At 41.8% G+C, this 144179-nt stretch overlaps 3 protein-coding genes, 4 long non-coding RNA genes and 1 other non-coding gene across 15 annotated transcripts in view; 4 read left to right on the top strand and 4 right to left on the bottom strand.

The window, feature by feature from the left end:
• LOC111268973 (uncharacterized) overlaps nucleotides 1–2844 on the bottom strand; it is a 3107-nt gene extending 263 nt beyond the window's left edge. The window contains exons 1-2 of the mRNA XM_022848261.2: nucleotides 1466–2844; nucleotides 1–1161 (exon numbers count right to left, since the gene is read on the bottom strand). The exon at nucleotides 1–1161 is cut by the window's left edge and continues 263 nt beyond it. Coding sequence (XP_022703996.1) covers nucleotides 547–1161; nucleotides 1466–2542 — 1692 coding nt within the window. The 5' untranslated portion in view covers nucleotides 2543–2844 and the 3' untranslated portion in view covers nucleotides 1–546. The remainder of the gene's footprint in view (nucleotides 1162–1465) is intronic.
• Nucleotides 2845–5278: 2434 nt separating this feature from the next.
• LOC111268971 (acetylcholinesterase) lies at nucleotides 5279–21927 on the bottom strand (the record flags this gene model as incomplete). Its single annotated transcript, XM_086971888.1, has 14 exons — nucleotides 5279–5788; nucleotides 5950–6099; nucleotides 9955–10145; nucleotides 10672–10743; nucleotides 11170–11374; nucleotides 12182–12347; nucleotides 12635–12735; nucleotides 13251–13335; nucleotides 13491–13574; nucleotides 13686–13935; nucleotides 14610–14756; nucleotides 19450–19631; nucleotides 20153–20207; nucleotides 21862–21927. Coding segments are annotated over 14 exons (1932 nt in total), but the record flags the coding sequence as incomplete, so codon positions are not given.
• On the bottom strand, nucleotides 11652–11724 carry TRNAK-UUU (transfer RNA lysine (anticodon UUU)). Its single transcript has one exon. It is a non-coding gene; the product is annotated as a tRNA-Lys (tRNA).
• Nucleotides 21928–28834: 6907 nt separating the features above from the next.
• On the bottom strand, nucleotides 28835–138201 carry Unc-76 (fasciculation and elongation protein Unc-76). 7 transcript variants are annotated; one of them, XM_086971885.1, is made up of 12 exons: nucleotides 138119–138201; nucleotides 137448–137633; nucleotides 129191–129422; nucleotides 127512–127813; nucleotides 126787–127010; nucleotides 110553–110587; nucleotides 106447–107004; nucleotides 36770–36874; nucleotides 36327–36495; nucleotides 34645–35049; nucleotides 34144–34288; nucleotides 28835–31965 (listed from the first exon to the last, which is right to left on the bottom strand). In XM_086971885.1, the coding sequence occupies exons 5-12, from the start codon at nucleotides 126838–126840 to the stop codon at nucleotides 31949–31951; spliced, it is 1488 nt and encodes a 495-aa protein (XP_086828011.1). In that variant the 5' UTR covers nucleotides 126841–127010; nucleotides 127512–127813; nucleotides 129191–129422; nucleotides 137448–137633; nucleotides 138119–138201; the 3' UTR covers nucleotides 28835–31948. The 7 variants fall into 7 exon arrangements, with proteins under 7 accessions (XP_086828011.1, XP_086828012.1, XP_022703988.1 ...); XM_086971886.1 differs by lacking the exons at nucleotides 137448–137633; nucleotides 138119–138201 and adding an exon at nucleotides 134139–134246; XM_022848253.2 differs by lacking the exons at nucleotides 137448–137633; nucleotides 138119–138201 and adding an exon at nucleotides 130785–132267.
• LOC147752297 (uncharacterized) lies at nucleotides 35067–36415 on the top strand. The gene is made up of 2 exons (XR_015314414.1): nucleotides 35067–36021; nucleotides 36308–36415. It is a non-coding gene; the product is annotated as an uncharacterized LOC147752297 (long non-coding RNA).
• Nucleotides 48317–51420, top strand: LOC111268970 (uncharacterized). The gene is made up of 3 exons (XR_002685488.2): nucleotides 48317–49111; nucleotides 49291–49646; nucleotides 49796–51420. It is a non-coding gene; the product is annotated as an uncharacterized LOC111268970 (long non-coding RNA).
• LOC111268969 (uncharacterized) lies at nucleotides 57699–91324 on the top strand. 2 transcript variants are annotated; one of them, XR_002685486.2, is made up of 3 exons: nucleotides 57699–57881; nucleotides 62175–62366; nucleotides 91138–91324. It is a non-coding gene; the product is annotated as an uncharacterized LOC111268969 (long non-coding RNA). The 2 variants fall into 2 exon arrangements; XR_002685487.2 differs by having other exon boundaries at nucleotides 57699–57936.
• LOC111268968 (uncharacterized) lies at nucleotides 107002–112049 on the top strand. Its single transcript, XR_002685485.2, has 3 exons — nucleotides 107002–108824; nucleotides 111574–111652; nucleotides 111809–112049. It is a non-coding gene; the product is annotated as an uncharacterized LOC111268968 (long non-coding RNA).
• Nucleotides 138202–144179: the final 5978 nt, after the last annotated feature.

Genomic DNA, 144179 nt, shown 5'->3' with positions numbered 1-144179 from the left:
TCGATATGTGCAGTGCTCTAGCTGGTCGGTACATTACGTGGAGTGAAATGCCCGGCCTTTCAATCCATGCAGTATGCAACAAATGTCTATGCAGATACAGCTTCGTTCATTGTCTACAATAAAGATGACGAGCATAAAATCAATTAGATGAAGTATAAATAGACGGTAAAAATCTACACGTGTACATACGAGTATTTATAAGTTTATAAACAGTCATACACGTGTACATACGAGTATTTATAAGTTATTTATAAACAGTCATATATATATATATGATATGAGCATATGGACCTCTCCGTCAACATCGATCTACTTTTAGGATTGCTTAGCTTCTTTGCGCTAATGTAAGATCTCTACCCCATCCTATATACTAATTAAACAGACATTTCTATAAAACATTTTTCTATCTTGAAATCTACGAAGCCAAAATTGATCACAACATTCCTTCGCCCGAAGATAAACACACGCCAATGCAGACACAGATAATATAGGTAACCTAGAGCGCTATAACGATTGCAAAATCTGTTCAAGTTGCCTTTGGTTTGACTATGGACTCTGTTCAGCTTGGCTTATTCGTTTGTAAAGAGATTTGCCAGTTTTCGGATCTCCGAATAAAAACACGGGTGGTTCGATCCACATTCCCTGGGCATTTTTCACTGGTCCTGGAATCCTGTCCCTCGATCTGGTCGGTACTGGCTTTTGCAGGAATTTAGTAATTGTGAAGACGGCCTTTTCAGCCCGGTGGCTAATAAGGCACGAACTAGTATTTGACGGCGTTGATGGTTCTTGGCAGTCCTCGTTTGTTTTTTTCGTACTCTTCAATCTGAGATCAGCTGTCCCCGGCGGTGATCTCATTTGTGCGTCCTCTCTAGTATTTGGTGACGACGCTTTTAGTGCTAGTTCGGCCACAGCTGCTTCTTTTGATGACTGCGTCGTCGGCGGTTGAGCCAGTGTCATTGAGGCTAATATCTGATTTGATTTTCCCATTCCCATGTCCAAAGTGGAAACGGCTACGTTTTCATTTGAGACTCTTCTGGACCGTCTGGATATTGGTAGCTTCGACTCAGAATGGCTGATTTTTTCGCCTGGACCGACTGATGGTCGAAGCCGAAGAGGCGGAGTCAGATTCTCAGCTGCCGAAGTCCATGAAGTAGGTTTACTCTGTAAAAAAACGAAAAAAGTGCTCGTGTCAAAGGAGACAAATATAACTCTCCGTATCATAAAAATGATTTAACACGGTCTCTGAAACATACTTTATAAGCGCCTAATATAAAAACTGTACATGGTAGAAAAGATACTACATAAGATAGTACATAAAACACAAAAATAACTCTTCAGTTTATAGAAATATTCGTAAGGTTTAAATTTAGCATTGCAGGCTGGTGTATAATTGGTTAGTCGGCAATGCATAATGAATGGCATAGTGTAGTTCGAGGAGAGCTAGCAGTGCAGAGTAAGAACTCACCCGTGGTGTCGCACTGGGTTTCTTTAAAACTATTTTTTTTTCTATCTCAGGCTGACTTCCTTTTTTATTTTGAACATGGTCTATGCTATTTGTGGCCTTCCGTTTTGCTGTGATGGCGTGTCCACTTCGGGTGGCTGTTTTGACCGGTTTCAAAGTAGACTTCGCTTTTTTTGGATCGGCAGGCGTTGCTGTGGTAACCGATTTTACTGAACCGGGAGCTTTCAATTCAGTACCCTTTCGCAGACCCACACGCGTCGACTCTATTGATTTGCTTACGAAAGCCGACTTCGCTCGAGACGCTAAAGTGGCAGCCTTCACTGGAGCACCTGCTTTAACCGAGGCTGGAGACTTCACTGGAGAAAGACAGAATTTGACTGCCGTGCCAGTTTTCATTTGGCTGACTGGTTTAGCTTGAACGCCAGTACCCCACTTAGTGACAGTGAAAGGTTTGAGTCCCACCGATTTTTGTATGGTGACGATTTCCGCCAAAGTACGCGAATCGGTGGTCTTTGTGGCAGCTCCTGTCTGGCTTCGGTTACTTATCTTGTTGATAAGAGTATTACTGTTACTCGTATGATCGGGTTGCACCTTGCTTGCTCCCATTTCTTTCCTCGACTTGATGACCTTTGGTTGATCTGTAAGCTGCTGTGGTTTAGCAAACTCGGACGCTTCAAATATTCTACTAGAGTCAGGATCTCCAGTAGACTTTAAGGTATTTGGCGAGCTTATAAATTGCGGTGCCTTACCCACCTTGATGGTTTCCAACGGCTTGCTAGAGTCACCTTCCTTCACGGGCTTAGAGGAACTAACCACGCATGCAAGCTTCTCTGTTTTGTGTGGGCCAGGCGTTTTCCATACATTACAAGAGTCGATGTTAATAGTAGATTTTACCGCTTGACAGCTGTTGGAGTCTTTTGGAGAGGGAAATTTTTCCTTTTTTGTGTCCGTTAAATATGGCTGATTGACGTCGTCTATTTTGTCAGCCTCAACAACCGTAGCAGTATTTTTCGTTGATCCTTCTATACTATGTTTGGATTCGTCTGGTGTATTCAGTTTTGATCCATCCTTTCCACTCATTTTAACAGCAACAGACTGAATGTGGCTTTACAAAGTTTATCTTTTTATTCGAGCCTAAATGAGACGTAGATCCGAGAAATCCACGTTAGATTGTAGCCTGTTTTAGAGACCAGGCTAGGACGTACTGAGCATTCATGTTCAGTGACTTCTATAGCTCGGAGCACATAAGAAAAATTTATGTACTAGATAGTAATATAAGATTAGCCTTACGGAATTAGAGTGGGAAAGCTTCGTTTTTTGCGAAGTTTTGAGCAGTAGTACACTTAGAACGCTGCCAGCTTAAACGTATCATTAGAAGATTGTCACACACTATTCGAACGATGCCAGCTAGAATTGTTCTCGACAGATTGTATGCGTCTTGGAAAATCATTGCCTATAAGAGTGCCGCGTCGAACCTCGATTTAGGAACAACTTACTAAGAGGTTATTAATATGGCAGTGTCGTCTCACAACATATTAAAAAAAATATACCGATAAAAACTTATCACCGACGTGTCCTGAAGGCATACAATAATACAGAATTCGCAGATGCTTTGTTCGAATCGCCGGAGCAAGGAGCTGCCGCTCTTTTGTTAAAATACGGGGTCGGCCTAATATTATTTTATATATCCAGAACCGGTATGCCACAGGTCGTATTTCCTACTATAGATTTACTAACTCGAACTTAGAGGTCTCCGAGACAAGATGAAATTAGTCCTATTGTATGTCTAACCGCGTTATGCTGCAAAGTGATGCGGCTTCTGTCTTAGAATTGGATTTTTAAGGCAAAACATTTTTGTGCCAAATTACAGCGGTGACAGCTCGAAGCCCTCCAGGCTGTTAGAAGAGTACCCTTGCCCATCGGAGTCGCGCTTGATTATCGTCTTTTTAAATGTTCCTTTAGGTTAAAACTGGAATATCTCTCACATTTAAAAATCAAATGATAGGCTTTTTCATCTTAGCACCAGCGTATAACGCAATATACTTCTTCGTTGTATAAGACTCTCATGAGCCTCGAAAGGTCGGTAGCTGTTGGTGTAGTAAAATCTTTGCAGGTCTGTCACGGAATAACATAACTTTTTAGATTAGCAGATCTTAAGGCAGCATAATATTTACAGTCACGTATTGCAACTTTAACGCCCAAAGTGAAATTAAAGGTCAGCGTTAACAAGTAGAAACGAAGGAAATCATTTAAGAGATCTATAGTATGAAGTATCTGTTCTACGTACAAGGGTCCAAGTGACCGTGTCCAAGCAGGAAAAGCCCCTCTGAAGCTCGGAATAGTTGTTAGATGTAATGAGCATACTAGAATAACAATGATCAATCCCACTGCAACGCAAACGGCAACAGGTGTTACCTGGGTGACACGACTGTCGATGAATTTATTGCAGTCAGCGATATGTTTGTTTTTACAGCAACACTGTTGTATAGATGTACACGTCTAATTCGAAAAATCACGATGACCCGTTCTTTCCGGCTTTACGGTTCAGACATAAGATACCGGAAAATTATTGCTTATGATTGCATGCAATTTACATTGAAACTATTCAGTGATATGGTAGTGTCTCTTACTCATTCAAGTCATAGGGTTTCTACAACATTTTGATACCATATGATTTGGTAAGTTTAATGGAATCTGACAATCTATATTTCGCTACCGCCTGTGGGTATATTTACTAAAAGGGCGGTTAAGTCTTTATTACTTCTTAAAACGACGATTTGTTCAGGCTTCGAGACTTGGACCAAGGGACGCGTTATACACTTTTCCTCATCCCCCTGTAAATAGTCTGATATAAATCGTTGTGTCTTTCTCATAAGTGATCTATTTGAAGCACTAAACGAGCTTGAAACCGTTCATCTTTGTGCCTCTAATATTTATTGTGTCCTAATGCATTTTACCTTTGTCATTTGGTACCGTGAACATTGGTAGCACTCATTGAATCTACTGAACATGAAATTGCATGTAATTTCCATAACCGTTCGGATTTTAAGGTATACAATCTACTCAATCGAAATTATTGCTGATAGAGCTAAATTTCGCACTTCAGGTCTTTCAGTCATCACGAAAACGGAACGAGGCTATAATTTTCTGTGAAAACATACATCAAGGATCTAGTGGATCGGGTACCGGAGTCCTGTGGTGTCGAGTTCGAGATTGATTCGCCTAGAGATTGATTTTCCCGATATAGCGTAACGTCATCTGATTGGCGTGAGTATCATTCCGCTCCTTACTCGTAATAGACTGGATAATAGCTTCTTAGCAGTAGTAGATCGAGATTGGTTTTTACCGTGAAACAGGCATTATTGCTTGTTGATGGGGTGTCGGTGCTAAGAGATTTAAAGCCCGTATGGAATAAACATGCAAAAGACTTTCAAAGTACAATACAAATAAAGGGCCTCAACGGTGTGACCAACTAAAGAGATAGGTCCCAAAAAATCTTGACATTTCCTACTTTTCCTAATATTGACTCACGCGTGGTAGTCATATTAATAATAACCGTAGTAAAAGACCTCTCCCTATAAATTACTGTTGTAGATTTTTACATCACAGTAATGAATACTAGCCGGTACGACTCATTATTGATGATGCCTTTGGTTAGCAAACCCACGTTAAATTGAAAACCCATTTTAGTGAATACAACTAACATGACCAAGTAGTTATCAGCGTCCGAGGAGGTGATTTTTTTTTATCAACATCCGTTTCCTCACGCACAGAAGCATTAAGGTCTGCAAGGACTATGATAAATGACACTAAGAGTGATTTAAAGAATCAGATGTGTTTATATGGATTTATATACACATTTTTAATACATAATAGAAGCGACATTTGGTATACGATAGTACCTAGTGTCTACATGTGAGATTTCATTTGGAAGTGAAAACCAGTTGTGCCTTTGTGAAGCGAAAGCGTTTTCTCGGTCCAACCAAAACGATGCAAGCAAGTGTGGAGCTTCTATGGTCATCAGGTCGATTGCGTATACTCCACAGCTCCAGTCCAAGAGACTGCAGAGCCAAAATTCACACGGCACTCAAGAATCGACTAACGACCAAAAATTCAATATCACACAGCAATGGACCCCTAAACTATCATTATGTTTTTTTAAATCGTAACATTGTTATTATGGATAGCATGAGTATACTACAAGCTTTGACCGAAGCGCGTCGTCTGGCAGATGCAGATGCTGCCAGGTCGTTTTCTGAATCTTTTACGGTTTCTTCGTCGGAAGCGTAATCGTTAGCTTGCCCCTCTGTCCGTATTAATGGTGCCCTTACCGGAAATAATAACAAAGCGAAAATTGCAATGTTATTAAATAGATACTTTTATAGTACGATACCTAGACATGCTCTTGAGGGCTCACTGGTAACAGCTACAGGCCGGCTTAATTATTTTAACTTAATTGTTATACTGTACCAGGAACAACTTCGTACCTTTGCATAATGACATTTTCCCAAATAAAGCATCGTTGGACGTTGGGGCTACCCCTACGCACGGATACTCCATTGTCCGAAATATCGATAAAGACTGCGTGACTCTCTGTGAAACGTGGCCAGGCTTTACCGTCGCCCAGTATGGGTATTCTGGAAATGAAATGTCGCGTCGTTTAACGTATAAAATCGGTCCAATTTAAAATCCTAATTGACCTCCAATATTCTTCTAAAATCGAAAACTTACGATAATGATGTAGCAAGGTTAACTAGTCTGTAATATTCACATTTATACACATCTACAAAAAGAAATCATTAGTGGGATAAGCGACAGACATCATCATCAAAGGTTGTGACACTAATGTAAGATGTTGAGTACCGCATTGTGGGGCGTTAAGCACTACTTCATTTATGGCCAGCGTGCTAAATTCTACTAAGTCAGCGACATTAATCTAGTTTCTCTAGGCATGAATAAGCTATTTGTATGTCTTGCAATCAGCTTTTAATGACCGGTTTTTTTGGCGAACTTAAAAAAGACGCAAATGGTTGTGGGGGCTTCGTGTACCATGTATATAAAAAAAAAATTTTGCTGACGTTTCGATATCAAGATAGCTATCTACAAAAGCAACATGGCTGGGATCCGTCCAAACTATTACGCTTCCAATTTAAAATAATGTAGTTATTTCTGTTGACGCGGTTAAATCTGCCGGAGTTATTCTGATGATCTTCATCTGTCAAATCTTGTTATATCATTACCGCGTTGTTGACCCTCGGATCCCAACCCCTGGGCATGTAGATGCAATTACGCTGAGCTAGGAATTATTTCTGTCTTATATAGATAGGGTATTGATATAAATTAGGCTTTCCGGGGATATTTGACGGTTTGAAATATTCGAATAATTGAGGTTATATATGGTAGGACTTGGACATCTTGTTTAATGGAATTACCTCCTCACTTGCTCAGATATGGAAGACCTGACTTCACACAGTTCTTAGCTAATGTGAGGTTGTAATTCGCCTCACCAAATCCTACCTGGTTATCGATCGCTTGTTTCAGAGAATTTACAGTAGGATACGCTACACTATCTATTGCCTTTTTCCACAAATGGAAGCAATCGAAGTCACATAAACGTAAACCTAGAGAACACGGGATTTGAGATCATCATTTGATTCTGTCTTCTTAAATATAGGCTGCAATTAAAATATGGTGGCAAGGTAATGCATTGTCGTCAAATAACCACACTATCAATGGTCATGCCACACTTATATTCATCTTCAGGTTTACCCAGTTTGAGATATCTGGCCCTGACGATTTCCCTTCCGGCCAGTACCTTGTAATAGCAACTGGCTCGGTTATCCATCCATGCAAGGACGCATCACTTTCCGTTCGAATTTACCCAACACTGGTATTCTCTCTCTCTCTCTCTCTCTATCTTACATGCAGTGCTGTCCCCCAGACTGCGTCAAGTTTCATCCATTGGGAAATTGTCTAAAAAACTAATTCCGCTGTTTCTCCCCTTTATCTTCAATGTTTTAATTAGAATTTCGTAGTATGGATTTCGAGAGATTCAATATTGACTGCGCTGTGCATGCATTGTTGTACGTAGCAGCTTCTATAATTGCAACAGCTGGTCTTTCCGTCTAGGTCATCTAGTGATTTGCCTTGCGGTCTTCAACCTCCCCATTAACGTTATTAAAATGACCGCCTCACTGTCGAACCGTTGCTTTACTGTACACTCTTTAGCTTAAAGCTTTAATCTTCGATAGATTTTATTAGCGTTCCTGCTTTCAATTCAATCAAGGAGAGCATAAAACAATACTTTTTATAAGAAAATGAACCATTCTCTAATGAAACCCAATTAGCCTGTATCCGGAACTAGCAAGAGAGCTATTTCTTAATATCTATCAAATGTTATTTGTTTGTGGCGCCTAGTTTGATGTTTCTTCGAAATTTTCCGCCTGCCAAGTGGCTCAGCAGACGTTAGTCGTAGAGAACTCGTGTTATCTGTACTCAAAAAGCTAATCCTCTTTCCAGTTAACCTTCAATTAAGCTTAAGATCTCTGCAACGGCGGCCTTATTTCGGAATCATGTTTACAATTGATGCTTGTTAAATACAATGGATCTGCCTACAGATATTCGCACGGCTTACGGCGGTTCCTACTTACTAAATCTGTGAATCGGTATCGCAGGATATGATGAATGTTTTGTTACTACGCAGGAAAAAGGGGCTATATTTCAGGTTATTGGTGCCAATATGACAGTTAGATAATAATGTTGGTGGTAAATGTGATAATTTGATCACTAACTCAGATCTAAAACGAGGAAACAATACTACTAAATGATACCATACACTGTAGCTTTTTGTCCTTTCTGAGGGAAATATGTAAGCCTTTAAGATGTTCGTCAATGTTAGATTCTGTCGCTTCAAATTAAGAAGTCCTTGTATTTCGTTGTAAAGTCATGTAATGTCCGCATCTTTATGCGCTCCTATTAGAAACATGTTGCAAATCAACGCTTAAGGTGGTACTTCAATATTTATATGCCTATTTTTTCTGATCATAATAATAATAATATATATTTTTTATTAGAAGGCTAGGAGAATTATCACACGAACCGTACACAAGTACAACTTTTAATCTGGATTCCTTATGCCTATTCCTCTTACCATTACATAGAGCAGCTTGTATTAGTGTTCGGTAAAATTATAAAAAAAATTTATAAATTGCTCTTTTTTGGCATACGATCGTGATTCAATATAGATGCTGGGAATTTTGTCAAAAAAAACACCAGGATCAGAGCTGCTCAAGTAACTATGCAGTGTTACCTCTTCAGAAAGGCTGTTCTATGAATCGGGTGGAGCTGGAGTAGTGTAACTTAATATGAGGTACTCTCCGATAATGATAAGCTTGAATCCAAACTGTGAAAAGCGGGATCAATTAAATATAGTTTTAACTCAGAAGGTGACAGAATGGATTCCTACATTGGGGATGAGTATTTTTTCTTAGCACACATACTGAGTTCCTTCGAGAATGCCTGTGCGGATCTGCTCTGTAGATTAGATAGAGTCAAAACGTATATAAATCAGTATAGCAAGGCTAGCTTCTGTCGAAATCGTATTACAATAGGCCTGGACAGACAGTAAGTACAAGCGACTTATATTCAGTCAATTTTCATTTGTTTTTTCGTAAACGATATACGTCAAAATGGGCATGCATTTCTCTGCCGGTTTAGTACATAAAAATTTTATATAAAAACATATTAGCACCTATCAATATTCTTACTGGTATCATTCTACAAGGGAAATACCTACTATACCAATAGCTGCCTAAATTCATATTTGGGTGCTTTAAGCCATGGGATCATTTTGTCGAAGTCCGACTGTTTTCTAGGAAAACGGGTGTTATTATTATGTTATGCGGTAAAGATCGTATATGACAGTGCTTGCTTAAGTCTGCTTTACATCATACTTCTCATAAAAAAAAACAGCGGAAAGTATAGCGATATGATTATATGAAAATGAATAGTTTATACTGCAATTGAAAAATCAGTGTAGATGAAATAGGTGAGTGTTTTTATGTGTGTGATTTATGACTAATATGCGGTATTTGGAGCAAAAAAATTCTTAAATTTTAGAATCCGTGCGGGTGTCGTGCTCCCGGTGTTACCGTGCAGCCAATCATAAGCTTTATCATCTAAGGTGTATATTTAGGCCGTCTTATTTAACGCAATGGTTCTCACTTTCTTTTCCATAACCTATTTTGACCTTACTTAGCTAGTGCATTGTCTATTGACTATTACTGCCTCTATGCAGTTATAGCTCATTATGTGAATTGCTATCATCTCTGTGAGTAAAGTAGCAAGAAGTAATACATGCGCTTTGCCATAGGGCTATATGTACATGATACTAGGTTTTTTAAAAAACAATATTGATATATTTATTTAAACCTGCTTCACAAAATAGAATGGAGTACAATATTAGAACTAAAATATGTAACAATGGCACCTACCCCTGGCGCGTGAAGGTACCCCAAATATGCAGGATTTCATCCATAAGATTTTCTTCAAACGTAGTGTAATTTAAATTCTGAACGGTAGCGTCGGACTTCGTGACATTGTCTTCCATTATAAGTTTCTTGAGAACTCTCAGATTTCCCAGGGTATAAGGTAGCTCCTCGCCGTGAAGCGCTCCTGGTATGTCCTATTATAGATAGATAGTTTCGACTTGTTCATATCTTCAATTGTCCGTGATTGTGCTGTGGTAATGTGTCTAACTACTAACTTTGCAACACCTGATGGCCTAGGCTTGAAACCGGGCGTAAACACGCCTCGTCTAGTCCAGGGGCGAGCACCCGTCCGGTGCAACGGCACTACCGAACGTGCGAGCTCGAAGCATTTATTTAGCATGGAGAAGATGAGAGTGTTAAGCTAATACGAAATCAACCAGGTTTATCGATACTGAAACATATGTACGATAAACGTTTATACACTCGAGGGCAATTTCAAATCGCTTTGTTACTCACAGGTCTCGTTCGCAGTTAACACCGAAATACGCTCGTCAAAGCTGAACTAAACAAGGATAAATAGTGTGTAATCGACGGCGTTGGGCTACAAGTCTGCTTATGGGATCTGAAGTTCACATGTTTTAGTCATCGACCAACAGAAAATCGCCAATTTGTACGAAAAAAATACGCCGAGTTTATTATACATCTACTAGGAAATACTACCTCGTATAAACTATAGGAGGGCTGATGTTGAAAGAAATACCGGTAAACTCCAACCCCTGCAGCAAGGGCAGCCTGCAATGCGGAAGAAATTATCTTTAGATAACAAGTGCATTTATGTATTAAAATCTACCAATTTTCTCATTTCTATTTGCGCACTGTGACTAATGGTACATTTCTGTCTGTTTGTTCGACAGCAGTTTCTTTTTTTATCGACGAACGTTGCTGAGGCGTTGGCGAGGCCTATTTTTCATGGTTGTTGTCTTGCTTAGAGTTTTTAGATTTTGTAGGCTCGGCTGACCCAATCCATATAGGTGGCTAAGAAGTTGGCTAAGGGCCGATTCAAACCCGCAGAGGGATCAATCTACTAATGGTTTTGGTTAAATTTCGAATTTACTCGATAGCGCTCAGACCTAAGAAATAGCCGGCGTTCTACGATAGGTTACAATGCTGCCGTGTTAGAAATAATTAGAAGCAGTATAATGCACTGGTTTTGCTTACTTGGGAGTAGAAGTGTGCAGGGCACGTAAAGAAAAGGTCGGTAGCGGCGTCAGCAATTAGGTCCACTATTTCCTCTTCAGGATATTCACGCTCTTCTGGAAAATATGCAGACACTATACGCCGACTTTCAGCCAGCGGTGTATGGAAGACAGCACGCAGTATTCCTACCAGTGAGACCAAGTGGCCTACACCTGAAAATAACTTCCTAAATGCAATACATGATGGAACTTGAGACTCCTCATTTGCTTTGATTGTTATGTGTCACCGTATCGTATTAATAAACTATTTACATTTTGAGTTACTTGTCGTCCTCTAGTCGTTTCTAATCTGTATACCTATAGTTACGTATATATTAGCGGAGGCGCTATAAAGGCACTCTTTCGTTATAACAAAAAAAAAAGAATTGTTTTTTTTTGCCACAAGAACGTCTCACAGTATACAAGCATTTAGCAATAAGACTCATCCGATTCACACAAAAGCAACGCCCAGACGGGGTCTCGAACCCCGGACCGTTAGGTTAAAAGCCTAACGCTCTACCGACTGAGCTATCTGGGCGCCCGGTAGATGTGCGACGTTTAGGAGAACAGCCGGATATCAGGTGAGCGAGGAAACAAGTAAAAAATCTAGACACTTGACGTTACTTATACGTTTATACACATACACACGGTTCTTTATCAGATAAAAAAAATTCCCTGTGTACCGACACAGCTCAGTCAGCAGGCAAGAGAATTTTTAATCTGCTAGTAGCGTGCTTGAGCCTCCGTCAAAATAAAGAGGGCTTTCTCAGTTCTTCTCAGAATGGTAAGGGTAGTACTCAACGGCATGCTTTGAAAAAAAAGCCTAAATGAGAATATAATTGCTTGCCTTGAACTTTACTCTATCTAGTTAATCGGACGAATAATGCAAATAAGTGAAGATAATTATTGTAATTAAGAATCTACGTAGCGGTAGGCATGCTTCGCTTCAATTCGAAGCAGAACAGACCGCTCCCATAAGTTCTCGATCTAGTTACCTGAGGTTCTCGTTACTGTCCAAGGCGCGTCTCGCAAAAATACTAGCCTCGTGTTGGTTTGTGCCAATGATAAGCTGTTCGACATTAAATTCAACGTGCTCGAGTTGAGCGGGATCGAGAGAAGTGTAGTCGGATTCGACTGGTGGAAGTGCCATGCCTTCATAACCTGTAAACGGACATAGGCCACTTGAAGGTGTTAGTCTGTCGAAGTTTTCTCTAAAACTTTCATCTTGTCGAACGACACCTTTTCTGAACGTATGATCTTCATTTGACCACGTTCATAGTGTCTTTCTGACTTTGTAGGCCCTTTCAGGTTATTAGCAAACGTTGTGAACGGCATTGTTCTCTGTTTATTTCCGATAATTCTTTGAGCATTTCTATATCATTTTGTCACGTGTCTACATAATCATCTATATAGATTATTAAGAATAGATTTTTTTGCAAAATACTTACCAAGAAGGTCAGCTACATGGACGAGTTCCGTCGCGTTGATGGTTCGTAGGCAGTCTAGTTGTTGCCGAGAATCGCCGCCACATCCTAGATTTTGTGCCGCTCTGGAAATAGTTCCCAGAAGTATATAGCGAAGAGGTCATTAACATGGCCCAGTTTCAACCCTTACAAGTTGACCTAAGTAAACATGCGCGCATCGACAGGCGTCTGCTTGAACTATTCGAATATTAGTATAGAGAAAATTATTTTATATTCTTTATAGTAGGTATTTATGAGCGCTTCGTGATATGTACAGCAAACAGCTATTTATAGAAGTGCAGAGATACTGAGAGGTACGAGAGATCTGTGAAAAGTAGTATTTGTAGAGCCATAACTTGCCGTAAAAAGTAAATATTGATTAGGTCTTCAGATTTTGAAACTTCATATCATAACTTCCTACAGAAATGAGTACGGATCAAACTATTTGTAAGGTTTGTCTTCATATATGGACTTGAATCAGTATGGTATAAAAACGTACGTTCGGGCTAATTAATTCAACCCGTAACATTTAACTGTAGGGCTCTACTGTAGCGTACATAGATACATTGCAGTTGTGTAAATAATAGACTCTAAAGATTACTTCTCCAGCTCTTTACGTGGAATCCTGTTTAATGTGCTAAGAGATAAGCTTGAGCCGCTTTGTAGAATGGCTCTCCGAAAAAGTCCTGCAAAGAAAGACATCAGTAGGTGTTATTTATTAAATGATAAACAGTGCATGAAATGAAGTTAATAATAGGTTTTGGAACCTTCCCTACCTGTCGTGTTTCAAAATGAAGCGAACTTCGCTGAAATCATGACGCTACGAGTCATTTCAACGTACCCCTTGCATGTGGCGAAATTGCATGCAGAGCTGCGGAAATCGCCCCCGCGCTGTGACCGCACACTGTCACCTCCGTCGGATCACCTGTAGAAAGGTATCGCCAGGTTTGGCAAGGTCTTAAACTGATTTTCCATTGAGCAAATTAATCTATGCATGCTTCATTTTGATGCACGGACGATAACAATTGATACCCACCGCCAAAAAGTGCGATGTTATCTCGAATCCAATGCAGCGCAAGATTCTGGTCCCAAAGACCAGCCGTACCAGTCAGCTCCGGAATCTCAGAATGGTGTGCAAATCCCAGTAAGCCAACACGATAACTAAGTGATACGAAGATCACTCGATTCGCTGCCGCGAAAGCCCCACCGTCATAGAGAAACAAATCGGAGCTGCCCCACTGGAAGCTACCGCCATAGATGAACACGAACACTGGTTTCAACGCATCCTTCCAAAATGAAAGTTGATTTGAATAATATGTCTCCAACACGTTTTCGAGTCAAACATATAATTCGAAAAAAAAAAATACAATACAGATACGGGTATTTATTCATGGCCGATTAGCAAGCTTTATAGCTATCAAGATCTATTACTTACTCTGAATGCGCAACTAACTATTTCAGAACAAACCCAATGCTCTCACTGCGCTTATAGATCAGTAGACGATTCTACGCTTACTCTTTGCTTTATTTGTTTGAACAATAAAAAGTTTGTATCACTATGGAAACCTTAACATTTAGCCTAGAAACACGCGGTGTTTTTGAATCGTTTCTCTATATACCCACAGTATAACTAACTAAATGTTTCACTTCTTTGAGCCAAAATAGTCCTCAAGAGAAATAAACTTACCTGTTCGTGTCTATAGTTCTAGCAGTCTCCGAATCGCCGTTGAATAATTATATACGTTCAAAAGAACAGAATTCCTCAGTAAAAATCATCATCAATTCGGCTTGTGTTAAATTTCAGTGGCACAGGCACCTCAAACATCTCGAAATTAAAAATCTCTATTTGTAATAAACTCTAGCTGATACTCTATCGTTGCTTTTTCGATCATCCTTCATGTTCTGACTGGAACAGGAGTTAGTTAACTCTAGTAGTTCTGTAGCGCTATGGCATTTGTACCTGCGTCGTAGAGCTACCCAGCGTTCCTACGGGCCTCCAGATATTGAGCATCAAACAATCTTCGGACGAATGATTCATGTAGTCAAGGCGAAGGTGGCGAGAGAGTCGTTGGTCTGCTTGCGGACACCCGGGTCCCTTCTTGTGCGCCTAAAGTATGACCGACAATATCGTTGAGAACAGTAGGTCGTTAGATGCTTGTGACTGAATAAGGTCGTCACTCTTCTGCATATTGATTAGCTCTCCCTGTTTATTGGTTAATATATTTCTCCGAACTACTCAACTATATGAAATGCACCCCAAAAATAGAAGACAATGGCTTTAGGAACTCGAAGCTGCCAGGAGGCCGTAGATGTCGACGATCCCTTGCACCTGCCCTTATTTGCTTATAATATGTTACTCTTACAATTAGTGCCTACACGACAATCTACTTGGAGACTACATATCGAACCGTAGGAAACTGGATCTGTGGTTGTTAGGTTTCTACTTGCTTGTACCTATTTATAGAATAGGCATACAGAATATTTCCGAATGATAACATCTCGCTAACGGACTTTGCAGCTTCTTTCCTAGACCACCTGCCACGTGTACAGTAAAATCGTATCTATTTAGGTGGGTTGAACCCATTACTATAGCCAGTAAACATGAATGATGCTACGTATTGTAAGCTTACTTGTTGGTTGGATAAAAAAATCCCGATGTTCATGATAAATATCGCTGTTACTGCCTTTAGTTCCGAATGATTGTAATGACCATCGTACAACTGATGTTGAAAAAGCATGTAAACTTTCTTAAAGTATCATCAGTTCATCTCAGAAAGTTTCGTCTGAGTTGGCTGACAACTCTGGCTTTTAAACGGGTGTAACAACTGCGCGACAAGTTAATGATGGCGGCTGTAGGTGTTCTGTGTATTCAGCTGTTAAAGGCTTCGTAAATCGTATGTAATTTTTTTTCATCAAACAGACGCAAACTTGAACTTGTCAGAGAAAACGTTTGAAATTTACTATTGAACTTCGAAAGAAGCACAATTTTAGCAAGATCCAGTATCTAACTGGCTCCTTTTTGGATTTATGCTTACAATTTAGGTAATATCCGCTATCAGTTTTACGCTACAAAGATAGATCAAACAGTCAGCTAGTGTTAGTAGTGGGACACCCTAACAATACTTCCGGGTGATCAAAGGTGATCAGCATGCAATACGCGGCATACTATATATCTATGTGCTACTAGAACTCTGTATCTGCTTGTTTGTCTAGTCCAAATCGACCTTTGAAGGTGATCGGATCGGGCTGATTTTCGGGAGATCATGGTCGTCGTTCTTGGTACCAATCGAAAGCTCTCGTCGAAATCTCAAGGGCACACTATAACAGATAAAAGCCTAGCACCCATAGGAGCGAATTTTATTTTCAACTCCAATCGATAAATGTTGGTGAACTAAAATACTATATAGGCATTTGCATACAAAAAGGGTATTTTGGTGTGATAATAGCCGAACCCCCCCCCCCCCCCCCCGAAATAGAAGTGTTGTTTCACTTACGAGACAGTGGAGTGAAAATTCGTTTTGAGCTATTTTTGGATGCTTTTTTTTTAAGAGAATTTTTGATAAGTATCAGTTGGAAGGTTGTAGCGTCTGCCGTATATATATCTATAGATTCTTTGAAAGAAATACGAAAACGTTAAAAACATTTCTCTATACAAAAAAACAGATATTTGTTGACGGTCATTTTTTAAACAAATCGGTAGGTACTGACAAGCTGACCAGAACCGCAATACATCTTCTCATAGCTAAAATTGATATTTGACGTGGAAAAAGTCAAGAATCCCATATAGTAGCTTTTTCCTTACATGGTATTCTATATAATGGCAATCGATGAAAATTCAATACATATGGCTATACTTGAGACTGTATTGGCTAAGCTGGTTTGCCTGACAAGGAGCGAAACGACGTTTCAAATGGTTTATGAACGAGCCTCTAATAAAGGTCAGTTGCTAGACCAATGTCAAGGTGATTTTCGTGAAAAATCTTGCCGCTTTATTACTCAAAGAAAAATGTTAGCATGTGAAATATTTGTACTTATTTATTAGGAAAAAAAAAAGGCATAGAAATCTAGGTGTCGTTCCAAGGACGGGGTCAACGCATACTATACCTTGATCTACAAAAGGACATCTTGTGAATCGATAGCAAAAAAACATTTTAATCGGGAAAATTTATATCCATATCATATGTATTTGAATTTAGATAAAAATATATAATTGCTCATTTAAAAAAAGCAACGAGAAACCCTTAGCCCGGTAACGTCTCAAGACGGGTAAAGAGTCAAGAACTTAGCCGTCCTTATCAATTGGAAGCCCGCGAGGCCGTCTAGTACAATTTAAAGTTAATCAAGCATCAACCGAAGATACGCTGCGTTATCTGAAATATGGTAAGTGGGAGCGTACTAAAACTCGGCCACGTTTTGGATGAGATTTTATACTGCTGACAGTTATCTAGCTAACGCTATTATAGTTTTTTTATCGCGATAAATGCGGAAACAACATTTGAGTATTGAATATATACTGTTTGACTGCGTCTCAGGTATTTGACCTTTATATTTATTTTTAATAATCCTATTAGAGTAGAAAGCGGAAGATCCGGAGCCAGACAAGCAACAACGTAATTTCCGTTGCACTGACAAGTTTCCTTTCACCATTTACATAGAGATATCTGCTCCACCTATGATCTTTACTACATATATGTAATTAAGCACAAATTTGAGAGATCTGAATTCAAGAGAGAACTTGCGTTTTTCTATTGAAAGTATTAAACAATGAATGGGTCCATCAACTTATTCGAAGCTGATGACGTTATGAGGTTCTGTAACGCATGCCTCAAAACGACGTTGTGCCAGCCGTCTTTTTGAAAAGCAGTGAATAGGAGCACACGTAGGAGAACCCAGAAAAGAAGATCGGCGAAGCCACAAAAGTAAACTGCAATCAATTGTCAACTATAACTATTTTGTTCGCATAATCTTTCTTAATTTTAGGCGGCGTCCGTTAGTTTTTTTGTAAAGCGTTCGCCTCATCCGTGAATACCATTGCAGTGAATTTGTAAACATTAAGTAATTCCAAATAGCAAAATTTATCTTCCTTTTTTTGTTGACAGTACAACTCTCAAATGGGACTAGCTATTCGGATCTTTGATAGAAACGTTATTCATTTTGCCTACATTGAAAGTTGCAATTAGGACTCTCTTCCTAATCTTCTCTGCGACCTTTGACGTAGTTTACCGCGTTCTGATAAACTTCCAACTAGAGGTTTCAACAAATTCTGTTTGCTATTTTTCAAACTTACCCATTGGAAATCTAATTTCTTTAGTTGCTTTTTATCTAGTGATACGATCGACTGCGTAATTCACCAGATCGACAGTAAACAGCGTGTACTGCCCTGTTCCCATCGATGACGTACGAAACATTAGTACTATGATTACTAATTAATATACAATTTTTTTTTTGTTTTTTCGCATCTGGCATCAGTTGAACTCAAAATTTTATCTCCCGATCGTCCGATTGATGTTGTATGTGAAGTTTATTGTGATCCACTGCGTCTTATTTGTTATTAAAATCGTTGCGTTATTGTACATCGTCCCATACTTAGTTGTGATGACAAAACAGTATGACAGAATCAAATGAGTTAAATCGTTCCGGGAATCTGTAAAACGTGCTTACTTTATAACATTGGGTAATTCCATTGCGTCACAGCAAATCTAGACATGTTTATTTCTGTGATGTTTTCAGTAGCTCAACTACATACTTCTCAACTATCGATGGTGAAACGTTTGTCGAAATCAGAAGGTGTTGTGAATGAGAATACGTAGGACGTTTAGACCTCTTCCGTAATCGGATGATACTACGTTGAGTTTCTACGTTTTCTTCGCACATCTTTATCACAGGTCTCTTTAGGTAACGTATAGCTTCATTTCAGCATAGGGAGACTAGTCAAATTCAGCATCGATCATGATTGATCACGAACCTATATTGCACATATGATAATTTAAATTTAAAAATCTATAGAGTACTTCTCAGCGTCACAGCAGGCGATCGGAGATCAAGTCATCCTCCCATTTGGGACGGTCAGTGACACGCGAACAAACGCCGATTGAGATCGCGCTAATATTTACTGATTAGCGAGCTTTTTGCATATCATCTATAGATTCTATACATGGACTCTATAGATTCACTGTCTCCCAAGTTTGTATACGCGTTTTTTTCGTTATTCTACATTAAGAAAAAAAAAAAAAAAAAAAATATATATATATATATATATAGTTAAACGAAAAATTTGGAAACTCGCGGGTTTATTTAAAACAAAAGCTCATATTTACGATCTAACTAAAAAGCAGATGTTTCGTCTTCAGCAATAGATAAATATGCCCTGGGACGCTTTTAAGCATTCGGCAAGGGTAAATATATACGTTTAGTACTATCTCAAGCGGATGCTTTACATATTCCGTGTCGCCTAGATTATTTTAATAGACGCGTCGTTGCGTCCAACAAAGCCGAATAAAAGCCGGCGGCTTACCAAGATTATAAAAGTTGACTATATAAATATATTGCACTGGAAATAAAAAAAATCGACCTGGTTGTCAGGAGATACTGCTACATTTAGCTGGAATTTTTCAAAGGTCTATTTCCCTTTTTACTAGCACTTCTTTTTTTATTATGCACCGATACCGTTTTCAATTGGAAATTGAGTTGTTTTTTCCCCAGCCATATAAAAACAAATCATCCGATAGCCGGTGTAATCGATACACTGAACAAAAGTGCATCGGTCTACAAACGTTGCTTATAATGTAAAGGAGCCTCACCTTGAGTATTCCTTGCCAAGGCAAGGCGGGTTGTGGTTTGGCAAAGCGTAGTTCGCCTGTTGGAGGTCGACCAAACGGAACTCCCAAAAAAGCTTCGACCTCTTCGCTCGAACCGACTCCTAATCGAACTCCTTCTACGGATCCGTATGGAGTATTCACCAGGGGGCCTATAAAAGTGGGCGCTGTTTGCCAATAATGTAATGACAAGTTTATCGCTGAGGTTCGCCTCTTGACGGGCTAATGGCATTATGAAGATTTATACTAGCATTCATGCTTACATATGACATCTTTGATGTGTGAGACTGAATGTTTATATTGTATGAAAATAGAATGTTAGCGTCAAGTAGAACTTGATAAGAAAAACTGTAACAGCCTATTCAGTGTTATATGGCGTTTAACTTCAATCTATTAACTAACTAAAACAGACACGAAGCAATGCATGCAGTGCACCGAGACCCTTGGGGTCTTGGTGTACTGCATAAAGACTGGACATTCTGAAAAAGTCTGCCCTTAATAGCGGTTGTGTGTGTAAACGGTGGATTTCTCACTTGCTCGTTGTTGAATTTCAGTCATCTATTTCTGCATCATCCATCTTGGATACCTAATTTGAAGGAATTGAGTGGGCATCAATTCGTATTGTACTAATAGATACGAACTGCAAGTAATACATAAATGCCTCTTAACTAGTTGTGCTGGTAACTACCTGACGACGTCACGTATCCAGTCGTCGATTGCTGTTCCGTTTGGACATGCGTGACCTGAGACCATAGCAATTCCACGAAAATCAAGAGTGCCCACATTGTCTGAAACCAGCAGTCTCTAGCAGATTATCATGAAAAATATGAGGGACACCGTACGTTCATATCACGTTGAATATGGCACCATCACCCGTTCGACTTATATATCATCCTCAGTATCGGTGAACACGTGTATAACGAATGGCATCTTAGGTCAGTTTATGTCGTCAATCCAGCTCACCTAATTAGGTTCGATGAGTGTTGTTGAAGAGCGGTATTTACCAGTCCTAGAATAGTGATCGGCGCTAGTGATCTAGTGCCGTCTATAGACCGCGTTTTTCCACTGCTTAATGGATCCTTGTTAATATCAAAAGCTCGTGTAAATTTGCTAGCTTATTTTTTCAGGGGTATATTCGCCCCGCTAAAATGATCAACAGTTGTTCGCGTTTATGCCGCTGCTGCTACATGACTCATGTTTCACACATGATTGTAACCTAGCGGAGACCTTGACATATCCTAGATATATATATTTTTTCCTTTCTTCAATGTTGATCTGCGTACCGAACGCAAAGATAAGATGAACTGGCCGCTTTTTTTCTTTATCCTTAAGATATGCCCGTCACTCCATTAGGTATGCTCATATGTCGCAAACCCAGCTGATCATCGTGAAATCGAACTTACTCTGAATGGAGGCTGACGGCAAACGCAACGTATCTAATACTCGAACGTGTAACGCAATGAAAAACCGCTTTCAATCATCGTCATTTTATTATCATCATCTAACAAAGGACGTTACACCTGTTACATTCACAAGGCATAATATTATCTTTGGCATTTTTCCGCGAAACAGTACGGTCGATAAATGGCCCGGCGAATTTATATGACAATAATAATAAAATGACAAATGATCCAAATGTCAAATGGAAGAGACACGAATCCGTGTGAATTGCTCCTCAGCGCCAACAAACAGTTTTAACTAAATTGAATCATCTAAATTTGGACACAGTCGAATACGAGCTTCCTGGTAGCATTCAGGTGAGAAAAAGGAAAGACGAGATTTTTCTATCAACTACATTATCATCATCACGTAGAGTTGAGCCGGAGGATGTTGCATTGCCGAAATTAGTATGCCATCTCCGCATACGGTTCGTTCTTTCCGACGATAAGACTGGTACAATTTTGCGGCAGTTATATATTATCTGGGTACTGGTATCAATAGATCCAGAAAATGACTCAGGGATAGAGGCGCTGCCTGACTGTATAACTAACTAACTAACTAACTAAAACGGGTCTCAATTCCAAATCAATGTTTGCGACTGTTTCATCAGGCTGTTGCCGAATGTTTATATATTTACTAGCATCTATTAGCAAGCAAATAGATGCTGTGCTTTAGTGTAGACGGATTGTGCTAAATCATGCAAGCGTACCTAGTGTGACGATGATACCGAAAAATGACGGCTACAGTGAATTTACCGATAGTAACGCTATAGGGTGACATAAACAACGAACGAAGAGAACAAAGTGTAAATGGATACGTTATTAAATATTCTGTCGTCGGCTAAATAGTTCTTATTGTCGATTCATGACGGAAACATACATGCTATAGATTTCTACCCGTATATATGCACGCTATTTTACGATTTATATAAATAAACAGTAACATTATAATTACAACCTTCCGGTTCGGCGCGAGATTAACGACGACAGCGTCGGACGCGAGAGCTATCAAGGTAACCCAGTAAAAAAGGCCGCGTCAAACCCTAAGCACAAGCACCTAGGAAATACTTATTGACACACGTTTCTGTTTTTTGTCTCTGCCGATATTTTCTGACACCACCTGTTATAGGACAATAGATTGTTCGAACAACGATCAGATCACGTTAGTGCGTAATAATCGCCACCGGGCACGAACACACATCAGCACACGCCTAGAACTTCACCGGCTAAGATATGTGCATGGCATAGAGTGTACGTATGCACAGAGAGCCAACGAATCCTTGTTTCGGTTGGTATAAGTACGCAGCTTGCTACTGTTTTGTAATAGGGTCAAATTAAATCAGATCTAATTGCAACGCTATGAGCTCACTGTCAACTGGTTATATCGTTGCCCTGGCCTTTTATCGCGCCCATAGCACTCGCGCAGAAAGAAATGCCGTGCTAACCCGATGGTCACTGTTGCGCCGGCCGTTGCTCTACGACGTCGGATGCAGCCCTTTCCCGGTCTTGTTTTTGTATGCTTGCGAAGAGTCAAACGCCATAAGTGCCACCTGGTGAAGAGCTACGTAAGGACACAACGGTTGACTGACTGGTGTGCTGAGGTCCTTCTAGACACAAGTATAATTTTGGTGCTATTCGTGGATATACCACCACAACTGAATAAAAAGGACCACCCACTTCTTCAGCTGCTCGGTGTCATTTGTCAATTGCAATGAAAAAAAAATTTCAAAATGTACACCAAGGTGTTTTGTTTCAGGTAGACGATAATATGCTCCTCCGTGTCGACCCACTTGGAGTTGCGGAGTTAAGTTAGCAAGCGCTGTTTTTAAAAAACGATGGGAAAGATTGCGTTATTGGATTGGACGCCACCTCCCTATTTGTTGATGTCCCCTGAGAACGACCAGCACACGCTTCTAAAGCAACGTTATTATACAATGACGGGAAGCTCAAAGAAAGGATCGAGAAGATTATACTGTTATGAGAAGAAAAAATTGAGTAGGTGTGTGCACGTCCAAAGGATTTTTATTCAAGTCGTTCTTCTACTGAGAACCCTGGTCACAACGTGCGTCTCGATGATACGGCAGTATTATTCTAAAATAGTAGATATAGGGAAGGTCTGTATTAAATAGCAGAAAACACATACTTTACTTGCGTGCACGTTTAACACATCAAAGGATTTCCTGTACCATCGTACCTTATCCATGTTTCACAGTAACAGAATTGCTCTGTGCCAACTACCGACTTCGTAACATTATAATGAAACGTCTGTCGGCCTTTAAACATGTACCCTCAGATGAAGGCTTTCAAGGTACAGCCAAACGACAAATACTGCTTATAGGTTTCATGGTGTCGATGTTTAAGTGTCAGCGAGTCTTGACCTTGCTAGAGCCGAATAACAATGCTCGTTTGATTTCTCTGACAATTGTCCTGGTGTGCCTTCCGTATTTGCTTAGAAATCTCCAAGACATGACCTATAACTTGATGCATCATTTAGAGAACTCGGTGGCCCTGGGTGAAACCTCACTGTTTCCGAAGAAAGAACTACCGACAACATTTAGCTATGGCAACATCAGTTACTGGCCATAATGAAAGATAATTAGCAGAACTGTGAAGCCTCCTTAAGGCAGCCTATCCAGCAGGGTTTGCGTGGGCACTCCATGCCGTGATACAAACTTTAGGACAATGACATTCAGTATCCAACATTTCTACACCACGGTCTTAGTACGTATGCTTCGATTGGGATACCGTTGTGTATTTTTCTCTATTTGCGCTATAACCTGCCTTTCCGGCTATTTTGCTCTGTACTAGACCGAACAGACACAATTGAAATAAATCTACGATATTTTCCAACTTTGTTTAGACTCTCAATCGAGTAAAAAAGTTCGAGTCGCTGGCCTTCCAACAACTATGGGAAATTGCGTAAGTGATCTTCGCACGAGTTTTAGGAGGACGGGGTTTTCTTAAGCGTTTTTTGAAAAAAAACAATGAACATCTCGAGTTCTAAGGTACGTTAGTTAATGCAACGTACATACAACTTCAAGTCGGGAAAAATGTTGATCACAATCAGCTGAAAGTTAATAATTATAAGTTGGATGTCTTTTTAAGCATTTTGTCTCATTTGAAAATAGGCAAAGCTCAATTTGATAAGATCTTATAGCCAGTTCAAATAAAGAGCATCAAGACAATTTACTTCGAATTTCAATGTACTACTAGCAAAGAAGACGCGGATCTTTTCTAACTGAACCAGTAATGATTCCCATTCCGCGAGAGCTAGTTATGCCCTTAGAAAGGTTTTCGGAATACTTCTAGATAGACGTATCTGCTGACTATGGTACAGGTTCGAAAGCCAAGTTTCGTCTCAATTTACAGAGACATACGGTTCACTTTGTCAAGCAAAACAATTTGTCATTTAGCCGATCATGTAAGAGATGATGGTTCGGGATACGGGGTTTCGAGTCCCATGGACACGCTTCGTTCCGTGCTGGGAGCGAGGTGTTTGTCGAAACACATAGCTATATATCTGTTTAGTAGAAAAATGAAGTATTATTTAAATAATGGCTTGATAAATTTTAAAAATGAACGACCTTTTGCAAGTGTGATATATCTACTTGGCGGACTCTATCGGCATGTGTTGTGAACCCTTCAAATTGCTGAATAAAAATCGACTTGGAGTAATTTCTCTACTAGCGCCATATTTAGTGTGACGCTCCTCTGATCAAATTCAGTGTTAAAATTTCCGAAACGAGAAAGAGCTACATTGCATTGGCAAAACCAAGCAAATTAGCCTAAATAGAAATTGGTGTCTAAAGGGGTGAAATATACAGAAACACGGCACATCGTGCCTATACGTGTCACTCCAGATCTCTACTAAAAATCATTTACTTGATGTGGGTAATGCCGTTTTGGATTGTGATTTAATTGATAAAACTTCATTCAATAGAATTACTTCTAAGCTCCTACCCGGATCTCTGCGAATGCTGCATTTCATCTTCTGTAAAGTCGGCCAATTCTGAATAGACAAAAAAGTCATAGACAATCTTCTACTCACTTATAGTCTGTATATACTGTTATTACTAGATAATATGTACAAGGTAGCTTGCTATGGGAAGACTGCGATGAACGAACGCGTCTCGATTCAGCTGAAGCTTTTCAATTCGAAACGTTGAAAATATTTGACTGCAGATTGGTGGTGAAATACATTTTCCGTCAGTGTTTGGTTAAGTCAAACTTACTTATAGGACCATTACCCGTTTTTAGCTTTGGTCTGGGTTTCCGGGGTGGCAGTTACTTCGAGCTCTATGGATCTAATAACTTTAGCGCCTAAAATGTTGTTTACATCTGGATCACTCATACGAACCACCCGATCTGATTTTTACCAGAGAGACTGTGGCGTTATCTATCCAATTGTGCATATTACATCTACAATAAGGTCAACCGGTGGCCAGATAATTATCCATCTGCCATGATAACAACCCCTCATAACAAAGTTATTACGGTACCAGCTACTCTAATTACCATTAGCCTGTTGTGACATTGGATGATTCGTATAGTAAGGTCAAACTAAGCTTGAGGAGCTTCCGTTTCACGAATCCATTAAACCATTTCATATCCTAAGACTTACAACAGAAATTAGGCCTTCAGACATTTGTCAGTTCATCAGTCATTTTCGCACGAGGAACTTCCTGTTGCTTTTAGCTGTAAGCATACATAAATATGCATTAGTCATGTTCTTAACGTGTGATCTGAAGAAAAGAAGTAGTCTTTAAAAGAACATGCTCTGGTGGACCCGGTCATCATTTGGTCGAGCACGAAATTGATAGGTACACACTCTTAAGCAACGATTTAACATGGCTCAAGCGATCGTGAACTCCGCTATCTTAATCCGCACAATTCCTCTTTTTTTTTTTTTTTTTGCTGCTATAAACTACTCATATTATTTCGTTTTGTATAGCTACGGAAGAAGGTGACTTCGAATATGCTTATATCATCAAGTACATGCCTGTTGTGCACTGGCGGTTAGTCCTACCTCGGCTTGTTGCGCTGTCGTTCGGTGCTCATAAGGGCAGGAACAATGTTGCCCCTGTTGCGGGCGCAGTTGTTTTCTATTCCGGCTGTGTGCCAGCTATTCTTTTCAGATGGGCGAAGAAAACTGGTAATAATCACAATACCTCCTCCTCTCCTTGTTAATATTTCAATAATGTCACTTATTTACTGGACGTGAATAGAAAATTCAGCGAAATACGAGGGACGCAACGATAAGATTACCCTTGAACATCATCAGCGTCCACGACACCCACGACGATAACATTAACTAGTAGAACAACAACAAAAACTGCAATAATTTTGTGGTCACTCTGCAGTCTGTAATTTGAAAAGGAAAGCAGAAATTTCCACGCGACGTGTTAAGGAAGCAGGAAAATAGGTCGCGACCCAGAGAACAGAGCAAAGCGCAATCACGGCTCGGCCGTAATAGGGATGTATAAGATACTTCGTTTAATATACCACTTTGCGGCCGGAAGTTGACTACGTCTACCTGAAAGTCAGAGCGTAGGGTAATCGCTTTCGAAAGAACATCGACGACGGACTACAATAAAAGCAAAGACTTCAGCAGTAGTGATAACAACGATAACGTGCCCACGACAACAGCGCAATACCAACAGTGACGGTGACATTGAAACCGTTGACCAATTCGAAACCGTTGACAGTTACCATTGTTTGTCAAACAGTCGGTCGAGCTTGACGATGTGATCTAACAAACTGCGCGATACTTTTTTTTTTTTTTTTTTTAATGTCATTCAGATTCTCGGGAAAAAGACAAAGAGCGATTACAGATATGCTGTTATTTACTCAGCTGAGACCGAGGTCGAGACGACGTTAGCTTCGAATGTTTTTTCTCGCTTGTGGCTTTACTTTGTATGCCTTTGAGTAGTATTTGTTTGATGTTCTTACATGGATTATATGGTGGGCGCGTGTTTAACGTCTGTATCTTTATTTCGTTCGAAAGACACTATCCAGAATCAGATGATCAAGATATAGTTATATTAGTTCAACATTAGGCGGACACTGAACATAGAAAAGCTCGTGGTGAAGTCCTTCATTTTTGTGAAATAGGGATGTATCAATTCTGTCCATATTAAACTTAGTGGGTTTTTAATCTATATAGTTTTGTAGTGTTGGAAAAATCATGCATACGATGGCATACGTAAATGATAAAAATAACCAAACTTCATTAGGTTTTTTTTGCGAAACGTCGCTTTATATAGGGACGTCAAATGCGGACCGTCCACGAGTATCTAAGAGCACTATAACGGAGAGATGGTCAAAACGGTGGATGGTGAACGGAGACAAAAGGTCTTTGTTCACTAGAGCATCGTGGAACTTGAATCATCTAAGAACTGCCCGATCATAGTTAATTTTTATCTCCAATTAGTTTGAACTGTGCCGCAACTAGAACTTGATCAAAGAGATCGTTTCCAAAAAGTCATTTCGCCATCTGTAACTTCTGAAGTAACGTTTTCGTTTTGCATAAAACGTTTTTGACTGCATCACCGTTCCCAGTAGCTTTGTCTTATTTGGGATCCCTCGCAACTAATTGCATTATTGAAAAAGAATGGGCTTTTCTCAACAATGTATATGAGATGTAATGACTGGATTAAGCTAAACAAACATTTTTGCCTTCGATGACAGTGTATACGCTATTTATTAAAAATTTTCAGCGTCCTCAGCTGGTGGGGACAGCGGAAGTTCAGTCAGAGATATGATCGATGGCGCAACAGACGATGCGGTAGGATTTTCTGTAACCCGCTACTAGGGGGCACTGGAACATATATTCGCCTTCTGATGGCCCGACAAATAGGTAGGTTTAACGAAAGATGTAAAACTAAAATTTAAAAGTTTATCACCATATATTTGGGTAATGCCGTTTACAGACGATGCTTATCCTGACCTAACCTATCAAGGTCATAAACCTATAAAATTGCTCATCTTTGAAATAACGCCGTGATTTCTTATGATTTAATGATGGCCTTTAAAGTATTACAATGCTATAAATGCTGTTCATTAAGTGCTAAACAAGTTCATTGTCACATATAATTATGCTGTACATAATTTTATAAGGTTTGCAATTGTTAAGTTACAGTTAAGTACAGTTACATTAGGGACAGTTAATTGTATTGATAACAGGCAATCGGCCTATCCCGTATTTGCAGAAAAACACGCCGCAGTAGATTGTCTGCACGTTATCGTGCTCTTTAAGCGTTTTTTTATATCCTTATGGGCGTAAACTACGTTCAAATGTGCACTTATCATTATACGAGGTGGAGTTGACTTGAGCAAGACCTCTTGGAACTACGAATTAAATTGGTCTTCTTTCCAGGTTCACGCCGATCTTTGGCCGACTGCTGATTTATTGAAAATTCATTAGCTCCAGCCAAAACTTACGTTCTATTTTTTTAACTGCAACTTTAATTTAAAAATTTCGCAACGGTATCAATGCTGTGCTCGGCGTGTGTGAAGCTAAGACGCATGTTTACATTTATCGACCTAGAAACTTATACGTAACTAGCTAGATTATATTACGCACGTTAGCTTAGACGATTTTGAGATACGACGTATAATATCTTTGTTCCCACCTTTCTACACAATCGATTACTGATGGCTGTAGACTTATATTGAATGAGTAGACTGTAGGAGACGGCATAACTGTTCAAGGGTTCGCTCTTACCTTTTATACTTAATTACTTTCTTGATTACTTAGTTAATATCTACGAATGATGAGCAATAATAACTTATGGCCTAAGCTTTAATTAATCCTTAGCCCAAGAGGAGCACTTAACAAACGTGATTTTAATCACAAACACAGACAGGCACTGAACCTGAAAGCATATAATATATAAATATATTGACAGTTTTATAAAAGGTTAATTACACAGTTTATTTATTTTTTGTTGTAGCTTTTATTTACCATTTAGTCGTTGTTAACATAATTGTTGTAGTATTCATACTATTGTCATATATGCTATATATCATGTGATGAGTGTTTCTTTTCACCTCGTCCGTCATTAACAGTATCGATGTTACACAGCCTTTTTTTTTTTTAATTTCCCTTATTGTCGTTTTTTTCTTCCCTACGAGAAGGTCAAGGCGGAGGAATGGTTGAAGAGTTTCTGTTCTTTTGCATCGTTCAGTATACATGATATTCTCGCATCTTCAAGTCATTTCCATCTGTGAATGAATGGTCAAACTCTTAAACGGATGTACCGTTCCTTTCTCTCGCTTCTTTCCATCGTATATTGTAAACTTCCGCCAAACGCCAACTGACTGAAATATAGAACTGAACGCCCTGGAACGACGCTCCTGTCCAAGAACTTCTTTATTTCTACGTCGTTTCGTTCGTTCTATCCGAACCCGTCCCTTCTCAATCGTCTCGGTTTTGTGTTGAAATACATTACCCTACCTAGTTGGTTTGTGTTAGTAAAGCGCAGCTGTTGTACTAACAACGATGGGTCAGACAAAGCGAAGGCGGTACACACGATGTTCTTGGGAAAATATCAATAGGACAGTGGTGTCCTCTAATGGCATCCAAAAATTCGTATTTACTTTTGTTTCAACAAGGATTTGTCTTATTGTTTCGCATCGCTTCTTGTTATAATCCACTCTTTCTTCCTCTCTGTCTAGCTCTCTCTGTGCTATAATGAACTTTTCTGGTCATCTGGCCTTTACCTCCTCAAGGTCAATAACTTAGTTCATATTTTCTCTAACTTTATTTAATTTATTATGATAACATTGCTATTCTGCTGACAATCCAGGAGTGGATCGAAGACTACTCTGCGTTCATTGTGATGCGCGCCCTACAAGCATTGGCTTGCCTATGTTTTTTTATGGCAATCGTGCCGTCATTCCTAATAATTTTCCACCCGCTTCTCATTGTTACTTCCACCTAGACAATAACTTGCCAGGCTGCTAGTTAGCTACCTTTCTTATGCATAATAATAGTCAGGCTGGCTCCAAAAAATCTATATCGACGTACGAGGCTGCGGCAATAGATGTGCGCGTGCCAGATCCCCTTTTTTGTCCGGCCACCTGAAACGAGCAGGGACCTATTTCCTAAACATCGGAAATGAAAAATCGAGCGAAAATAAACGGCAGATCGTATCTGATGGTGCGGCAATATTTCTGCACGTTTCTTGGGGGACAGAGAAGCCAAAGCTGACTCGTTCAAATTTTCGTTGACTTCATGGTAAAATAAATTACAAACAAGTATTTTGTGTCTGTTTTACCGAATTGTAGGCGTTTTTGGACGACGCATTTTGAACGTATCATTGAAGAATAGCTTCACGAGCAGTGTTAGCACTGGAGCGGAGACGAACTTTGAAGTCGGTGAAGCACAATAGGGTAACACTGTCGCACGTTTGCGCATAATGATCATTGGTTAATGACGTTACGACAAAGTGAAGTGTTTCAGGCCTGTACCCGCGTATATCGACAGAAAGAACGAGCGTTGCTATTATAACATGATCTTACGGTATTATCATATAGTGTTATGCTATATGGCGGAGTATGGGGTGCTATAATATTACCGTGCTCCAACGGTAGTATACTGCTAGACGACTTTCCAATTATTGTCACGTTCTTGCCATCGCTTATTGTGTGAACACATCCAAGTGGACAGCTGCACATAATAGACACGTGTCACTCTCATTCGTACATCGACAGACCTGCGCACTGCGCCGGCCGTTGCCCCCCAAGCGTTGTTCACTGCAATTTAGCCCCATACCATTATTCCAGCCATTTTTCTAGTTACTTTCTATCTCATCGTTTCCACCTTGTCCCTTTCGTATTATATCTACGTCTAGCTAGAACAAGCTTTGTAATTAAAGTCAACATCCTGCTTTTTCATAGCAATGATAGGAATATTATATAGCATTGCTATCGAATTCACTGCGGAGCAAGCTGGATGACAATCAGGTCTATATATATAAACATAACAAAATGTACAGCTCACAGCGGCCATTTCTGGCGTTCGAAAATAGATAATGATTGAGTTCAATTGTATCTCGACTCAACCAGCAGATGCGTTTTTCTTCTTTTGAGGTCTAGCCTCGGGTGGGTACCAGAAAGAAATTGATTCAATGGAGACGGCCATTGTCAGTCTTCAACAATCAATGGATCGACCGATCATACTATACGATAAATAGTCATTGCACTACGTGCCTCCATTGTGCCATACTGAACTCTTTCTCTCGTTTGCCAGTTCTACGGATATATATATATATATATATATATTTTTTTTTTTTTTATCTAAATACAGTTAGTAGTGTTCGCGGGTGTGTGTATGTGTTCCATGTATGTATTCTGCCGATACATGCTTCATATTTTTATAATCTTCTTGCCATATAGAATGAAAATGAGATATAGAGGGAGAGAAAGTCACGGGTTTATTTAGAGATCGTTTTTGCATATTTTTCAATGATTTCTAATAATTTTTTGGCTCTTTCATCTCGATATCTGTATGTTCCATGACGTTCTCTGTTTGTATTTCTCCATAGATTCAGAGACCATTTACGCGTAATACATGTCTATCTGTTCTGGGTCGACTCTGTGCTACCTTCAGCACACACTCGCTGGGCTGAGTATTCAGCGCAATTATACAAACTTCTTAGTAAAGGCAACAGCGGAGTGAGTAATTGCTCATTTTTGGAGACGTACAATTGGAATTACTGTTACTAGAGGATAGCGGAGCCTCGGCTCCTGTCGGGTGTAATATATAAGTAAGTTAATTTGAATTTAGCGTGTATTTCGGATGTATTTAGCTTAATTGGGTCGCAATAGTTCAAGCAAGACCGACGATTGACAAATTTCTAGCTCATGGAAACCTATATCGAAGGCCGATAAGTGGACAGGTAAGTCGCTGGCGGCGCAGGCTTTAACGTCGTAAGAGGCGGCCATCTTCTGTTGCGGCTTGGAGGATCTAGCCCGTGAATAGTGCTGCGCTCGATTGGTTTCCCATTGCCCCCATGTCGGCAAGAACAGTTAGACGAATCCTATTACGTGGGGCAAAGAACTGTAACATCGAAACCAATACAGCACGTGCGCGTTAACTAAAATTCATTACTCTATTATATATATATATATATATATAGTGTTACAAAAATACACATGCACATGTTATACCTTTAATGAATGAAGCAAATGATGAACAGTCAACATACCCTGACAGTCTGCTTAGTCGTATCTTGACAATGTGTTTTTCTAGAATAGCCCGTAATGTGGCTAGAATGATGCGGGTTTTTTTTTCTTTTGAAGTAATGATGTATTTGAATATTTGTTTAATGACTGGACAAAACAGAATACGAATTATATTCGTATCATAATTGATTTATCGCCTTCCATGTCAACGACTAATAGGCCGCCAAAAATGACAATGTGTGACTAGTTGGGCCTGAAACGCTTTTTAGATGTAGGCTATAAAGAGCAGGGCAACTATAAAATAGAGCGAGTTTTTCAAATGTGTAAGTTTTAATTTAAAAAAAAATCATCTAATCGAACTTAGCTGTTATTTTTCCATCAAGTTAGGAAACATAACCAGCTTGGACCTGCTTAGCTGTATTGCGCAGAGTATAACATAACCCTCAATAAGAATGCTCAATAGTAACTCGTCGTGGCGAAAGCGCTAGCGTAAAAACGTGCATGAGCGTTCACTTATGCAAGTTAAGCCTATTTTATAGTTCATACCTAGGTGCATTTGAACATACGGGATTTACATCGATGGCTCGAACAGCAGTGGTGCAGTCACAACGATTCATGGATGAACAGTACATGTGTACAATACACAACCGAATTTTGGATTTATGCAGCTTTTTCTCAATAATGCACCGATGGCCTATTGAAGGCCGCGCAAATGTTTCGCGAAGCGTTCATCCATGATAATTAGGTCCACCGATCTTTTTCCGCGTTCTCACGACGGTAGCCTAGCGGGCACCCATCATCGGCATGGAGGTTGATAGGATTGAGGGTTCACTCTAATGACATTGTGGAAACGCAGCAGAAGCTTAAAGGAACAAACAACCACAAGAACTGATCCCAATACGTGCCAGAGCTCTAAACTACCGTGAGCAGTCAGTAAGTAGGTCTATGTGCATTCATTTATCGACTAAAGTAACATCACCTCAACCATGAACTTGCTTTCCTGCGGACCTGTTATTCCATACGATTAAATATTGCATTATTCGTACGGTATGTCTCTATAGGCAGGTGTGGTTGAACCAGGATCTTCTAAAACAAAAAAAGGCCAGCCAATGAATCATTTCGGGCAGATTTAACTGTGCGAGAGGAGCCCGCGATGCGGTTGTTTCTATATTCGAATGTACGTAGGGAACTGGTGGCTCCTGCAAGCTAAAGTCGGGACAGCTTTGGAGAGCGGGTAGACAGAAAATGTCACTCGCCTTCGTTGACGCCGTACGCCTGCTCTCTCTTTTTCTCTTTCCGATCGATTAGGTTGGTTAGCAGTTGCTGCTTCACCTACAGAAGACCAGTGGCTGTTGGTACAGCAGCAGCATCAGCAGTAGTAGTTGAAGAAGTACAACTTGTTGAACGTGTTCGTGGTCAGACAAGTTACGAATCGCGTTGATTTTGAAGAGAGAAACCTATCTACTACAATGAATGGCCTGTTCTAAGTTAAACTGTGATGCTCACACATCGGCGTGTTACTAGTGATTGTAGTATCTGCGATCTTGCATTTGTATTAACACAGCGCTCGCGCAAAACATCTAGAGAGAAACTAGACAACAGAATACTTTTCTTTTCCTGAGGCGGCCCTTTTGACTTTAGCTTTAGATTAGGGTAGGTTCAGGTGGTGACGATGGGCACTTAAGGTATAGTCGCTTGTTAGCTCCTTCGCTTCAATAACACCCTTTTCCGCCTTCCCGTAACGAGCGTCGACACTTTATGCCATCTGGTCCTACACAGACCAAGGGTATCAATACGGCCGATTCCTCAACTCGGATATTAGTGTTCTCTGATGTTGCTGTTGCAGTTGTTCTTGATGCTACTGCTGCTGCCGCCGCTGCTGTTGTTGTAGGAGGAAGAGAAGAAGAAGACGCGGAAGAAGTAGAAGAAGTTGCGGTACGAGATGTTGTAGCGGTGATAGTGGAGGTTGTAGCACTTTACATTTGCGGCACCTGCTCATCATCATATGCAATACCATCAGTTGATCACCTCAGAGCTCAGAGAACCATCGTACCTTTGAGGATGTAATCGGTGAGAAGAGTAGGCACGGTAGGTGAGTCGTCGTTGATCGCGTGCAGAATCTTGATGAGAATTTGCAGCTCGGAGACCGACACCCGAGAGCCCACCGCAGGATTGTACGGAATTACTGTGGTCAAATACTAAAAAACGAAAACGTGTTCAGAAAACCCACACAAACACAGCGACAAGTGCAAATACCATCAATATACCGTGCTGCACCTTGGGCTGCGTCATAGTAATATGTTTGTGGGCGTACTTCGGTAGTAAGTGGTCTTACCACCGCACGCGCGAGCCCTTTACTAAAATATTAGCTTTATTGCCAACTGATTCATTGATAAAATGCTCTGTGGGCAGAATATGGACAATTAGAACGAAATACAATTCCGAATAGTACGATATTCGAGTTCCTCTAAATCAACTCCCTAGCATGACCTTTCTTTTCAGTGTGCCTATATGGCCTAGCATAGGAATTCAACCAGCCATCGGAGCCACTCACTTTCGGCTCTCCGTTGACGATAGTATGGCCTCGTCCACGTTTGCGATCGATGGTGAACTGGCGTCGCTTGTTCTGCACTGTCAGTAGCAGCGAAATGAACGTGTTTTTGGTCTCCTTCTCAAAGTCAAGCTCATCCCGCTGCGCGAGCTCGGCCACCAGCGTCTCCGATAGCGACTGCACCTCGCGCTCAAGAGCGCTGTATACTTCAACGAGTTCTGCAATGCTGAGGCTGCGCAGTCGGTCGGAACGGATCAGTCCGGCGATTTGGGCCCTCAGCGAGGTCTCACCACAGGCCGCTGATGGTTGAATGCATGCTTGCGCTGGGCTATGGCTGTCTCGATCGCCGGGAGTGTTTACCGGAGTCGTCTCCCCGGAAGCAATTCCGTCATCTGATGAACAGCTCTCCTAATAAACGGACGAGGAGACAAAATGAACGGTATAAGGTTATGTACGATAGAATACATTTTGTCTTCAATCAGCATCGCAAGTAAATGTCTGGTACGTATAAACAAAAAAATCTAGCTAATCTTGTGCAATGGTGTCTATGAGTTAAGTTTCATTAACTGCGAATTGACAAAAGTAATAACCAGATCAGACGATGAAAAGGCTGAGTGGACAAACTACTATATACTATACGAAATGTATAATAGTGAAGCCTAGCTGATATCTAATATTTAATTGGCGATACCCGTACGGCGTTATATATATATATATATATATATATATATGTATATGTTAGTTGGAACGTATCTAGCGGGAATATCAACACCATACCAGCACGTACACTCGCTCTTCTCGCTGTAGTCAAAATGCCTATTTCCTATATAGCCTCGGATCAAACGTTTACCTCCAACGCATTGATTATCGTCTAATAGGATCCCTGATAGGCGTCCACTGGTTAAAGCTAACGTTAGCAGAAGATGATCTTCACTTGAATAGCTTCTTTCATTCAATCGAACCATAAATATACATGAAGTTAATTGATGATTCATACCATTCGATTTCGGTTGATTTAGCTGGACACCGAGTACATACACTGATACTAGCTATTACAGAAATCTGCCGTTATGGGTGCCAATACGCTGTTCCAGCTGCTTGGATATACAGGGCACATATAGACGCTAGGTACTAGGAACGACTCAACGATATTGCCAGACGAGTAAACGCAATGCGTTCATTGTTTAAACATTAAATACTAACACAGCTTCAACGAACGAAGGAGCACTGTTTAACGATAAGCTACGGATGGTTATTGACGAGACGGCCAGACTAAATCTCCTCGTTGTCTTGCCTACAACAGAGCAATGGGCCTGGTAAGTCGACTTCGGTGCGACGACGAAAGTGTTGGAGCTGACCACACCACACTCAACAGTAAAGGTAACTCGGCCTGGTCCCTGCGCTGCCCTATCGGTTATACTATGTTTGTACTAACGTAGTATAACCGATGTTCGCATGCTGTCCCTTTCATATTCCTATTCCCCTATAGCCAGTCCCTTCGTCTTGTTCCAACCCTAGCTTAGGTCCTATGCTGCTGAATGGTGTACATTCATCTTAATGTTGAAGCCAGATTTAAGGTAGACGAATGGCAGTGGTGAGTCGTAATAGCTGATTATTATGTTGACGTGCACAAACGCAAAGATGTTTATTCTGAGAACGCTTCCAGCCGAGCTTGAAGTACTTACAGCCATAATATCTTCGATTTGGCGAATGACCTCATCCGCGGATTGTACGGGAGCGGGTGGCTCGGACGTAAGGCTGCTCAAAATTAGCGAATGAAGATCGAGATCGCGATCCACGTCTTCCTCATCGGAAGAGTCAGTGCTGTGACGCAGCGTCTGACAGTCATTATATCTGAATGAATGAGTTAATAAAAATACGCGAACAACGTACAGTGAAATGATTTGAAATTAAGGATCTAGTTCGTACTTACTCAGACGTTAAGACACGACTAGTGCTAGAGTCTAATTTAGGTGAAAACATCAATGTTTCATGTAGATGTAATAAAACGACCATTGTTTCTAGTAACGAATCACGTTGGAATACCTATTACGGAGATATGTCGGTCGTACGGTTGTCTGTAGCGTCGGACGAAACGTGTTTTTAACTAATAAGATAAAAAGCTTACTGTTCGTTTATGTTGAGCGCGTCTAGTTGCATCTTTCTCGCGTAGCTCTTTGACCAGTCAATGGGCATAATGTTGCCATAATTGCCCGTCAGAGTCCACCAAACCCTAAAAAATAACAAAAAAAACGATTTCCATAGGTTAGTTATGAACACTCCTACATAAACAATCAAAATACTTAGCAGGGTGATAATAAATAAATAAGCTTGGTCACATACCTAGTTCAATTAGGAAGCAGGCAGACTGGTTAGAGCTGAACATATGAAGGGCCAGGGGCCTACTCTAACGCGTAACTTAATGCTTTCATAGAAACAGTGTGTGATATAGCGTGAACGAGATATTACAACTAACAGCGTAACGCGGTATGTCATCATTGAATAGTACTCCGTTTAATCTAACGCGGACAAGCGGAAGTAGTTAGCGCGTTGATATCGGCTATTTGGGTCTGGGCTGTCAATCACGCAACAACAAGCGATTTTAATTATAATCTATCGATGATTAACTATGTTGATTGTTCAAAAATTATGGAATACGGATTAATCACAGACTTGTCAAACAAGCCATATCCTCATTTAACAATGGCTATAAAATGTCTGCACATTTTTCGAATTTGCACGAAGTCTTCCACTACAACCCTATGTCCCGATATGTTTCAATTATATTTACACTTACGGTATAATCAAACACTCGACCTGCAACAATAGAGACGGCTGAGTAACATATAGGCATCTTCTGACTGAAGTGCCGGTGCCCGTTTGCGGCTGTCTGTATAAATGGACGAGTCTCACTGGCAGCATTGTATATGGATATATGACGCCTCTTCAATAGCCAGCAAACGTGCTTTGAATGAAACATTTGCATCCGTTTCGGAAATAGCGGAACGCTGCAAGATGACACAGGATAAAATGTCGCTTTAGCACGACGATTCTTTCCTCCGTCCTTTCTGAGTGAGGCCTCAGATGTGGCCCTAGATGTCATAAAATTGACGAGAAGAGGTCGAGGGGACATGGTACTTGTATAACTATCCTGTTACATGCATAGTTGTCCTGTAATAGGGCAAAACTTAGTCTCGTAGATACCAGGCTACCCAAATGGGTCATAGTAACTTCGTAATTTGGCCGCACCAATGTCAGTTATTCGTAGTAAAGCTATTCAACATTGTTTTCTTGACAGGATGCGAAATCCGTCGCGCTGCTAGAGCTGTTGAGTAAGTTTTACCTAGCACTATTACGTATTGGCTGCGTATCCTGATAAAAACGCTATTGACGTAGCCAGTATAATATCTTATCAATTGCACATCGTATGATCACTGCTTTTCGATTACTTACGTAGTCGCGTAGAGTCAACAGAGGTAGACTCGCATAACCAAAAAGCAGGGCCAGTGCAATGTTGCGTATCGTATTGGAGCTGTCCTGAGTGGACGCTTGATCCTAACTTTATATATGCACATATATGCTTCATATATACGGCCATGGAAGTTGCACACATATCTGATAGTGACATGTAATAACTTTGCCAGCTAAACATAGAAAAAAAAAAGAAGTGCAACTTAACCGCAATGATACGGGGAAACCTCACATAATAAAACAGAAACGTGGCCGGCTCCAATACCTAGGACAGGTAAATCCTAACCGGCCAATTTCGTTTGCATTTCTAGACAGGTATATCGGGAACTGCCTGAACAAAGACTACGGTAGTCACTGAACTGAGAGTCATTCTTTTAAAATGATGAGCATCGTTGTCGGCATCGCTTGTTTGGCTACATCTGCTAACACGCGAAGAAGGACAAACGAATCTGTAGCAAAGTACAGATCATACTGCAATTTAAGAGTCCACACCTCAGAATCGGAAGCCAGCTTTCATGCGTTCAATAGGTCGTTACTTAGGTAGAGAACGATTTGTTTCTGCTTTTCTTTTTCATATTTTATAATTTACTATTTACTTTGCTCAGCGCCGTACAATCCTGCCGTAACGTCTTTAATATTTGGACGGCTTATTGGGTCTGGCGGCTTCCGATCACAGTAATAACTGATCCCTTTCCAGAGACCCTGCTTTATTCTTCAGCTCACATGCTTCGGTGTGCCGGTCCAAAATTTAACAGGTACTTCAGTGATCAGTTTGTTTAGGCATAACTCATCCGATTTAACTATTAGGTACCAGGATATACACAGCTGGCAGTCGCTGCTGACGAAGCAGGAAGTCAGGAAAACTCTCCGCGTGTACGAAAAGGCTGCTAAAAATCTCTACATGAAATAAAGGCCTGTTCTAGTTGCGTTCAACAGAACTTCCACGCCGAAGTTAGAACGTTCCATTTTCATTTGTTCGCTTTTGTCGTCAAGCTTTCTTGTTGTAGCATCCTCTACACGCAATGTAAATCCGGGAATTTTTTTTATTGAGTAAGCTAAGTATTGTTCTTTTCGAGAGGAATGTTTATCGTCGTTCAGCGCAAAGGTTATTATGTAATTATAGCTGCATCGATCCGAAATCAATTGCGGAAGTTATAGGCTAAACACCGAGCACCGGTGTCAACAACGTGCGTCGCATATTGCCACGATATATATACTGTGTACGTAACTTGAATAAACGGAAAGCCACCCCTTGTTTTATTTACATATGATTCCAAATCGACTCGTATGATTGAGAGGTATCAAAAGACGATTGGTTTGGGTTTCGTCAAGCACTCGCTAGCTTGCAGCGTTCGTCTCCAACAATGATACAGTATTGATAATAGTAACATGATAATAATAGCAATACGCAAGCGACATAGTCGGCTGGGATTTTTGGAACGGCATTGCGGGGGCATGCTTACAGAAAGATCACAATGTACTTATCTACTATAATCTAATATTACAGTCTGAAGTCGGCCATACCATCCCACACCGGTGGCAGCGAAATCGGCTCCCTGATCGCTGTCAGTACTAGCGTTGTGATGCAGCTTAGGCCCTGTATGTGGGTGCGCGGGTGCAGCCTGTACGCAGGGTCAAATCTGAAGGTTCCGTTGAGCGTTACAAATTCATCACTCAACCACGAGATAGTCTAGAAGCTCAATCTTGCGCACAGGACTACGCTCACCAGAAGACAAGGTTGTGAACAAGAAACGAATAGCTTACGTCTCATCTGATGTCGAAAATGCACGATGCAGCAATCAACATCAAAGATTCGCCCCACTGGGCTGTGCGCGGCCCCAACACAGAAACAGTGACGTAAAATCACGTAGTAGGCTGTCGGTCTGTTCCCACTACCCCATTCCCCACACGCCGACACAAAGCGAACGAGGCCTACCGGTAATCACTAACGAGAAGCGGAATAGAATATATATATGTGTACACAGTGACGTGCTTCTCCATTCCTTTATCACAATCATGGCGAAAATCAGTGCAATGATAGATGACTTTTTACGCTAAAAGAAGGCATCTCAACCACTGCGAACGGACAACTCGACGAATGCGCAGGGCTTCACGATAGCCGCGTGGAGGTATGACAGCTGGGGGCCGTAGCGTGAATCTCGGCCGTCGCTTCGGCCCATCAGCGATCTCGTTGTCTGGCAAAAATTTATCAACAGTCACTGGGCCTAGCCTTCTCTCACAAGAACCTTACAACATATACGGTAGTTTGATTGGCAGCTGGAGAACGAGCGGTCGCACAAGCGATTGAAAAATAACCATCAACACATCTATTTGCTCAGAGTAGTAGTAACACGTGCCACGAAAAGCATTTGCTGAGTGGGCAGCTGTTGGACGCGGTGGATACATTTTTATTATGACGACGGCCACTGTTATTATTACGGTTTTCTAGCATTATCATGCCAGGACAAGCCTACTGCATCTCGCTTTCGTCGGGACGCGCGCGCTGTTCACTTTCTTCATTGGCGCTTCACACCTCGAAGCATACGATTTAACATATGCGTACGCAAACGCGAACTCGGTATATGTACGGCATACAGTGTCATTTACATGTTTTCATTGAGTCATCTAACACGGCTCGCCCTTACTTTTAGCAGTGTGATAATTGTTGCCAATATCACGATCGCAGTAAACGACATTTCTGAAATTGTGTGCTCGTACATAGACTATCGCTTCCTCCGAGGCGATTTTAACAATCACGAAACTATGACTGTGGCATTTGACGACCTATAATTGTGTAAAAATTTACTTTACTTCAGAGAAATTTTTGTTCGTGATCTGAAGTATTTATTATATGATCTAATTCTCTGATTTTCGTTAGACTGTGCCATCCTAGTCAACCGCAACATAGCTGTCGTTGTATATATATATATATATATATATATATATATATATATATATATATAGAATAAGAGGCATAAACTAATTAATACATAAGTAAATATTTCAAATTTCACTGGTGTTAGGCATTGCCTGGAAGGGTACGAGAGGCACTCATCCGTAATGCATTAAAGCCTTTTGATAGGCAGACAACGTTTGCTACCTAAAGCTGATCACTCGTCTCCTGGTACTTTTCACTACTTTCAGGTATGATGGTGAACGAAACAGGTTTAGGCAGAACTTCGAATCATTCCACAATGGATGCCGCCTATTCAGTCACACAGTCATTGTCCGCCATGCTACTTCATGAACAATAGCATTAAACGGTGGTGGCCTAAGACAGCAGGACGTCTGCAGCAATTTTTCGGAAGTTGAGTGAATCGAAGAAAGCAACCGTAGAACATCATATTTATGATCTTAGAGACAAAAAGCACGATTAACCTAGTCTTCACGAAATATCTCACGGCAACGTGGTCGAGAAAAGGGCTTTCCGCTTTTACTGCACCTGTTTTCGTACCTGGCTGCCAGTGCAAGAAGTCCCTCTCATTCGTTTTGTTGTAGTCTACATGCTTTGGACGATGTTGCTTTCTACTGTTGACCACCTGTTCCTGATTGTGCTATAGTTCTTCAGTAAATTTTCGACAACGACGCCGATTATCGTCATCTGTGGTATTTGTATTTAACGCCATTCGATGACCCCGCGTTATTCTTGTGGAAAAAACTCGTCACGGAAGCAATAACACACACACACACACATACAGCAGACTACCCTTCAATAGACGAAAAACAGGTAAAACTTCCTGATACTCTTATGGGGGAACAAAGAATGATGCTAATGAACCGCTAGACCACCCACTCAGACTCTCTTACGTAGGCCGGAAAAAAAACGACAGCGTCGATATGTATCGATAGGTTTCGCGTAAAGCGTACACAATCATTGAAGGACTCAAATTGGTTCGAGACACTTTTTGTCTAATGATCATTTTCGAATAAACCAAACAGATTGGCCCATCATAAATTCAGTGTACGTGTAGAATGCAGCAAGTTACTTAAAGGCAGGGGTAGTCATGGTGTATTTGCTATGCGCCAAATTCAGATCACGTTTAAAGTCTAAGTTCAAAATTCACTTTGGCGTTAACTTTGTGGACCGTTTTTTGACGAAATTTATCTAATGCCAAGAAAATGCTGATTCATAAACCGAACAAATACCAAGCTCTACCGTATCCTTAGTGGCATACGATGCTTACAATAACTATCAGACATTGCATGCTGTGGATACGTTCAGAGTACGGGTTCGCTTCTGGACGGAATACAATCAAAACAGACTGAATTCCCTTAGCGGTATCAAAGGTCCGCTTGATCCTTCTCTCAGCCCCATATTGAGCTGTTAAATGGTGTTCCATTAGCGACTATCGCTTTCAGTGTTAGTATATCTTCTGCACAGCTGCTCTGACAGCTTTTACGACTGCGGCCGGCACCGTTACCGTTACTGCCGACGGCTGCCGTCGGTGAATTCTAAAGTGAACCAAACCACGGTGCCCCCTACGCGTTGTCGTTTAGCCCACTAGCAGACAGATGCAAGAAATAATGGGATTTCTCCCGACGTTTGCGGCGTCGCTTCTGTGCTGTGGTTTCGGCGGTTGATGCGTGACGCAGCTCCGCTCTTAGCTCCAAAATAAAGGACAGTGAGTCGACAGCAACTCCCAGGAAGAGCAAGATGTCGCAAGCGCTCTTCACGGTCCCGCCCTTCAGCCAACTGCTATTATCCCAGTCTCTGCGGCCGCGAGTCGTGTAGTCGTCGTTCGGGCCCTCGCGCCGACCATAAGCGTATCCAAACATATGTCTTACGGCTAATCACAGCAATCATATTGAGACGGCCGGTAGAATGATATTGCACATCGTTGTTTTTTTGTGCAGAATAGGCAGAATAAGCAAAGAAGAGTAGGCAGTAGACGTATACAGATGTGGCTGTGTACGTGCCCCCTTTTTTCGGCCGTAACGGCAGATTAAACATCTGCAGTACTAATAAATATTGTGCGGCGTACAATTAACACAGTACCTTGCGTGTACACGAGCTTCGTAGAGTGATATATAGCGTTATGTTGGGTTTACGCGGCTGCGATCATTGTGACGAATCGGGTCAGCAAGTGACGTTCGTAGAGAGAGAGAGAGAGAGAGAGAGAGAGAGAGAGAGAGAGAGAGCTACCAAAATCATTTTTAATGAATATACCCATCCATGCGCCTGTCATTTGTGATCGATTCTTTTTCTAATGGTTCATTTATTCATTGGACCTAATAATAGGAAGGACACACATTGTCAACAACGAAATGCTAACAATTTTATTCTATCGATAATTAGAAAAAACCCACGTTATCGATTTCCCCCATGGGGAAAAAACAATCGAATAACTCTTGTACAAGCTGTACGGGCTGATTAGACAAGTGCACTATCGTAAGCAAACGCTGCTCGCATCGTGTAACCAGCCATTGCTCTGCCAAGATTATTTGGAGTGAAGCGTTCGGCCCTTAATATCCAGCCAGCAAATTTATCACTCCCAAGCAATTTCGTTTCGGTTAAACGATCAACAGAAGCAGTAGATGTGATTGTGTAAAAGCTTCGGCCAAGTCTCGACGCTCGAGCGATGTCAATGCATATGGCTGAGGTCGCTGTCTTCGCCAAATAATAGCGGACCATATACTACTGACAGGTCTCGCTAAAGCTCTTCTATTACACGGGGCTGCTGCTGCTCCTGCTACTTCGACTTCATACATGGCAGTTCGCCCTAAACAAAAGAAAAGGTAAGCTATTTTGACCGAATTGTCGTGGGTATTTAGATGAGCCCATCGATACTTTGATGAAGTTGTCATTATGGTGATCATCGTCGGTGTTTCAGTTGGCGTTAACATAGGGTAGTCGTCTCCATTGCGATGCACACTGTAAAAAAGGATATGATGTATTTCTGGGGCGTTTCTTTAGTGGGGTCCTAGAACGCCGAGAGACCTTTACAACAAAGTTGATCGATATCTTAAACTTAGCTTGAAGTCGCTGTAAGTTGCCACTGAGTTCTACTTATTCGTAGAAAATGCTACCATATGGAGTACGCCTGTTTTGAATTCGAGTTGCGAAAAAAACGCCAGTCTTAAAAAACTGTCAAAAGGCACGTTTACCGCCTACAAGGCACATACGCAGGATTGTTAGAATTTGTGAAGTTTTTCCTCAATAGATTTGTTGCGATGAGAAAAATCTCGTCTACGAAAAGCTCATGTCATGTCTATTAGCACAAAAATCGATCGTGAACGAGTAACAACTACTCGTGCGTCTGATGAGCAGCGGACCGAACGTTCAGCGAATGAACGCATCGTTCGTAGAACGATTGTCTATCATCGACTTTCAACGGGACAGCCATAAAAATTAGTGACAAGAAATATTCGAAGTACGGAAATGTCCTTTGGTACCTACTGATTCAGCATTAGCTGTACCGTTTAACGGGTATTTGATCAGTATCGTTTATGTGTTGTTCTGTGTTTTGCGTTGCTTGATGCTGGTATATACGTGCGTGCGTGTGACGACAATGGACACGAAAGACGTACGTGCCGTTACTCGTCAGTTCCCCTTGTGAACGTTTATCAATATACGACTCACTCATTCAATTATCAACTTTATTATATTTAGCAGACAGCAAGAACAGCATCGTCGAAGATAGTTATCAATGACAGTCATAGTATGTATACTACGTCCGCGAACGCAACAGATAATTATGACAGTGCATCTCGCACAGCGGCTATCGTAAGGTATCGGACGGTAATTGACACATGTGAAGACAACAATAGCTTCAAACACTTGCCTTTCGTCCACCGCGTTATTTATATACGACCACACGCTAATTATACCATTATAATAATAAATCTACATTGGACCTATCTTGTACGACATGGTGGAACATAATAGATACGGGACGCGGTGTTTATACTCGCAATAAACAGCACAAAATCGTGTTAGTAGTACCATAACAAAAGAAATAATTGCCCCCTTCCCCCACCCCAGACTCAGTTATGAACAATGATGAGAAAAGAATAGGGGGCAAAAAGATTAAGAAGATAGCGCTGTAACAAAAAGCGTAAACGCAAAAGCGTCGAATACCTCAAAATCAAAACCGATTCCATTGTTTAGCACCAGGAAATCATACATATACGAATACGTATATGATTTCCTGGTGCTCCAACAACAAAGACGACTGTATTTTGTCACGGGGTTGGTACATAACGTGTCGTTAGTCTCTTGAATATATTGATTTTGAGATATTATATACATAGACGCGGAGTTGACTCATTTTCTAACAAAAGACGCCGTTTCATGATGTCGGATGATAGGGAAAGCGCAATTACGCGGTTGACCAAGGCACCGCTCCGTCTCGCACAAACAAGACATGCTCTTATAGTGTGTCATTCCTCTTGAGACAGGCAGGTCATCGTTTGTTCCTTCGTAGTGCTTAAATACGCTCTCGTTATTTCGTCAGCCGCCTGCTGTTCCTATCATTTTTATTCAATTTTCTCCAAGACGGTAATCCGTGTTTACCATTTTGCTCTTATAATTTCTGTTCGAGACACGAAAGATCTTCACAGCTACGCGTTGTTATGCAAAAGTAACGTTTTCTTGCGGCCGGCTTCCGCTAGCGTCACGTCTATTGGCACCAATATGTCTTAGTACAACGTCTGTCTGACGTGGGCGACGGAACTCTCGCCGTGCTTCTCATTAGCTCGCAGAATCTTTACGCTCATATATAAAGGAAGTATTTCTTTTTTGCCAGTTTTGAGAAGCACGCTTTAAGAGTGTAACGAGCTAAGCAAGTTATCGCAGTGATAGACGAAAAACGCAGGCCGCTTAGGCAGTCCTCTGATCCGCATGGCACAGTTAAATGTAGATATTATTGAATATTATTATTAAATGTAGAGATTATTAAAAACATCATCACTCGAACGACATGCCCGATTCTACGGGTGCCGGTAATTGATACGCTAATATATGTGTAACCATAATATAATAGCGTCACGATATTTTTGTTACCATGTGACGTACTGTGTAATTAATCGGTTCGTCTACGATTGAACTCTACTCTCTCCTGTTTTCCTGTTCCTGACGATCATCAGAAGATCAATGACGGGAAGAGAGTCGTTTCTGTGACGGTTATGGTAAGACAGTGCCATTGTAAATCACTACATTGTGACAAATGGAAGAATAACGGGGCAATAGACATCGTCACATATCAACGATAACAAACCCAACAGTTGTTAGGATGGGCTAACGTAATGAGCAAATTGTCAAATTTTGCCCAGAATTGTCGTCCTCTATTCACTTGACTCAACCATTCCCGCCAATTTTTTCTAGCAATACCATAAGACACTATCAGCTGAACTGATAACTCGTTAGCACAACTGTAGACACACTATCGTTTATTTCAGCGCGTTATCATTAACTTGTTTATAAATAATCTACTGCTAGATACGATAAGCACGACCACAGCGGCATCAGCGATGCTATAATACTGCAGCCGGATACAGATATACGTAAATATCTACCATCCTGGATACACGTAAACAATACGTCCATCTTTGTTCGTTCTTTAGCCAAGCTTGTAAGTGAAATCATCGACGACGATAACAACGATCGTCGCTCTCAGCCCTATCTAGCCTAATCTAGATACGAAATTTAAATAGTGAACAAAATGTTACACGATCTTCAAGCGTGCGTCTGTCTATAGCGTCTATTGTGCTTTACGCTGTAAATTGCAACTTATCACGCTCATCCGAACAGATAGCCTATTCGACACATGATTTTAATTATACGATAACCGAAATTTTATAGCTGATACCGTCACGAGTACTGGAGTCTTTGTTGTTATGGAAACTGGGACCCACCGCCATATATATATATATATATATATATACATATATAGCCTTTTCTGTTAGACGGTTGCTTGTGCTATTTCCTAAGATTTATTCAATTCCACGCGCAGTGATCGATCGTTCCAAATCTCGCCATTAATTCCGTGGCACTTGGCGATCTCCACACCTCGACAACTGATCTTGGACGATCTTCATTTATTTCGAGGGGCTGAGGAAAGGCAATCAATACTCCGTGCATCGTATCTGCGCCCCTCTTCTTTTTTTCCTATGCGCAGTTGCACTCTTTGTCTGCCGCAGTTACTCTTTCTATTAAAGGTCTACTGTTACTGCTGACATTGGAAACACGCGAGTAAGCTAGAAATGCTTAACGGTAACGTCGTAAAGGTAACGTCGAGAGAAAAGTTTCTAGATACTTTCGCTTTGTTCCGTCCGAGCTTTATAATCCTCCTTCTTCTCTGATCCATTAAAGAGGACGGAAAACGAACAGAGGAAATAGGGCAACTGGCCACAACAAAGTATATAGAATAACATACAACGGTAGATGAAAAAAAGTGCCCTGCTACCGCCGCCACTGATCCGGGTTGCAGGTGCCCCATGGCAGCAGTAGCAAGATCCTGACTCCTATTTGGACAACGTTTCTAAAGCTGCTGTTGTCGTCGCTACTAAATGCTTTCGGAGGACTGGATTCTATTCCGTGTCATGTTCACCTCTATCAAATGGTGTCTACGTATTTTGTCGACGTGTTTTATATCTTTCGATCCTATCTTCTCTGTATTGCTGGACTTGTAGTAGACTATTAGTAGTTATTGTGCGCCTTCTACGAGCCGATTTTAATAGATCTACACTACCTATATTGCTTGCGATCTGCCCATCAGGCGCGCAGTCCAGAAGTTTTTGACAGGACTTCTCTACTTTATGTCATCGTACTGATACTAACAATAAAACCGGGCAGCAAGACCAGCTTCGACAGCCATTTAGGCTACGATATTCGTAGTAGCATAGTATCAAAAAGAATCAACATACCTGAAAGTAAGCACTAATCATAATAATAAAGGGGACAATAATCAAGCTGCTGCCTTTTTTGACTTGTCTCTGCCAGTACACGGGCTGACTGACTGACTGACTGACCAACCAACCGACGGACGAACAGATGAGATGAAACGGGTAGCGACGAGACGGGCAATTTTTATTGGTGCTACCCCTGTTATTGCTGCGAAAAACGATCTCATAATGGCAGCGAGTGGTGAGAAGTATCAGAATACCAAGATCGCACTCAAGATAATGATGATTCATTTAATAACAGAGACAACCGGACATAAAAAGAAGGGAAACCTGCTGATATGACATAAAGGTGCATGGCGCCAGGATTGTATATCCACCGATCAGACACAGGACGAGCGGGCGATGTTTAAGTCGACATCGTCAGTCAGTCAGCTATCTAGATAGAAAGGATACGTATACACTGTCAAAAACGAGAGTTGCGATGTCTCGCTTTTACTTGATCTTTTTCTTTATTGCAGATGTTTGCCAGGATCGGCACTAGTGACACCATCGTGTCGTACCATTTTATAAACATCCAACGAGGATCACCGATGTAAAAGGAAACATCACAAGATGGCGGTTGTTCAATGAACGTGGGCAGGTCAACAGCCGAAGTGAAGGAAGTTGAAGACGGCATGATATGCGGCAGCAGAGAGCTTCGGATAAGTGTCGAGTAGGCGAGATTTCGCTGAAGTATTATATGAAAATGATATGTGTGTGTGATGATTAAATTGGAAACCAACCAAGATTAATGCCAATTTTCGATAAACCCATGTAATGCGCATAATCGGACGAGAGCAACGTGTTTCATATCGGAAACCTTCAGAGGCACCATTTTGTACAGGTACTTTGTACTTTTGGCACGGCTAGTAATTCCTGTACGGCTTATAGTTGTAGCGAAAGTAAACCACAACATACATTATATTCAAACACACAGTGCGAGATTATTTTCAGTTAATTTGACTCAAAATCCTAATAGATAGTTTTTAAAGGTTATTATATGAAAAAAGGAACTTAAATAGATTTAAAGCGTGTTATGGGAAATACCGCAAATCGGTTCATTCTAGAGTTCCGACGTCAGTCAACAAGATACGATCCGCAACGCTCAGTGTATCGTGTAAGTAATACCACCGTAATATAGCCGAGCAACCAATCATCATTGATATCACCTGGGCCGCTATAGGATATCGATCCTGCGAATATTTTCGTCAATCTCGTCTTGCTATGAGTGCTCACACCGGCACACTTAACATGATTAATATTTCTGTATGGTTCTTCCATTACGTGCAATTATAGGATGGATATCAGCTCAGTGGTAGCAATTTATAAACGAGGACCCATCAGCATTTCTAGGGTGTTCGAACCATGTATGCAATCATTTATGCGAGTAACAAGACCCGTAACAGCGTCGCTACTCTTGCTACGCTTCAGAAAGCACGAATCTGTCAGTGTCAATGGATACGAAATGGGCAGCTATTTCGGTCGCAATACGCCTGCCGGCAGATGACAATGTTAAGGTTCTTTCTTTAATGAACAGTTGCAATAGCAGGCTCGTCTGAAGTTGAAACGAGCAGCTGATGAAAATCCGTAACCCAGGGTAATCGTTCCGCTAAGCGCCGGAACGTCGTCACAGCTTCTTTCAGCTACCACAGGTGGGCATCGAGAAAAAGAACAAGAAACTGTAGAAAGCGATCTGCTCATATATATGTATATTTGGCGTATAGTTGTAATAGATATAAGTTCTGAACGAGAAACGTATAGAGCATGAAACAAAAGTAACAATCATTCTAATACAATCTAGGAACTGATTAATGATCCAGCATACACAAGAAGAAACGTACGCAGACCAATCGTCCGAGGGCTCAATGATGCTGCACAGTTACTTACGAACAATAAATCAATGAAATAAAAATCTGTTGCAGTTTCGTTCTAGATACCGCGACGGATTCCGTCGAGCGGCGATTTTTTTTACTCGTTATAGTACCTGCAAATGTGTCTTCTTCGTTCTTTTTTTTTTTTTCGCTCGGGTTTTCGTCATACTGGACCGTCTCCGGTGGCTTTTCTACTATCTAGCCTTGCTTCGGTGCGTTCACTTACTCGAGCGGATTAACTGCCGCGCGTGAATGAATTGCTTTTATTTTCATTTGCGATATATCTCTTAATAGTGGTTCGGCGAGCGTGTGGTACGTTACCCACAAAAAACCTGACGGGCGCGCTGGGAGGCGTTAAACAAATTCAAATCGTAGATCGCGCGAAAGCCGCCGTCACGAATTCATAAGCTATATTATTTTTACTTGCATATCCTTGCCTATCATCGCCATTATCTACATTTTCTATCGACGCTATGCTGTTGCTGCGGTGCGCCATTGGCCATTCACTTTCATCGTAACTACGGTTACTTTTATTGTCGGCAGCACCAGCACTGAATAAACGCGTAAAAAAGGCCAATGCGACAACGGTAGCAGGCATAAAAAGGTGACAGCTAGAGCAGCAGGAGCGCGAGCGAAATTTCGAAAAAAATTTCCAGTGCCTTTTCCTGCAGCAGTGGAATCATAATTGGCATTCATTCATTCATTCATCAACCAGGCCGATAGCAGGCGTCCAGTGGAGTGCAGTACGGGAACCGCACGTCACCAAATCGGCAAATCTCTGTCTGGTGTAAAACACTCGGGATCTATAATGTCGCTCTTAGATATCGGCTAGATGGACGTTTAAATGGGGAAATCGAAGTTGTCGTACAAGGTCGACAGAAAACCAACCGTCTTAAGAGTGGCTGCCGTCGCTACGAGTCAAGCTGTCATGCCTCTATATGTAGAATTTTCCTTCGCTGGTATAGCCTGTCTTTATTATTTCTTCTGTTGTCGTCGTCGCTGATTCGGCCGTTGCTCCGCGCGACAAATAAAGGATAAATCAACGGTGGCAACAACGGCGGGAGAGCCATGGAGCGACAAAGAGTAAATGAACCAACGCCGTTACGAGGGCACTGTTTACAATGGGAGTAACTACTGCCATGTACCCAAACCTCCGTTGGTCATCCTCCTGATCAATCGGTTGTCCTTCGTGTTCTCTCTTCGCTGACGTATGACGCGATATAGGAAATGGCAATGGGGATGGAATGATCGAGACGAAAGGCTACACGCATATATGTTTTCGGCCAAGTTTCTCGCAGCTGGCTTATATTGAATGGACTCCTTGTTCTCTTTATTAAATAGCCATAATCATAGATCTACTACATATATGACCAGTGCCACCAGAAGATAAATAATGCTTAGGGCTGCATTGAACAAATCACATAATCTTCTATGAGTGCTACCCTTACCAACTCTTGCTCAGTCTATACAATAAAGTAAATATGCAATACCATGAAATAACAACAAAAGAAAACATAAACAACAGATAAAATAATTGATGAGATGTCTGCTGCCCCCGCTGCTGGCGCGAGAATCAACAAATCATTGCTGAGTAAATAATCTAACGGCTGACGACGACGACACTGGCTGACAACCTATAGCTTACATATTATATGGAAAATAATACTTGATAAGGCTAAACGAACCAATGATAGCGGTAGCGGCGACGTCGTCAGATCACAATTGTCGACTCAGACTTTTCATTAATGATGTATAGTGGAAGCCCCCGCCAGAGGAACCCGCTTTTCTCCCACTGTTATCACTCACTCCGCGCGTATTAAGGGCTTATTCAAGGGTACTTTTTTTGGGCGGCGTAGAAGGATAGAATGGACAGACGAACGAGAAATTCTTGCATAAGAATTGTTTGGATTTCATTTCTATGACAGACGGACGGACAATTTCGTCAGAGCTAAGTTTCAGCACCAGCGACGTTCGTGATAGTAACTGTGCAGCAGACGATCGTTATCAGCTGAAGTGGCTTCTCCACGCAGACGATTGCGGAGAATGATTGCTCCACTGTGGAAGCAAATCATAGAGGGAGCGGCGCTAATAGCAACGACGGCGGCGACAGATAGAAAAACGCTAATATGACAAATAGCAGGACAGATTGGCTGCGAGTATGTCCGAGGAAGAAGTGCTAGCAGGACGGCTACTTGCGCTTTTAAGAGAAGTTCATTGCGAAATAGAGCCAGGGTTTCACTACTATGAAATAGCTATCATCGTATTGTTTTTATGGCGTTGTCGTCATTTTCAGTACCTCGACACTTTTTTACCAGTGCAATTTACTGAACTAGATACGTAGTTAATGTCTAACTTTAGATGTCCAGACGTAACTTGGATGAGCTGATTTAGTCAAGTGAACCGACACACGCCGTGTGTTCCGGCGTGCGTTTCTGATTGGGACACCCTTGAGATGCGTATTATTTATTTACGAGTTCATAATATCACTTACGTGTGACTTAATTTGTGAGAATCTATATACCCATCTCATAGTGAAAGGGCCACTTTAACTGTTCCATGATCAAGGTCCGCTTCAGGCGACGCTATGTTTTACAGAGTCGAAAGGCCTGCTAACATTTACGAGTCACAGGAAAATCACTATTCTGTAGCCTCGCAACGTGGAGGGCTGGTGTGGATGCTCATAACGTATCCATGTAAATGAGAAAAAAGAGTAAAATTAAACAATTACATATCATTGTAAAATCGAGAACACGGCATTGATTCACAATGGACTAAATCGCTGTACCCTAATATCACCATATCTATATGTATTTTAATTATAACAACTGGCATCTGGCGCCAAAACGCACTGACTGACATGTTGGTCAGTCAACTTGCGACCTCTGTTGCGCGCGAGTGCGTCGGGCAACCCTGTAGCCCAATAAGAATAAGCCAGCAAATATATCCGATCTAGAACTAAAAAAAAGAAAGCAGCGTAAGAGTTAAGTAGAGAAACTCAGCAGAACTATTGGCCAAGAGCCTCTGTTTAGTAAAGTTCACATGAAGAGATTATTAGGACAATAGGAGACTGGTCCAGGAGAAATTGGCTTGCCAGCGACCGGGAGAAGAAAACAGATTTTAGGACGCACTTTTAATATAGAACAAGCGATGTTTGGCTTTTTCTTTCTGAACGACGAACTTATTTTTACGTTGTGCAGTATTACCCTTAGCGGTAGACATACGTGTCTTGTTTTTTCTGTCTGTAAAGCTATGGCGTCGAACGTATTGGATGTTCTATATGGATGGCCGTTCTGTTGCTTAAAAGCGCAAGGAGTTCGTTTGCCCCGCGCGTAGAGTTCCTGTGCCATGAATATATATAACACAAGAGAGCGCCTAAGGATAGATTTTAAATTAGGAGCTCACATTAGGCCCGTGCAGCCTGTTCCCTTTGAGAAGATTTCAAATTTCATTTGAAAGCCTTTCGCTAGTGTGAGTTGATTATCGCAGATTCTAGCAGATTTTCATCTCGTACCCAGACAACTATGTCAAAGGACGCTTGTAGTACAATGCTCGTCTATTCTTCCATCTCCTTTATTAACTAATGTTATTCATTATTATTATTGTTGTTATTTTTATTATAAACGCAAAATATAGACTCGGCTGCAGAAATGAGTTACGTACGTAACTCTGTTTGTGTTGCCTCCAATAGCGGTGAGTGTTGACATTTGGGTCTGACACTTTCCAAAGTCCAATAACCGATTGAGCATCAAGCGATAAGATAGAGCGATTGCCGGAGGGACCAGCGACCTCTGACTTCTTACGACCACTTACCACGTTACAGATGCTTGTCATTGTGATTTCAATGGATGCTATGTCCCATGTAAAATTTGGGTTAAGTATTCAAACTGTATCTAAATCCCATCGACGGTAGCAACGGTACGAGTTACTAGTAGTTATGTTAGGTTTATAAGTATCGTGCTGGGAGCTAATTGTCCGTCTGATAGAATATCTAACGGCGATACTGAACGCAAAACCTGAACCATAGGGGTCTATAGATATCAATTTTGCAGGACAAAGAGAAAGGTTTTTAAGTCGAAATTAGATTCGCAGCATCTAATGTAATATTCGTAATAATATACGGATGCGAGCTCTGCAAAAAGATCAGTCACCAGTGTAATTCACCATAGTCCACAACGACTGATGACCGCCGATGATCAGACCGATCGTCAGGAACATTATCAGCTCGTGGTTACAATCTGTTTTCTTCATTTCAGGTCTAATTTTTTCACCAACAGAATTTTATGGGGCATGCTAAAAACATACGTATCAAATATATTATCTTATCCAATACTCTATCGCACGACCCTATCACTTTGTTTGATAGTACGGTAAATTCTAGTTCTCCCTAGCAGGCAGCTGCTAGCCTTATAACAATCATACTAATGGTTAATAAGCAGCATGAAGATCTACTTCGTCAAAGACTACGTATAGCGCACAGTGACTTCTAGCATGCGGACGTGAAACCTTCATTGTCCGTAACGTAAGACGTATTGCTTACCACTAAGAACGAAAGTTCTGTAATCAACTTAAATAGAAACGCTCAACTTGGCATTTATGGGAAAATGGGCAATCGAAATCTGGCTAGGTCAGGTTCCGATGCGAGGCGTACGCCATTTTCAAGCGGAAATAGACGACACAGCTCAAACTGAACAAAGATGAGCGTTTGCGAAAAGTGATTACGGAGACCCATTAGAACAATGGAACATCTTCGTTTGAGTTTTAAGATTTTGACGATTCGAACAACGTTCAGTGTGCAAAACAGCATCAAAAATTTCCATTACCGTACGTTTGATCGTTTGACTTCGGCTAATTGGGTCCCTCATTCATTAACAATCATTATGTTTCTCACTATAAACAGTGACGATAAATCCTCTCGTTTAGAAATTAGCGGATGACTACTTCGATCAAACGGTTTTCTATATTTGACAAGCGTCTACATTACGTCGGAGCAGCGTCGGGAGAGCTTCTCACAGGAAGGCTCGAAGCGTCATTTTCTAAATAGCAGTCTACTGAACGCTCAAACAGTTCATATGTGAACTCTCAATTAGTTTGGTACATCGATACAAAAATGGTGTCCTTCACAATAACAAGACTGTCCTGTATTTGTTCTCGCTAGTGAAATGGTACGTTTACGTGAACGTGAAATGTTTACGATAGAACAGCTAAAAATACAAAACACAATTACAGCAATACGTGCGTTGTCGTTATGGTTACGACGCTAATAAAGAAAAACACTCACGGAACGCGCGGTCGGTGTTTCTGCTCGAAGACGACAAATTCGTCCTCGAAACTCTCTTCGAAGCTGTCCACGACTGCCATGTTGACGCCGATCAGAGTGTATTGTCCTTTTTGCCACGTCTATTCTATTGATATCCGCGGCAGGGACACTAACACTGTGAGCAGTACTCTCGACGGGGAAGACAAACGGATTCGGAGCTCTGCATAGGCAATTTCCACTTTTACCAGATACACTGTTTTGTTAGGTTCGTAATAAAATGATCGTTCTTCTTTTTGAGGTATCCAGTGATGAGGAACTTTTTTGGAACGATATGATTCATTTTGCCCATCTTGGTCACGGGCCATACAGAAACAAAACTTTGTTTTAAACGACAAGTGCTTTGGCGCGGTGTAGGCCTGCTTGTTTACCATATACGCTACTATAAAACGGCCTTTCTTTTTCGTCCTATGAGCAGCGCCTTAACAAACTCGTTCTCTGGTTCGAATTAGTTCGGTCGCAATTATTTGTTCGAGATCAAGAGCAACTAAAGCGTGCGACCATAAGCTAAGAGGCACGGACATAGCAAGGCCAACAGCGTTTCATGCGTCCAAGCACGTCTGTTCCTAGTAGCGCCTCTTAATGAGAGTGGTCTCCGCCCCGCGTCGCTACGATGATCGCAGAACTAAGGAACTGTGGGAATTTCGCAGCTTCTCTAAATCTGCTAACACTTAAATAAATTGGCCAGATGGGCGCGATTACAGCTGTGGCCGCTGGCGTTGCTGTCGCTGTCGTCGCATTCCGTCTGTGGTAATTCACTGGCACTAACAAAAATCTCGCACCCATCGAAACTCAGTAAGACGAACCATCTCTCTCTCTCTCTCTCTCTCTCTCTCTCTCCTCTCTATCTGTCTCTCTCAAGCCAACTTCAGTGAGCGTTCTCGAACTCATACATACAGTGTGACCGGTACAGAAGTGCCACTGTTTGCTGTGTAGATAGCGCCAACCTACCTCCGGCTAGGCACCACGATGACGTCACGGTGGCCGAAAGCTGGTACGCGTTTTTTCTCGGTGACAATAGTAGAGGGTAATGGTCGCAGTAATTGCCAAAGCTCGTATCCGGCTGTCAAAGCGCTGTGGCTAACTGGCAATGGCTAATTCAACCGGTCGTTCCTGCTTCATGCGACTACGGTGGCCGGTTAGAGTCCATCGATAAAGCGATTTAGGCTGCCGTTTTGAGCATTGAACCTCCGCGTTCACGCAGGAACCGCCTGGCTGCGCCCAATGTTCACTACAACGTAAGGATTACGATACGGACGAATAGCCTGAATCGAAAGTGGGCAGACTGAAAGAGAGAAGCAGCTAGCAAGGCCAAGAGAGAGAGAGAGAGAGAGGGGGGGGGGGAAGCAGAGATCAGAGGTTCACCGTGTTAGCCCTTGATGCCCCTGTAGAGGCCACGGGCGAATTCCTTCTAGCCCCGCTATAGAGATGGTGAAGTCAACCAGTTATTGCATAGTTGAGTTAAACTCGTTGGCGTCGGCAAAAGCCACTAGAGTAAGTGACTTTGGGAGCAAAATATTCAGGCAAGAGACTGGCTTGTCGGCTGCAAATCATAGCGGACAAGATTGCAAGCCTAAATCGTAGTTCATCCATAAGCTACACTTAGGGAATGTAAATATACGTGGAGATCTGATCGGGCTGCACTAGCACAACAACAGAATGGGCTGGGTAGTACTATGGTGACAATAAATGGGGTAGTCGAAGGCTTACTCTCGGCTTATTCGAGGATTAAGCTCAACTCAAGCAAAATACCATTATGACCTGCCTTCAACGCTGGCTGTCAGTATCTTATGACTACCAGACCTATACGTATGCTGCAGTCGGACAGCTCATGGCTTGGTATTGACAAATAGATAGACGTTGCTACCTGAATTTTTGCGCTGTTTGATAATTTTGACTAACAATTACACTTCCGCTTGCAAAAGAGGATACAAAGCTCACGTACAAGACTGTATATGCGTATTCCTAACGTGCATCACCGCAAGCGGCTCCACCTACGAAAAGCGGATATGGGTCTCATTTTTATCATACCTGAATTCACCCAATTCACAGCTTTCTAACTGATGCAGTCGAACATTCCACAATGGAACTCTTCTCACAGCATGAACTAATAACGTGTATCAATCCGCTTGAATGTTGGTCCCTGTCACTCCTCAAACAACGCAGCTTGTCGCTCCTCATTCTTCGTAACTTATTTAAGCAGTAGGGTCGTGAAACGCGAAAGGTGACTTCGTATGTTCATTGGGCATGTTACGAAAGGATCGTGTACTATAGTAGTCGTCTTTTGTAACTTGTTACGTCCATCATTGACTGACTCCGACGCCGGCGCGCGTCGCAATGCGCCACCGTCTAACAACGGGCTCGTGGAACAGCAAGCGTTCCACCAACAGTTATTACTAATAATGGGTGAGGGTAAGGAGAGTCGAACGCTTTTGCTGCACTTGTTTACCCGCTAACTGGTGCCTTTGCTGACGACCGATAGCTGATAGCAGGTCGCTAGCCGAGCTGTCAATGCTTGATGATGTCTTGTAGAGGTCTAACGAGAGGGTTCCAGAGGCGTGGTATAAAGTAGAGACCGCCGCTTTGTTGGTACACAAAAACTTACGACTTATCGCGTGAGTGATTTGAATGGCTATGCGAATGGATTGATGACCCACAGAGACCAACAAGGATAAGGAAAGAATGGCGGAATAAATAGCCAGGTCGGACATCGTAAACGGTGACATACTGACGCGTGAGCGGAGCGCCTGAGAATAGGTAGTTGTGATGATGTCATATTGACGAGCTTCAAAAAAGTTCGAGAAATTTACGTGGAAATAAAGGTACTATTTATATAATGAAAATCGGTTATCAGACACCCTTCCTCGAGGGTAATTTCAGCAATAGGTTTGAATATCGTCTAGACGTTTCAACAAAGTCATCTCACTATATCTTTTAAAAAGGACTACCCTGCACAGAAAAAATAACATAATGTAAATGTCTACACCGTGAAGTAGGCACATAGAAACCTGGGGTGCCTGGTGTATCTTTTTTGTTCTCGTGTTATACGAGCATTCGCAATAAGAGGTCAAGTGTCCAAATGGTCTTTAACCATTTCTATTGTCACAGGTCTTGTCGACCTAACTTAAGTGATTCTCCATTGAAGGAGGCAGGGTTTACGATCATTTCTGTGGCCATATTTTTTATTCACGCTGTTGACAGGGACGACGATTAAAATAATGACAACCGCACTCGTTCTCGCTACGAGCAGGCACGAGTTTCATCATTTTTCGCTCTTTTCCGTTGACCGACTGTCTTTGCGATTATGATCAGCGTCATTGTCAGCATCAGCGCAACCGGTTGGTTACATTACAGCCTTTGTGTATAAGAACATCGTCTACATGAAATCAAGTGAAGCTTCTAAGTTTGGACTTCACCTCACTTCCTCACCTAAGCGACACACTCGCCCTTCTCGACTTGTGCTCGGGTTTTAAGGGCTGTTTAAACAAGTTCCTAATATCGCAATACTATTGCAAGATATAGAGGTAGAAATAGACGTGATAGTAACAGAAGAACTGGAAAAAGCTAACATTTATAGCGGGAACAGCAAACTCAGGCGACTATATAGATACATTCACAAAAATCAAGATTCGTTGCGTTCATCCGTTCACAATGTTGTTCACTATATACGGCATAAAGCACCGAGTTCACGGAAAGCGGGATGATTACCCCCACTTGGGTCATCTAAAGAATATAATATAGTTCGCACGCATTACACTCATACTGGCGAAGACAGTTCATAGCAAATACAACTGTCGCGTCATCAATACTTCGCATCCTCTACCAAGAAAGGGTCATCCTTCACCAATTAATAGCAACGGCGCAGCAATGCCAGAGGCAATGAAGTTGGCAACCGAAAGGCAACGTCCTCATTTCTGTGTCTGTTGCTGCCTGCATGTTGTAAGACCATGACAAAAATCCAGCTGGGTTCTGAGCTGTGTGCGACGCCCTTTCGCCCATCCATTGGCTTCGGTTGTCTGTTGTACCAGTAAACGCTTTAGAGTGATAACGACCAAAGCATCAGCAGCTGTTCGCAGGAAAGGTAGTATTAGAGGTAGTTAGCAGGTAAATCCCAAACTTTACATAATGGCCAGCCGAAACGTTCAGTTGATGTCTCGCGACTTGATTGTGCAGTACTTCCTCGGTTATCATTTGCCTCCACTTAGTGCAGCCAATTGCCCAACGGTAAGGCAGCGGCAGAAGCGGGAGCTAGCAAGCTATGTTATACTGCGTCTGTATTGAGTTCCGTATTCGCGTTAACAGCGATAGGACAGATAAGCTGGCTTGTCAATCAGTCTAGCGTACAATCACTTGCCACCTTTGTAGCCAGTTTGCTTCCCATGCTGCTGTCCGCCAATCTGAGGCATATCGTCGTAGCCGAGAAATTGGCCAGTCACGACTGATTCAGTAAATCATTATAATCAATGTCATTTCTCCGTCTGCTCTGTGGCTGCTGACAGACGTGCCGCCTCGCGGTACTTTGTAACCCGGTCAGACCAAATGGCCATGATCTAGTGGAGCTTACACCCAGTCGACCCGTGGTCTATTACAATGTCGACATTCGACGCACTGAGGCAACTAGCCGCATATTACTTACTTTAAGTTTTTATTACGTTTTTCGCCATCGCTGTCTCGTCACCGATAGCCGTACACTGAAGCTGATTTAATCGAAGATTTTAAGCGATGGTCTGCCAGCTATTAACTGGTTCCATGTTTACCTTCTTTCGGCCAAAGTACCGACTGACAAAGAGCCAAAACCTTCCGATACCTCCGAACTTTCCGTAAAATAGCGGATGTTTCATCTAAGCATGTCGAAATGCCTTGCTCGTCCTTTGTTCGTGCCTTAATAGGCAAGTAATGCAATTTGATCTAGATAATAGTAATTTCTGAGAAGGAGACACATCTTTGTTTTCCTTGTGAAAATTTCGTAAATATTCAGAACATCCATTCAAATAATATACAGCAGCGTAAGCTGTTGCTTATGAAAACGACAACAATTTCTATAAAACACTGCAGATTTATAGAACAAATTCATAACGCCCATGTAGCGCCTGTGCGCAGCGGAAAAGCTACGGTTACGGCGCTATTGGAGACGGGCAGCAGAGATATGATTCTGCCATACGTAGAAAGCTAAACTTGTTCTAAACAGCGCGCCGTCCAAATAGGTACGCACATCGTTACACGATGTTGCGTCGATAACGCGATGTGATACGCGACATGATGCAGTCCTAACGCAAAACGGGAACATCTTCGTCGAGCAGAAACCGATGCTAGAAATGATCGAATTGTTTCCCATCTATTTGACAGAGATTTTACATTTTTCCTTGCCGGTAAATAGTAGAGACGCAGGGAGAGGCAGAGAGAAGGGGGTTCGTTCCCTACACCGCCGCTGCAGCAGCCGTTGCAGCAGATAAAAAGAAAAGGAAAAATAGAAAAACAATTTGTGTGGTTTTTCGCTGGGTCGTTTGGACTTTCCCTTCTCACTTCTGGATGTTTCCTCGGTTTACTAATGCAATTCATCTACCGAAATGGATACAGACAATCTATATAGAAAGAAACGAACATGGTATCGGTGCCGCCGCTTCGAAGGAAATCGAAAGGAAACTTTGCAAGAAAAACGTACTGGAAAGAGGAACGGGACCCCGCCATTGGCACCGATCTTTCGTTTCTGCTGCTGCTTTAGGGCGTCGATGGAACGGTACTAGCCACCGAATCGAGCCGTACAGGTTATTCATTTTCTGCTGTTATTTATTTTTCTTAATGCCTTTTTTTTGTGCACAAGGCTTCACTTCGGCAGCTTTGGCAGAGGCATAGGTAGCGGTATCGGGACGGCTAGACACGGCGAATTCAGAGTGGCCAATGTGCCGTGAAATCATTGTGGTCACGTTACAGCGTTCTGATGTTGACGATACGGGTGGTGGGGCCACCGATGGTAGTGGTCTTGGCAAATGTAAAAAGGAGACAAAGATCGTCGTTACTCGTATCGGTGTGTTGGCGCTGCGTAAGCTCATCGTTTGGATGGCGAGTGTTGTAGGCTCTGTTTTGGCATAATTTCGAATAAGTATGCATAGGAGGTTCTGTTCCGAAAAGGATTTACTATCATTAGGACTTGATGTTTTTCTTTTCCCTGCTGTTATTGCTGGCAGTTACCGCGGCTGGCTGGCTGTTTGAATGGCTCACTGTCGACCTGCTGGCGCGTTTCCACACGATAATGTATTATTGTGTACTGCCTAACATTTCGCATGTCGTATGTACTGTTACGGAAAGCGGCGCGACGCTCGCATCTGACCTGTACGTAAACGCATCGCATCTGCGTTAGTGAGGATGTGAATAGGCATCGACAACACTTGAGGTTTTAAGACCCACTCAATTTATGGCTAAGCCGGAACTCATGCTAGGAAATTTATCATCGAGTTCCAAATAATGCGTCAGGCAGCCAGTGCGCGGTTAATTCGCTTGTCGATGAATAAACGAGCGAGATTGCGAGAAATTATGTGAGGTCATATAGATTCTACTCGGCCTGTTTGTAAAGTTACGTCCGCACACGGCCTCTGCGATGGACAACGTACCTCCATGCGCGTCTATTATTGTGTCATAGATTTCTGCCATCGCTGCAACATTGATGTAACAAAAAAAGCCATTGTTGTATTGGGTACTTGTTCCTGTAGCTGCTAGGAACGCATCGAGTTGGAGTAACACATAGACTAGATATGATATTTCTATTTTGCGAATCGATGTCACCTGATATGTAGTATTCCAGTAGCAACAATAGTCATTCTATTGTTACAATAAGGACATTGGAAGAGGTTCTATAAAATTTTTGAATTTTTTGGGAACAAAGACGAGTGCCGATGAGGCCTAACCGGTGTGTGGTCAACTAGAATAGTATAACATCGAATTATGCCACAAGTTCGTTATTTTGTACAAGAAATAAATCGTCGACTGTTACCTTTCAGCTAAACAGAAAAAGACTTTGGGGATCGAACGAGACCTTCTCTATCGTGGCTTAGCCTGACCGTGTACAAAGGACAAGTCGTGTTTCAGGCCGAAGGGAAGCCTATAAATACAACTATTCATTTAATGCGTATCTCATGAACTCGTGGATGATTCGCCGGTTCACTTATATCTGAAGAGCTCCTGCTCGAAAGGTAAGATATATTAGTACAATAATTGTCGAAACATTGCGCGATATTTTTATTTCTCTATATAGATTTGATGATGATAGTAGGCATCACTTCACTCTCAAAAGTGATCACGTACAAATATGTCGGCACAATGTAGAAACGTTGCAAAAAAACTCGGACGGTGCAGTAATCGTGCGCCTGTGCGATTGAGCATATCAGTACCCGTTTAGTATCGCGAGTCAATCTGTCGTCGTAGTTGCCTTTTATCAAATATACGGGTTCGTTCTAAGTTTTTTGATGACGAGCTCACATTTGCCTATGAGATAGGGACCCACGCAGGTAGTAGGCAATAAAGTTCTGTAGCTGCTCTGCCCAACAAACAGCTCGACGACGACCACGTCCAATAACAGCTACATCAATCATTTCCGTTTCGCGCGTAACGCTCCTTGTATTCCTATACCGGTGCATTTGAGCCCGGCCCTTTTTTTCTCACTGAATCCTCGTTCGTATTTTCGTTCCTCATCGCATTACCCTAACACTTTTCTACTGACCATTTCCCAACAACTGCGGATCGTAAAGACCTCTTCTGTCGACATCGTCATTTGCTGCGATAGGGTCATAGTCAGTAAGACTTGTTAGGCCCTATCAGCATCCGTCCACTGTATTGCTTTACTGAGCAGTTATTTATGGTGTTTTATGTAGACGTAGATATCGAACAGAACGGCGTTGATATGCGCTGCTAATCCCTTCGTTGTATATAGATTCTGTTCTATATCGATGGACATTGCATGATTCAGAGCGGCGCCAACATTAAAGCGTAGGGTTTAGTGTATATGGAAGTAAGTGGTTGTACATGGACAAACTAAAGTACCACCCTTGCCTATTGACGGGGAGTAGGAATCATTAAGGAACATCTTGCCATTTTTGTAGTCGGCCACAGTGTAATTCCGTTATGACACCTGCCGATGTAGCGCTTAATTACTGCTTCGTATAATACAATATCAGCCAATTCTGATCTGGTTCCGTTAGGGCGTTGTCACGTATAGAGAAGTATGCTGCTTAATTTACTCAAATAGAAAAGACTGACTAAGCCTAGAAGAAACAAGGCCTAGCTACTGGCTAATACAATTACCACTGCAATGTCCTATTACGACAATGTTTACTATATTGTTACGGGGAAATCTCAGAAATTGCCATAGAAGGCTGACTATGCTTACTGAGCTGATTAAGCTGAGTTAGAAATTAATGAGGAACTTGTTCCATGCTCCGTTAACTACTCTATGACGATATAGAAAATGATTGCTTCATCTATATGTTACGTTGTCGCAATGCTGTTTAAGCTGCCCTATGTCTGTAAATGGGCAGAAATTCTTGATGGGCATAACATTTCAACTAGTCATAATATAAATTACTTAGAATATAGATTAAGAAGTAAAATAGAGTCCCAATTCTATAGTTTTAAGTGTTCGAGCAGTCCGAAAATTTCATCACTGTAAAAGTATTATGGGTGCGACGCTGACACACGAAGTTGGTATCGTTCAAGTCTTATAGATCAGTTACAAACAATGTATAGTTCATTATTTATGGCTCACTTCCCCAGGCATTACTCCACGTAATAGTACGTTCGATCGTATCAAGGGAAAGATACCCGATGACAATACCATGCAGCGCAAAGGTATTGGCAACTGTAATCAACGTGTTCAATGGCGGAATCATATCATTAACGTATTTCTGTTCCTGATCTCACAGTAGGTAAACGACGGAATCGACGCTTTGGCGATACCGTTCAAATTACGCCCTTTGCCAGGTAGCGAGGAGCATGTCAGTGCGATAAAACGACGATAGATGAACGTGGGAGACAGTAACTGCTGTTATTGATGTGATGAGAGTTCTGGGTCCGACACGTGCACGATGAAAAGAATTAAGAACCCTCTACAAGTTTCCATCTTTAATTGGACGACTGAGAAACCGGATTCCGTAGATATGATTTATACGTGGCTAGCGGCAGAATGTCACAAATTTTTGAATATGCTCTTAATTACGATACTAGTAGCAGAGGCACCAGTAAACACATCGTGCTAGGTCCTCTTAGGTCGTCTAGCCTGATGCCATTTTCCTTTCGCCAGCTATAATGAATAGATGAGATATGCGATGGTGGCTGACTCCCAGTGTATCCGGTGCTTCAGGAAAGCAGCAGCTACAGTAGTAACGAGTGCAATACATAGTGCGGCAGTAAGTTTCGTAAGTTAATTAACAGTTTTTCGACAATAAGTTCCGGCTGAACTCATTAGCGTTTGCACACAAAAGGGCGATGACGAAACAGCTACGACCGACAAAACTAACGCAAATAATACATTTTGGATATACTTTCATGCCGATGTCCTCGTAGGAATTCATATAGTAATGACCTCAGGATAAAGTGAATGCTAGCAACATTTAATCGTTCATAAAAAAAGATTTTGTATACGTTACAACTAACAGCCAATGGTCCATTTATATCTTAATCACGCACTTATATATATATATATATATATTAAAAAAGATAAACATACAACAAAAAGATATAACAACGGCATATCACATGTATTGCCGCCACCGCGTGGTGTCTCGCCATTGCCTTTGATGAAGAGAAATTGTCGCTCCCTATGCCCCAGTACCCTCTGATAATAAACACAGCTGATCGTGGTCGTAATGGTTCACGTCCCAAAGATGAGGGTACTTTAATGGCATATTTAGTCCATCTAGTTTAGTTAGAGGCCACGCGACGCGGCAAAGGTAGCGGTAATATCATTGCGCATTATTATTAGATAATTACATCGTCCGTATCTAACGATAGAGTGCCAGCTGAGTGGATCGCCCGATATCTTGTTGCAATACAAACGATGTCCATGATTCCTCTTGTAACTCTGTGTAATCGGAAAGAGTTAACAGTATCCGAGAAAATTAGACTGTCGGAAAATTGAAGACACAGTAATAATTAAGCCTCATTAGGCTAAAGGAGAAAGATACCCTCCGTTTACTGCATAAACGATATCTCTTTGTACGCATTCAATTAACATACAACTACGACGCTGACGCCAAGCGTAAATTTTTTCATAATCTCATAAAGTGAAAGACACTTGCTTTTATCTCGCATAAGGTCGTGGGTCGAATTCAGCCAATGGGCTCAACTATTACCGCTCGTTCTTTCCTAGACCCACTTTACTTATGAGAGTTAGCAACTATTCACTAGGTAATGAATGAAACAGCAACCCAACCTAATTTTACGCTAAAACAACTTTACTAAACCCATTTGTCGAACTGTCCAAGAATTGTTCCGATCATTATTTATGCTGCTCATGGGACAAGCAAATAGTTCCCTATTGCGCTTTCCTTATAAGTAGCTAGGAACAGGAACAAGAAGCTTCGAAACATGTCGTTTTCATGAGTCACTAGGCTTTACTGAAGTCCAATAAGGACCTTTCTAGATCCTGTGGTAAATGTTTACTTTGTAGGATTGAGAGACACCCGAGTGATGGCCATCCATGTGCGTCGTCCACCGGCTGACCATGCTGATTTTCCATTTGGGGGACGAGAATAACGCAACTCGAAACTTCTTAAAACACGGCAGAGCAACAATGACTATGAAAGAACTAGTAGATATAACTGATAATAAAGAGCAGAAAGCGTAGTTGTTGCGAAGGTGTCAGTGGGTGTTCTATTGTAAAAATATGAACTAAACTAGATGGTTTATTGATTCTTCAGTATCCGCGATGCGAAGGTGCTTGTTTGAACGGACTTCATAGATAGTTTCGGAATAAAAATTTTTATTAGGCCTTTCGAATAATTTGATTAATGAGTCATCGGAGGTAGCGACTGGTCATGGCGCCACCATTTTGCATTGTACAAATGACTGGAAGAAAAGACGGAACAAAGCCTATTTCACCGCGATTTCTAACTGCCAAGAGTAGGAGTTATTATAAAAATTAGCCCAACAGGCAATCACCCAAAGTGATGGCAACCATAATCTAGAATAGATTTACGATTGCGACAAGAGTATTGAATGACTCACTAGGAGCAAATAAGCTTGTGAATCGATAATGAACAAAGATCAATTTATGGCCCAAAATTTAACCCCGGGCAAAAGGTGCATATTTACACTATTGATCTGATATGCAACTATGGATAAACATCCCAATGTAAAAGGGGACAATAAATAGATCACCGCTGACCTAAAGTTGTTAGAAAATAGATAAACGCACTCTCCGTTTAGCGTACGAAGGTTAAACAACCTTTCCCATAAGATGCCTTGTGGTAGCTTTCAAAGAGATGAGCCAAAGGACAGTCACCTTAAAGGCTCAGTAACGGCAAGGCTTCCTTAAAATGTCTATACTACTTACTGAATTATGCAATGACAGCTATATCAAAACATCCACAAAAAGAAACAACAATGGGAAGCGCAGCAACAGTAGAAGTTTCATGATCCATAATATATATATCAATGATAAACTACAACTAATACATAGTTCCCTTGTCATCTATGCAATGCACCTCACACATGGGGTCCCTTCAACGAACGCCAACGAATAATATAGAGGCGCGCACTCAAAGCACTCGCTAAACGACAGATCCTGGCTTCGTGCCCCACCTGTAGAGCCATCGGCCATATCGCACACATACCTTTGAAATATATCGAAAAACGCTATATTAGCTCCAATCTATTTAGTGAACTGTTCTAGCTAACTACAATGTATTGCCATTGTCATAGAGTGTCTGTTAGACGATGCCGCCTTAGCATGGCACCATAGATCAAAGCATGGCTTGACCTTGACCACCAAAAACACGCCTGTCAGGTTTACTACCCATAAGTTATAGAAAGACTGCCGCTATAATAAGTGATCGAATATCGGTTCGATTTTCACGACCGTTCTAAAAGTTTGTCTGTGCCACTGAGTGTAAGCAGGATTGAGGCCTATGTATGTCTATGCTGGCAATCGCCTGCGATCAATAACAGTATTCTAAATGAGCCCAAATAGGGCCTATTCGGGATAGTAAGATTCGTAAGTAGCATCACCGTCACTGTTCTGCGATGCGATTGCTCCGTCCTCTACAGCGCTCTCATAGAACAGAATAACGGTACCGTAACGGCACGGTCCATTATGCCGTTGTTCCCTTTGCTACTGTAAATTGCTTAAACATTTTCGCCAAAAATCAGCCCTTGTTTAATGAAATATGGGAAATTTTATGCTGTGCGTATTACGATAGGGTCGGAATAAATAAGTAGGCACAACTCAAACGTCCTTGTCCATGTCACAGACCCCCCGTTGAAACTGCTACTATCGCAGTGCTGTCACCCAGTACGCTGGACAGCTAAAGCGTTGCGGTAATGATGCATTATTTTCAGGCTTTATTGTCTATATATACATGTAATCTACTTAGTAATGGTAATAGTAGTAGCAGTACCTATTAGCGTACCGAGGTACAGCAGGCGAAAAGGTGACTGACTACTGCCGTTGCCGTTAGGGTTGACGTCTGCTGCTGCTGCTGATAAGGCTTGTGCCGGTCTAAGCATTAACTGCAATGATTCCGCCGTAGACATTTGTTGAAAATGACAGAATCGCAACTTAATTGACAGCAAAAATTTTAAAAAAAAAGATAAAGCTCACACTGAGTTGCTAACTAACCGAGTAAGCAGGAGGCAGATAGGCAACAATAACATCTCCTCAAACCCTAACAGCGACGGAACAGGTCCGAACTGACGAGACCTGCCGGCATTATTGGTCGCGCCATCTATCATTTATAATTTGGCCGTAGTCGTATTTTCAGTAGAAACAACTAGGGTGATAAAGCAATTAGAATAGAACGGAGCTCTAATATAACGTAACGTCGAGTAACATGTGGTGACGACGTAAGAGATTTCAATCAAGTCTATTGAGAAAGAAAGTGCGGCAAGCCGGTTGGTGTTTGGGAGACAATCAAATTTGACCAGCTTTAACCCTCGTTGTGTCATAACATGCTGTACGCAGCTGCTAGATACTCCAGCCAGAAATTTAGTAATCGATGTGGCATCATTTCCGTCACGAAGAGACCGTGTTGTTATTTCCTGAACCATAGTATTAGGATAACGGAGAACAGCGAGTCGAGAAACCCGGTGACGGGAATTCGACCTGTTGACTTTTGCCGTTTTGTCATTATTTTTGTTCTTATCCTGGCCAGAAAAGCTTCGCGGGTCTTTTCCCGAGACCTTTGTCACTTCGCATGATCCGGACAACGATTATGGTCGGCCGACCTTCATTGTCATTTTATAGCTTGCACAGCAATATGTCCATTCGTTTGAGAAAGCCCCTGTACTGAATAAGCGAGCTGTTATAAGGAAGATGGCGCTTCGGTTGAAATATATTTGATTTTCGACCTTAACAGCTCTTATCTTAGTTATCTCAGTTTAGTTATTATAGATATGAAGTTTCGACATATTCTTCTAATATTCTTTATGAGATATCATTGATTATCTAAGTAGTATCTGTCGGTACACTGTGGCATGGTCAGCATGAGATCGTAAGCGTTGGAGAATGCGCTAACTCCCGTAGCGTGCACTATTTATCTTTAACAAAAGCAAGCCCACAACCTCCCCTTTAAATTACCAAAACCAATCGTTTGCGGTAGGAGGATCCACTCGTACGAAGTAGTCACACTGCTGCGGATTGCTGTTCCTCGTTCCGCTGCTGCCCGTATATATTGACCATCCACATATTTACTTGTACCTATCGATCATCCAACACTCACTCACGTTATAACGATTAACCGAAATCTTCCTAATTTACGATGGTGTTGGCACGTCATAGTAGGGGACACCATTTCTGTGACCGCAGGACAAAAGGAGTCCATGACAGAAAACAAAGGCAAAAAAGTAACGACTGAAGAAAACGAAGAGAGGTTTCTGCTGACACGAAAAGGACGAGGCAGAAGAACAAAAGGCCAATGGTCCCATCTGTATCTGTTCTCTGCTCGATTCATCTATGCGACGTTCTCGCTGCACGCGGTCCCTGCCTCAGAGTCCGCCTGTTGCTTCAGTGTTGATGACAACAGAAATGGAAAGTCTCCATCCACAGCAGCTTAACCTTTTCTTTCGTTTAGGTCATGACGGCCACAAAAAGGTTACTGCGATTCCAGCTACAATTGGCAACAACGGAGGTGACAAGATTGACACTGGCATCAGCACTAACAACCCATTCCAGATCTGATCTCTTCTACTATTAACTATGGAACAACAATCAGTCTTATGATCACAGCCAGCAGTAACAGTTGAAAACCTTTTTCCAGCTCTGGTCCACTGTTCTGTAACAACCGCATAGATATATGATGATGGTTGCCGCGATACAGACAACAACGGAAAAGACGACGACGATAACAACAGCATCTGGAAAATCAGTTGATTTTCGTTGTTGAGGGCTAATGGCCGAACACAGGACGCTGACGCAGAACTGTTAGCCAGTTACCTGTGCACGCGAGGTCAGAAAAGAAAGGATACCGACATTTCTGCGCACTGCTGTCACCGTCAGGTTGTTGGCGGCCGGCGAACAGCTTATGCCGGTGCTGATATTCGTAATGACTGTGAAGATAATGACCGCGACAACGAAGCTAGTCTGAGGAAATGACGCACAGATGCAAAACACAATATAGCAGCTATGGCGTGACAGGGATAACTGCAACGGTCTCGGTGGCGGCGGCGGCGGCGGCGGCGGCGCCAGTAACAACAACGATGTGCACAAAGTGAACCCGAGGGGAGAGGTTCATTGGCTTGGCCTCGACAATAACGCTACGAGAATAGAACCGCCACGATGGCGGCCAAAACCAGCATGAACAATGTAACTACTATACGTAAAACGAAAGGATTTGCGGTGTAAGTGGTTCTATGCGACTCGATCGCATAGGTAACTGTTCCAGCGAACGGTGGGGGCTGGCAGCGGTCTCGCTAGCCCAGAGAAAGCTTTATCTTGATTTATATACATACACACTATAATAACGATGTATCTGTATATTATCGGATGTACAGGCCTGAACCTAATCTTTGCCTGTCTGTGTATTTTTGCGCTGCACAAAGCCGGCGGTGATCTGTGCTCGCACAATCGTGACGAAAGCTTCATTAGCCAGTGAGGGAGTAGAACTATTTAAATATTCTGATTGTAAGCGGTCAAGCGGTAACTTGGCGATGCGTCATGAGGTGGAGGTAAAGACTGAGGGTGCTATGACAGTGCGCGGGCTTTAGCTGCAATCGAGTTGTTGTCAATAACAGCAGCTAATGAAACAGCAAAAAACATAATAAACAATGATGCCAGGTCGCCTCATTAATTTCTTTCTCATCTGTGTAGGTACTTGATGATGAGTCAACAGTGTAGTATCTATCAGTGAGCGAGCTGATTGATTATGACATATAGTAATATATGGAGTGTGTAACAGTGCACGCAGACACGCGGGCAGACAGCTGTAGAACAAGGACAAAGTTCACATTGACCCACTTCGTCTACCGTTGAAGACGATGATCGTTGCTACTGTCATTTGTTGTTATTGTGAGACTTTTTACGTCGTGAAGTGTCGCAACAATGATTCCGTACGGCTCGCTTTGAACGTGTCGTACTGTTGTTAGCGTCTTCGCTGTGCAGTAAAATGACCAGACTGAAAAAAAGGTCGAGACACGCCTGTGACAAAGGGGAAACGATGGCTCAGAAGAAGTGTCACAATTTTGCCCATTCAAGCTGAAAATTGTTGTACTATTCTGTCTGTACCATCTGCCGTCGGGTCATTTTAGCATAAGAATTCTCGTTGAAAGGATGCGGCGGTATTGACAGTGATGATGGAAGCCATTCACGAGAGGTAACTGCCCTACTGGCCAACTCGTGATTACCACTGGCGAAAAAAACTTCGTTTTGTCCTATTACCGTTTGGCCCTATTTCACTGTTGAGTTTTCCCCTTTTGGATCAGAACTAGCAACAGTTGCATTTTCTGACAATTTCAAAGTAGAAAAGAAGATAAGTAACTAGAAACAGAATTGCGTCCAGTGCGGCTGCGCAGGAGTAGAAAGAACCGTAGTACTGGTTATGGTTATGTTATTGGTATTCGAAGAAAACGGTAAGTAAAAGATTTTTAAAAAATGTTTTTTCAGAAGTAGCAGCGGCAGCCGCGACATTACTCAAGTGTTCAGAAACGAAAAGCTCTGTATGACTTCAATGTTCTCTCTCGACCGTCTCATTTTGGCATCGGTTCTACCCTTTATTTCCTGTTCGTGGTAGAAACGGACCGTAGAACAGTTACTTTGTCCTACCAGTCATCTCGCACAAGTCGCATCGTTTAAGCTGTGACACCTGACACACACGCTACACCGGCTGCTGATATCGTTGTGAACCGTCAGCGTGTCCAACTTTCGTCCGATGTTAAGTTTTCTTGCGCGCGAACTGTTAACCGAGCCCTGAGCGCTTCTCTATAGTTTGAACCGGAACGTCAGCGGCGGCAGCAATAACATGGTTACCATCATGATCATCGACACACAAGAAACGCCATGGCACGTGCTGTAACTCACCATTTTTCCTCGATAGTTTTTGCACTACTAAACAACCATCTGTACACCATTTCCCTAAAAGCCACCAGGAGGTGAAGAAAACTCGAGTTGGCCAGATAGCTACGCCAAACTGCTGTCGACACTGTCTTTGTTCCATTTCTTTACGACTGATCCATGGAATAACAGTTGGGACTAAACCCTATTGCGACGTCCCGACAACATCTGTGATTCGTGCCAGCTCCCTGCCCTCAAGCTCCCTACCTAGGTCAACTTTTGCCTTCCACAGTTAATAAGCAGGTGGCCGTGAGCTACCCGGTTTGTTGTCGGATACTTCCGCCAATGACCAGAGCTCTGGAAACAACAATGAGGACTATCACGGCACCAATGGAATTCGACCGAATGTCGCCAATCTGCGGCTAAATGTGAAAAACAAGAGTGCCACGGTGAAAAGTCTCAGTAGCATATCGGCGTCGTTTGGCCGTTAACCGATGAGAGCTGTCGTAAGTACCTCTGCCGGCTATCAGTTTCAGGAGTAGGGTCGTTCCCCAAAGGATATAACAACGACGACACCGACGTTAACCATCAGCCAGCCAATTGCAGGAAGGGTAGAGAAGAACTCGTATGCTTATTGCTTCCTTTATCGTATGTTTCGCTTAGAGCAGTCGCTTCTGGAGAAAGGGATCCGTTGCTAGTCGCAACATGCAACGGGCATATACACCGATCATAGTGCGCTAGCTCAACTACTACGATAGTCAGAATACTCGACAGCAAACATCGGAGACGAATCCTGCTACTCAAATACGTCACCGCCTGTTATCACGTCCCTCCTTATGACGTAAATGGTAATAAAGTAATAGCGAGATTTTTCCGACCTTTTTCTCATTTTTGTCACAGCCATTTTTCCAGGCCTCACTAAATGTCGAATATATGCCAGTGTATCTAAGTTTTTTTTAATGAATTTTCTGAACGACCGTCATCAACGGTAACCCAACAGGTCATGTACCACAAACGAAGATGATCAAAGATTTCAAAAACTATAGCATGGCACATCGTTACCTTAGGCACACGGGGTCATGGTTCAAGGTGAAGCAAAAGGAGGAGGCACAACAAGCACAGCTGAAAATCGAAAAGCAAAAGCAGTGTTGACATCCGTCTTGTAAAAGTTAAAATATTTATGGATTTATATGCTGAGATCCTAGTTTCTAATAGATGTGCTTTTTTTTAAGGCTGGCGTTACGTAGTTGGCTCAGTTATTATGTGTCCTATGAACGAAAGACAATAACAAAACGTAAGCTTACAAACGAGTTAGGGCATATTTGATGTCGTTGCCTAAATAATTAACCTAAATCGATCCTTAGACTGGTTAGAGACACCGAAGAACGAGTTGCCAAGCGTTGATTTTAAGCGTTTTCAATTAATAGAGTTAAACATTTTTTCAGTAAACATAAATGGCTATTGATAAGAAATAACAAATGCCGCTGTCAGTGTCCAAAACTGACTTCATGGCACTCATTAGGGCCCTTTGTGAACTATTACTCACCTAGTCAACCACGAAAAGGTTCGAATAAGGACCTAACATTTTCCGTCTCAATTCTTGTGATACTTTCCCTAAGAGACCTTGCTCACCTCTATTGCGAGAACAAGGTAAATGGAAGGCCCATGTCGTAGGACGCACACATCCAAGTGAAGCTACTTCGTTACAATGTGCAGCGTATTAAATACAAGTAGCGAACTAATGGGATCCTTATATGCTGATCTTGCCTTACATCAACTTCTGCTTGCAAACGATTTAGTTAGTGGGGTCGCCCATACTGTGCCAATTAAATGGTCTCAAAGAACCGCACGCCGAATGATAAGAAATGCTAGTGACACACTAAGTGATCTCATAATACCGAAAAGAAAATGCGCGCTCTGCGATGACGGTAGCTATCAGCCGTCGAGCTTATATAAAACCTAAGGACGGCAAATTAATGTAAAGTATTAAAATGTTGTTGGCACACGCACGCGCGCGCACACCTGAAAGCTCGATTTACGCTCTTATCTACGTGTGCTTAGAGGAAAGCTTTCAGGTTTTACGTCTATAAAAGACATCGAGAATGAGGCCATTGGCTGAGTCGAAGGTCTGCTTCCGATGAAAATCCTGTATGTTCTTGACCTGCGGTCTATTGAATCTGACGCTGTTTCGCTTCGTTATCTGTTTATAGTTTTCTGCTAGCGATGAATGGCCTTACTACTATTATCTGCCTTTCGTTTCTTGATTCGGGGATATAAACGCTGATAGCTGCTTTATTATTGGCTAAAACCGTCTGATCTTTAGCCAGGCCCGAAAATATGGCGCATACGATTTTTATCTCTTTTCTTGCGGAGCGTATGGGTGTATCAATGGCTCTGTTCATTGTGGAGATCATATATACCCATTCAGTTGGAACAAGTTACGATGAATTCTAAACTAATGGCAATAGCAGCCATCACCTCTATCTCTCGATGCCTTGTCTTATCACTGTAATGATTAACTGATAATTGACTGACTGACTGACTGACTGACCAACCCCTTATCAGCCGCTATTCTTCCTCTTGTTTTTTGTTTTGCTGATACAGCATACGGCTAAACGGTGTTTTACAGGGGTTTCTCATTGCTGTAGTGACTTACCCAGATCACTCGATCCATGTCCTCCTTCAGTTTCAGTGTCAGCACTAACGCCATCACGATCAGGGTCGGTACGAGTCATCGGCCCAGGATCTCAGTTTTTACTCTTCAGCACTCTACAACCGGAAGTTCGCTGCGGCGACGGATATAGGCGACCAACTCATTGGCACCGTAGTAATTCAAAGCCAACCAAAGAAATCAGAACCAACAGCCATAAGCCACTAGAGGAGATAAGGTCCGCATGCTGAGAGTATAGCGGCGGTAGAAACAACAAACGTCTGTTAATTAGCCTCGAGTGCTACAATACTGTTTGTGATAGCAGAAGCAGTCATAGCAGGCCGTCAAGACAACGTCAATGACGATGGCCCCCATTTCGCTGATTTACTGATACGTCTCAGTGAATAGTCTTTTGGGCTTTTGGCGAAAAAAGCTAGACTAACGGACGAATGGATTGAGTTCGATACGAAGTAAACACGTGCATAGGTCGTTGAATCGATTGGGCGTTTCGGTTCATTTTTAGGCCACCCCATATGAATAGCACAGTATATAACTTACATGTGCCTGCTAAGTTAGTTACGCATACGATAGTTCACCATAGAGAAAAGCCGCACAATTATTTAATGTTTATTGTCACCCTCCCCTACTAAAGGAGTTTGGTACTCAATGCAACTATGATGAAGTTCCCTAGTGTCAAGGATTAGCCAGCCGTGGCCGATTGAGCGATTCGTCGCCTTTAGAAATTGATTGAGAAACTTTAGCTCGTTTGGTGTTGCCACCATCGGCTGTCGCCTATCCTAGAACTATTGTGACTACAAATTTTCCGACGATGAGGCACAAGATCACGTCGGTGTCATCAGTGTTATTGTTAATTTGGCTGATCTCTATAGACGCTCACTATTTGCTTCCGAGTGGATTCAACAGATCATCGCAGCTGTGATACGCGTATCAACGGATCACATACATCAAGTAAAAGGTCCCACCTCTTGGCCGGTCATGTAAAAATTACCGTCAAATCAATCTCTTCGCGTTCAATTTCGGTTTGACTAGGCGACATTTAATAGAAACTAATGCTCGATTTCTTGATTATTCGAGCTTTTCATAGGACTAGTTAGAAGTTAAAGGTGCATGTTTACGTACGTCTAAGACAGAGCATGATCTATGAACAAATGATTGACGTGTGCTGCCACTATATAGAAACATAGTCATGGAAAGAAGGGGAATCCTTGGACATCTTAAAAAATCGTTTACGCGCACGCCAACCGTGACTATTATCGGGCTAACTATGGTAAAAGTTTCCTTTCTTTTAGATTTCTATAGACTTGCGTTTCTATAGATCAATGGCAAGTGCTAGCATAATACGACCAAGAGGATTTAATAGCAATTTGTAATTTTCTATGAAGGACATGTATTACGGCCGCCAAGAGCCGCTGCAAATGATCTGCAGCATCAAACTAGAGTAAGCATCCTGACTGCCTTACAGGGGTGCGTCAAATCAATCGCATATATATATATATATATATATATATATATAGAGAGAGAGAGAGAGAGAGAGAGAGAGAGAGAAGCGGTATTTCCTTGCACCTGCTTTTTTGCGTCGCCATTTTCAAGCGTTCTGTACTAATGTTGAGCTTAACACCGCACGTCCTACATCTCCGATTATACTATATACGGAACTCGTGCATTACTGAATTTGAACGTAAATTGAACTGTATATCAATATGAAACGAGCAAATACTACCATTATGTTTCTAACACGAACATTTTAAGAGGCAACTCAGTCATTCAGACACCCGCGATACCGTGGGATTTTCACGCGTTTTGTAATGACGATAAGACAGCCATGCTTGCTTTTCAATTTGGGTAGCATCTAAGTTTCGATGACGGTTACTTCGAGCGTCACTATTACTTTTACAAACAGAAGAACTCAAAGCAATATATATTATTAAGATTTTAGAGAAATATGTATTCCAGAGGTGCCGCCACTTGATCAGTCAGAGACGAACTACATGGAAGATGCTCGCGCTAAGGTGAAGAAAAATGAATATAGCTTCGCAATATTAAATGATAGAAGTCTAGATGAGTTGTATGTCAGCCAGTGAGAGTCGATTTGGTAGGCAGATAGATGGATTGATGGGTCTGCATCCAGCGGTATAGGTTTAGTCCTACTGTACCTGCGACCTCGATTTCAAGTGAGGAACTATAACTAACATGAATTGAAGTACAAATCCATTCATATAATCACTAACTTTGCACTCTTCGTATTGCAATGTATGTTGATATTTGAATTTTTTAGCGCAAAGAACAAATAGCCATTTGTAGATGCTTTACGTGTTGTAACTTGCCTGTTTCTCATCTAATCCAGTATAGATTACCTTGTTGCGCCTAAAAATAACGACTGGATAAAATCATGTTATAGTTAAAGTCAAATATCTGTCTCCTTTCACATAAACAAATTTCCTATTTTACATTATAGAAATCTTACGATTGGATACACGCGACCTTCGTGTACAATCCATGATTTTCAAAAATATTACTACAGCCCTATAGCCATGCGATATGAGTGGGGTATGCTAAAGTAGCAGGACATTGCACCCAACGATTGTATCCTCTGCCGTTAAAGTTTACTTCGGTGGCCTTACTAAAACGAGGCCAGCACACTATTAGACGCGAATCCTTTGACTCGCTGGACACTGACACTCATTTAGTTAGTTAGTTAGTTAGTTAGCGAAACTTCTTATTCGTCCTACCCTAGATAGTTTCGCTGTAGACCAATGCTTTTGACCATACCAAGGAAGTGAGATAAATGTTGCGCGAAAATAATGGCCTCGTTGTTCTTTGGCTATTATCATATGCGTTAAAGGGAGACGATAGCATTTTTATTTAATCGTCGCTCACATCAATAGCAGGCCACGTTAGCTGTGCGGCCGCCTGCGCCATCTGAACGCTAAAGGCCGAACAGCCTTAATGGCCTGGCTGTACTTCCAGCGCCAAAATATCGCCGAGCCCAGACTAATCTCTTTATAAAATCAGTGCTAGTGATGCTAACATCACTCGATCTGGACGCATGTGTCCAGTAAGGCCTGTGTCTTTTTCAAAAGAATGTTCACGCCCCTCGCTTCTTCGCCTGCCAGTTTTCCCTATTTTAGCCGTCTACCCTATGCGTGGCGATTCACAAAACCAAAGCGCTCTCAGGCGAAGCGATCGACGGTCATCGCTTGTTGAGTTGTCCAAATCCTTTAAAATGGTTACTGTTCCATGAAACAAAGGGACAGCCGCTGTCTGTCGATGTAGCTTCCGGTGTCGAGAAAATACAATACCATGTAATACATGGTAGCGACAATAGACGAAAAATTTAAGTTCTTTGTTGTGACTGCTATTGTGTATAACACGACTAGTAGCGACAAAGCCAAAAGCGTTGATACACGGTCCTTAGTATGGCATAGAGTGCGCGGTGATGTCGGAACGCATGAGCGAATGTACACGTTCGCAATGGCCTCTACCTATGAGATGTCGCGTCAAAGCTGCCCTGGTAACATCGAAATAAATATGTTTTCCACTCGACCGGCCGTTCAATCCGCCGTCGCTGACACTTCTCAATAGAAAAGGCATTTAAGCGCTATTTAGCTGAGAGTTAAACTATATATCTAGCATGGTAATAAAACGATACATTCCGCTGCCATTTCGAAGAGCTGTATCACGACGTAGCGAAGCCTTCTACCAACTTCAATTAATACAATAGAAAATACAATGCAGAAACTCTATCAGATAACAACACTAGTCATAAATATATAATACGATGAGGCAACAGCAACTTCAAATGCTCGCTATGACGGTAATTCTAGCGAACTACTATGACATGAACGTTAGATGTGTACCTGTGTCGTTTGTACTGACTGTCATCGCCTTAAGAACGGATACCGCCTATCGAAGTTTCCGTCATAGAACTTCTTCTAAGCCTTCTTTTGTAGTCCGATTCATACTGAACAGGACGACAGTCGACTAAATCGGTGCTAGATACAAACAGTTCATCGCCGAATCGGCACCGTGTATCGCCCACAGACGCTCAGATAAATTAGTTAAATGTGATAGCCACCAGCTAAGATTTACTCATTGGTACAGCGTTTATTTGTACGCTGTCAAACTGTTAGACACGCAGTATGCGAAGTAGAAATGACTGAGTTCGATCATCCCGACGCAAATGTACTATGTCTGTTCTGTCTTACTGCTCCAGAGGATACTCCTGTGTTGTTGTCGCAGCAGTAGCAGTTGCTACCGTTTTCCCCCATGACTTTCCGTATCGCTAGGCCAAAAAATGGAGTCGTCATTGACAGCTGCGGTCAGATTGGCCTAAGGTGGCTACAATAACGACGAAGCAGTAGCTATGTAACGGTTAGCGGCCACAGCTTCTTGGTAACTTTGGGACAAGAAATGGGAAATGGCGTAAAGCGACAGAAAACACTACGCGATGGTCGAATCAGCCGCTGCCAACGCACATGCAGCTGTTCGGTCGCTCGCACAAATTGCCTTGCTCCTCATGCTTTATGGCTACGGCAGCCTACGCAGTGCTTCAATATTTGCTAGCGACATCGTTCGTTCTTGCTTTCCTGCGTTTTTCTATCTGTTTGAATCTTGCCGCGCTTTTTTCTCTGCTTCTGCTCTCTCTCCCTCTCTCATATTCGCATTCTGTGCTGTCATATACGAACATATGATTTATTATACATCGTGACGTGCCTGCGGTGTGTAACTGGCATTTTCGCAATAATTGCGAGCAGTGTTTGGTTAACCGGCTGTTGTTAATTCTACGACAGGGCGACCATATAACGGTGGCCGAGGCTACAGTAATTGTTAATGTGTTATTTTCCGATAGAGCTTCAACCGTGGATATAGCCGGACGGTAGCGCCAATGTCAAAACAAACAACGAACTGCTCCGAAGCCATGTCTTCAGTATTTTCTGCAGAATTAAATTCGTGTTGAACAGAACAGTTGGTGACCCAGTGCAACTCGCCTCTTGTTACAACAACTTGATAGAACTTACGACATTTGACTCGGTCGCACAGTTATTCTGTTGGCGGTGGCTGGTAATGGCCGGACGGGGCATCGCTGCACAGTTGATTGCCACCACCGCTAACACGATCATTGCGTACCATTGTCTAATATCTGTTTCCTAGATATCAACGATGACGGCAGTTATTTTTCAACGCAGGGCACCAACGAGAGTTACATTGCTTTCGTCAGGAGCGCTTGGGCCGGCTGGGGCAGGTCACTTGTTGTAACTGCGAAAATTAGTTCGCAGCTCTTTCTAACACATGATTCTGGCATGATGCATTATGGGAAGAAGTGGAATTTTCAAAGAAAAAATATCAACGGCAATGAAAACAGATAGAATACATAAAAATGATGCGGCTGAAATTACCCTATTGCTGTTGCCTATCCTACAATCGAACGAAATAAAGGGGAATTGTATTGATTACTAAATATTTTATAATATTGAAGCTCATAGTTGCCTAAACACACCTATACATGTATTAGACAGTCGTATACGGAGCTAAGTATCTCTACGGCATTACTATTACGTTAAAACTATTCTTTGCTAAGCAGTTTGTGACGCTAGCTCACGTACCGTCGCACACACGCATCGAGTTCTATGGCAAAAGCTGAGATTCGATGTATTATTGTAAAGTCCATTCACAATGGTAGCATATAATTAGAGGAACAAGACGACCGCATAACACGCCCCATCTCTTTATTACATCTAATCTGACTTCTTTTCGTGAGAACGAAAAAAAGATCACTTCTGGTATACTCCGCATAGCCAGATATCAATTGGCTCCCTACCTTAGAGTTACTTATGGTAACAACGGCCGAGATACTGGTAAAATCAGATAACCCGCCAACACTTTCAGAAAACAGACAGCGTCAACGCTAGAACTTCAGTATAACAAACTGGGTCGAAAGTGATATAAATATTAGATAGCACCGATGCGTTTGAAAGACAATGCTCTCGGTATTCGGACTTTTTTCTCCCTACAGAAAACAAGTACTACCATTATACCATATGCACGTCACGAATGCAAAATCGAACATCATTTTATCATGCACTCTGTAAAACGAAAAGTACGACGATGTTTTTTAATACATCAGTTGTTCTTTCGTAGGTTGCGAAAAATCAGCTTTACTGCTTTTTCTTGCCGCGTTCCAAGTGCCACCCGTTGTAGCCGTAAAGTGATGGGCATTGCTGAACACAGAATCGCCCACAGGACAAACTGCGCATGTCTATGGGTGAGTGGGCTTCCGCTGATAATTTCCTTTTTCGTCATCGTTGTCCGTAAATGAAGACGATGCGCCATTACGTTTCCGCGCTGTTTCGGGCATTTTCGGCTTCGACAAAGGTCAATTCGAACAACGGAGAGGGAGACGGGGGTAGAAGGAAGGTGGAAAGAACGCTGGGGCTTACTGCTAGCCGGCGGCCGGTAGCTTTCTAGCCGCAGGAAGGGTCTCATAGTGGTTTAGCGTTGACTACTCAGCTTCACATATACAAACAGACAATACCGTCTGAAACGGCTACACACACGTATACGCTTTGAGCCGTCGTACTGTGACCGGCAAAACGCCACTGACCGTCAACGAGCATTCGCTCGCTAGATGGGACCAGACGACTTGAGATGGTAGCAACAGCATTTTTGGGTGACCGTATACAATATAGGCAAGTAGGCGGGTGCATGTGCAGCTGACAGGAGCCAGGCAAACGAAGAGAAAAGAGCTTGACAATGTGAGCTTTTCCGGTTTCTTTATGTCTCTATGCCCGTCCCGTATGTGTTTGCTAGTCGTGCATTCGTATGTAGCCATTTGGTCGTTGGAATGGATCGACTGCTGCTGCCGCCGCCGCTGAGGTTAGTAAAGTTACGACCACAGTCTATCGCTGCTTGCAGTTCCAATATATATACATATATAATAACAATGTTATAATGACACAACATTTGGCGTTTGAGGCCGAAGCTGCTTGCGCCAGCCGGGGCACTCGCGTCTAGCTTGTGCTGTCACAACTAGAGGGGACAGAAGGCGTACATACGAGACGCAAAGGAACCGACAAACGACCCGTCAGATATGAACGACAGGAAGGCAGATGCTGAGACGGTGACGAGGCCGACGGCACTAGAACAAGCGTAAATTAATTTCGTTGAAAACAAATGAGCCGCCAATGAATGTCAAGAACTAAACAATGATTAACTATACGCCGACAAACTGTATAAATGTACCAGATGAAGCACAGAGATCGGCAGGGGATACAGCAGTAGACATCGTGGAATATAATGGATACGATAAATGGATAGGGTTTAACGCATATCATAGAATTAGATATGATAAGACGGTCTGATACGAGCGGTCGGCTGCTCTAACGGCCATCCAAGCCCAACGGTACACCTGTGCTTCTATAATCGAAGTGAAATTGTGCTTTTGAACTAATATCAGACCTGGGCCTACGTAAGCCTGACTTATCTCTTAGGTAGATAAACTTCGTTCGAAGCCGTCAAGTTGCACGCCTTCTAAGATTAGCATGTGTTCGCTATAAAAACAAGTTCACGAAAGCAATGTAAAAAATGATGTAACGTGAACAAATCTTAGCCATGTGTCTGTGCATAGTTTCAATCATGTAAGATATAAGAGTACCGTACAAGATTAAAGCATGCCGACACAATTTTAAATTAAAATACAACTTTAACATCGAGCCAACAGCTTGGGGTAATGCCGGTCGGTTCGCTATCTGTGTATATATGTAGTTTTTCAATTAAAATGATTTATATCAAAACATTATTATTATAAAAGTGCGATGAGTGAACGGCATTTAGCCATATTAAATATTCGAAGTTGCGTCCAATCTTTAACAATTACCCCTTCACCATATCTACAGACCCAAATAATCGCTATTGGAAAGGATTATTATCCGTTACACCCATTAACGATATTGTGGCACATCCCACAAACTACCATATACGAAAGCCACCAGAAATTGTCACCGATGGAACGAGCACGCGCGATCTTGAAACGGATTTAACACTAGCCCATCGGCATCAGCGTCAACGCTGGCGTGAAGCAGCCAGGCTCTGCAAGGCTCCAAAACGACGGTATTTACGCCGTGCCTCTCCGTCTACTTTGTACCTTAGCTTTCCTCGGTGTAGATGGTGCCTTCAACCTTCGCTGACACATCCGCCGCTCCGTGCAACTGCCGACTATTCCTAATGCTATTCCTTTTACGGTGGCTATTGCATTTATTTTACTCAGCTGGTTCTATCATTGGGCACTAGTTAAAAGAAGTTACGTAAGTGGCGAATTCAGGGCCGTAGACGGTGCCGTGTCCGCTTGCTCGTAATATCATAGTTTGTGTGTTATGGCTATTGCTGTTGCTTGCCGTTGAGGCTCTGAAGGAGTGCTTACAGCAGGCGATAATAGTGCAGCTTGAAAGGGCCGGTCGTCATTGTTCAGAGTGCCAGATTTGTTTGTGTTGAATTCATAATTTTATTAATATCACAGTAACAATCACATATCATAGCGTAGCAACAACGCCATTTTGTTAAAAGTTACCGCACGAAAAATTGTAAGGCGATGATAGCTATGCTTGCTCGAAAGAGAAAGCATACAGATGTGTATAGCAGTGATGCAATCATATGTTCTAAGCTAAGGGTTACTTTCTCTATGACTATGCTTAACATCACAAGTGGTATACCGTCAACTAGGCATCGATCGGCTGTTGCCACTCTGGGTGGTAATTTGTTTCTACTCATGACGACCCAGCCTGTTGTCTTCTTTATCCACTTCACGCACATGACCCGTACTGAACACAGCTACCAGACGCTATCTAACACAATATTCTATTAATTTTTCTAATCCGGCCTAAATCGCGTGCAGTTACTCGTCCTAGAGCTGAGCTCAGGACCAAAAATTGTTCGGCTATTCTGTCGTATCCTTAGCATCTTGTAACCACTGCAGTTCTCCCATCACACCCTGCTTCGGTATGCCACAAAACGAAGACTCACCTCGATGGTGAAAATTCTCTGTGGAGGCTGGGAAAACCAAATAATTTCTTCGTTTTTTCGAAACGCTTAAGCGTTGCCTTGGGCGAACATACGTTGGATACGAAGGCACAGAGTGAGCAATACATCGATATCTCTGCGAAGTGATTAACCGTCCTCTAACGAAAGTGCCCTTTTACGGCAAAAAATGGCCAATATGATTTTTCGAAAAATCACAGTTTTCACCCTGTCATCACACCTGTCGCAGAGAACTTTAATAAATTGCATAATTTCGTTGTTTGTTTCGAATCGCCGCGCAGCCATAAGTACGGCACTCGTGATCGAGTATGACAAACTGGTGCCGTTCTAGTAACAGTCATTTAGTCAGTAGGGGGTTGCCAGTAATCAGTCGGTGCTGATGTGATAGGCGCATTCAACATTGCTCCGATCGATCGAAGGACTGATGTGCAAAGTGATTATACCTAGCTTAACGCCCTAGCTTGGCCGATAATAAAACAATGACGGTAGGGCAAAGTCACAAACTACGCTATATACTGCCACACATGCTATACAATTTATTATACGTGATAATAGTAAGGCGCTAGTAGTAAACAAATAGTTACTCACAGTGACCGCACAATCGTCTGTTAAGGCAACATGGGTCTCGCTACTGACACCGTAGATATTAACCTGTGATTCGTCAGGGTGCTAGAGAGCCGCGTTGGCTAGCATGACAATCATAGGTGCATGTAATCTTATAGAAACCACATGGGAGTTAGAAAGCGTCCCTGAGGAAGATTTGGGCCGCCGTTACCCTCTTGCCCTATTTCATTAGCTGTTAGCCATATTCAATAAGGTGGCATCACCCTATGCGAGAAACAGCAGTCATCGTCATGAGATCAGTAGCCTGACACTAATAGGTTCGAAGACATGAAAGGACTGAACTAACGCTGAAAAGCATCGAGACAATTTGAATAAGACTCTACAGAATGGTCAGCCGTGAGCGAGACGCTATAGCCCACGAAGGACGTTGGCAGGAGTGAACTATGGAGAGCTTGCGTCTGCTTCTATGGCAAACACCTCCTATCCTCCTTGCAGCTACGCTTCACTACGCTCGCACAGCTGCTAGTACTCTAACCATTGTCTGTTTACTCCCATGAGATTACAGGTACAGCAGTCGCGATCAATAGCAGACAATCGTCTGCCAGTGTGTTAATAATAACGCATAATGGGACTACGGCAAACAGTTACAGGCACGGCGCTGGCATCGTTATCGTCAGTATTGTCGGTGATAGTGAAGTCAGCGGTTAAGAGGAGACTCTAATGCCAAATGGTCAGCAGAAAAATCGTTTTGTCATATCTTTTCTATTGTAATTGCAGCTGTAGACCACTGCTCATTTTGACGCACTGCGCTTCCGCCGTTGCATATAGCTACTTGTTGTAGCTACATGCCGCTTCAAGTGACGTACCGACTCTGATGATCAGGCTGAGCGTGTGTTGGTAACTGATCAAGAATTCTGACGGCACTGGTGCTCGCTGGCTAGGAATCATCAGCTTCTGTGAGCGCTCGACAGACGGCAGGAGGAGATGTATATTAGATACAGAACTAGGTCGGTCGGTCGGTCGGTCAAAGCGACGATGCCAGCTCGAGCCTTTCTGTTTTGATCGCTTGTCAAAGCGCTTCCCTTATATATGCGTCGTCCAATGTCAATAGGTGGCGATTTTTTCTCGAAGCTTTCGAGTGCAAACTGTTTTTTCCGTTACAACCTGTCTTAGGAAATGCTCTACTACCCTAAAAACCTCTTAGAGACTCTCAGTTTTTCCATTGGTTCCAGCGCTGGCGAAGTGGTAAATACCTGCTATATGCTAGTCGCAGATCTAATACCATTGTATATTTTCTATTTTTGCGAAATTTCATCTCTCCTGCAAATGTTCGCAGATCCAGAACCTATGAATACGTCGGTCACATATAATGTTCGGCGCGACCATAGATCAACGCGAACGTTCAATTTGTTGTGATCGCAGCTGGTGACTCCTATAAGAATTTACATGCATATACCAACTCTAGTCTGTTACACGTGCCTGCGAGAACTGACCAGGCAGATGTAAAATAATGGAAATAACCATCCAGTGAGCACACAACAGCCTGCTGGTACACTGCAGCCGCTCTTGCGGCGCAAGGACACGTACGCGTGTGCTGAATAGGGCAGAGCAGGAGAAAAAGCAACATCGCCGAGCATTTTCGAAATGGCCGTTAGTCCAGCATTGCGTTCAGCTAGCTTTTTGGGTATTCGTTCAACGGCCAGCGTTACATGATGAAGTGCACGCGCGCATTTACAACGTCAGAGTATTTTAAGCATGCACACATCAAGGCGAGCTTCACTGCTGAAGTCAATGGACCTTGCTGCCATCGCCGGCACAAAATACTAAACGATTCAAGAGCACATCTTTACTTTGGATCGCGATCGTCTTGCCTGAGTCGGATCGTCCGATTGTTGACAATCAGAGGGAACCGAGACAGTCTCGCGCTCGAAAAATGGCGATCTTAAGGACGACTTCGTCAGCAACAGCTGCAGATAGGTAATCTATGATACCTATGTTGTTAAGACGGTTATTATCGGCACTATGCCGTTAGCCATTGAGGTAGATAACCACAAACCGCAAGCGTACGCAATGTATACCACAAGAAGTGGCGTTCCGCCAGCCTTATGCCTTGTTGGACGCTGCGCTGGATTCGCTCGACCGAGCTGAGGCGGTAGAAGAGCTACTATTGATGACTGTGGTAACGACTAAGCTGCTACAAGGTAACCGGCAGTACTAACGCTGCAGCGCGAACGGCCGCCTTAGGATGCGTCACACAAAAGTGACCTGACCAATAGCCACAGCAACAATGTATTATTTTTATTATTACGCTGGCACGCAAGGGTCGTCAGAACGCAAAGGAGGCGCAGCTAAAAATAGAGAAAGCTCCCTCTGAGGACTAAAGCTCTTTCTACGCTCTGTCTGTACGCGTTATCCTGTGGTCATGGCTGACGCGGGCGCGCTAGTGAACACCGTAGTAGTAACATATAGTAGTTGCACGTGGGAAAGCGACACTTGAAGCATTCTCGGGGAATAGGGTCATCGTCACAATTAGAATCATTGTCATCAGAACGATCCTCATCACCAGAGAGTGTTGACAATAGCAACGTCAACATCAATTTTTCAGGATGCAGAAGATCCGCAACAAGCTACCGATATATACACATGTCGAGTACGGAAGGAGAATGACTTACCGTCGTAAAATTGATTGAAGGATAACAACAACAACAACAACAACAACAACAACAACAACAACAACAACAACAAGCATCCAATGATCACGACAACAAGACGACCACAGCAGCGACAACAACCAATGATAAACATGCCAAAAGTGTGTAGTTCACGCGAGGAAGTATTGTGCTTGTTCGTCATACATCATTAGATGTACTGTGCTATACGATCGTGGAAATGTTAGCCGTCTTGCCCTGCCATAACGACTGTTCATTCCAGGAAAAATGTCCATTTTAAATCCAGAATTCGGTGTTTGTCTAGAGCGGGATTGCATTCCGTCACCGTTTAGCGTTCGCATGCTAGAGCAAGACCCTTAAAAACGGACTTGACGATCTAGGCAAATCCTCGTAGAAGCGTGTTGGCCCAACAAACATTAGGCTATCGATTGGGTAAGTCGCGAACGAAAAGATAACGAGTGTGGCATTGATTCGTACCTTCCTTTAGCCTCTACATAGCAATAGTATTCCTAACACTGATAGTAGCATAGGGAAGATCAACGATGCAGCGAAGCAGACGAGCGTGTCAAGATCAAGTTCACAACAACTTAACCATTTGGCCAGCACAGCCTAAAAGATATTTTACGACTGACGCTGTTCCTGTATGAATGGCAAAACGGAAAAGCAGTGATTGATTGATTGATTGATTGATTTCAGTTGGCACATGTTGACGTGTAAAGGCGTCGTTCTCATCCAATCGTACAAAGCGATTCCTTCACCTAACGTTGACACAATATTAAATGCAATTTATACGCTGAAGGTTACTAGTCTTCGCTTAGCCGGCAACTATGATACCATATTTTTACTCCGATATATGCTACTGCAATTCGGCTGATTCGTGATATCCTCCTCGGTATACCGCTATTGACCGGCCGGTAAACGTAATTCTAAAATACAGTCGCCAGGAAACACAGGCGCAATTGGTTTTGTTTACTAGGCCTGTATTGTCACCATCGCAAACGCACTTTAACAGATAATTATCTAGACAGATCAAGAGAGTGGTGAAATAGGAGGTAGGGGCGAGCGATGATCTATGACGCGGGGTCTTGGCCTATATATTATACAAAACAATTCTCTGATAAACACATCTTTCGCCTTCATTATGCCGCTAATGTCTGACGGCGTTTGCTACTGATTGAAGTAATGCCTGGCAGGTTAGACGTAAAATGCGGACGAATGTAAATGTTTTTAACAGAATTCGTGAGCACAGATTAAAAACCAACTTCGTTTACATGTAAATGTACATGCAATAATATAGGCATGTGACTAGTCTTCATGGTCTGTTTCACATAGCCTCTTAGATTAGACATTTTACCGATTGTAGTCTATTTTTCGCAGATAAAGGCGAGGCGTTAGTAAGAAGTTGACGCTGCCAACGAAAACGCATAGCGCCGCCACCTGTTCAGGAGAGCAATTGTTAAACAGGATATTTTGACGCTCGCTCCTTCCAGACGCTTAGCGATAATACATTTCTAACTAATAAATTGAATCTACAAACTCTGAGTGGATCTACAAAAAGTCCCTAAAACAACCATGGCTATGTTGTTATTAGACGATATGTGTATAGATATGCGGTAAACTGCCACAATCTTGGATCATGATCTACACGAAGCGTTCATCCTAACGTTGAAGTGTCCTCATTGACAAGCGCTTGGACTTTATCAGTTTTGTCGAGCCTTCCGCGGACCAAGATGATTCCCGTTTTCGCATCAAAATTGTCTCTGTCTCAAAGCAATTCACTTGTTTGTTGCTGGCGCTGCTGCTGCTGCTGCATCCCTAGATGTTCTCCTTCGCTAGCGGGGGACCGCTGATTGATCTCACAGTTGATCAGTCAGCCAAGCAGTAATCATGCCCGTCTGCTTACCTAAATGGATACAACGCCGCCGCTAACGCTGAAGGGTTCGTAACGATGTCTATAGCACGGCTATGTCTTTGGTATTCATAAGGAAGTTTTAATGTTTGTGGGAATGACCAGAGCAGCAATTTGTTGTCAGCAGATAACGATAGTAATACAGTAGCCGTTGCTGGTCTTTAGCAGACGTTCTTCGCCCTGCTGGCAAAGCGGCCAGACGTTCCGTCGAAATGACAACTATCAAGTTGTAATAAGGCCAATGAACGGTACATACTGGACGCAGATGCAACGGTAATGAAAATAAAAATCGCTCTGCTAATGTGTACACATTATACATAGAGGGATTAATACAAGGAAAATTGAAATATGTGGATGTAATCTTTGCTTGAGCGACGGCGAGAGGGTGCTGTAAAACGATTCGAACGGTATCACAGCGCGTAACGATAGGGGTTATGCACTACATTTGTGATGATGGTCAACATCTAAACAATGACTGGCACACAGTGACTAAAGCGATGACGTGAAGCTGACGAGAAACAACGAATCAAGCCACTGACCACGTGGGGAGGTCCAGTGGCTCCCTTACGCGGATGGAATCTCAAATGAGCACTGATTGATTACGGGAGTGTGCGTTAGTCAGCTTTCTTCTTTTTATTTATTTTTTTTTTAATCGTTCAAGACCTTTTGACGATTTGAAAATAAATGATGCGGATCCGATAAAGGTGTATGCATTCGAGTTTATTCTGTTAAGTACGATCTTATGTTACGATAGCGAAGATGTGACTTTACGGCTTTGCTGTGATGGTAAAATGTAGGTATACTTGCCGTGGGCATTAAATAATTGTGTTCGTCGTTGTCATATGTGTGTGTCACATAATGATATACCTGGGACTACCGAAAATCCGTAGGTCTGACGATCACTCCATGGCATGAGTCCCGGTCCGTATACCTGTTCTCTTCCGTCTTTGTCAACGCCCTGCCAAAACGTATAGTTCGCAACTCAGGTTCTGCCACGGACATGCAGGGTCCCATAGAGCACGGAGCAAAGGTTACACTGAATGTCATGGCGAGGGCTTACCGACAGATTTCCGAAGGAACAAGGGGCGAGCAGGCTGGCTTACTCAGACGGCAAATTACAAACGGCTTGACAGCCCTTGTCTGGCAAAAAACAAATGCCTTAGTAATTACTGGGATCGTTTCTCATTCAAGAAATGCATCGAAAACGTTAAGCAGAAGAATACTAAATCAGATTCTATACATTCATTGTCGCAGCTTGAATTCGCTACGGTCGCGAGAAGTTCCATTGTTGGAACAGGCAAAATCATCGAATATTTACACAGTTTCTGGAAATAGCTTACAACCCCTGCTGCCACAATCAAAATGTCATCGTGTTTCGTCTGAAATGTCTGTACACACGGAGAGTTGCCAATTGGAATTTTCTGTTTCGGCACGATTTCTATTCATACGGTCACATGTCTAAATCACCTTTATAGGAACGACAATACGACTTTATAGGAAAAATGGTGACTATATATGTATTCATTGTAAAAGTAGATACGCAGCTATAAGCTACCTATTACTGACAATTAAATAACACGAGGCTGATATAGCAAAGTATCAACTATAGTTACCATCGAACCTTGTGTGTAGAGGAATACAAAATGCGATTGAGGGGAACGATCAACGAAGATTAACGTCGATTGGAGCGTGAAAGCTACCTGAGCTAACCTAGGCCATTAGCGGGCTTTTTACTTAACATTCGACTGCTGTTTGTCGTCGCTTTTGCTGAGTTAAACAAGGACCGCAAGTTTAAATCATTGAACATCTTGAATTTTTAAGGTTTACGGTATAAGCTGTGCATAATCTTCGTCTTGTCTTGGCGACGATCATTTGAGTCCGATACGATTGAAGCGACGATTGAGGCTCGACTAAAATCGTAGAAATCCTCAATACCTATTATAATACAATAATCGTCGCTTCTCCGTAACGCGTTATGTATTGTACTTATGTAAATCAAGATTCCCGGGAAAATGCAACCTCACTTAAGGTTATAAGAGGCTGAAGATTCTCAGGAAACCTAAGCGATTTGTCAGTGTAGTATGCAACCGTAAGAGACTCTTCATTCAGCCCTGCTTGCACAGGGCAGACATAAGGTGAATTGCTTGAATATAGTCTGCACTGCATGCAAGCATAGCTTCCTGAAAAAGAATGACTAATCTTGCTTCTGTTTTCGTACAACTTAGCTAAATTTAAAATAGGTTACCTATGCCCACATCTGTCTTTTAAAAGCCATGTAACTAAATTACATTTAATGACAAACCGGCACTCGTAACGCCGGTACCGGAAGCGATCACTCCAACGGTTCCTAATGCTAGTGACATCGAGAGATCTCGGTAGTATTGCAATGATCGGACTGAAAATGGGGTGATGTTTTCCATTTTAGATGCATCCGAAGTGGCGCCACAGATGTTTTCAACGTACCTGCTAAAACGCAACTGTTAGCAGCATCTACAAGCAGCTTATAGCGACCGGCTTGTTTGGAATGGCAATCGTCATAGAGATACATGGTGGGATGAATCTTCAGTAGTAGTACTGCGTTTAGATACATTACAATATTATGTTTCTTCTAACTAGAGCTTTTACTCATCGTTGAAAGACGCAAGGAGACCTTGATAGAAACAAGAACTAATAACAAAAAGCTGAAAACCAGAACGAAAGAACAACACAATCAATAAAACCAATACCATCGATGATGATCGGCCTAGAATTAACCAGTATCACCATTCTATATTTATTGTATAGCAGAGCTTAAAATATATGATTACAAAATAAAAGAAATACGTGACCTGTAGCTGCTCTGAGCTACAATTGCTTGTTATCGATAGTAGGACCATATCATAAATATATTCCGAATTTGACATAAATACTTTGATCATATATGTTTAGCGTCATAATCATATGTCAGATGCAATATACGCACCGAATGCGGTGCCGATGATTTGATATCGTTTAGGAGCGTCCTAGTGAATGAACGGCCGTTTTTCATTGTGAACATATAAATTTTGCCAAGTTGTACAGCATGTACCATTTGCATTGGTCGAACTATACTCTCCACTTAAAAAACAATCATCAGCTCACCTATAACGGCCTTTAACACACACACACACACATATATATATATACGCCCGACATGTTTCGCTGCGCATACGTATTTCTATATATATCATCATTTTTTTTTGTGGTGAGCAGCATATCTGGAAAAGTATCTGTAACGTAAATTTCTTTACCCGTTGTTAATGGATGTTCTCGTCCCTGTCGTGCTTTGGTGCGAATGCTCTCGTATTCGTGGGGTGGGTCCAGAGGGCGAAGGCCACTGCGGGACTAATGTGATGTAAATCTACGCTAGCAAATCTACTTTTAGATAACCTTTCTGAATGACGATGGGGTTGAGTTTTCTGTCGGACCGTCACTTCCCTTTTTTTTCATTTATTCTACCTACCATTTTTCCTCTTTTTTTTTTTGGTTTTCTATTAGCCTGCATGTTACCTTAGTTCGCCTATTCGTTACTGCTTTCTGTATCATATCAAGAATGCATGGTGCTGCCCGACTTGTGCTAGGTCTAGTCTATTATTAATTACATCTCTTTGCCAATCAAAGCCTATGACACTTATCTACCCGTTACGCTGTGTGCGGTTACAATAAGGATCGCTTCTATCTATTTGCGATTTCGGCATGTCCTGCCGTTGTATACCGATGCTAAGTCGTTATATGTGGGATTGCATAGATTTGTGGGGTGCTTGTGGGTGGCAAACTCCAATTGAGTGGGATTTCGTTCTATTGTGTCTGTTATTGTTACGGGCTAACCTCTCCCTCCAGGTCCGAGTCGACCTTCGGCCAACGTCTCAGCAATATTCCGTATTCGAGTCGACCAATGATAGGTCTGGCCTGTCGTCTTAAATTTCGTAAACAGAGTTAACGCGTCGGCCTTGGCCCAGGTCAACGTGCTGACCTAGTTCCGAAAACGTTGTAGGATAGAGCCAACGGCAGATAAGTGTGCGTGGATAGAAAACGGATCTCGCTGACGAACGGAAAGACAAATTTCACCAGCAATAATCCATTTAGCACGGTAGACTATTATGGACGCCTGTCTCGAATAAATTTCATTTAACACATCGAGCATCAGCCAAACTTTAAAGCTCTGGTACCAAAGCGAGGCAAATTGGTTCATATGACACTATATCGTCACATATCGGCATACAGTGCTTATTGTATTTACAATCAGAATGCCTATTAGTGATATATACATATATATATATATATATATATATATGGTAAAATGACGTTGTATATAGGGGTGTCTATAGAAAAAAAACATAGTAGCCACTATAGTCAAAGTTAAGCTCTGACATGATTAATGATATATAGATTGATGGTCAAATGTATCTCGACCCGCCCCGTCCACATTTTTCCTTTCGCATGTACAGCAGGACCGTTTTACTGTGGCCCTAGCTAAAGCAGGTCGAGGTGAAGAATTCATTAGAATGTGCTGGCAACGGATTAATCTGGTCAGCAGATTTTGCAGTACTTTTATTTATGATAACTTACCGTCAATTATGGTGGGAAGCTATAGTATCTTCATATGAAAATTTTGCTCCACTGAGGTAGATCATTACTTGGTTAACAACTAACCATTATAATAAACTGTTGTCACAATATAAGATACGGCTACTGTTAGAAAAAGGTTTTCCTGTGTCTTTTGAATTTAGTGCCAACTGACCTTACGTCCAACGACCTAGCACAGTAGTGCAATACGCACAACGTTTGCGGCTCTAGCCATGGAGACAGGTTATAACAATTTCGCTATACTCCCAGTGTAGGACTACTAGGGGCCTATATTTATGGGGTGTACAAACGAGTACGGCGGTGGTGCTTCTGCACTGCTTCTGGGAACGCAAAGGGGCAGACCTAGAACCACCTCCTCGATTCTACTTTTATCGCTATCGTTACATTTGAGTTAATTACATCACAATGCCGAGACGGGTAACGCCATCTTGTACGCTTGTTTTCAGCAATTAAAATCGGCAATATATATATATTCTCTGTCCTGTTTGCTGTGTTAGGTTAGGTAGCGTCTCATGGTTAATCGGTTATGGTACGAATGCTCACGTGATCCAGTGACGTTATGTATAATTTTTGCTATGAATGCAATAAATCTGACAGCTGTGGCAGACCCACTTCTTTCTGGCTTTCGTAATTGTTGATTTGAGTTGACTTTTACCGTGATTGGTTACCGGTGGTGGTGGTTAATTTGTCACTGCATGACAGCTGCGAAGCTTAGAATGTACCAGTTTGTCTTTGTTGCCAATGGCATCATGAACTGTGATTTATTATATTTTAACTATCGTAATATAGGAAGAGCTTGTCGCTTCTATATCCAGCAAATCAAATGGATGTTACCCTGTAACTACCGCCAATTGGTTTCATTGTCTACGCTTGTGCACTTTTTGTCATAGATCTCCACCGAGCTATGGGCAAATGACGGGGCTTCTATTACCTGCGTTACTGGGTTGGGAGTCGCTGAAAAATAGTAAAAAATATTATTGATAACAATAGAGTAAGTTGAGATTCTGTTTTGTATGGTTTATTCAGTTTGTCTTTCATGTTCATCAGGTAGAATTGTTCTCGACTCTAGCCCAATTTTGATTTGTTTTCTTTTTTTTTTTTTTTTGGAATCCATCTGACATCGTCGCTCGTGGTTTAGTAGGTAGACTTACTGCTACATTCCGACGATAGAATTGTTTGCGTATTCTAGAAGTTGACACGGTAGGTAACTGGACTACTTCAGATAAATACCACAAAAAATGCCAATAATTAATCAGGTCATGAAACCTAACCGACTAAGCGGGTTGTTTGCTAGATCTTCAGCATACCGTTGTAGACGGATACAGGTCTAGGCCACTACGCAATCGACAATGATTGTTGGCAGAAGTACAGACTATTCGAACCCAACTAGTTAAATGTAAATACTAGTCAAAATAATGTGAGGCTGAGCTTCCACTAGAGAGAGGTAGAGAGAGAGTTTCTCTAGCTTTCAATCGCTCGCACAATGTCTAGAGAATACGAAAAGTGATCACCCTCAACTGGATGTTGACAGATTCAATGAGCATCCGCCTATGGCGACTCAAAGGGAATTTCAGTGTCCCCTGAATGATCCTGGTGATACAAATGTTCGTCGTTGGACATGGCCTGCCGACCAAGCGTGATCTCCATCCGTCCCATACCGTCATTTATTGTACACATACAGCCGACTGGAACGAGCGGTTTCGTGCCAACAGTAGGTAGAACAAAAGGCAGCGCAGAAAAGTATTCGTTGCTGGTTCCCAGTGTTTAACGTCGGAATATAACCGAAATCGGACGTTTGCTGGTATTTTTCACGCGGACCCAGACGTGAACCGCGAAACATTTTTCAGTTTTTCAAACCAAGTCCATAGGAATGACGCCAAAACCATTCTAGGCTAAAACCAAAGGTCCCTGAACGATAGCATTATCATCATTATTTGACTTATTAAACCCTTGATGATATCTTGCACGCGAATATGTTAGACTAGTCTTCATCTAACCACAGTGTCAGCAAGAAAACATAGATTTTCATTACTGTGCAAATGAACATTTCTATGCAAGTCCAGGAGTACACACACGAATGCTACCTTATGTGCGAAACCGAGGTAGCATACGCTTGACAAGATCTACCACTGACAATTTGCTTCCGGCGAATCGAGCCTGGCTCGAATACCGTCAGTCGCCTCTTTCACGTTTATTTTTCTCAACGCCTCCAGCGGTAGGAATGAGCGAACTTGGCACTGCCTTGTTTGACACCTCTCTTGTATTCGTTATCGCTCCTGAGAGCCACGCTCAAAGAGAAACGTATGAAATTAGAATTCATAGCGTTTTCATAGCACCGTGGACTCTGCCAGACGTAGCTCAAAGGACTTACGTACGCGAATGAGATGACCAATGATGACGCGAGCGAGTATTTAACCACATCGCTATTGGAGACGGTAAAAAGAGCATTTTTTCGCAGATGGATACGCCACACGGAACAACAGTGAACAAAAAACTAACATGCTGTGCCAAATATATTCGCCTGCTTTCTGTTTCTTCATTTAACTTCCTAACTTTACATATATCGCCCTAATGTTTTAATGGGAAGGGCGATCAGCAATTGTCCATATAGAAACAGAGATCAACTAACTTCTGATGGCTGCAGTTGCCAAATTTTTTAGTGTGCCTTTCTCTCTCTATCTCTCTCTTTTACTTGATCTTCTGTGGTTCAGAAGACTGGAACGCATCAGTCAGCACAATTCCAAAGATATGCCTACGTAAAATAATAGCTGGCAGCAGTACTGACTCGCGAGGCCGCACCATTGAAGGGTAAAGGAAAAAACGAGATCTAGGTACCGATCAGGGCAGATCCCTCCGCACGACGAGGGTCATATTTTTGTACAATAGACACAAAGGCACACGCAAAGCCGTGCTACATTTATTCATATCAGTACTCAAGTAGATGGAAAATGGGAAATAATTACGGTCACGACACGACGCAGGGGTTGTCGCTAACTAAGTCGTAGTTCGAGACACCTATCTACTCATTTCTCATGCGAGAGGATGAAATGGCGAGGCATAGAAGATGGCGACGATCACACGTCGGCTGCAGCGTTACGAGCCGAAAACTGGTACCGCCAAGAAGCCCGTTTAGCTGGTGAATGCGTGAAGTAGCAACTCGACGACTCCTATATTTTATTCTCTTAACTAATGTGCGGTCATCAACGTTGTCACTTATGAAATTCCGACTGCACATCTTCGAATGACGAATAAATGGGTCACAGTGAGGGACAGAATAGGCGGACATTCATTACTGTGGCAGTCCCCCCTGATTTTATTTGTAGCAAGCTCCTTCCAGCTAACTAATCATTTGGCGTTAAATGCACTTCATAATAGTCACTGCGTTGATGACCCATCGCTCATCAACTAGGCCTGTGGTAGTAGCTGCATTTGGTGCTTGAGAAAATTATTTTTCCCTATAAAAACAAGAGTAATAACAGGGAATATCATTAATGCCGCATCTTATTCATGGGTAACTCAGGATACGGTGTCGAAAAGGGCATGCTGAAAATGTATCTATAGGGCTATATATATGTATAATATAATATAGCTTCTTAAATAGCAGAATCAACTGTTTAATTTTATATTCAAGCGTAAATAGTTTGCTGATCTTTCACATTTGTGAACTGGCTAGCGAGCAGTGGGTAGTTCGAGACGGGGCAGAAAACAAGTGCGCCCCTGATCATAAATCGGACGAGAGGAGATACGAACAAAGTAACCTAAAGAGACAGATTTCGTTAAATAGAGAACACCTTGCCAAAGACTCACCCGAGCCATTTATCAGGCCGAACAGCTCCCATCGCTGAAAACGCTTCGGCCTCTTAACCGAACCCTGACAAATGGATAATCAAAATTAATTGCTATTGGTGCTGATATGGCACCGATGAGTTTCTATCCCGAACTGTTGCCCTCTTGCAGCGTGCTAGCTGTTGAAGTTGTCATGAACGATAGTCGAATACAGAAACACTCCGTAAAATCCGTATAGCGGTTGCTTGATATTCCTTTCTCAGATTCCGTCATTTATTTCATTGAAGACTCTACTCGAATAAATGATCAGACTTGTTTCCAAGATCGTTTTATCCATAGAACACAAATTTGCCGCTTATCTACATCGTTACACATTTCCGTTCATTCGTTCGATCGTTCTCGTCACAAAAAAGTCGTCGACGTAGAAGCAGGTCCCTTCTACTGTGGACGATTTCGTCTACGCTACGGAGAAGCCAAACTGTGAACGTCGTCAGTAAGTGCTGCAGCTGAATGAGGTCGCAGAATCTTACATCCCCTGCGCGCCGCCGACTGCCAATAGTAGACCGTGCGAGAATGCTGCATTTAAACCACATAAAGGCCCAGACAGTGTTTGATGACGAAAGCATATCGGCTTTTGGAAAAATGCTAAAGCATAATTCTTTCGTATGTATTAAAAATTAGCTGTGCATTTGCCCTCCAGTGGGTGCGCTTCAAGTAAAAGCGTCGCACTCACTAAACACTGCATCGCCAAGGGAGGCCCCACATAACATTAGTCTCGGGCGAAGGAATGTTGGACAGTAAAATCGCTTGCGGCCTTAAAAAAGGTTCCTGTCATGACAACAACAACAACCGGCTGCAGCATAACGAGCAGGGTACGCACTTTCACGAGCGTACGAGCTTCATTTTTCGGTGGCATTTTTGCGTTGCAATGCCTATTTCCAGTGCTGGTCCAACAGAATCCCTTAGATCGACAACCACCATATTACACAGCTGGCAATTGGTACCGCAGTTTTCTAGACTGCAAACGCTTATTAGCCAATCGACGGCGACAAACTAGTGATTCTTCTGGTAGTTCGATATGGGTACAATGTAATAAAGACATTTAATAGTAGAAATTTCCTTGGAATCACTACACGTCCGATGAAAGCCAGTTAGAACCGTATGGTGTATGAAAGCTGACGATCCCTTATGATATCATGACCCACAGTTGCTAGCAGACTGGCCATTTTTACCCGCCTATTTACCGCCATCGATCGAACAATACACATCCGACAGACGAGAAGGGCGAAAGAACAATTTTTTAGCTACCTATTTGTATAATCGTCTTATTGAACCTGTCCTTATCAATCCTACAGGTAGAATCACTCTCAGTGATGTACGATAGGTAAGCTTGTTTCAACGTTCATTAAATAAATCTAATAGCTTATTTGCTTGAGGAAACTGCAAAAGCCAGGGGTGCAATCGAACGTCGTCGTGGTATTGCGTTAGTTTAACGCCAAGAACACTGCGGATCAGTCCTGCGTATGACCGGCAGAATGCTCGTTATTCACTCAGCATATTCCAGCACGGCGACCAAACTTGACAGCCAGCCTTTGTGTCAGTAAGGTCATCTGGCCAGCCAGAAACTGGGACCAACAGCGCCATGTTCTTTCAGTGACCTCCACATGCTTCGCGTTCATCTGTACAAACATTTGTACAACGCCCGCATAACCGCAGATAGTGCACAATACGGCTGAAGAGCTACTTGTCGAGGCAATGGCAGCAGCTGCGAGGGACGTAGAAGATCGCCAATCACAGCACAGCTAGCTTTTTTGCTGCGTTTTCACTTGGTCGGAGACTCGCAGCAACGTGAGCACCTAAGAATAGGCTATATCGATTTAACTGTCGGCCTAGCCACAGCGATCCCACACACGTGTACACGAGCGATTTGAACGGTCGTCTATTTTCTCTATTTGAAAAGAATACACATATAGCCCAATGGAAAGAAAAACAAACTCAGATGGTTCCCTCACTTGTAGAACGCGACGATATGCAGTGGCAATGTGGTCCAGAAACAAAGTCGTACCGAATCTTAACGCTCAGGACGCTCTCGCGCCGAGAAGCAGGTAACCACAACATGAAGAATCAGATAAATATTGGTTGAAACGAAAATATGGAAATACAGAGACGATTCATTCGAACCAGGATAGCCATCCGTCCGCTATCATACAGACAAAAGAGCTTTGACATCAAAAAAGAGGAGGTCCTTATTTATCCACAACTGGAGGATCTGGACGTTTAGTTCCTCTGTCTCCGGACTGATCCGATGAGCATAACGCAATCAATGTGTCTAATATCAGAAACGGGAGGCGATTCAATGGACGATTATAAAAGCATAAGCCTTTTAGAGTGAGCGCTGCGCTAGCAACTGGCAAACAGGCCATAGAGAGGGTAACAAGTATAACGATTTTTAAATTTGACTTAGGAAAATCACGCCGCGTTCTATAGGCGATTTACTCTGAAATTGGATGTTCTGCCTAAAATAGAGAATATGAGTGTGAATGCGAAGAAATAACTGTGTCAATTCGCACTTAACTGGGTAACAACGACGGTAATTCGTAGTAGTCCTGGTTGTAGTCCCTCAGAATGACGGCCCGGCTAACCAAATGATTAATGCGTGTACTAATTGACAAAATGAGTCTACTTGGTTCAACGGAAAGAAGTGTAGGACTCGTATTATGAAGGACCCGGCAACCAATGAATGGCCGAAGGGGAATCATACTCTAACGAAACGGTTTTTGCTGTGAGCCACGCCAAGGACAAAAAACACGAGTCATTACCAACCGTTCATTTGTCATAAACGGTCACATGTTTGACTGCGAACGCGTGACCCGGTAACTCGTCAGATCCTGTCAGCAGCAGAACGCTATGAACGAGCTTCGGTAGTTAAGGTACACACATTGCATACCTATTCGAATAGAGTAGATCTGAAATCAAGCTAAGGAGGTCAAATCCTTGACTACTCATTGAACTGCGCATTTTTGAGAGGACTTAAAACCCTTTGCACTAGCATTATTAATGTTCACGTTCCCAAACGCTCGACAGTAAGCTATTCATGGTCACAGGCGTGATGTAATTGATCAGCTGGCAACGATATGAACGACGTACGCCCACGAGTACCGGACACATCTTGATCGCGTGCTTGTTCTTAGCAGTTTCTCTCTCGCTCCCCCCCCTCTCTCTCTCTCTCTCTCTCTAGACATATATATAGCAAATAGCCGTTGGCTTTGAGACTGCCTTCAAGAGTGGTCCGCTGCATTTTTTAAACGGCGAAAATTTGCCTATTTATAAACGAGCGGTTATTGGCAGGGATAGCCCCGGTCAACTACGTAGTATCAGAATCGTTTTGCCGTAAAGAATAGCAGTGATATATAAAGATGCAGAGACACATGGAACGGCATACGGAAGAACTGAAGGATCGCTCTGAAGAAGTGGCCAAGCAATAGTTGCACAAACATGTTATTAATAGATTTGCGTTTGCTAATTATAAATTGTAATAAAAACTGGTACCGATTACGTGTGTACTTCATTCAAACAGTATCACATGACTAGCCTGAATCAATTTGGCGTCTTTCCCACCCAGTTACAAACGGCGGTTACGTAACTACAAGTTCCCTTAGTGTTATTATGCGCGATTACTTTTTGTCAGTCGATATACGCCTCGTCAGATTGAAGATCATTAATCCATTCATAAAGGCAATTTAGAAACACATCGTAAAATTGGATTATCTTGTCGTAATAATAAGTAAGTTCTTATTACTAAAGAACTTACTAGCTAATCAGGAGCTAATGCGTGATTACACGTACACGGTTCACTTAAAAACCGGAAAAAATTATTTTTCGCCTTTCATCCTTATCTCTCGAAAATTGCGTTTATTTGATAGCGTTGATAGTATACCACAATGTCTTCTCGATAACAAATCAAATGCGATCAATTGAATGTTCTCCTTTTAAATGGGGGAAATATTTGTGTTTACCATTGTTCCGATTCTCTCACCACACAGGGTGTTTTGTTTTTGTTTACGTAAAGTTCTTCGTCACCCGCTGCTATCGCTCCGTCCACACCGCGGACGACGCCGAACGTACTCTACATGTTTTTTTTTTTCATTATGCTGATAAAATGATTAAACGTATATGCAAATCGTGTGCAAAGCAAAACGGCAGCTTCACAAGACAGAACGTCGACCGAAAAGTACAATCGCATGAGCGCTAATAACGAGTCCGCCAATGGCAAGTGTCATCTGCAATGGATTCAGGACACAACATTTATCGTGTGCCTACAGTGGACGAGTTCAAGTGCGCCGCATGGCCCCGTTCGCAACTATGTGCAAAGAAGTTTGCCATTCGTTCCATGAACTAATGCTGTCATCGACGTGCGCTACCTATTTGTCAACAGACACAAACAAGTATGGCAGAGCGCACGTGCACGTCCACGTACACTAATGAACGGGTGGGCAAAATCAGCCAGGCATGTAGCTGTATATGTTGATATTATACCTGTGATAAAAAAGGAGGCGATTGCGGCACCTCCTTTTTTATCATACGCGCTATCTGGCAATTGTAAAATAATCATCGTGAACGGGTTTTAATATGTATGCTTTGAATAAGACGTTACGCTAAGAGAACGGGATACCACAACAAACAGAAAGGTCAAGTGAAGATATGTCGTATTAGACGATATCAACGGCCGCAATGATAGTAATACAAGCGTAAATGCAAGGATTGCTTGATGAGACCCACTCCACTTGTTTGATATTTTCAGCGAATGTCTACGTTTTTCGTGCGGTACTTAGCGCTAACGCTTTCGTTAGCTTCTGGTGACTTCCTAGTTCTCTGTTCGTCTATGGTTGTTTGCGTGTGTGGGGGAAAAGAGAGTCAAAGTCGAGGTGAAGGAGCAACTACGACAGCTCTCCCAGACCGTTGGCCTTCTGATACTGACGACGCGCTATTGTCTTCCTGTTCCTTGCCACTATCGTTGTTTCAAAACGATTTGCTCTTAGAGAATTTTCCCGTCACTTAGCCCACAATGAGCAGCGTATCAGTGTAATTCCGCTGACGTCTGATCACCACCGACCACCGACCTGCCGAACTTATATATCTACTACAATTATTACTGCTCATCAGTACTGGTAAGTACTAACTTCATAGTTCTACAGATGCTCTCTTCACCTCCGATGCGTCCGCAACCGTGTAAAATGCTAGGGGGAAAGGGGAATCTGCGCTAATGGGGAATTCGTATTTTATGCTTGCATGCCGATCTGGACGTCTGCGTCATTCTGTGCACGTCCTGAAGCTACTGGTTTTTGTGTGCGTGAACGAAGCCGTTTGGTCCTTCGCTAAAAAAACCGTTGACAATGCGCCAGCTGCCCCAGACCCTGCAGCTGAGCGTAACGGTCGGTGCAAACACTACCAGCACTGTCATCTCGTTTCAACGTTCGCTAATCTGAATAAAACGTTGTACCATGTCATTTTCCGCCACTACAACATCGTTCATAGCCCTTTCCTTCGAAGACGCATGTCTGATTTAACAAGACAGGTGGGTGTGTGCGTATGTATCCGCTTGGGCGTGTGTGCTTATTTACCTAGCGTTAAACGACTATGATTCGATACGCCTTAAACTGGCTGGAACTCTACTGAAGTGATGAAGGAAGGCCGCTTCGTGCAAACTCTGAACTGCCGTAACGACGCGACCAGAGTCACAGCAATTGCTTTCGTAGTTCCGTCGGCACGCAGCAGCAGGAAGATGTTTCAGAAGCGTGAGCTCCACAATTATTGCCGCACTTGACACCTTGGACAACTCTTGCCGTAGTTGACGTTACCTGGCTATGGCAACTAGAAACTCTGTAACGGTGCGGCGGTTACGCTATGAGGCCAGTGTCTTTGGAAAACATTGCCGGCCTGCCATCACAGCGTGGCGTCTACCGGGAGCAAGGGCTAAAAGAAAGGCGGTCCCTAAAAGCCGCCGTAAATCTTCTGTCCGTTGCCTCTTTGATGGAAAACAACTACAGGAATCGTTAGCTGGACTTCATCCAACAACCCTTCTTCATTCGCTTTGCCATGGACGGACACTGCCACAATGATTCACTCAGTTCCGGAAAAAGCACTACGCTAATTTGCGAAGCATCGTACTATCTTACCTCTACAAGTAGTGTTTCCTTAGCTTTTATTCGAAATAAATGTCGATTTTGTCTGCTTTCTGCTTTATTTCAACATGATTACTGTGTCACCGGTTCGTGTCTGCACACGGTTACCAATAGTAACCTAGCTAATGCTAATAATGCTTAAGGTGACCAATGTGCAAAGAGGGATGCTGTCTGTTTGACGTGGTCTGCGCTTTTTTATTGATTCATGCAATGATGCATCCCCTTCAATGTGACATCTGCCCATGCTGGTGCACGAAATCTTTGGCTGACGTTTTCGACATATTGGTTTTTCTGTCTGTGTCTACTTTATTCGCACCCGTTTGACTCTGTTAGTCCTACTGTAAACAGATATATTGCCACTTTTCGTATATGACAACTTTTGTAGATGGCGCCATCCAAAGGAATTAAAGCGGCATAATGGATCCATGTGGTTAGTGGAGCCCAAGCAGGTCTGCACGTCCAGACGCAACAACCGACGGCATCTGTTTCAAATGCTGTCCAATATGGACGTTCGTGGACTCGGCAAGTGACTATGACTCACTCACTACCGACTCATCGCCCGCTTGCCCAGGCGATTGCTTGATTACTGGAGAACAAATACGTTCTGTCGAAGAAGATGCAGACAGCAAATACAAGTGAATATCACCTCGTCCCTTTATTCTCGCTTCATCTACAGATTTGACACAGCGCCGGCTTGTCAGCGAAACTTCTAGCGCTATAGTAGCAATAACAGGCAGTGACCTGAAGAAAAGCTAGTTTCTACATTCAGTTTTTTCAAATAAACACACGCACACGCACACCCATACGAACCTATCTACGTATAGATAGTTGCAAGAAATTCACAGGGGCAGTCGCTTAATAGCCACTATTTTCAGCCGAAGAATATTACAAGAATTGACCTTTATGTCTTTTTTCTTGTGATAATGCATAAATTATTTTCAACGAATAGTCTTTCTGTTAAATACCTTCGCTTTCCTCTCACTATAGTTTATATAACGTGATATAAACGCATAGTTAGTATAGTTATAGGTTACATTCGATTGAAAAGCGCTAAAGGGTAGCGTTTCCACGCGCCGACCACGACTGTACCATGACTAGACAAAATATACAAATGTCCACCAGTCCCTTGATCTTACCTGCATCAGCCTGCTGGCTCTATCGGCTGTGGGAGCTGTCAAATGCTTTGTGTTCTGGCCAGCGTTACATTAAGTATGGCAAAAATAAGCACCATTTGAATCATGATGATGTTGTTTTTAAAGGAAGTACTTGGACAAAATGCTATAGCCTTTCACAGTAGTCGTACTATGAAGTGCGGCGAGTCCGTGGAAGCAGCTTAACTGAACTGTACAGCTTTCGTGACGTGCATTCGCGTGTGTAACACCTGGCACTAATTTATCAAACCGCGAAGATGAGATCAATACCTAGCACAGCGTAGTTACTCTCTAGCAGTAACCGGCAGTACCTCATCACCTCGTCTGGCCTTTTATCTCACCCCCACCGGTTATCCCCAAAGCAACGCTGCCTCGGCTCTCGCTGATGCTCCTACAGCCAGCTTTGCTACCGCTGTCAAACGCAGACTATTGAGCCACCAACCGGAATCGAGCGAATGAATAAATGGACAAACAAAGAGACACGATACAAAAAAAATTTCCATCAGGCAGTAGCCAACAGGCCGATGTCGAGTTCTGCCACTGTGGTTCAAGTCAGCATGTGGACAATTCTATATATTGTTCGGTTTTTTTTTGGAGAGGAAGGGGAAGATGGAAGAAAGAATGCTCGAGAAGTATATGCTCATTTTGAATTCTTCAAATAGCTTCAACGGCTTGAAGAGACTGGTCTTTGTCCGGCTTGCTATGAGAGCTCTCGCATTTATTTCACGGTATCCTACTATCGCTGCACAGACGCTAAGATGCTCTGCTTTAAATGCACCCAGAACAGCGTTTACTGTGAGTCCCGATTGCAAAGAGACCATTGTGGCTGGAGAGAACTAGTATTGTTGAATGATACCCAAAAATTCAGCTCCGCGTTTGAGTACCTGTATACTGTTCGTCGCGTATCCCATAATCGGGTTTGGCTCTATCCGTTTCATTCTGATTCTAGCTAACCATAAGCAGTCAAGGTGATATACAATTTGTCTCAATGTAAACTGACGCCCGTCCGGTAATGGCATGCTCGAACGGCAATCCCCTATTAGAACTATATAGTATAATATTTCAAAGGATAGCATGACGTCAGAACTGGTCAGCACATTGTTTCTTTAACGAACGACAACTTCGGATGAAAACAGTCTTAGGTAAAGGGGATGATTTTAGAACTGGGCAGTGTCGAAAATAAACGAGCCAGAATGGTCCGTGACCGCAGCGGCGCCTTCTTTCAAACTAGAGTCTTTCAACGTAGAGTAAGACCTTTGCCCAGGGTCGTTTTAGCACCTCGTTAATGCTGATGGCTTTTTGACAGCTTTCCAAGGTCTGCTAGCGCCATAGAGTACTGGTGAGTACCATATACGCTACACACTCGACGTTTTTAGTGTCTATATGCTGGATTTGTTCGCCAGATGACGCTTACAAGCCTGCAGGTTAAACGAATCGGACCCTTTTCCAGAAAATGATCGAACCCGATGAAATTTGTTGAGTGCACCCAATTTCCTATTAATTTTCACAACCATCAAGCGTGAGGTAGATACTTAAGCATTCATCTAAACATGTCTTTTGATTTATCAGGCGAGTTGCATATGAGAGACACTAATGGTAACTTGCTAAACACTATCGGTCGTGGATTCTGTGATACGCGTGATTGGTCCGGTAAGCGTTCTCGCATTAAACCTGGGAATATGGGAATTATCATATACATCTTCATATGTTCAGTTTATTTGTATATTATAGTTTCATATTATTATGAAATGAATTGCACATCTACCGCTTATTTACTCCATTATTACTGAAAAGGAATACTGCTACTCTATAAGATACTGACGATTTGGTTACTGAATACCTAAAATCCCTCGTTAGATTGAATTGTGTCGTCTGTCTGCACGATCATCATGTATTTTTTATCGGCCCAAAAGCTCCCTCAGCTCGTATAGTCAACCGCGTAAGCATCTGTTAGAATATTGGATTATACGATGTTGTATTTAGACGCTCTGGACGTTTCTAATTACTTACTGGTCAGTTTTCATGATCTCCTCCTTTGAGCGCACTTGTACCGGCGCTAGCTGTTCAGTTGTTTCGTCGTAGTCTCTGAGGCACTTAGTAATTCTTTCATCGAATGAGCTGACGAGGTCTTCGAGTGAGGCGCTGAAGGCTCCAAGGTTTGACTCGCCGAAATCTAAGCACACATCATCGACAACACCGCTATGGGTCAGATTATTCGTACAGTTGTGAGCACCTCCTGTGGGGACGTCCGCCGCTGTTGCTGACATGGCTGGCGGACCGTTCGACGCTGTTGTCCAGATATTATTCTGACCAGCTGTACCGCCAGTCGACTGTTGGGTACCACCATTTGTTTTAGCCGGAAGTTTGTTCAAGTTGAAGTCACTGAAATCTTCCTCAGCAGAGGCCAACGGAGCCTCGGCAAGCAGCTCCGAGGCCATCTTCGCATCACCCATCACCATGAGCGCCGTTGAACCCGTCAGGCAGCGTGATGAGCCCAGCGAAGAGGCGTGTTGTTCGCCCTTACCACCAGCACCACTGCCGCTGGTGCTGCCACCGAAGCGCCGACTCCTGCAACAAGTCACAGCACAGCCACAGACACAACAGCACAACAATTGCAGCGGTACCAATTGAAACCAAGTGCAGCGTTCCCGGCACGAGCCAAGACGCGACCGCACGCAATGCGGTAATAGTGCCGATCCGACCGTATGAAGATAGAACACGCAGCAACAAAAAAGACAACAGCAAAAGTCAAAGAGAAAGAAAGGAAGGTGAGCACCGCGAGCGCCCACCAGATGGCGTTAGTGAACTAAAAAAACCGACCGACCAATCAACCGACCGACAGGTCGGCCCTCCGCCCGGCCGGCCGGCCAACGGCAAAAAGAAAAAAATGGGAGAGTTGCACTCTGCTAACGCGGATGTTGCCGTTTGCATCTTCTGCTTTTGGCTGCTTCAGGAACAGCAACCGCTGGAGAGTTCTACACGGCACGTCTATTGATGGCCCGTATGGTGGAGCTAGCACTGGTGGCAGCTACAGCGGGCGACGCCGGCAGCGCGCGAATAGAACGTCAAATATTTAGATGCAACGATTATCCAGTTAGTCAGATAGAGGAAAACGCAGATAGGCCGGTATAATAGAGAGCTCTGTGCCTGCTCTCGGTGCACCCACTTCAAGGACGGTAGCTGCCGCCGTCGTCGCTATAGCTGGCGTCATGAGCCCTCGAGAAAACCGGGCAAACGGGACCGAGAAAAGGAGAGAGAAATAAGGTTGTGGAAGAGGAGGAAACGCCTAAGCGTGTATGCTATTCGTGTTGGTAAAGGAGACGGCTATATACGTAATGGTAATGACTGTGATAATACTGTTTGCGAATGAGCGCGCCCTACCGATAGTGAGTGGCAGGAGTTTTCAATCGAATGGGACGAAAGAAATATTTTTAGGCAAAACTTTAAAATAGAATGCTTGCATCATGCTTATTTGATCAATAGGACAAAGGTATTCGGCAACTTTATCAATAATGACTTGCGTAATGTCTACCTGATTACTGCTAGAGTTGTGGAGTCACTATGGGCTACAAGTGTATGTCGGCATTATCATGAACTGAACTGTGCGGCATTGCAGTCATTCAGTAAATCACTGATAAACCAGTGATTCTGAATTAATGCTATTCTTCTCTTTTAATTTTCCGATATTCTTATCAGTATCTTCTAAAGCGATCTTATGTAGGAAGAACAATAAATGTAAACGATGATGTCAGTATTCAATTTACGATCTGTACTATTATTAATATTATTATTATCACTAATGATGATAATAATATCATGTGCTCATGTGTCGGATTTTCAGACTGCAAATGGGTTGCTACATCCCTTCCAAAAGGGCTAATCTATCCGATGAAGATGCTGAGGATACATCTATCACTCTCTTATTACTTTATATTCTTTCTCAACCAATTTTTCCTTTGGTAAACCATGATCGGTCAATCTAAAGTACCCGACTGAACGCATTATTGATTTCTTCCCAGGCAATTCCCCAAATAGGGCTTTAAAATATATTTTTTAATCATCTCTTTTTGCAACCTTCTACGCTTTTCTCATAATCCTTTGTCAGATAAGATCAAGAAGTTTTCATCCTTCTGCATTAACGGATACCTCTAACTTGAGTATTATTTAGCAGGTAATATTTGATAAAGGCAAGCGTATTTCTGGCCTCTGTTTTGTCTGGTGGTAATAAACAAACCCGACGAAGCTGCGCCAAGGTGCTCAACATGTACTACATCGGCATAGTTCGCAGGATTTCCGCAATAATGGTTCGCTGGACAACTGCAACCGTTTCAGTTCGACGAAATACAATTTCCACACTGTTTGATGCTGTCATTTATACTGACGTTACGGTAAATACAAGTTATGTAACACCGAGTGTATCGATATTAGAAATTACAATTTCTATTAAATCCTACGCTGCTCTATTTAACGTAAACTGCTCTTGATAAACACAAAGGTGTTATAATTCATGCTAGTAACTGGAATATCGAAAATTAATGATACAAATCATCAGAAACTCCATTGTTATTATTCAAATTTCGGTTCAGAAGGACTGATAAGAAAACTACAACTTAATTTAGTAAATTTCCCAACTTTTTAAAAGTTGTGACCAATTAAAATTCATTTTTAGATGTTTAAATACGATGGGATAATCAGTGCATTTCAAAGTGCACAACAAATCAGAGCTGCTTTGAAGAGTTTAGAAGCTAACGAACAATTGTAATGTTCGAACTCATCAAATTCATGACATCTTTCCAAAGTTTCAGGTAGATCTTTAGGTCATTCATTCACTAAAAACAAGTTCATTGGTTACCTGTATTGGTCGTACAAAGATCTAGATGTTCCTATATATATATATATATATATATATATATATATATATGTATATGGTATATGTTTTTATTATAAGCCATCACACGGTGCCCCGACAAACGCATAGCGGTCTTAGGGTGATTACAAAATATTGATAACATTTCTTACCATTAATCTTTGATGCTGTGAACGGTTCATCAGCATCATGGGATTCGCCATTTTTAAATGGATACAGGAACCGCTACATCGGTTATACGCGGAAATTTTTAAAATTTCAAAAGGTGGTGAAACTAACTGAAGAACTGTAACTCACCTATTGCGCTTAAGCGAGTGAAGGCACATGAGGATGCAGAAAATTGCGCTTATTCTCGCATTACCCGTGTCAATCGATCAGATATAATTAATAGTCATAAGTCGATCAAAAAACTAAGATTCTAGTCTTCTACAGTGTATTACACAAAAAAGCAACCTGGACGAGTAAAATATTGAAATAAACCTCAGATATTAGGAGTTAGAGCGTACCTAGTTAATTTGCAGCTTGCAGAGACGACCGCTAATGGAACATTTATTTGATAAATATCAAATAAGAGTGACATATGCGTCTCGTTTTTGCGGCCATTTGCTATACGCCAAGACTGCTACAATCGGAAAAAAATAACTAGACCTTTAGAGAGGACAGCTGTAGTTCCATAGACAGGATGTTCCCTATTCCCTTGTCAAAGTTACTTTTCAACATCTGTCGCGTTATCGTCAGGCTGGCCAGCTAAAGGGCCCACTAATTCTCAAATCCTGGCTTAATATTCTGTTCCATTGAAAAGAATAATCTTAGCAATAGCAGTTCTTATTTCACTATTAAGTGACTAGCACAAGTATCCTTTGAAACTGGATAGGGGACAAAACGGCCAAATGTCTTTTAAATGCATATACCTTTATCTATCTAGTCGAAGCAATCACTTATCTTCTTAGGTGTTGGCCATTATGTCTGATTGATACAAAATTCACCATTTAATTATATCTAGGCGTCCAATAGTTGCGTTTCGAAACAAACGTTTTACTTTTTTGCGATGGGTGCTTATTATTCGAGCGTATATTTAAGTCATTTCAGCAGATGATTCCATGCGTGTGGGTCTGTGTAAACTGAGCCATGTTTTGCCAAATCATTCTTTCTATAATATACGCCTTTAGTTGACATTAGATTTACGCAAATGCTGATTGTTAGCCGCATGGTATTCAGTGGTCTGCATGTGATAAGCGTAGATAATTACCCGAGAAAGACGGCCTTAAGTCGATTTGCTGTGTTCTGAAATATCGACACACAAAGAAAACAGCTTAGATTTAGGATAACGCCGATAGTTTTTTCTTTTTTTTTGTAATGAACGCTGCAATACACACAACGAGAAATTTATATACGTATATGTATATTTGGACGTCGGGTTCCAAGGAGTTGGCATTCATTATGAAGCAACGATCATAATAACAAAATCTACGATGCTTAGTTTACAAAATTGTATCATGTACGTTTTTAATATTATTAATTTCCTATGCGTACAATATATATTGAATGAAAACACAGGGAAAGGGTCATTTTTCGACGTTCGCGACGTCAACGTTCGCTAGAAGGTGCAGCATTCAGTTTTTGGAATAACCAAAATTGGAGAAATTGTACTGTACAATTGAAATTCATCATCATCGAACGAGGATCATTTCAAAATTGCAACTTCCCGACCTTAAGTATTGGCTGGGTCCACTGTAACGCTGTACGTAGAGCATACGCGATTTTCGCAGGCTTTATTTGATGTATTTAGTTCAATTTCTTTTCCGCCTTATCTTTAGTACATTGTATGGAGGTCAGTGGATAAGAACTATTACCCTCGTACATGTGACATTCACCAGGCAGACATGCAAAATATAGGTTCAGGGCGTCTTACTACGTTGCTGCTTCTTTGCGATACGAAAATCTAAGGTAATACCAGCTCAGGCTACGCCCGACCACGCGATATATAAGGTTTTGGCACATGTCTTGTGGATGTTGATTAGGTACAATGAAACAGTAATCGTACAAATAATAATACAAAATCTCTATTCCACAGAACAGTTGCCTGGTTTTTCCCCTACTCGAGAACCTGATCAGGCAGGGGGTAATTCGTTCACGTCGGTAGAAAATGTAATGATGGTAAGGCTGGTCAAACGCAACTGGCAACTTCTCTCGTTGGTTGATATAGTAATCTCGTCGTATTATTGTTACACCTTAATATGAAAAATTTATATAAAGTCATTGGTTTTCAGTATAATATTTACGTTTGCGTGTCCCGTGCAGCACCCAACTTCTTTTCGCCACCATAACAGTTACGACAATAGCTTAGCAGTAAGTATTACATAAATAAAGTAATAGAACAATGTACGAAACAATGTGAAAAAACAATGTACTAAATATTCTGTGGACTTCATTTTATTTTTTGACGTCGTACTTCCTTCAGCATGTCGACATTACAAACAGAACGCTAAAATGTTTTTATTTCAGTTTATCTTCTATGAAAGTCGACCGTTGCAGAAAACCATTTTGGATTGGCTTGGAACTTGGTCATCGTCTATCACAGGCCGCAGCGGACTCATAATATTTAACAGGTCAAATGGAAAAGCAACCATATTAAGACGAGTATGTAAGCGGATCACATAGGATTCCTAATTGTTATTGATGCGTGATTATCTAGAGTAATCCGCAGCCGGGCTTCATCGGGAAGCACAAGCGTATTAAACTGGAGACCCACCTGTATAGTTCCTTTGCCGCCTCTTTTCTTAGATGCTCCGATTTTTGTGTTGTTGTCACTATCGTTATTCAGCCCCTGATCCTTCCGATGAAACCTTCTAGCAGGTGCAATTGGTGAAATGAGCTCTTGTTGCCCCTGCTGATTACTATTCTTTCTATTAGTATTTCTACGATTTTCTTTATCTCTCTCACGACACATTAGAATTTCAACTTCAGGGGACATGAACAGTGTTCGAGATCTGAACAATTCCCATCGGTGAAGACCGTTCATAGTATCAGCAATATCTCGGTACGAAGGCCGCCAATCAAAAGAGCACTTCGGATGTGAACATACTGAGGTCATAATGCCGTCTTAAGAACTCCAGGCCTATAGCAGTTTCAGCACGGTAGGTTTACACCCTTTTATGAGACTGATCCGCAGAATCGCGCTCCTACACTATTATTCGGCAACATTTACTTCTTCCCCTCTTCTCGCTCAAATCGTTATTAGCATCAGGAAGAAGGACGTCAAATTGTGTACGCACAACACCGCGACAGTGATTTTAGGCGTAGGTTTCATGCGCACAGATTGCAAACACAGACTGTTCGACTCAAACCACCACGAAAGAGGGGTGGTCTTAATCTCTCAGTAACAAGAGAGCAAGTTTACCGATCGCGCGACATAGGAGGTTGCAGATTAACCGTTTGTATTTAGTATTTTTCAGTATATTTTAACCTGTGTAGTCACCAGCACACATCAACAAACGACAAGTGATTTAGTATTTCAGCATCAGCGATTGCCAATAGTTTCTGTACCAGCTATCTGTACCGGCCCCTGTTTTGCTCGTTGTTGCTAAGATGGCGACGAAACCCTTGCAGAGCGTATTACGACCGCGAAGAAATCGTTTTTCGACCGCATTTGCTATAGTTGTGGAGTACCGCGACTTGCAAGTAACGAGAACGCAAGAAGCAGTAGCGACGGTAGTCTTAGTCCCAAGAGTTATCGTTGTGGTAGGAGGGCAATTATTAGCAGAGTCACAGCGGTGGCCATGGCGTCGGCGGTAACAGGGACCGGTGGTGATCGTGATTTCTTCAGTTGCAAAAAAGGGATGTAGTGTTGTATATTGCGTGCGCGAAGATATGTACTTCTATTTCTCTCTGCTCGTAAACGATGGACGTATGCAGTCGTCGGTTGATGCAATCGCTCTGCGCTACGTAATGTTACGCTCTCTATGCAGTCAATAACTGACGGTAAAAGCGACGCGCTGACACACTAATTCTCCCGCCTCGTGAGAATCTGTAGCTGCCACCGCGTTGGCAAGCACCAACAAGCCAGCAAAGTTAGCTAGCTAGCCGGGAGGGATGTTTTTTCTATGGCACTCGCTGACCGACGCGCTACTAGCTGTTGACTGGTTTTAGGAGAAATGGTCGTTGGCCCAGTCGAGTAGAGATACGCGCGGTAGCCGGTTCTCACAACCAGTTTGTCTTCGACGTCTCTCACATCTCATCCGTCCCGAGAAAGACTAACTGCCACGCAACGTGCAGCAGCAGCAGCAGTAATAACAATAGTAGAAGTAAAAGTTCAACAACAACATCAGTATGGCCAACAACAACGACATGCAGCACAAATACAAATAAACACAACAGCCATAGAAACACTGATTCATGCCATCGTTTTGCACAAAAGGAAAAACAACGTTGATTTATAACAGAAGCAGCAACAACAACGATGCCGGCAGCAAGAAAAGGCCCATTTGATGCCATCCTTTCTGTTAAGAAGGACCGATTATATTGCTGCTCGTGATTGCACATGTTCCTGGTGGAGAGATTGCGGACTAAAACAATTCATTAGCCCGACACACTTTTCAGATAGATGATTGTGTTGATCATACGAAATCACGGCAACGTTCGATTTAGCTATATGATAGACGCGTATTAAACAGCTAAGGTTAATGATTTCAGCCCAAGCACAAATCCTTTAAACGAAGACGTTTCGTGTTCTCATACAATAGTTGCAATCAGTCTTGCTACTTATTTAGACTAGCTCTTACTGGACCCGGCTTGGCCTTAGTCCCTAGTCCTAGTAAAGGAGCCGAACTCAAAAAGTGTTCGGTTTTTTTGTGTCCATAATTTTATGTCCAGCAATCGTACGATATCGGTATACGACGTATTGAGAAACTACGACTCATGTTGATTTGTGGCCGTTAGTGTCCGCTAACTGCTGCGATCTGTTGCAACCACGACAGTAGCAGAAGATAGTTGCGTATCATCATCGACGCTACATAAATCCTATCTCTCCGCAATACGTTTATTTACTCGCAACAATGGTGAATCGTTGTCCATAATGTGAGATAAGTTTCGCCCGTCGCAGCATCCACACCGACCTAGGTGACTCACCTAGGTAAACAGCTACCGTTAACTTTTTGGGTCGACGGGTACAAACAAATATAGAGGAATCGTGTTAGCCCGCGTTTGTAGATGATTCACTGACTTGACCGTTCGGAGCTGGTAGTTTCGATTAGGCTTTTAGGCAATGTTAGGTTCTATTCTGTCGTAAATCTACTAGATGTTTATAATACGTCAGATACTGCCAGGTCATAAATTCTCCTTGGTTAGAAGCAACGTCGGTTGATATAACAGTGTGTCGCGGAACAAGTGGCGGGAGATGATGAAAAAATGAAACAGAATTACTGATGGCCAACATCGCAACTCGTATGAAATGAATGAGACGTTTCAGTAATGGCCCCGTTTCGCTGCTGTTTGTATGGACGCAACACCTGGTGCATTGTGAGCGTGGTCAACAAGCTTATGAACCCGCATAGTGGTCATGACATGGCCAAGCGTAAATACAGTGGGCGACTCCCTGTTCTGTGGCTCGTTGTCAAAACCTTGAACAATTTGATAGATGTAGTTTGAATAAATGGCGTTGTGGGAATCACAACTGACTCCTACGCCAATAGCTTCCAGCTACTGCAAACTTCCATGCGAATCGCCCAGTATGACCAACAAAAACTAGATCCATTCAGTGTTCTTGAAGCTTCTGAGAAACGCTATTACGTTGAAATATTTGGCTCCTTCAGGAGTCAGAAGGCATTGTACAAGTCTCGTAAATGTTGCTCTAGATGATAAAAAAAAACAACTTATCTTTTCGATATACTGATATGGATTGGTTAGTTTTTGACATATATAGTTATAGATCAATTATCTTTTCATATCGGCAACTCTTCATGTATGATTTCTAGATTGTCCATCTGATATAGGACAACAAACATACACACATATATATATTCAAGATGTTGTGCGTTATAATTATAGTGGATTACATATGATATTCTAATCGTGTTTCTCTATCGAGGAATATGACTTTGCTCCTGATTATGTTATAACGATAGGATATTTAAAAAACACTTATTATAAATGACAATAATCGGCGAGTTCTAAAATAACTGATCCTATAGCCATCACGGTGCGGAGTCCAGAATAGTTTTCGTGATGACATGAAGAGAATACGGCTAATTCAGCTTCTGCCGCGATGTGCTGCCTGCCAAGTCGTAAATTCAAAAACATATCCTTCATTTGGTCGTTAAATAGAAAATGTCATCATGCACTACAAGTTCTAACCGCTGATGCCAACTAACTATGGAAATTAATTGCAGCATCTTGTTGAGAATATGAAGTGCAATGGTGGTGGATGGACAAATTTTAGCCAAGCTATTCGGTAATATGGCGAGTAATTAATTTAGAGCTCATGCGAGACATCGCGATATCACTTAATGTTGACTCTTTGATGAGTTTGGCGAAGTTTATACTCGCGCGAGAGATAAATTGACTTAGTTTTTGTGTAGTTTATGTGGTAAATTCATCCTATTCCAATAAACGTAAATAAAGTAATGAGCAACAGGTATTTTGCTTGACGGTAAATGTTTTATGTTAATGGTTGCTTATATATTTTTGTATATAGACTTATTCTCCTGCCCAGGCAGCCCAAACAGCAGCCCAGCATGGTCGGCAGCGCGGCAAGTTTAAATCGATGTAACTAGTCGTGCTAGATCGAAGTAGTCAGATGGCCCTACACGCTGCTCTCGCTTTACGCATAGTGAGAGTGTCGGTGACGATTCTTCGCAATGAGAGGCGCGTCAATAGGGTGTTCCATAATTGCGCATATAGCAGAAATTACCAGGTTACGTCGCGTATAAATGCCGCGACGAATAATCATATGCCTTGCTCTTAGAGGAGAGTTCCCTACAAATTAACTGTCGATGCAAGACGTGTATCCAAAACTCCAGATCATTTAGAAACAACGTCTTAAAATCGCTAGTAGCGGCGCTGCGATCCGTTTGACAGTCCGAGGTACGCATGCGTGTTTGAGCGGCTACAAAAAACAGGAACAAACTGTGCGAGCCGAAAAATATCTTTGAGGAAAGAAAAATACCCTTGCGCATTTCGTCTTCTCTTTAGAGACGAAAAGAAAAACGTCAGTTAAGTTTACTTGTTTTCTTTGTCGCTGCAAATTATCATATAACACTCACTGTTTATGTAGTGTCGACAACAAAAATTCGCCGAATTGTGATAGATATACGGACAGCCTAAATCGAGCGCCTCGTGGTTCTATAGAGGGATATACTTTGTACTCCTTTTTCCGCTCCCTTTTTCTTCCGCTAATTTTTCGTCGCTTTCAGTTTTCTTTAAAAAATATTGCGAAATTCTAACGAGACGGGGATGTGGACCTTTGTCATTTTCTTTGATAATTTGAGGAAGAAAATAGTTACTTTTAGAAAAATATTGAAGATGTACATTTTTTCGCGGATGTTAAAAAAAAAAATGTAAAACATTTTTTTTTCACTTTGCCTTCAACTTGTAACGCCTCGAGTCTTGCTATTGGACAGGCATTAAAAATGAACAAAAAAAGGAATTACATTTCTCTAAAAAACAACATTGACTCCGAAGCTATATTTTTATGACCACTCTATACCGTTTAGAAGACTGCTTTGGTCAATTTTATTCACTCGTATAAACTTCGTAGTGTAATACTTTGGAGTTCGGCCCTTTCCTGTCCCTTGCCGAATGTTTTAGTGGGAGATTTCACGGCAGGATAAATATGTGTCCTGCAAGGTTATGGGGAGGTCAGCCACGCCCACGAAAAGCCTACCTGCATGTGTTATTCTACTTTAAACGGGAGAAATAGGACAAAGAGAAAAGTCAGCGACATAAGGAGCTTATGTTGTGAGCGCCATAATAGTGCTATGTTACAAAAGCCACTACATCGTGTTGCAGCATCTTGCCTAACAAGAAATAGAGGAACCGGCAAAGGAACGAAATTCAGGCGTGGTACGGGCAAGTTTCAGCAAATTTCTTCACACTCGAATTTTTAAACGAGCAGGCCCATTTCTGAAAAGCCGATCAATCGTTGTACAAGCTTATTCAGGCCTTAACATTCTGGAGTAATAGAAAAATATAACAGCGGCAACAGAAACAGCAATGGAATAGACCTACAGTAAAGGATTTTTGACCTTTTTCTGTCAGTCTCCTCTTAACGTTATTTTTTTTAAGTTGAAAAGGAGTACGTCGTAAGAGTCAATTAAATTAACAATTCAATTTAAACAAGGCAAAATACTCGTGTAACATTCAGCATCTTATAGCACTTTTTTCCCGAGTACAGAAACAACATAAAATTTGGTCGTCTAATTCACTTTAGGGGAATTCCCTGAAACAGCGGAAAGAGACATCGATAAACGAAGAATTTTTCTACTTAGCCAAATTATATTCACAAAATACTCATTACCGCACAGTGTTAAACGGGATGATTAAATGCAATGCACAAGCAGAGGCGGCGGCTATGCGCCAAAGTGCGCCTATATGCGAACGAAGTTTCTTTTTTCTTCATTATTATATATTATTTATGTTTATTTATACATTTACTTTTATTTATACAAATATTAATAATTAACAAGTATTACGACTATTTATTTTTGCAGGGTCCTGCCTTGTTTTTTCCGCTGAAGGTTAAGGATTCTGCGTAACACGGCGGCGACCTTCTACGGACAGGGAGCGTAACGATATGCAAACGGTCCTGCGTATTAAAAAATAATTACATATGGGTCAATGTCTTGCCAACTCCGACATATAGTATATAGTTGAATCGAAGGATAGTTTATAACTTCTGAGTGGGGTTTGACAACGTATGATTAATTGGAGTACAACAGTATAGCATACGAACAATTACTGGCATTATTTTGTAACCATATTTTCTCATACATACTTGCTGGTCGGAAAACTCATTTATATAATACCAACATATACAAAGTATTGTTTTTTTTTCACATCTAAACTTGAAGGTGTGTTAGAAAAACTTATAGGTTCAAAATGTCCTGACCCATGCCGCCGATTGAATCGTTGTCCAGACTAGTTCAGGTAAGCCTGTCTATTCACACATCTGCATCGTCAAAAGTAGTAGAAAAAAAGATAGAAATAGAAAGAAGCAGAAAAAATAGAAAAAAGTGACGGTAGTAAATGCGGCTCGCCTATGAATCAACAGCGATTATGGATTGAATGTTTAACATTGCGACCATTGTAATGTGCTTATCAAAGTTGTTGTTGGAACTTTTTCATGACTAAAGTGCTACAAAACATTGTATAGTTATCTTATAGCACTTCTTTACCGAGTACAGAAACAGCATAAAATTTGGCTATCTAACTCACTTTTGGGGCTATAATAATAAGATGAACGAAGAATTTTTCTCGTTACGCATTACGTTGTTTAGATTGCACAATATTGAACAAGATACCCAGATGCAATGCACAAGCAGCGGCTTTTATTTATATATATAAAAACTATTAGGGTGTTCCATTTATTTGATGTCTATACGTGAATTTTTTATACGTGTATATTTTTATATATATTTTTAGACGTGAACAAAAGACCTACAACCACTGCAATGTGCTCACCAAACTAATACCTTGCTGTCATTTAGATTTACCACCACCATTAAATATATTAATATGTATATTAAGTATATTAATATATACACACACTTAAATATATTAATATGTGTTGGGGCAATATTTTTCAGTAAAAATTACACCTAATTACAGTTGCACTGTTTTTGTAAGTTTTTTTTTAAGCCGGCGTTTAATGCTAGCAAATGTGGCTAATCCACAAGTAACAGCAAGTTACATTTATATGCTATATTTACATATCGCTAGAGAGTAGGATTTTTTCTAAAATAGATAATACTCGCTTTTTTTAAGCACTAACTGATTTTATTTTACAGATAACTAGGTTATACTATAAGGGACCTATATGGAGATGTATGGGCTATAATCATATATTCGGGAACTTTTTCTAGTCTGTTATGTATCCCGACGATAATATAAAAAATATTTTGCTAACATTTTTACTACTAAGATTGAATTTTACCATTGCCATAAATGCATCCATTGCATAATGAGCACGTACGTATAATTAACTTACGTTTGTACATATAAGCATGTACGCTCAACTCTAATCCATATACGTGACTATTATTTCCTATCACCATTGTCGGTATAATGGCCAGTTGTACGCCTAGCTATTACGGTAACAATCGACTCCATTTGAAAGAGCTGTATGATTTTTCTAGGAGATATGCCTTTGAAAAATTCGACAAGGATAGGATATCGTTTTTGTCTTGAATAAATTACCGTTAATATCTTTTTGGCTGGTAGAAGGCGTGCTTCATGTATATGTAAACAACTATTTAGCACCAGGTTCTTGGACGCTACTTGGACGAAGCTACCATGTACTGTATGTACAGTGACTGGTCAAGACCATACAAGACCGAATCTAGAAAACTTCTTTCAATTCAATAGTCCGCAACCTTTCAGCTGATTTCAAGCATCGATAATCAACTGTATTGCCAGGTTAGAATTAAGCTTTTTTACGTACTTTCGTAAATTTGTTAAGATGAAGTGATGTGTTTACTACAGTGGGAAAAAAAATGCTGGCAGAGGGCGGCAGTCACTATTTCAGGCTAATCAGATCCAGTCATCGATAAATGAGGACACTTATCCGCATCTGTTCGACCTGTCTCTGTCCATAGGATCCATGGTAAAACCGTTTGGACTACCATGGAAAGAGCATGTGAATGCTACAATCTAATGACTGCGATTCGTTGTTGTGGTGTTGCGATAACTGTAAAACGCTGGAGCCTGTCGTTTCCAGATATATTGTCCTTAACTTGGCCAAAGAGTTGAAAAGGCTAAGTGGCCCTGACAGGCATTCTGTCTATAATGGAAAATTCTGGAAACAACAACGCTATCGTATCCAATGGTATCTCTAGTGTTGTTTACCTGTATAGTTTAGAAATGGCAACTTCCGATTGAATTTTATTATGCAGTGTGTGCATTCGTACCAACATGACTGTTTCAGCGGTCCCATATGGCGCAGCAGTAAGGACTTCATCCATCAAGTTCAGAAAAACTCACATAAAATCTCTTGGTCACCATAGTTCTTTATACGTCGAAAATTATTTTCCCTTTGAACTGTATTCACGCTTAATTCATGTAATATGGCTATAGCTAAGTTGATCATATACATCTGAAACTTCTTGACACTTTTTTTTATTAAACGTACGCCATTTCTCCGTTCCATGTTTCACAAAATACATGCTGCTTTCGGCAGTTTAAGCAGGAGCTATTTGTACCGCATCAGATGTATTACTTATGCATCAACAATCGTTATCCCTAGGACAAAACACCTTTCAATGTTTACTGGCTCGCCACCCTACGACGTACTTCGATTGCGTCTTTCATCAATCTCAAATCTATTTGGCCAACAGCTGAAAGTCCACTGCCACAAGCCGCCACATTATACATGTTTACTTATTACTAGTAGAACGATTACGAAACACTTCAGCGGGTTCCCTTTTGAGGGACAGGTGGGTTGGTGGTGGCGGCGCGCCTGATCGTGAGCAGTTACGTTTTGTCGACTTCACGAAGGCGCTCCACTTTAGATGATTTCTTGCGCCGTTTGTTCGTCTATCGACTACTAGCTATGAACGAGGAGCGCATGTTTCATCTTATTCATATTGATTTAAATAAATATATACATATGTATATATATATTTGTAGTTTGTCGCGTTATTCGATCGATTGATTTCTCCTGTCGGATGATTCGTGCCATTGGTTTGGGACGCGAATTTTCTTAGTTCTGCTCGCTATGCTTACTGACACACGCGAATAATGAACACTTTAACCATGCAGTATAATGAGTCAGATTCCGGTGGTGAAGATGATGGATTCTGACACAGCAGCTATAGCACCACCTTGAGCTACAGGTAGTTAAGCAGTATACGAAATATCACACTAGTATCTTATATATGGTGGTACCGAAACACTTGATATTTCACCGCACCTCAATATCATCGAAGTCAATGCCGAGGTCGGAGGCATGCGCACCCATATTAGGCCTTTGACTGAGGTGTCGATCAGTCATCATCGATCAGTGTGAAATACTGTATTACATAATGGCTTGACAGTAGACATGCCATTGAGCTCGATTTTAGATGTTTTCAAACACGAACGTATAGTCCTACGTTTCGCTTAGCGTAATTATACGGTTCTGGAATTGTTACAGATACCTCCAAGCAACAGGCCTACCTGGAACTTTCCGTACGAAAAGTTTCGTACGTTAAATTTCCAGGGTCTTTCTGGTTACTGTTATTATCATCACCATGATTATTAGTATGATTATTCTTATTATTGGGATAAGTCTAAAATTGATGTGATTCGGGCAAAAATTGTTATGAGTACTAATTCATATAGGACCAGCCATAGGGTAAGCACGGTGTGCGCAAATTGTAGCGACCTCTTTGCATAACTAGACTCGATCAAATCAAGACACGAACTTGTCTTGTTCGTGTGGCCTTCATTTATTTTGTTGTTTACTGACGACCACTGATGTCAAAGATATGATATCAATCAGAATTCCCATCCATCGAATTGTGTGACCAGCGTATTAAATACGATTGCCATACGTCCAGAGACTTGATACTGGCGTTGATTTCACAGGCGACTACCGCTCGGTAATTTTGGTTAAGTCGTCCTGTTTATCACGAAAACAATCCTAACTCCTCATGTAGTAAAACACCACTAGATGTACAAGGTGCTGTACATCAATGCTTTTCTAGTAAATCACAAGGAAAGAACTGGGAAAATCCACAGTGACATTATTTTCCCACAAAACAGTAAGAAAGTATGTAACCTCAATGATGAATGAGGTAGCGGAAGATCCAAGTCGTAGACAGATTTGTTCAGTAAACGCATCTGTGATTCATACTAAAAATCCTCTGTAGTAACGAAGATGCACTCACAAGTTTAGCATGCGTACGGTTTAGGTTAAGTTCGTAGGTTTGATAAATTGCGGCTCGAGTTTTAGAGGATCCCTCAAGAGCATCTCGGCATTATTATTATAGCTGAATAAGCGAATATTATTCAATGTACGGTTATTCAGTTTCATCAAACCACACTAGGTCCACAATCTAAAATGTGAACCTAAGGAACCTGAGGAATTAGCTTTCCATGTACATGGTGTACAATGTGCGCTGCTTTCCTTCGCACTATTAATGTTTTTTTCCAGTGAGGCATTCTATATTAATAGCGAGATTGTTCTGCAACCATAATGAACCTAATACTCCACAGTCAATTTCGGGCTCTGGAAAGCTGCGTTTCCAGTATCATAGTTGACGTCACACAGGTGCGTGATCATATACATTGGGATAATGGGATGGCAAAGGCTTAGTCTTTATCCTTGTCTTTCAGAAGTATTTAGAACAATCTGTCAATGGAAGTAATGTCCCGTCGTAACCTCGTCAATCGTTACACTTGTTTCTTCTCAAGGTCAAATTTTCATCCTTTTTTTTTGCCACTTGTGGCCGTTCCTTTCCTAGAATCTCAAAAATAGATTGAACTAAGCTGAAGACACTTCTGTCCTAAGGGTAGTCTTAGACTGATAGACTCAAGATGACTACATTACGTACGCTTTAAATTAAGGAACTTCGTCGTGTTCTAGTGCAGTCAATAATAAACCGCGAAATCTCGTTTGCATTACGGCAGCTTCGTAAATTACACGGGTGTTTTTAACAGTTTATTCGTCAATTCAGTCGCCTGCACTGCCGACGTTCAATCTGCTGAGCGACGAACGGTCTTCCGATCTGTCAGCTGATTGACGTAATCGTGAATAACAGCAAAAACCGAATTACGTACTATTTATATAACGCTGTTATAGCTATCGAACGTTTTCATAGCACAAAAGGAAATCGGTAGCGATCGGCCAGTAGCCAGTCAGGTGAAAGGGCGATCTCTGTTTATCTAACGACTCCTGCTATATTCACTACTGTTTCAATGCAATTCATGGCTGGCTGGCTGGCTGGCCGAACAATCCAGAAGTCTTTTCGACGTTTTTCTCTCCTCAAGAAATACCTTCACATGCAATCGGATGCGCGGTGCGAAGGCAAGCTTTCAGTTCGAACATTCACTTCGTGTTCGATAAAAGACGCCGAGAAGAGATCTAACTAAACCTACGCATAAAAATATAGAGAAAAACATGAGCAGATACAGACGGAGGTAATGAGAGGCTGTGAATGCTTAAGAACGAGGTATCAGACCCGCCGCCTGAGGTCACGCAAACCCGTAGCAGGCAATGAGGCGTATCCATTTTTTTCGAGTCTTACACAATCAACACAAACGCACAGACAAAGGGCAGCATCGTTGCCCTAAGGCCTCTAATATCCGTTGTTAAAAAGCCCCGCAGAGCCGTCAACAGCTGCAACATCGACTGAACTCGCTCAGCAGCCAATTGCCATTTATCGTTGTTGTGCATTTAACATGGTATCATGGCCATAGTCAGACGCTGGCTTCCTAGGTTCGGATCTTGATTTGGTAGACGCCGACGAAGGCGGTTATAGCACTAGTGCGTATATGACGAAAACAGCAATAACAATGTGGGTAGCAACAGTACCACCCGGTGGGTAACTTGGTATAAATTGTCAAGGTCGTGTGAACTAGCAACTAAGTGGCAAGAAAGATGGGTGGGTGTCGAAGAAGCGGTGACAACAAAACCCCACCTGGGTTATTTACCAGTATAAGCAATAAATACAGCCCGATAATATCGAATGTATGCTTAGTGTATGAGTCCAGTGAAATAAAAAAAAAACATTAAATTAAAACATTAACTCAAATGAAGTTACACAAGTATAGTATTGTTTCAACGAATCTCAATCCCATGACTTTTGTAATTCTATATTCTACCGTACGTAAATTTTTTACATTACGCATGCTAATCATAGCATGTTGTCAGACGTATTCTGTTTGTTATGCTCAAAATTAACCCATATTACGAAGCAGACAACTAATTCTATTGAAAAGAAGGCGGTGTTTACCCTGAAGGGTTTCAGTACTGGCAAAAATTTTTCTCATTCTACGATTCATTCAATTTACTACCCTGAGCGACATTGCCCGTTTATTGTACTTAATAAGTACTGTTTTTATAATATGATAATAAATATAATAAACAATAAAAAAATAAAATTTATAATATTACGAACGCCCTCGCCTAGCTTAACAGTTGCCTTTTAGCAGGAAATTGCCTTTAACAAAGCTGCTTCGTGTTGAATCTATACATATTGCGTTGTAAGTAAACTAGTAATAAAGTTAGATCAGAAACTCCTGCTGAGTACGCTTGCGGCAACAACAATCATGAAAAGGTAGATGGGTCATTTAGAAGAGATGTGTACGCGCCTGCCGGTAAGCCGTACACAAAGATTATGAGAACACGGCAATAGGTGAAGGTAGAAAAAGCGACTCACTTTTACGGATCCATATAGTTAGCAGTGTCACACTGAAATCTCGTCGGATAAATGTTCTTTGATGCGGTAGGTGAACTCACACAAGTTTAATTGAATATTGTTGGCCGTGCTGTCACTGTTTATTCCATAGTCAAAAAAAGACGGCCGCCTGATGCTATTGCAGCATCTAGGCCGTTACGTAAGCAAAAAACTTGTTTAATTTCAAATGGTATGTGCATTTCGGAACTTTGGTTTCATTCAGACCCAGCAATTTATGGCTCCATGGCTTCCTTCTCTCCGAACACTGTTGTTAGTCCCAAGCTCTTGTTAAAGCGAAAGCGAGAACTTTTTCATATTTAACACAGAAACAAAAAGCATTTCTTGTTGCAAACAAGAGAAACAAAAAGCACATGTTGAGCTTTTAATAATTTATCACCAAAGTATGAACAACCCACCTTTATATATATTTGTTTTTGGTTTTATCGCTGCGCCATTTTTGATTAACTCTGTTGATTCTAACGCAAATCTGATCACTTGATAGAGGATGACTGAATGCAAAAACTTGGTTACCTCTAACTGAATAAAAACATCGCATTAATAAGGCTTTGTTTGTACTAATTAAAAAACTGTTCAAAATTATGCGGAGTTTATTTTTGGCGTTCTCAAAAGAATGTTAGAGAATACGCAAAAGAAGCCAGAACCGCCAGTAAACACATGACGCAAGGGCGCTATTATGTGATCTAATTCTTCTGTTCTGCTCAGGTGGATGGCTAGAGGCGTGCTACGCGCAGTACCCCAGACGGACATCAACCGCGCAACGTGGGTCAGCGAAGGCAAAAATGGGCCATACTCGAGCCTTAATGCGAAGGGCAGAAGCACCGAGAATCTGCGCGGTCAGTCCATAGAGCCAACCTGTTAGATCGCTTGTGGAAGAAACGTGGGACGAACCCAGCAGACGAAACGGATCTGACCTGGCAAGAAAAAACTGGCGCGCAAGTTCAAAAACAAATACGCTCTTTCGTAGCCGACGCATTGCTTTGATGAACACCATTGGCACTGACAACATGAGTTTTTCCTTGCTTTGATCAATACTCTCGAGGTCTTAGTAGCATATAATATAACAATATATAATAGTGTATAACTAAGAACCAGCTGGCTTAAAAACAAGCATCAGAGTTTAGCCTTCAATTAATTTCTTTTTTAAGCAGATAGTTTTCTCACTATGCGTAAGTGGGACACTGGGTCCAGAGCCCTGAAAACTACAAATCTGTCCTATTTCACCTGTTGGACGAGTAGTAAATTAAGATGACTCACGTCATGAATAAGCAGTTGACACTCGCAGCTGATCGCCATAGCCAATAATGAACTTTCTAGCAACTTGAAACAGTTGACGAAATTTTCAAATATAATAGAATAAGACACGATATCTTTAGTGCAGCTCTTTAAAGGGCACTGATTGCCGCACCCATGAAGAGTAGTCGTTGAGATGCAAATTTGCGCGAAAGGTAATAGAGGATCGCCGTAGTTTGACAAAATGATTCCATTGTATTCAAGTAAGATAGCTGATATTCTGAAGTTCTCAAACTGTCTATTCTATATCTAACGATAATTAATATACGTGTATTTTAAAGTCTCGGTCGACACACACCAGGGAAACCGACGCATATACACACAGCCTATGGACAACAAACACTTCAGATCGTACGCAGCTGTACTAATGACCTGAAAATCTGATCCATTTCGGCGAAGTAATAAGTTCATTAGGCATCATTACTTTACAGGTAAACATTGGCTTCACGCATGCAGCAATAAATCGTAACACTCCTCAACATCCGTCTTTGTATTTCTATTGCGCCTTTTTGTTGTTAGTAGCGAATAGCACGCGGAATATTATTATTAAAATTTTCGGGGCAGGAGTCAGTGCCTTCTTACCGGGGATTGTGCTCCGTCCCGCCTGAGCCGGCAGGGCATACATCCCTGAGACATTTGGCCTATTCGAGAAACTCAGCCGATCAGGAGACTAGTCAGTGTCTTTGCATTGATTTCCTCTCGATACTGACAGGCGAAGATGGCCACGAAACACGCCCGTAGAATATGAAAGTGACGTGAGGGTTTGCTGGATACTACAGCCCACGAACAGGTAATCCCGATCGATTCTGTAATTATTGTCCTTTCAGTAATATATCGATGGCGATTGAAGCCTTTCACCTAATCTCTACGACGGTCAAAACTTTTTCTCTACTCTAGGTTGAATCTGCCTAGCTCCGACCAGCAACAGATCATGACCATAAGAGCCTGCATATACGATTAGAAGGGGGATATGGAGTTCTAATGTTTACAGGAACTTCGAAGACTTTTTGAACATTTTGGCATTGAGATATGTGCCATACTAATACACAGTGGATTTTTATATTTCCAAAAAAGATGAATATTTAACTACGCGATAGCAAATGAATACCTATGGATGCGATATAGCAGTGCTTTTCCATAGAGGACCCACGAGGCTAATAATTGACATTAAAAATGTTCCATATTTAACGAAAGTTATCCTCGATCCGAGGTGGCATGCTTAGTTACATATCTTACATCGCTCATCTATATTAGTTAGCAAGCACTAGGACAGCAATGTTTACAAAAGTCGTCTTTCGTGGACTTACCAGCTCCATATACGCACAATTTCCGGTTCACATCACTGTTACTTTCTGGTAAATGGCTCAGCAGGAGCATTGGCCTATTTTCCGTTAATGTAGAAGTTCCGTTTGACACTAATTGAGCTGTAGCTTTGAGCATCTAATTAAGTAGTGGGTGAGAAAGTTATCGCTATCCTCTTAACCACACATGGCAACCATTAATCTATGCAGTCGGGCCCTCTTCTTGAGACGCACAACCTGTTGCAGGCTCACCGCTTCAAAGAACACCTTTGAAAAGCGCTGCTTGAAGTGCTTCCATTAGCCTCGGTCTATATAACACATACTTATTAATTGTCCTGATTCACTTTTGATTACGGCCACGTTTTAGGTGTTCTATTTAGTCTATGTTGTTTATTAACTAACTGCCATTAAAATAACACTCAACAAAGGTCGTGGAATAGTCGTAAAGCAAATTTTGAAGTAAGAAAGCATTACCCCCTGTATAAATTCCGTATTGAATTTTTTACTTATATCCACAATCAACATATTTGTTGACTAGATCACATAAAGACTGGAGCTGTCGACTAGTGAGAATACTCGTGTCTTTCAATCGACCAGAAGAGTTGCTGAGCGGACAGTTGGTTTATCCCGTTAACTTAGCTTTTCCTTTCATCCTTTCCCTGCGCATATCCATATTCAAGCCCATTCCCACTAAATAATCCCACCAAGCTAGCTCTATAAGCCGCGAGCTCCAATATCACAGTAAGCCATTGTTCTAGTGTGGAAGAATTATTCTAGCGACCTGGTTGTTGTGACTTCTTCTGTCACTCTCCTTGTTTTAACCCACGATACGATTATTGTAGTTGTTACACAGCTAATGATGTCGCCCCCGCAGTCTGGAATATCATCTAATTAGTGCCGCCTGTAGCCGCTGGCCGCTGACTCTTTGTTTGAGCCGAAGCAGTGGGTATCTCAGTGTCCCGTACAGCCTCCGCGCCGTACGAATCGTATCAGCGGGCTCACGAGAGAATTTCTTTAGAGTGAAATATGTTTATCGCTTTTTCTTGCTCTTCTGTTTTTTTCTCGTGTTTCTTAGTGCTGGTCTCTCAGCAGCAGCCACGGTCACTTTACAGACGCGCAGGCAAATCTGGGTGATACAGGTACTTGTATATCTAGCCGTGGCCTTACGAGTACAAGATCATTACCGGCTGTCACGGTCACAAGCGCCAGATCAGCTGACTACTCCACAATAACGTCTACCGTAACCAAAACAAACGAGGTCCATGGAAGGACGAAGTACTAAGAAAAAGGTGCATCATATTTCTACAAAAACGTCGGCACAACATACAACGACAACGCCGTTATCACTGGACAGGACAGCTACCCGCAGGCACATGCAGTCGCCTAGCAAAGAATCAGTAGTGCTGCCTGAGCTTTCCGGCCTATGTGATAAGAGGCAAAAAATGAAAACTGCAACAGCAGAATACGCTACACTTTGGATTTGCTAGCTTGTCCTAGAAGGTCAAAATTTTCGTGTTAACTTTCTAGTTCTAGTATATATACATATATATGCATGGAAATGTGATGTACACTATATGGGAGCAATTATGTAGAAGGACTATATATCTATATATATACATGGCTTTTCAAAGGTGTATCTAATAATTGTACCAATGGTATACTGTATGTCATATGAACATACTTACACGAATACTAGCAGCAGGATTACGGGTCGAGAGAGCAGATAAGCTAGAAATGAATGAAAAGTTCAGCCCAGCAACAAAGCCTGTCGATAACGAGCTTCTTCGGCCCAGTTTGGTTCTCGCATAAGAGAATATCTACACGTCAACTCGGTTATTATACAACACGAAGAAGAACTGAAGGCATACTATACGCGGGAGTCTCTTCGATCAATTTTCGCCAGCCTAGTTGTATGGGCTGTAACAAAATAACATTCATATTACAGTGAGTACTATTGAGAATTTGCGTGTTCCATCTGGGTATGCTTATCGCTTACTCCGCACAAGCACGGTTAACAACGCGTGCACCTTCGGCCTCATTGTGCTATAGAACCAAGCAAAAATACCCGTTATTGTTTGATCATTATATGTACTCTAGAAAATTAACACACGATTTCGTTCAGCTTTGTTACATATAATTACTATTTAAATTGCAAAAAAGAATCTACATCAAATGTATAGCTGTTCAAAATGGCTACTATTTTCCTCAGTGCAGTACTGCTGGTAACGGTGGGCGTTTGATGTACTAACTTAACTGCGCCTTTCAAACCTTCCAGTTTGGTCGGTTTCCTGGCGGAGACTGTTCTGTATTTCCGTCAGGTTTGCAGAATGGGCAGGTAATTCTCTAGGTATATCTATATCCTGGCGCCCAGCCCACTTACTTGGAAGATTCTCGTCAAGATATGCGTTTATATCGCGGTAATAATGTGCAGATGCTGCTGTTTTATTGGGAAAAACTTCATCGTATTTACCAAAGTTCTCATATCTATTCACAGATGTTGAAATATAGAACGCATCTGTCAATGCATAGACAAGTACCCCTTAGCCGGTGTCTTATCATGTTCAGCTATGATCTTTGGCATTCTAGAATAAACAAAACAGGTCTATCACGTCGCGACAAAGTATATAGCAAAGCACATTACTCAGTGGGTACCTCAATCAACCTGCCGTGCATAAAACGGCAATAATATTGTTTCCTCGCTTGCCAGCTGAGAATCCCAGTGACATCCAATGCTAAATACAACACACGCAATTACGCCGTATCTCTCGAAGCTGTACTTGTATAGCTCTAATGATGACTATCAATTATATAGCATAATTCCGTTGGTTAATTAATTTCTGGTTAGCGGACCAACCAGCCAGCTTGCTTGCTTGCTAAATTGTCATTGAGCGAAGCAAAAAAGAGCACGTGAAACCCTATGAAAATAGCGTAATTCTTCTGCATACATATATAATTGAAGACGCCGGCTAATATCTTAGGGGATATAAAGGAATCTTTCCCGACACAACTTAGTTCGAGAAGACGTAACACTAAATCAAACTTCCTGGAATTCTAGCATTGAGTCTCCAATAAATCAGCACTATATAAAGTAGATTTCAATGGATGGCAAAATCATTCGCGTAAAACGAAGAAATCAGGGCTGTTCCGTTCTGCGAAGCCATCGGAGTCAGGTAAATAGCGATTTTGCCGATCAAACACGCAACCTTTTTGGGACAGCTTTTTAGATAACCTTTTGCACCTGCTCGCTCAAATATTGTCTATGTATACGTAAAAAATTACCTTGTTGAACATTGGAAGCAAACACATACGACTCGACGAAGTATTCCTTAGCCGCCTCCTGAATACGCTGGATGATAAAGAAACAGTCAAGATGTATCGTCTCATATGAGCAGCGAACAGATGTCAGTCTTGAGGTGACGGCGAAATACCGTTTACGGACAATCTCGAAAACTTCGTGCCACTTTAAACAATTTCTAGATTTTTATATATGCTTTACGCGAACTTCAATACATTTGCTGTGTCGTTTGCGTAATTCAGATGTGTGCAAGCTGTGACATTTGCACGGTTCAAAAGTTTAGGTTCAATAAAGAGGTTATGGCGCTGCTGACACCTCGCGCGCTATACCGTTCTCGATCCGATTGTCACAACACGAGATCTTCACGACAAACGCTGCTATTCGACTGGTAAAAATTTAGCATCATTTGGGTAGGGATCAGGGTTGAGTGAACTCATTCGATATACTCGAGTCAAGGCGGTACCGCTGATAACAGAACAGGTGCGACAATCTCTCACCTGTTCCGATCAAGTGAATCCGACTCCGACAGGTGTGCGTTTATCTCTATCCTTGTTCGTTATGCTGTTAGAGGCACAGTGCGTAGTTGATCGAGATATTTGGCTCCGGTGCTCAACGTATAACAGCTTTTCCGTTTAGAGAGTTCATTCAAGTTAGTCGGCAAACTGCCCTTTCTCCATTGACACCATTGCGGCGGGTTCTTAGGGGTAGTTGAAAAGGATGTGTTCATTTAGGCAGAGGCCTACCTGTCTGTCAGGTGGTAAATGTGTTGATGTCGACAGCGGACGACTTTTTTGGGAGCATGATTTAGCGAAGATGCTGCCACCACCAACCGCAAACAGCTACTACCAATGATACGAGTCGATGAGTGCGCACAGCGTTCGTTCCTACGAAGATCAGTTGTTTTCGATAAGCGCAGACGAGCGAGCGGGCAGGCGGGTATCGAACGCTAGGTGGCACGGTCCACCGTACCACCGATAGTCACCAGGGGAACGATGAAAAGAACCACCACCTGACCGGACGTTCTGAGAGCACGAACACAGATAGATCCGCACGTTTGCTGACAGCTTTTTTCTGATCGGTGCCGACTGCCCTGTTCTCTTCGAGTCTCAATAGAAGTATCAGTAATTCAGGCAGCTGCTAAATGTGCATGTTTAGTGTTACTAGATATTCGTTTGAGTACTTGAGACGACCGTCCGTCAGAGGAAGCAGGTGACCTGACAATAATGCAGCTCCCGCTGTCGCTGCGGTGATGCCATTGATGTCGCTTATTGTTGGCTGGGTTCGATGGATCAATGTGGCAAGTCCGTGGTGCAAGCAGCACTCGCGGACGCTGCTCCTGTTTATGGTACTTCACGTTGTCGCTGCCGCCTCCGTCGTACAAATTAGGACGAAGCCGTTTTTGTGGTCGCAGTGGCTGCAGTCAGACAGACGTACAGAGTGTCGAACACTTGGACAGCGATCGTGCTATAGCGTCAGTCAGCGCTAGTTATCGCCGGAGAAACAGCCATTGCTGTTGCTTCTGCCTTAAACGGGACGGGCAACGCGTGGCGCGCAGTGGAAAGGGTCTGCTCCGAGTCAAGCGGCCGACAACGGCGGGGCAAGGGAGAAATTGTCGGAGAAAACGTTGGGTGGGGTTCTTAGTTTACCCCAGATTTTTGTTGTTGCTGCTGTTGTCCAAACGATTGTTAGGCATTTCTCTTAACCTATTGAGCCTGTAGGCCTAAAAATGGTCCAACACATTGCCATGAAGGAACATTCTTAGCGCTGTTTAATGGACAACGCAGTAGTACGTAATTGCATCAGATAATATTCGACCTGTGTATGTACTTGGAACTTTATTAGTCCAATTTAATTTGAAGATCGATATTAAGGAAGGTCGCGCGCTCAGCTTAAATGTGTAAAACCTTTCATAAACAATTCTATAAACCTGTTATCCCAATAGAAGGCTAACGTTATTGACTAGACAATTATCTGTTATATTAGAGCTACCTAGGGTTAGGCGCTATCGAACGAATTAGTAGGATATATCTCCCATGGTGATCGTCTCCTTAAAAACATTGGTACAAGAAAATACATTTCAAACATATTATCGCCATTATATAATAGGCACATCATACAACGTTGTTTCTGCCGTTCTCTACGCGAGGTGAACAATAAAACTGCTGGTGGCTAGCGGCTTCGCCCGCCCCAATGGGGGTACAATCAGCTAAAAATTCGTATCGGCAGGAAATTATTGCAGTCGTTTTTAATGATTTAATTTACCGCGATTCGGATCGCAACAATACCGTGTCAACCAAACACCCGTAGACATGGATATCATAGTTCCCTTCAACGGTGTTTATCGTTGCTGAGGGACTGGAGAAAAATTGATGGCAACATTACCAGAAATTTTGCCATAACACCACCGCCACAACAACGACAACAAAAGTGCGAAGAGTCAGCTCTCCTATAATTTCTCAAGTTTAATTACTGTTAGATACACGTAAACCCTTGCCAATCCGCTCTTGCAGCCAAGCGCTTCGAATCGCGAAGCCGTGCTTGGCGTATTGTGTAATACGCAAAACATGCAACAAAAAAAAAGGTACTAATTACAGTGCTTTGATTGAATGACGATTTCGGGTCTCGTGGAAACTATATCCGCTCCGTCTGTTAAACGGTGAATACGTGTACGACTAACTGGGCGAGGGCCCATTTCACCTTCAGCATTTAGTATCTTATTATGATCGAAGATTCTGTTCATTATTTTTCCTGCTAATATTGCGACCTACGCCAAATTGACATTATTTTCTTACATAGATACACATTGACGCGAACGTCTGGCCAAATATAATGCTATACACCGAAGCAAGTTATATGAATTATATATGATAGCGTCACGCCGAAACCTCGTTGCGCCCCGTCAGGTCTATTATAGCGAATCGTGAACGTCAGTGCAGAGTGGACGGGCTAAATCGAAAACATTTTTTTTTTTTATTGAAACTGACGTAGATTACATATTCATTGTTTTAATGTAGTCAACAACAATTGTAAGGTTCGTCGATCAGATAGTGACCTCGACTGGAAAAAAGGCCATACGTGTAATAATAATTTATCGCTAACGCTTTTCATAGATATCTAGCAAGAGATGGAACAACGTGTCGCAATACCAGCTATAATTTCTCGTAGAGAAATTGCCTGCCTAAAATCGTTCAAGTTAAAACAATATACTCAATAGTTGCTAAATCAAAGTAGGGTATAGGATTGCATTAAAAGAAATGCAATATCTAAGGTAAGCACAACTTGAGCTCTGTCCTCATATGCAGAATTAGTATATAATTAGTTTAATTATGATCACTCACGAGACAACGATGACAACAATAAAATGTCCCTATCAGAAGCAGGCCATGCGTAGGTTGTTCTTAGGCACACAACACCGGTGGTGGCGCTGTTGCTGTTGATAACGGTAGCACACTGCACTAGAAGAAGAAAAAGACTTCTTTTATCCTACCAGAAGTAAAAAGAAAAATGCAAAAATCGATAATCTTTTCAACCATCAAGGTTCACTAAAGTGCTCAGAATGGAAACGTCGCGAAAACAAAAGATGTTTCCGAGAGGCTCTCTGCTTGTTCGGGTGGCATATAAATTGCGGCGTTACCTGAACTAGATTTTGAAACGATACGATATTTCCGCATACGTAAAATATATTTGGATTAAGTAGATATCAGCATTCAGCACGTATATTCAGCTATTCAGTTGTGTATGTGTAAATATCTTGTTTAAAGCAACAATTACTGCCGGCCTGCGTTGTCATTTACCCTCTGTGTGTTACTATTTAGGTTATTATCGATGGCCAAGACATTCAGCTGCAAGGCTATGTCTCGTTGTGTGTGTGCATCAGGGCATACCTGTATTCAAAGTATGGCTGCGTAACTGTTGCTGGCCACTTTTGATTACGGCCGTTATCGGAGTGTTTCAAATGCCGACTCTGATAGCAATTATTAACGTACGCGACTCTTTCCTATCCAGTGTCCTGCTGCCGTTGCTGCTAATTAACTCCGGCGCGAACCCGGGCAAGTGATATCGTTTTCAAACTTTATCGAACTTTATACGTATCAAGTTATCCGTCTTATAAGCAAATATGTAGCCGCAAGGGGTTATGTGACGAAAAGAAACCGATTCAGTCTCAAAACTCAATACTAATAAAGCCATTAAGATCAGCAGTGGCAGTTTAAATGGGTATGCATAGACAAAATAAGGCATACATACTCAAAACGTTTACACTTCATTTAGATAACTTAGAAAGACCCTGAAGGGTGACGCCGGTTACTCTTATTTTGCATCGATTGTCTGTTCACAGGCCCGGTCAGTAGTAATCGTCTGTCATATGTGCTGCCGCCAGAAAGTTCGGCAAAAGTTTTTGGATGTTTTCAACCAAACGACGATAGAAGTACTCTGTCTGCTTTGTTTTCCAATGTTGCAATAACTATGTGTGCGTCGATTGTAATCGGTGCTGCGCGTCAGCGTTACCGACAGCAACAGAAAGCGTCAACTATCTACCGCGGTCCTTTTTTTGCTGCAGCGGCTCAACCCTTCCTTAATCGCGTTCGATTGCGTTCCCCCCCTTGCAAGACCCACCCACGTTTGTTCCACCCACAGAACCCGCCAATATTTATACCATATCTATGCCCATTCAGAAGTTTGTCAAAATAATAAAACACATGAATGCATACATTGGACGGCAAGCGTTTGTTAAACATCACTTGTTTAATCGACTGCTTAATGCTAAGGGGTATCTGTATATACAAAACGGCAAAGCAGTCACAGCATCCACTGCAGCACGGAACGGAAGTAGCACTGCGAACTCCAGGGGTGCTACCACCCAACAGTACCGAAGTGATAGATAAAATTAATGCAACGCTGCCGCTATTGACGCTGTCGCTGATGATGCTGCTAGTCATTCATGAAGTACTAGAAAATATATATCGAAACACATAGAGAAGTAATTGCCTAGATAGTTTTCACCGGCAACGCGCAAAAAACAGCGGTCGTTTGAGCTCTTCTGGAACGGGTTTTTTTTACCAAATATCCAACCGGTACGAAATCATTACCGACGAACACCTAAGTAAAAAGAGAACAAAACTTGTTACTTAAGCTCGGCCTCGTCAATCGCAAAGAACGGATTGCACAAGAGACAAATTCGGTGGTAGTCCAACTGAGCCGGGAGGGCAGATGAGACGAAAGTTACGAAATGCAGTTTGCCAGGACATGGACGACGGTGTGGAGTTCACAGAAACAAATGCAAAAAATTCCACCATTATGATTTGATTGCTGACTAATATCAGACGCAACATCATTATGGTAATTACTTCATTGTTGTCGTTGGCGACGTTTTCAAGTAGGCAAAAGAGGGAGGGGAGGGGCCTTAATGTCAGAGCAGAACAGTGACTGTTTTTTTGTCCTATTCGTATATTTATGGTAGATGTTTAGATAAAAATTCAAAGCAAGGCAGCATGTAAATCTATAAATACGCTGGAATGACCGCACATAAATATGTAATGTGACGGTTTCCGTTCTCCCATTCAGCTTTCTCAAAATGTGCACTTTCTACATTTAGCCGTTCATCCGAACGTCCAGCTAGCACGTCAGCATAGCTATCAATTCGCCTATGGCTCAATTGAAGTAGAACAAAGCTACCTTATCGCAAACACCCAAAAAAATCCTGCTCAAATAATAGTATCATAGACAGATTCTTTTAGGCGCCTTTTCAGCGCCACTTCAGATGGATATTGGTACCATTTTTGCCAAACGCAACACTTAGCAATGGGTTAGGTGAGAAATTATATTTTCAACGGTACACCAAGACAAGCAACCTATGTCATGACAAGCAAACCTGTCAAACTTATACAGATAAAATTAATGGGCCTACACAGCAGCTTAGAAGATCTCAATGGATTCAAATCCACGATGGTAACACCAAAATGCCAAGGGAGCGATAATCCATATTTTACGACGATTATTTTGATGTTTGATGCTGATTTGGATGCTGTTAACGGTTTGTCGCTCAACTGTAAATGATTTTCAAAAAATTTTTGTCTATGTCAGGTAAAAAACAATAAATACCGTGTACGTCAAGCTGAACGCCAAAGTCAACAGTGAAGATGATCTGCAGAATTGATCATACGTTAAGAGCAAGAGAAGAATCGTATATTGGGAATCGCCCATTGATTCAGATTATCCTCTGCGCAGCAGCCAATAGGATCTAGCTAATCACACGCTTGATATTAGAGCCTGCATAAATGAAGGCAAATCATTGACTCAAGCCTGTTGGTTAGCTTAGCTTAGCTAAGCAACAACAGCGTAAATGGTAGTATTAACATTAAATAGTGTTTTTTTTCATAAGTGCATAAGAGTGGCACCATGCCTTCAACATCAACAAGCGAACTAAAAAAATTGATGTTGATCATAGGTTGTACAACAGGCACGTAACAGTGTTCAGCTGTTATTGCTGCCAATACCTATCCGTCACAATGCCTTACACCCATAACAACTCACTGACAAATCCTTAGCTTATATCTACTCAGATATTTCTGACATATATTTAGCCTATATAATATTCCGTAAAATGATGTCCACAAAGTGTTTATTCCTATCGTACATTTGCCACGTACCTCTGCTGGCTTATTCCATGAATTTTAGACGACACCAAATGTAGGTCCGTACATCAAAAATAGCCAATTCAACGACCTCACCATAGGACCAACTGCTTCATTGTTTGTTTTGCCGCATCAAGCTTCGTTTTAGTTGTACCAATGCGTTTGATAAGCGCGTGCCGCGTTATCGTTTGACTTTGCAAGCTAGTGATAACGACACCAGTAAAATAATTAACAGAAGAAGTTAAATCTACATTATACTATCAGGATTTAATATACAACACCAAGTCGAACGATAACCATACTTGAGCATTTGTTTACCGAAGGGCAAATTTACTTTCAAGGTCGAAATAGCTGTGGAAACGCTTTGGCAAATTAAGGTTTTTGCTTCGTGTGTGTTATTTGGTTTGGCAGATATAAACGAACTTAAAGCAACCAAGCTGATAAATACCTTAATCATCAGAGAAATAAACATTAGTTCAATTTTACAGAAATTCAACACGTAATCAACAGCCAAAATATGTTACTACCTGTAAATTTCGATAAGATATTAGAGGCGTTTAGTAAGATGCCTTCCTTTCCTGTTGGTCAATATCTACTCAAAGACACTCTATCCTATTAGTAAACTGATAGGAAATACTTAACGACAATCGAGGCCAATTCGTGCTCTTTTAGGCTGATGTGTTTACCTTTATTGATTGCTCCTTGCCTTCCCTCAAGAAAATGAAACGAAAAGAACAGCTGAGACTTTCACTGCTACTGCTACGGAGAGGAAAGGCTGACGTACAATAAATCGTCCCATTCTACGAGCTCTCGAAGATCTGTGAGCGAGAGGTAACAACTTGCTCTGGCTGTATTACGACCCATTTCTTTGTGAAGCGCGCGTGTATTCTTGGCACTGCAGGCAATGCCAGTCAACTGGGTTTGATAAGTTAGTCAACTCGATCGAGTTGCTTATAGTATTGATTGCCAGCCATTCAATGCGCTGGCTAAAACCCGCCAAATCGACGAGGTGTACCTTATATCAACGGAGTTGGTAACGTTAACAACAACCAAAAAATTATAGGGATAGAAGATCGAAAATACAGAATTTGTTGGTACGCTATTATACGCTCAGAATGTCAACGAAGGTCTAAACAGTAAGTGGTAGTAAGCATGATAACGGTAACATGGAGCGAAGCTTGATGACCGCATAACAATAATAATAACAAAAATAAACAGGTGTTTTTTTTGTTGTAAAATACTAATGATTAAGGTTTCTTCCGTAATGCGCCTAAGTGAAAAATTCGAGTATAATACGCCGAGAGTATAAACACAGATACACTCTTACCGTATGTATATCATATAAGATGAGAGGCTTCTACGGACGAAAACTTCCAACCAGACGGTGGGTCTTGTTTAATTTTAGGGGAGAGCTTAAAAAACAGGTACTATTCCGTTGCACTATGTGTTCATATACTGGTAGATTCGAATGGTCAGTCAATCAGATCATGTTGTAATCAACTAGATCTGATTTATTGAATTAAACTCCATTCAAGTGAAAACTAAATTCAATATTACATAGGCAAACTCTTTTATGTATATATTAGAGCAACGGACAATCGCCAGGGGCGTTAATTCACTTCACACTTTTGTCGATAATTAAAACTATTATATATTTAATTACCTTTTCCCGTTCTAAGGCATCGGAGCATAAAACAGCACGGATCTAGTAGCCAGTGCACGGTTTAAAACCGAAATTCGTTCAAATTAGCTAGATTAAGAGAGTGATTTTAGGGTGGACATCATAGTTTTCGCAGTAGACCTCGTTGAGGAAAAGGTTAACCGAGCTCACTTATAATATTCGTAAAGCAACACAGTTAAGATTAGGCTGTGTTTTTATCCTATGTGACTGACTCTTGGATTGGAAGGCATCTACAAATGCTAAAGCATTTGTTCCTCTAAGAAGGCACAAGACAAAGAAGCATAGCTATACATCTAGATTTAAGTATTCTGTTATCGCGACGCAATTCGTTTCAGATGTGAGCCGTCCAGATCAGTTATTTAGGTAAAGCAGCCACTGCCTCTTTTCACAAAGAAAACCATTCGATAATTGCAGCGTTCGATTGGTTGTTAAAAAAATTGCGATAACAGCAAAAAAAAAAAAAGTGGACTGAAATCCCTTGGGCAGCTGTCTTTTCTGTTGGAACCTTTCAAAATATTTTCTTTGTTTTCAATTAGACTTTTGATATTCACCCAAATATATAAGCTTATTACCAGGGATGAGGTTCGAATGAGTATAGAATAAAAAGCTATCGAAGCTTTCGCCATAGTTGTGAGAGTGTTTTCTGTCTCATTTAGAAAACTAGTCACATCCAAAGGGAAAATAGTCGACAAATAGAGAGAACAAGTAAGTTCACACTTTTTTCATATGTTTCCTAAAATTCCGAGTAACGTGCGGGGCATTTCAATATTTTTCTAACTCAACTTATTTAGAATGTACCTGCTTTTCAAAGTGCTTCAGCACAGCCCGGGCAACGATCGACTTACTGATTTTTGAATTTATCTCAGTTTCGATTTTGTTTGCCGTGAGTACGTGCTAAGTAACTCTCGTCGTTACATATACCTATAGATTTATCCATGCTAGCTAATATAGTCTAAAATCATCAACCAAGTACGCGTTGTTCACTTTCTCCATCCACTACTAAGCCATTGTTATCACACTGTCTGGATTTTATTGGGTCGTCGGGATGTCATATTTTAATCACCAACCAGGGTTGGTATTTAGGTATGAGCAATTTACACAGGCGTCCCCAAATAACCCGAGTAGCAAATAATGTATGTTGGGAGGTGCAATTTCCAGTATATCTCCAAGCACTCCGCCATCACTTGATGGTGTCTGCGCAATCATGGCGACAACAAGATTAACGTCGAAGCCGACTCGAACATATGGAGATGGCCTTGCCTTTGTCCAGCCTTTGGCTAAAGTATGATCGTTGACTTATAGGAAGAACGAAGCACTGGGCAGAAAAGGCAGATGGCATAAGCGGTTGACCTAGCTTGTCAAGTAATAGAAAAAAGGAGCGCAGAAGTGGTGGCAATTCGTTTCAGAAAGCGCAAGAAAAAAGGCCGAAGTTTTGTATGACTGCTGGAAAAACTTGTAATATGCTGGCAGGTGTTCCTAACTTTGAATGACAAACACGATTGGGCTGTGCCAGACTCGAGTTTAAGTCGTGTAAATACTGGGGGTTGCGGCTTGGCAAGAGTTACCAAATCAAACGCATGACATGCTGCTTACCACTTGTGACGTCGAGCGATTACAAGAAGATAAGCTATCGACTTAGTTAATAGAGAGATAATTAATAATAAAAAAATAATAAAATTAGTATGTGGACGCATTATCTCGGCAGAGAAGTATCAGAATTGATTTAATCATGAGACAAATTTAGTTTAAAGGTTTATGACCACCCCATGGGCTATGTTTTAAAACTTAATAACTACTATTACGAAAAGGTGAGATTTAGCCAAATATCGGTTGTTTGCTAAAACGACATTTTCAACGAACGTGTTTTCTAATAATGATTCTTTTCTGTTATCTACTCTACGGCTTCTTTAACCTATACAATTGTGAAAGTCCAGGCTTTTCTATGGACCTGTTTAGAACGGCTACATTGCACTACATAGATTTTTCTCAACTAAAATATGTACAAATTTATTTTCTCCACTACCTTCAATGGGTCCATAGCCTGTGAAACATTTGGGTGTTTTATGTGGGCTTTTTCTATCGTGAGTCTACACCATGTGTGTTTTTCGAACTCTTTCATGGGTATTTAAATGGATGGGGATGTTGACTAGGGTAGATGCTTGACAAGTAGAAACGGGAATAATGTATTAAAACTATTTGCTTCAAACTTGAAGTTGACTTTTGCGGAAAGAGCGAAATCACTGTTCGCAAGTTTTTGTATATAGATAATGCGGAAAGCGTATGCCGGTAATTAGAAGCGCCAAAAAAGTTTGGCTCTTGCTTAAATCTGCATCAGTTTTGGCGAACTTTTGCTGTTGTTGCAAAACTACAACTGCTGGAGCATCATATTTACAGATTATACCATCATTTTTACAAGGTACAAAGTGCTTGATTAATTTATGCATTGTCCCAGACCTAGGCGGTAAAGAGAAGCAGATTGCAGAGGTCTAGCTACACATCTCGCCTTGTCGAATGGTTCACGATGACCGAGGCGGGTATCGCGCTAAGGAACGCACAGAACCAACAAGGCGTCCAGTAGATAAGTGATACTACAGTTACAAAATTTTGTGGCAATAGCAGGTACTATCTGCTTTTCTGCACACATTGTAAAATCATTGGCGTAAAGCCCTCCTGAAGGATTAGTTGATGGCCGTTGTATAACGGATCCACCCTTTTGTTAGTATTAAGTGCATGAGCCAATGTGTTAGAGATAAAATGTGACTGATAAAGGAGCATAAATAAGACACAAGTTCAATAAAATTATAATAAATAATATAGATGTAACGGGCTTTGTCCGATCGAAGTCGAAGTCGGTGTTCTTGAAATAGCCCACAGATTATTAATACGTTTTTCTGTCGTCTAAAATAGGTAAAGTTCAACTTACGAAAAATGTTTAATTTACGATACACATCTATTTGTAAAACTAACGGTAAAACTAGATAGTGCTCGCTTTTATACTAAGCTTATAATGATTCCGAGTATGTTACACAACTGGTCCGGTTCTAGAAGAATTTGTGTATCAAAGTATTATGGCGTGATCATGTAGCGCATCCGAGCGGCCGTATCAAGAAAAGCACAATGAACATTGAAGTAACGCCTCTCCTGACAAAAACGATGTTTATTTTTCTCTAGTTATCACCGGTGATCTGCCACACCTTTTCCTCATGGCATCTCAACGTCATCGATCCTCCTTTTTGCCTGGCTGAAGAAGTCATCAAGCACAGACCTTTCTATATAAACAATGCACGGTGAAGGCGACCAGAAAAGCCAGCTAAATGGTCGTTGGTTTATGTCCAACTTATCGTCCTTATCTCATGCGATTAATGAGTGGATGTAATTAATTACAATTAATTAAAAAATAGCTTACAATTGTAATTTTCTTAATTACTTATTTCTTCTGTTGAGTTCGGTTTGCAAACAGAACCAACAAATCGAATTGGGTCGATACGTTGACTCTCTTCGGGATGGTTTTGGAATACACTGATCAGTGGCCGCAAAAATAAACACGACATGCTACTTAGATTTAATAAGAGTGAGTATGCGGTAAAATGCATTCATTGTTCATATATATATATATATATATATATATATATATATATATATATATAGAGCTTTTCGTCCATTCGGTCAACAATATTCTGCCAGATCTTATCCATAACTGCTAGACGTGAGATTCCGGAGGAAAGGAGAGCGGCTTTCGTTTTCTGCACTTGCCCGCTTGTACGCAACCTATCTTTGTACCTGGAGCTGTCCTTATACCAGAAACAGTTGGTGTTGTTAAAACTTACACGCCCCTTCATGTTACCCGTTTACGGCGTGTGAATACATTTTCCTAATCCAGGTTTTATTTAGCGTTAGTTCAATAGGCGTCATTATAGCTTAGTGAGGCATTTTGATGGCCGCTTTTGTTCGTTAAAGGGTAACACAACATAGAACCAGCTTCCACAATAGAAAACGTTACTTTTCTCTGCAAGAGGTTGATTTTTTTTACAGGTTATCAGGAGTTAGTTGAGCACCGCCTGAACTAGGCGTGGATCTTGCTGTTAACCCGGATGCAAAAGCAATACTTCTTATCGACACGGCTAATTTGTTTACTCGTGCATGTCTGTTTTCCTCAAGACTAGCGTATATTAGTGCCATGCTAGTAAACGGGATATATTAGATTAATAAGAGAGATTTTCGATTACCTCTTCCATTCTAATGCTAGTATGTAGTCATCGAAATATTATGACTAGCAAAACTCGTCTCGTCGACGATTCTCAGACGACACGCTTCTTTGCCCAGCTGAGACCCATTGTTCTTAACTACATATAACGTCTAAGTGATTTGAGGATAATCGAGCCACGTTGAATACCTCTTAGAATTAATTTATGAAAGGCATGTTTTTGGTAAAATTTCTAGCCGATAAAAGTCTGCAAATGGTGAAATTCGCTTGGTTGTCATTACACCAACAATTCATAATGCCATTGTACAACGACACAAAACGACACTAAAGCAAGTGATTCGCCATGAGAACTATAGTAGCCTTGTACTGTTGCTCTTGAATCTTACTCGTATATAACGAAGGCGACTCGACTGAACTGTCCTTGACGTTGTGTACGTAACTTGCATCTGCTAGATGGGCTAAGCTGCAAACGTCTGCAACGTTTCTATTTTATTTATCAACGTACAGCTTGACTGATATGTTTCCACCGGAAAATTTATTTTTATTCGTCTATGCAAACAGGAAAATGAGGTTATCAAAAGCAATGTCTGACCATCTCATTCAGATAACTCAGGTGCTCTGGTTGTCTGCGGGCCCTCTGTGTGCTTACGTCTCCGTTATGACACGTTATGACATTTTTATGCGTGCTTACGCCGTCCCTTAATTATGATCAGACGCTGATGCCGAAGTATGAAATATACAGGAAAGTAAAAGCGGACACTCGAATACAAACTGCCAGCGTAACGTTCAATTATCAAATCATTAAAATTTTCAAGAAATTTAACTACAACATGTCCAAACCTACTAAATTACGACCCTTGTT

This window comes from Varroa jacobsoni, unplaced genomic scaffold (assembly GCF_002532875.2).
Source record: "Varroa jacobsoni isolate VJ856 unplaced genomic scaffold, vjacob_1.0 scaffold_1338, whole genome shotgun sequence".
NCBI lineage: Eukaryota > Metazoa > Arthropoda > Arachnida > Mesostigmata > Varroidae > Varroa > Varroa jacobsoni.
This window is presented reverse-complemented; position numbering and strand designations above follow the sequence as displayed.

What these genes read in the sequence shown, in the direction of transcription:
- Unc-76 (XM_086971884.1), bottom strand. Translation starts at nt 112,397, where the DNA reads ATGACCTCAGTATGTTCACATCCGAAGTGCTCTTTTGATTGGCGGCCT. An exon ending in CTTAAGGCCGTCTTTCTCGG is followed by an intron (nt 107,005 to 110,552) that starts GTAATTATCTAC and finishes GACTTGTTGCAG; the next exon opens with GAGTCGGCGCTTCGGTGGCA. An exon ending in TCGTCAACGGAGAGCCGAAA is followed by an intron (nt 34,289 to 34,644) that starts GTGAGTGGCTCC and finishes TTCGTTTTTTAG; the next exon opens with TATTTGACCACAGTAATTCC.